The 101,644-nt window shown below is 43.0% G+C and overlaps 1 protein-coding gene, 1 long non-coding RNA gene and 1 pseudogene across 3 annotated transcripts; 2 read left to right on the top strand and 1 right to left on the bottom strand.

The window, feature by feature from the left end:
• Positions 1 to 25,496: 25,496 nt before the first annotated feature.
• On the bottom strand, positions 25,497 to 27,202 carry LOC100730280 (allograft inflammatory factor 1-like; annotated as a pseudogene).
• A 17,822-nt stretch (positions 27,203 to 45,024) lies between these two features.
• Positions 45,025 to 100,490, top strand: Ppp1r21 (protein phosphatase 1 regulatory subunit 21). Of its 2 annotated transcripts, none has more exons than XM_063228942.1 (22): positions 45,025 to 45,210; positions 55,159 to 55,227; positions 57,677 to 57,835; positions 60,651 to 60,752; positions 62,060 to 62,224; positions 62,374 to 62,432; positions 63,498 to 63,592; positions 66,778 to 66,830; positions 67,463 to 67,612; positions 70,166 to 70,267; positions 70,357 to 70,445; positions 73,778 to 73,914; positions 78,160 to 78,252; positions 83,681 to 83,808; positions 84,902 to 85,054; positions 87,788 to 87,880; positions 91,336 to 91,578; positions 92,919 to 92,951; positions 94,186 to 94,302; positions 96,215 to 96,313; positions 97,143 to 97,271; positions 99,831 to 100,490. In XM_063228942.1, the coding sequence occupies exons 1-22, from the start codon at positions 45,154 to 45,156 to the stop codon at positions 99,858 to 99,860; spliced, it is 2,355 nt and encodes a 784-aa protein (XP_063085012.1). In that variant the 5' UTR covers positions 45,025 to 45,153; the 3' UTR covers positions 99,861 to 100,490. The 2 variants fall into 2 exon arrangements, with proteins under 2 accessions (XP_063085012.1, XP_063085020.1); XM_063228950.1 differs by having other exon boundaries at positions 45,026 to 45,210; positions 57,677 to 57,823.
• LOC134471085 (uncharacterized) lies at positions 70,452 to 72,620 on the top strand. The gene is made up of 2 exons (XR_010040437.1): positions 70,452 to 70,630; positions 72,068 to 72,620. It is a non-coding gene; the product is annotated as an uncharacterized LOC134471085 (long non-coding RNA).
• Positions 100,491 to 101,644: the final 1,154 nt, after the last annotated feature.

Genomic DNA, 101,644 nt, shown 5'->3' with positions numbered 1-101,644 from the left:
TAATTGTAATAAGCCAAGCGGTGTCTATTAATTTCAGAGCTGATAATAGAGCCAAAAAGTCTTCAAGTCACCCCGAGGGCTCTGAGGTAGACTGGGAAGAATTCAGAGATCGACACAGCAACAGTTCTTGGGGTGCATGCAGGGTGGCTGTTGGGAGACCCGTTGCTGAGTGCACCAGGCACGCACTTGTGTTTTCTGAGACCTCCATTCAGAACTCCTGGGTGTCATGCAGTGCTCTGTGCTGGGTATTACCTGGATTCTGCGGCACTTACAGGGCACTTTCCTTGCCAGGCACAGCAAGCATGAAGCCCAGAGTTTACACATGGTTGTTTTATTGAATCTTCACAGCAACACTCAAGGTAATGAGGTGATAGTATCACTCATAAATGAAAAAACTCAGACTCCAGGAGCTTAAGTTGCCTATGGTTACAGTAAGTACATGATTTAGAAACCGGGTCTGGGTCCAGCAGAGTGACGCACATGTGTCTGTAATCCCAGCCCGCTGAGGCAGGAGGACGAGAGATCAGTGCCAGCCTGGGTTAGGTAGTGAGACCCTGCCTCAAAAACAAAACCCAAAACAAACAAACAGGCAACTGAGTGGATAATAGTAGTAGACTCCTTGCCCGGCACGCATAAAGCTCTGGGTTCCACTTGTAGTGTACACACACACACACACACACACACACACACACACACACACGAGTCATCTAGTCTGATTCCTAGATCTGTGCCTTAATTACCAAGTTTTACTGCCCCTAAGTTATAGGAATGAATATTCAGGCTCAAGAACCTGCTGAGCAATTTATCCATTTGTTCAACAAATCTTCATGACACATGAAATGCCCATCACAGTGCTGAGTTCTGGCAGTCTGGCAGGGCATGTGGCCCTGGAGTTTACATGCCAGTCAGAGGAGATTAACAACCTAAGGACTGGAAACAATGTATCACAGCTCAGAGGGCTGTATCCAGCACTGTGGGAGGCTGAGACAGGAGGATCCCAAATTTAGGAGCAGTCTGTCTCAAGATTTAGCAGGAGAGTGTCTCAAGAAATTTTTATTTTATTTTTGGTTGGAATTTTGCTGTTTTTTGTTTGTTTGTTTGTTTTGAGACAGGATCTTGCTATGTAGTTCAGGCTGACTTTGGACTCACTGTGTTGCCCAGGCTGACCTCAAATGCACAGCCACCCTCCTGCCTCAGCCTCCTGAGTGCTTGGGATTATAGATGTGTGCCACCGCGTATGGTTAAAAATTTTTTTTCAAAACTCTGTGAATATAGTTTATGGGTTCAATCCCCACTATGAAAAGATAAAAAAAAAAAAAAAAGATGCAGAGGTTATAAACAACATTAGGGAAAATCAGGCGAGGAGGGGGCTGGGGGTTTAGCTCAGTGGCATAAGCGCCTGCCTTGCAAGCAGGCAGTTGTGAGTTCGAACCCCAGTACCGATAAAAAGGAAAAAAGACAAAAAAAAAAAAAAAAAAAAAATCAGGCGAGGAAGAGGAAGCAGGACTGGGATGAGAGTCGCTGTTTCAGACAAGGCGGCAGCAGCATGCGCCAGGGCAGGCGTGCACAGGAGCCAGGCAGAAGCTAGAGGAGGGCTGGTACAGGCAGGGACCCTGGGACAGCACGGGCTACCCAGAGCAGACTGCAAAGAAAAGATGGTGGTGAGGCAGAGACCACCACAGGACAGGGCGGGCTCTGGGGCCGTGACCTGTTACTCATTAAAGCCTGAGCTGCTTCTGTCCGTTTGTGCTACTGAGGCCTGAGCCCGGGCCTTGGCCTCACAGTGGCTAAGTTGCCCATGCTGGCCTTGACCGTGCAATCCACAGGGCCCAGGGAATGCTGGGGTCACAGTTGTGCATCAGCAGCCTGGCTGGGGTGTGTGTTTCCTTCCAAGGAGACAGGGTTTTGAGGGTGCTTTTGCTATCAAAAAAGATGACAGAAGGGGAAGGAAGAGAAGAAAAAAGAACAAAACAAAACAAAAACAGTGATTCTCATGCAAGTCTCCAATAAGGTAATGAAAGCAGAAAAAAATTTGCTTTCATTTGTGTCTGTCTCTTCTTGCCTCAAAACTTGGGGTGGACCCCTGCTCAGCCCTGCCCAAATTTTTGTTTAGGGAGTGTCTGCTGATAGGACATTGGTGAGTCTAAGTTTAGCACTACCTCATCCCACTTCCTGACTGACTCCATGGCAAGAGGAGAGTTTCCAGGGGCTCTGAACCCCAGTGAGCGCCCACAAGTCTCTGGTCATCGCCACAGACTTGCGGTTGCCCTGGGTTCCAGCGCAGCCTCTAGCAGAGGGAGCCTGTCCTGTGCACGGTCATCACATGCAGAAAGAGCAGAAGTACAGACTCACAAAGCCACCGTGCAAACCCAGAGTCAGGTCGGGGCAGGCAGACTGCTGTGCCCACCCCGAGAGCTGAGCATGTCTTGTACTCACAGACCAGCTGGGGCCTCAGAGTTGTGCTGAGCCCCCTGCAGCTCCTCAGGCTGAGTCTCTTCCCCACTTTCTCTTATTTCTAACTCTGCATAGGCCTCAAGTGACACGTCCTGAGATGTGTTTTATGCAGCAGCAAATCAGGAAACAAGATTTCACGGCTCCGTAAACCCATGGTAAGCATTTAGAAACAGAGCCAGGGTAGTAGAGAGGCAAATTACATTTGCAGAGATCACTAGCACAGCCTGAGAGTGCACTCGGGTGTGTGTGCGTGTGTGCGTGCGTGCGTGTGTGTGTGTGTGTGTGTGTGTGTGTGTTTGTGGTGGGATCCTTTGTTGTTGCCCAGCCTTGCCCCAAACTCTCTTGGGATTAGGTGATCTTCCCTGTTCAGCCTCCACAACAAATCTGCAAGACAAATTCTCAATCAGGTATCTTCTAACATGGCAAAATGGCCAGTACATTAACCTGTTACCACTACCCTTCAAACTAACAGAACTGGGGGCTGGGGATTTAGCTCAGCAGCATAAGCACCTGCCTTGCAAGCAGGTGGTCGTGAGTTCGATCCCTGGTACCAATAAAAAAACAAAATAAAATAAAAAATAAACTAACAGAACTCCTCACCCCCACCCCACACGTGTACTCCAGGAAGTGAAGGACAAAGTTGTTTCTCTAAACTGGTAGACATTTTATTAATAATCTTTAAGAGGGTTAAATCTGTTCTCATTTGTATCAAAGTCAGTGTATTGAAAAATCAACTAAAACATATATTATTTTTAAATATAACTGAAATTAAGTCCTCCAGGTTTTTAAAGGACTTAAAGGGTTAGAGAAGAATAATTTTATGGTTAACCTGACAGATTTCATTAAGTCATCCTATCATTCCTTTAAGATCATGCTTACCATAAGAAAGTTCTAATAAGGAGAGGAAAAGTGACAGTAACTCTTGACGTAACTGCAGCACCTCAGTTCTGCAGCATCAGGCTTTGGATCACCCAGCACCAGCCCTGCAGGGAAGTGCCACCTGGCACACATGTGAGCACCCAGGGCTTGGTCTCTCCCAGGTAAGTGAGCGAACTTGCCCTTCCCATCAAACTACGATTCCACTGAGGGCGGGGATGCAGCTCAGTGCTGGAGAACCTATCAGCCTGCCCAAAGCCCTGGATTCCCTCCGCAGCACCAAACACAAACAAGCACACAAAAAAGCCTGGGCGTGGTGGTGCACACCTGCCATCCCAGACTCAAGAGGCTGAGGCAGGAAGATCCATGTGAATCTGAGACCAGTGTGGACTACATAGCAAGACCTTGCCTCACAAACAAGAAAGATTTTACAAGAACTGTCACCCACTTTCTGCCTCCTCTTTCTTTCTTTCTTTCTTTCTTTTTCTTTCTTTCTTTTTCTTATAGTAGGGACTGAACCCAGAACCTTCGCACTAAGCTACAGCCTCCACCTTTTTTATTTGAGACAGCTGTCAGTAACTCCCCAGGCTTGGCTTACACCTTTGATCCTCCTGTCTCAGCTTCTCAAAGGGCTTGCATTACAGGCACGTGCCACTGCGCCTGGCATCAATCTGACATCTTAAAATTATATTACATATAAGATTTTTTTTCCTGAGTAAAAGTGTTTGGTAATTCGAATTACAGTGCGTTCTTGTGACTTGATTCTGTGTGGATACTGTCCTTCTCTTATTTTAAATGACCGTCCTGGGGAGGTGTAGAGTCAGCTTCAATTCACGTGAGAACAGCGCTGATGATTCAAATGAACCGGCCCTGTGGCCGGTTCGCAGACGGCTTCCAGAGCTGCTGGCGTGCGCACGTATTTCGCTGCCGCGCTACAGGCCCTCATCAGCAGGCCCTAGATAATGTATTAGTTCTCTCGCTCTAATTGCCTTCCAGTGGAACTGCGGAAAGGCGTGCTCTCTCTTTCCCATGAGGGTTTCGCCTTTCTTACAGCTCAGCTACAAGCTTTCTATGGAGTCGCAGCTTTTGAAATAGAGCATTAATTGGAAGCCATTATCCAATTATACCAGCTGTGACTATGCTGCAGCCTGAATATTTACCAAGAAAGGAAAGCGTTTAGCAGATGATTTAATATAGCAGCCTGACATAAAGAGGCTGCGAGCGACACTACAGGCGTCTGCAGTGGCCGACGCGGTCGGGAGTACGGTGCAAGTCAAACCACGGAACAAAAAGACCATCAGGCTCGATTTTCCAGGCAGTGCAGACATGTGCCATGTCGATTTCTAAAGTAATCAAAGGGCTTATGCTTGTTTATTATCTAAGATGTGTGAGAGTAAGATGTGTTTGATTTTCCAAGTAAGTATATTTTCAGTTTTAATCACTCTTTTTTACCCTTTCGATACCTCATATACATATTGTACCCCAGGCTTATTACAAGGCTACCCTGGAACAGGACGCTTGGACCCACCTCGGATAAATGCCAAGAACCTGCCGTGTGTGAGATTCTGCTTTTTGGCCAGCTACCCTGGAGTGATTTCGACTGTGATCTATTCGGCTCCAGGGTGCTGACCCAGCCCACCGTTGGGAAAGACCTGGCTAGGCCTGGCTGGGCCGGCCGGATTCAGTGCATGGGAGCTAACCTGTGTGCTGTCCAGGAATGCTTTCAATGGGGGGAAATCCACCACCAGCGCTCCATATATCGGCTTTATAAGACATGGAGGAAACGGTCATCGACTCCCTTAGCCCCATGTTATAGAAACAAGACAAAGGAATCAAAACACGTTGCTACCAACACTTGGATCATCTTCCTGGTGCCCTGACAAAGAGATGCCGGCTTTGTGTGCTCTGGTGTCACCTTTGTCCAATCACCACCTTCCTTGTGAGAGTGGAGGAGACTCTGGAGACAGGTGACTGACAGCGGGCCAGGCAGCAGTCACTAGGAAACGAGATGCGGCCTTCAGCAGAGAGGATTTGAAAGTGGTTAACCCTTCCTGCTGGAATGGCCGTGATCCCTGGACAAAAGCCTCAGAGGACAAAAATGGCTTGTTTCCCAACGTGGGCTTCTTCGGGCAACATGGAAAAACCTTCTTCTTAGACTAAATCATCACTCACTTTGAAAAGCTGGGCGAAGCTAGAGATTTCTTATACCTCTTTTCCACAAGCGTCACAGTGTAAAGCTGTCCTCAGACTGTGTAAAATTGTTACTCAGTGGTTCCCGTGAGCAGGGATGTCATGAGAGCACGTGGTCTACTCACAGTCCCCCTTCAGAGGGCATGGAGCCAACTGACTCTGCTCCCCACACCCACCCCAGCCTCTGGGGCTGACTTGTTGCCGGATGGGCAGCCATTTTGTCCTCTGTCTGCCACAAACAGTGCTTCCTCCTCATCTGCACAAAGTTGCTGCATGGATTCTTGCACATCCATCTTATTTTTCCAAGTCGTCAAAACCATTGCGAGACTGTCCATCCTCTTTCATGTGAGTCTGGCCTAGAATTTAACCAGGGCTGCACGAAACTGCTGATCTCATTTTCAAACTAGATTTCCAGAATCACGTCTTTCAGATTGTTTTGGTTTGTTTCAGGGAGGAGGGGAGCAAGTGCCTTTTGGCTACAAAACTAAAGAATCTTGTTAATTTGAGAGGTCCAATGTTTAGCGATATTGTATACCCCTGACCAGCCCCACGGTGTAAAGACTTCCTTTTTCCAGATCCTGAGCAGATTGGCAGAGACTGTGAAGCCAACTCCCTGAGGACAGTGGTCCTATAACAGTGCCTGGCCCTCAGGAAATGCACACATCTCTTTGCATGAAGGAATCCAACAGTTTGCTAATGAACTAATAGCTCTTACTTAGAGGAGATCCAACAGAGGAGAGCATGTATGATGCACCGGAACTGGCAGAAAGCGCCCAGGTTGTCTGGGACCAAGCTCATGGTGCAACTGAGGAAACTGAGTCCCATAACTAAGAGACTCCACCAACTTAGACGTGTGGCTGGTTTTGCTGACAGTCGGGCCATGTGGAGGCCACTTCAGATTTGCTAGAGTTATTTCCAAAAGATGAAAAATATTAACAAAAGATGAGAAATATAAAATAAAAAGCGGCCTTTATTCTGAGAACACAGAGAGAGAGGACGGCACCCCCACCGCCAGCGTCCGGCGATCTCTTCGGCCGACACGTGGCGTGGGGGCCTGTAAATAGCCTCGGTTTGGGGTGGAACCTAAGGCGGCATTAGGGATACACAGGTAGCCCATTGGTCCTAGGTTTGGCGCCATATGTAAATTTCCAGGGGCGGGAAGATGGCGTCACAGGTAACTTCCTAGGGGCAGGGGAGATGGGGCTTCCTGCTTCCGGTTGTGGCTTTCCTGGCTACAGTGTCCTGTCTGGGCCAAAACCCTTTCAAGATTGTAATCATGTAGGGAGCAAGGAGCATTCAGTTAACTTTGCTGCAGGCTTTATCTGTATCATTAAGCCTCTCCTGAAGCGGCTGAGAAAACAGAACCCAGATCCGGTTCAGAAAAGAACTGGCTGTGGGGGCCACGCTCCTCCCGGAGCACAAACATCAGGTAGCACGTGTGCTTTGCACTGTGCAAAGTATACCCTTTCCCCCCCTCTGTCATTGAAAGTTTTTACAGTCTACTTAAGGAACTAGCACTAACACACCATACGTAGACAACACAACCAAAAATGTACTGCCAGTTCATATATTTGTTTTATTAATCCTCTCCAGTGGCCAGTTTAGGATGCGAACACACAGGCCCCTCAGGCTAACTTCCTCTGTGTCCTAAGCTCTCTGTATTCTAAAATCAGTGTTGCACAAACATCAGACATTCATTGTCATACTCACTGACCTGCGCTCTCATTTCCTTCACGTTTTCTTTAAATTGACCCAGTTTGTCTTAGTGTTTTTCTAAGTTGCAAAGTCTCCTAGTAGGTGTACCAAATACGTATTTTTCTCATGCACATTAAAATAATATATAATTATTAACATTTTTAAATGTTAATATATTAAATATCTAAAAACCATTTATCTACATGTCTGTGGTAGCATCTGTGTCATCCCAGGGGAAACAATTAGGCACACTGTTTGTAAGTTTTTATTTATTTTTATGTTATTCTTATCTCTATTTGTCTGTGGGGCTAGGGCTTGAACTCGGGGCCTTCACACTGAGCTACATCCCCAGTAACAAAAACAAATACCTTTGGGGTTTCTTTTTCCCAGTTTTTTGTTCTGAGACAGAGACTCCCTCACTGTGTTCCAGGCTGGACTTGAAACTCACTGTGAAGCCCGAGTTGGCCTTGAGTTCACGTCCTGCTGCCTTGGTCTCTGAGTGCTGGTATTACAGGTAGGTGTCCACCACCATGTCTGAATTACACTTGTTAAATAAATATTCAAAAAGATGGGGCTGGAGGTTTAGCTCAGCGGCATAAGCGCCTGCCTTGGAAGTAAGCAGTTGTGAGTTCGATCCCCGGTACCGATAAAAAGGAAAAAGACAAAAAAAAAAAAAAAATTTTCAAAAAGACAAAAATGATACTCTCTGATCCCAGTAAAATAACACAAGAAACTAATAGGAAATGGCAACTTTCCCTCCCACCAAATTAAGTTACTTAAAATATTAATTCAAATTTTTCAAAGAGGATATCAAAACAAGTGACAGATGATATAGACATTAATAAATGAGCTGTATGTGGTGGCACATGCCTGCAATCCCAGTACTCTGGGAGGCTGAGGCAGGAGTATCAGTAAGTTTGAGCTCAGTGTGGGCAACTGGGCAACTTATCAGGAACCTGTCTCAAAGTAAAAATAAATAAGAGCTGGATGTTTCTAGGCAGAAAGACCTTGGATTCCCTCCCCAGTACCAATACACACATAAATGTATAGGAAAAAGTCATAAAGTTGAATGATTTGCTAATAAATATGAAGAGTTAAATACATAAAAGAAGGTAGAAAGAGCCTCAAATACTGTAAAGGAGAAAATAAATCATTACAACAGCTTAAATAGAGAAAATTTACAAAAGTTCATCATTTGGGAATGTTAAGATAAATTGTGTAAGTTACTTATTGTTAAGTACAATGGGAGATTATAGAACAGAAGGTAAAGCACTTACTTGTATAAATTTAACAACTGTTTTAAATTTTGATTACAGATCTGGAAGTTTAAATGTGTTTAAATGGTGGTGCATGCCTGTAATCCCTGAACTCAGGAGGCTGAGGCACAAGGATTGCTATGAGTTTGAGGTCAATCTGGGCTACAAAGTGAGTTTAAGGCTAGCCTGAACTGCACAGTGAAATCCTGTCTCAAAAAGACAAAAAATAAAAAGAAAAGAGTTGATTCATAACAAATTACTAAGAGAGATTATCCCTGGGATGTGAGATTGACCAGTAGGTGCTTTATGTAGTTAACTCTGTACTGTGGGGATTTTAATGCTATGGGGGAACCACCTTTGTAAATAGTAAGTAGGTGGTAAATGGGACAGTAGAAATCTGTACATATATAGATAAATTTATTTATTTATTTATTTTGGTCTTTTTTGAGATGGGGTCTCACTATGCAGTTCGGGCTGGCCTTGAGCTAGCCCAGGCTGGTCTCAAACTCGCAACAGTCCTCCCACCTCAGCCTCCCGAGTGCTGGGATTACAGGCGTGAGCCACCACACCCGGCCACTTTTCTGTTCTTAACATTTGAGATCAAATATAACTTTAGATTTTAATTATTTCTACTGTTATCATTATACTCATTTTACTAGCTCTCTGTCTTCTTTGTTTTTTTGAGACAGGATCTCATTAGATAGTTCAGGCTGGCTTGCATTTACTACGTAGCTCAGGCTGCTCTCAAACCTAAGGTGATCCTCCTGCCTCAGCCTTACAAGTGTTGAAGTCACAGGCATGCATCATCATACCAGACTTCTCTCTCTTCTTTGACTCTTTCTTCTTTGGGACATGAAAAGGAAGAGGAAATAGCTCTCTTGATGGCCCACTTCTAGCCATCGGAGTGCTTCCTGACGTACCTTTTGATTCTTCAGATTTTCCAGTGACTTCTAGTCATTAAATATATTTTGTTTAGGCCAATTACAAAGGATTTTACTTCTTACAACAAATTCCCGGGCAATTCAGTGCGTTACAAATAACTACAATGAAATAAGTGGGTTCACAATTTGGTTTATTGTGCAGATATGTTTAAGGCTGCATTATCTCAATCAATAGCTGAAACACAGAATTGAATTATTTCACTTTATTGGGGAATTTGCCAAGTACAAGTTTAAAAATGAGGTTGAGTTATTGGATGGATAGAAATGGTTGAAAGTCAGGATTATGACAATGAGATGTCTAAAGTGTATGTGGGCACTGAAATTATAAACTAATGATTGAAAAGAATATCAACAGTGTTCCCTAACCCTAATCTAACCCTCACTCTAACCCCTTCCTAACTCTGACCCTAAGACATTCTTCAGTGTTTCCCAGAGGCAATGAAGCGTCTGGCTGGTGACTGAGAGGCTCTGAGTGTACGTGACACATGGGCGTGAGGGCACAAGTGTGAGCCCGCTGGAGGGCCTGGTGGAGTTCCTGGCTCCCAGGGAGCCAGCTTCTGCTGTGGGAAGGGGACTGTGGTTTGTGTGTATGGGGGGGTTAAGTGCAGAGATTCTCCTAGCTTATCTTGGCGGGTGGAAGGGAATCACAGAGTCCTTAAAGGTGGGACAGCGAGACAGGAGAGTGAAGCCGAGGGATGTAACTGGAGACGTGGCCTGCCCTGAAGGTGCAAGGAGCCGTGAGCCAGCAATGGGAAACCTGTAGAAGGGGCAGGGAGACAGTTCTCTCTGCAAGGCCCCAGCAGCCTAGCCAAAACCTCGATTCCAGCTGACTTCTACTCAGGTGGGGGGCTCAGCCCCTCTGCAGACTCCAGAGCAGGGAAAGGGGTGACAAACCCATTTAGGTGGTCAGCAGCTTGTAGAGACAAAGCCAGGGTGGGAGTGAGCCAGCACATGGGACAAGGAGAGCATGTCCTTGTCACCAGCCAGCCAGGGAGGGGACCCGGGTCGGGGAGAGAGGGAGAGAGAGAGAGAGAGAGAGAGAGAGAGAGAGAGAGCGCACGAGCTGGAGTTTGGGGACTGCTGTCTGCTTTGCACCAAAATCAGCCTACAAGTGACAGCCTGGAGAGGAAGTGGCAGTGAGCAGAGATGTGAGTCTTTGGGGGGCCAGCTGCGATGTTTTGTGTTTAATGGGAGATTTGAGCTGAGGACACTGAGTGGGAGGGAAGGCAGGGGTGCTGCGCAGACCCGGAGACTCCAGGCCAAGCAGAGAACCGGAAGCTCCCTGCAGAGGGAAGACGAGTCCTCTACCACGGACAGGCCTGCGAGCCCCGTGTAAAAGACAGCCAGAGGAAGATCCTGCAGAGGCCCTTCTGCCACCCTCAGGAACCAGCGGTGGCTCAGGACTGGGGTGGTGACTGCGTCCTTCCCCAGCGGGCAGCCCTCCAGGGGCCCAGGGCCTAAGGAAGAGGCGCAGCTGGGGACGGAAGGAGGCCACCAGGAGCCCCAGGGCCGCACTTCCTCAAGCGTGCACTTGCACGGGCAGCCGAGGGAAGACTCCCCTCAGCTGACAGAAGCCAGGATTGGGGTCCACTTAGCTCAGTTTGACAGCTCAGCTTGACAAAAGGACCAAGGGTTTTGAGATCCGCCCAGGAGTTCATGGGGTATAAATAGGATCACTGTGAGTTCTATGCCACTTGGCCAAATAGCCAGACCCTGTTTAAAAAAAAATACCTAAATAAGAATTTTTTAGTGCCTGGTTTATAATAAAAATTGGAAAACACGTAGATACAGTACTTTACAATGTACTCTAACCACTAGTAGTAGACCAAAGAATAAATATAATACATTCTATGCAACAACTCTCTGTGTCCACTGGAAGTGACTCCTTTAATTACTGTTTACTGATTGCCTATGAAATGCTGGGAACCTGAGATCGAACTCATGACCTTGTGCTTGCCAGGCAGGTGTTTGTGCCACTGAGCCTTTCTGAGGTGCGGCACTGAGCTGGCTGTCACGGGCAGAGGAGGCCAGGCGTGACACTGACCGCTTCAGCGCGCAGCCCCCCACCCACACACACTCGCTCCTGGTTAGCTCTCCCAGGGAGGAAAGCTGGGCCTGCAGCTTGCATGCAGGGCGCACAGCAAGAGAAACGCGGTCAGTGAAATACATGTTTGCGAGATGCGGCAGAATTGCCCTCAGGAAACTCCAGAAGGGCCAGCACAGACCCTGGAGACGCACTCGTGGGCCTGGGAACGACTCATGGCAGGCGGGAGGAGACCCTGATTTCTCACACTAGAGACTCGGGCGTGCTGTTAGGTTTGGGCCCTTTCTCCTTCAGGTGGTTCTGGCCTCCAGATTTGGTCAGCACCAGGTCCTAGGTAGAGCTCGTCACTGGTGAGGCTTCCTTCTGTCCCCTGGCATGCAGTAGCAGCCAGAAACGGAATCCCCTGGGCTCAGAGCCGAGCCAAACCACCCAAAAGCTCTCTTTGGACCTGTGTGTTGGATTTAGGGCCACGGCAGGCTCCCCAGACGTTGTCGGTGGGTGAAACGACGTGATGGTGATGACTTGCTGTCCCCTAGTGTCCCTTTATTCCTACTTCTCACCCTAGAACTCAAGTTGACAGAGCCAGAAAGGCTTCTAACTAACGTACGACATTCCCAGGCCTACCTTAAGGACAGAACAGACAGTGACACGTAAAGAATGGTGCGGTGAGGCTGCCAGAAACTTCCTAAAGGATGCTTGTTCATCTACTTGGTGGCTTTGCTCTTTCTGCCTTCTTCTTTTTATTCTTCTTCCTACTTAGGTCACAGATGCTGGAGCTTCAACAGTCCTTCTGTGACCACCTGAGGATGGAAATCAATGTTAAGAATGTTGTAACAAAAAAGGAGGTTTGTGAAGCCGCCTCAACACGGTTTACTCCCTGACTGACTTTATTTGTGAGAAAAACAAGCCTCTGTCTTGTTTAAACTGTTGTCACTGGAGGATTCTGTTTATAGAAGCCAGAGGTAATTGCTAATGGAATGGCTTTCTGTGAGCTGAAAACACGGTGCTCCCCTCTAGGCATATAATCATTGTGTATTGAAACAGGTACCAATAAAAAAATTAAAAAGAAAGGTCCAGTGTTAGGGGCATTTCAACTTGTATTTGTTGTTTTTTGAGATAAGAATTTGCTGAGTTTGAGAAAAGGTGTTGGTACGTAGTTCAGAGTGGCCTTGAACTCATGTGATCCCCTACTTCAGCCTCTCAAGTCTGGGATTATAGGATTGCTCCACCAGGCCTGGACGGTGGACCTTTTTTTTTTTTTCTTTTTGAAGGAAGAAGATTGTATTTGTTGTTGTCACAATGGAGAAGAATACTGTGTGTGTGTGTGTGTGTGTGTGTGTGTGTGTGTGTGTGTGTGTGTGTAATTTTTTTGAGACAGGATCTCATGCTGTAGTTCAGGCTGATCTTGAACCCACTCTGTAGCCCAGGTTGACCAGAAACTCACAGCAAGGCTCTGGCACCACCACACTGGTTCATACCTGTATTCAGTAAAGAACTCAGGGTATTCTGCCCTTCATGTTCACATAGATTTAAAACAAGAATGACAGCAAAATGTTTACCATTAACTGTGCTTCAAACCTAACTATACATTTATTTACAGATAGAATTTTTTTGTATGGTTTGTTTTTGTTTTTTGAGACAGGGTCTCTTTATGCAGCTCAGGCTGGCCTTGAGCTCACTTTGCAGCCCAGACTGGTCTCAAAACTCGAAACAATCCTCCTACCTCAGCCTCCCAAGTGCTAGGATTACAGGTGTGAGCCACCACACCCGGCTCTGGTGTGGTTTTTGACATACCTAATTCTCTAGAATTTTAAGCTCCATGTAAAACAAAGAAATCCTGCACTTTGCTCTTTGGAACCTTACTGGTACATGGTCACATCCTCATATCTAAGGTAACACACTTGTGTTAACTGGTCTCACTCATGGTGAATGCAGGCGTAAGCAAGCATTTGACTCCTTCACTGTGTGTCTTCTAGTATTGCGGGGCCAAAGCATTGTGTGGGGTTTTATTTTATTTATCAGGTTCCTCCCCTTCACTGCTCTGTGGGGCTTTGGCCAGAGGTATGTGTAAGATGAATGTGCAGAGATAACGGGAAATTTGGAGTAGCAGCGCAACCTCCCTGGAATGCATGGTTAAAGGTTACAGGGTAACCTCAGGACAACAATCTAAGCAGGTTCAAACACATTGTCTTAAAGAATGCATGCACTGGCCCTTGCTCGCCTCATGCTCTAATAAATTATTTAGATTACTCTAAGGTCTGTCACAAAGCTGGCTCCTACTTCCTTCCCTGCCTTTTTTTTTTTTTTTTTTTTGAAGGTAGTAAAATACAACTGAACAAGACAGAACAAAGCCAATTCCGAGACAATGCAGTGAGATTGGTACAGAACTTCACAGCAGGATACTGGGATAACAGTCACAGGTACCGTAGTATATCTTGTTATCTTTCCCTGCCTCTTGACAAAGACCCCTGTGTAGACATTTTTTCCTTTGCTTCTGGAACCTATCAATAAAAGGCCACAGAAGCTTCAGATCCTTTGAGCCTTTCAGATTGCTGATAAAGTCATATCACTGAGTAATTTGTTCATCCTCTGCATTCCCATGACCACTAACCCTCACCACTAATGCAGAAAGTCATTCCAATTTGGAAAAGGGTCAGGGATGCCCAACTCTTCATCCCGCTAAAGCCAGACATGTCTGCAACAAGCTCCTAGGTTGTTTATCAGCCCAGAGGTCCTTTAACTATCCGATTGCTAAGTGAGGGGGCAGTTTGTTTAATTTTCTTTTTGTTCTTCTATTTTGTTCTTTCTGCTTTGCACACTGTGTGGATCAAACTTTATCCAGAGAGAAAAAGTAATTTAAGCAGCATTTACGATGTCTCTTAAAGACAGCTGAATGTAAAGTTACTGAACTTCAACTTATTGAACTCATCAGTATCCTCCAGCAATGTCCTTGGTTCCCACTGGAAGACAGTCTGGAGGTGGAGGACGGGAGCGCGGGGACCAACATCTGAGACCGCCACTAGGTCCTGGAAAAGTTGCTCACCTTCCTGTCTCACACCTTTCAGGGTCACTGTTTTGCCTACTCAAGCAAAGGGGATTCTCCTAAAAAGGCTTCCTCTCCTCCCTTGGCTCCCTCTAAAAGCCCCCTTCTGCTTCTGATCCCCTCGGGGACCAAATGAGGTGGCCAGAGTGGGATGGGGGGCTTTTTATTACAATACTATATACCAACAGGACCTGTTTTACAAAAAAAAAAAAAAAAGTGAGGGCACCTAAAGATAACAAAAGTCAATTAAATTACTCCACACTGGGACAAATTTATCAGAAAAAGGACCCCACCATCAATGTTTTTACAAAGACTCAAGCACAGTATGGCAAATATATCTGAGGGTGTACTCTGATTTAAAGACAGTTTTCCTGTGTCTGTTTAGTCTGTGCTAATAACTGGTTATTAAGCCTGTAGCTACTTTTTATTTCTTTCCTTTTTCTTTCTTTTTTTATGTGTTTTTTTGTTTGTTTGCTTGTTCTCTTGGAGGTGTCCATGGGAAACTGTAGAGGTTTTTCAGACAAGACATTACATCAAATGCATGTAGTTACATAGTTTAATGGAGGACTTGTTTAGATAAGTATGCTATAACTTAAAATTTTTTCATTGGTTAGATTAAAAAACTGAAGAAGTAAACATGGACATGAGACCAAAAGTCCTGTAAAGAGGAAAAAGATTCCTCTGAGTTAGAAATAAAAATGCACAGCTTCTCATTTTTGGTGTGCCTGCAGGCAGCACTCTTGCAAGAGTGTGGATTAACATCTTGCTTTTGCTACCCCTGGAGTTCAGTTCAGGTCTAAACAAATCAGTTCATCAAATGATTAGGGGCTTGGGTGGGAGATTCTATGCCTTTGTGGCCTGGTCTGGTGGAGAAGGAGATCTGTCCTGCCCCATTTGTACATGGCCCTCTCTGCCTGGCTTTGTGTGGAGAAGCCATAGTACAGCCAAGGCTGTTTTTCTGAAGACAGCAAAACTAACTAAGATAAAACAGATACCGGAGGTGACCAGACAACCACATGCATAACCGAAGTAGAAATTAGGCTTCACATGCTGCTTCTTGGTGGTCAGGACATCTCCAGGAGTGACTGAAGTGCCGTAGACTGGAGTCCAGTGTATAGAAAAGTGGCTTTTGGGGTGCACATACAATTCCACTGGAGGAATTAAGAAATCTCAGTCATAAGCACAAACCAAAAAGATAAAATAAAAGTTCTAGGCCTAGAGAAACGAGGTTAGGGAAAAGAATTTCTTCCTGAGGTTTTGTCCCAGATGATCTGTTGGCTATAAACACTTTTTCCTAAATTTATAAAAGCTCATTTTTACTAATCATAGCTGATCGATCAATTTACTTTTGGCTTCCAATTTGAGCTTTTGCACAAAAACATTTCTTGTATATTATAAATTCTTAGATTACAGTTACAGGGTTAATTTGCTCTTCTGCTGATCCAATAAAGATAAGGTTTATTGGCAGACAGCGAAAGTTAGGAACACTTTAAAATCCCAAACAGCAGCTACTAGGCATGTTATAGAGAGATTATAATATAAAGAAAAATTATAGGCTGTACATATAAAATACATTTTTTTTATGTGAGAGGATTTTGTATGATAAAGTTCTTACAAGAAAAGAGAAATGCCAGCAAAAATAAAAGGTTCAAGTATGTTAAGAAAAAGCTTGTGGAGAATGCACTTTATAGAAAAAAAAATACATATGTTTAGTTATTCAGAGTTTTTGCTCCTCTGCATTTGGTTGAGCTCGAACTATTCACAAGTGACTTTCATGCCATCAGTTACTCCTTCCCAGCTTCTCCTGGTGCCTTTAGACAAAAGCTGTAACTCTCATGTCTGAGATCAATACTAAACACGAGATTTTTTTTAACCTGATAGCAGAGACACCTAAACTGGTCAACAACAAGAAGCAGGGGAAAGCTGCCTCCTTGGCAGTTCCAATGTAGTGTATGAAATTCATTATTGCTGACTTCTTGATATTGAAAATATTTATGTTTCTCAAGTGTACAGGTCTTGGAAGATACAAAACTAAAAAACATCTCATCATATGGGTGACTTCCAAACCAAAGCTTTATGGTGATAAACTTTTGGGCTCAAATATCTGACTTTCCCTAACTTTGTTCTAGCTATTTGTAATAAGATGTATATGCCACTCTGACATCATGTAGCCAGCCGAGTAATACAAATATTTTTCTTGAGACTTATGCTTTTGTGGTGACTGTGTATGTGTTACATATGTATTATAATGTTCAGAGATGCTGGAACACTGTGCAGTCCACGCAGCATCACATAAATTATATCCATGGATGAGTACATTCTTCTTAGATGGCATTCAGTTGAATGGTGACAAATTTAGGTAAAAAGTTTCTTCATGTCATTTAAGTGAGGTCTGCATTCCCTGTATATCAGTCAACTTTTGCTCCATTTTACTGTCACAGGAACTTTGGTTCACACGGCCAGTGTCAAAGTTGTCATCATCATCATCATCATCATCATCATCCACTCACAAAAGCTGTGACTTACCATAGTGGATCATCTTTATCATCCATGCATGAGCAATGTGATGACTGAGTTTTTACCTCCTCCAAAACTTGCAAATTTTGTTTTTCATATTCCATTGTACTGAGTTGAGTGTCTTCTCCCAGAGAAAATTAAAGTAATACTTTTAGAAACAAATCCTGGAGTTGTGTGGGTCTATTGGACCCTCTGTGAACATTCAGACAGACAGAATTTAGAGGTGGGTATAGATCCTGGGCTATCACCTTTGCACACACGCACACACCTTGCCGTTCATCGTACCCAGTGGGTAAACACAGCTTGCTTCCTTCCTGTATCCCACAGGGAAAGGGACTGAGACACACATCCAAAGTACAAATTTACAAATTTACTCTAAAGTACAAACTTACAGTAGAAAAGGGGTGAGTTAGTATGATGTTGTCTTTATGATTGTTGTGTTAAAATATGTTTTGCTTATAATGAGTTTTCTCTGTGCAACTTAATAATTGTTATGTTACTATCCTACAGTGATTCAGCTTCTAAGACAACCCTGATTGATAGAAAATAAGTTACCCAATCCTCGGAGCCGCTGAATCTTCCCTTTCTTATGATGAAATATCTCACAGCCTCTGTCTTCTGTCCTTACCTGTCATTTTCTTTTTATCTCCAACTCCATTTCTCGAGTGCTTTCTGTTTTCTGGATGGGTCCAGAAAAGCCGGTTGGGAGAAGTTTTTACTTGGAAAGAAAAATAATCCTTGGAAGCATTTCTAACAGTTCAACACTTGTCTATGCACAGGGCTGAACTTACAGCTGCTGTAAATGCTTTTCGACATTTTTCTGATAAGCCGCTTAATATGGCTGCTTATTCAGCTTATGTCGTGGGGAGTTTACAAGCTATGGAAACCACTCTCATCACGAAGGCAATGATGAAATTCTCTCTCGCATATTTAGATGGTTGCAAAAACTGATTAGACCATGTGCTTTTCCCTCACATAGCTTCTCATTCTCTTCGAGGCCTTTTAGTTGAGGTCAATGCCGGTGCAGGCACCTTAGTTACATTTTCTACTGCCTTCAACGAGCCCACTGCTTCTCATCAGTCTTTCCATCAAGGAGCTAAAGCACTTGTCCGTTCCTTTCGAATTACTCATAAGCGAGCGTGAGAGATTGGTCATATCTGCCCCCGTTGTCAAAAACAACTTAAATGTATCCTACAAACAGACATGAGCCCTCAAGGTTTAAAAGGTAACACGGCTCGGTAAATGGATCAGACTCATTACATGCATTTTGGGAAATTTAAATTTCTTTATGTTACTGTAGACACTGATTTGGGTTATATATGTGTTTCTGCCCAATCGTATGAAACTGCCAAACATGTAAAGCATTATTTACATTCCTATTTTCCTGTTACAGTGCTACCATTACAAATAAAACTGACAATGGTACTGCTCATACCTCCCATTCTCTGAGAATATTCTTGCAATTATAGCATATTACATACATCACTGTTCTTCCTTCTAATCCCACAGGATAAGCGATTGTACAAAGAACCAATGGTGCCCTTAAAACTCAATCATTAAAACGGGACAACATATAGAGAAACTTCCTTCCAAGGCACAACTCCTACAACACTCTTTACTCTAAATTTTAAAATTGTAATTTTGATGGACTTAACAGGGGTTGAAAAACATTTTATACCAACAAAAAAAAAAGAGACCAAACCCACTGGTTTGTTTGTTTGTTTGTTGTCTTTTTGTGACAAGATCTCTCTATGCAGATCAGGCTGGCCTTGAGTTCACCTTGTAGCCCAGGCTGGTCTCGAACTCACAACGATCCTCCTGTCTCAGCCTCCCTAGTGCTGGGATTACAAATGTGCACCACCACGCCTGGCTTCAAACCCACTGGTTTTGTATTGACACCCATTACCTGGCCCTGAACAGTTGGGTCCTGTGTAATTGCTCACTCGGCAGAGGAGGTATGCATCTGTTTTGTCACCCACAGCCCTCTCTAGGTTCCCACAGAGGCTGTTCATTCACATCCTGTGGCACCAAGTGAGAAGCAGCCTCACCCCTGAGCTTCAGGAAGAGGCACTCAGAGAAGAGAGGGCCCATTACCCTCCACGGTCCTTGGGACCTAACTGGGGAGAGATTACACAGCTCGCCACACAGGCTACACAGATGCTACAAAGCGACAACCACAGCTACACCAATAATAACAAATGACCTCCCTTTCATCCCGAATGATCTTTTTTTTTTTTTTTTGTCTTTTTCATTTTTATCAGTACCAGGGATTGAACTCACGACCGCCTGCTTGCAAGGCAGGTGCTTATGCCACTGAGCTAAATCCCAGGCCCTCACCCCAAATGATCTTTTCCTTGTGATGACAGCAAAGTCACAGTCACTCCGACGTGGCGAAGGTAAAGACTTTGCTTTCCTCCTTAGCCTACTCGTTTGTATTTTCCAATAAATGGCAGGCTACTGAGTCCACATCTTACCACAGTGAAACCCCTGTCTGATATTCTGACCTTGGAAAGTTGGGGGCCCCACAATGTGATGATGTTATGGTCCGATTCAACCCGGAATTATACTTTACTTTTAATTAGGGTGGCCACCCTGCCTTATGGATGCTGGATTTGCTCTCAGTCTTACCCCACTTGCAAATTCCACGTGGTTCACTTCAATGTCACCAATAATATTACTTGATTAAATATTACTCATGTCGTGGTGCTTAGGCAAAGGGCTGAAGCCTGGCTCCCACCCAAAATTTGTTTTGCAGCCCCAGTCTACACTTAGGGATTTTGGTGGTTGTTGACATTATTTTCTTTTTGCTCTTTTCTTATGGTTCTAAGAACCCGCCGTGCATTGCTTCAGCAGATAATGTGCCTGAAGCCGTGATGCCCTTTCTCCGCCAAGCCCAGTAGCTCCCCTCCCTTCACCCTGTCTCTTTTTCCTAAGCTCAGATACAAAATGCAAAAGAGGGATATGTGGAGGCTTCAGCCTGAGGGATGTGTGAGATGCATGCCAGAGACAAAGGGGACTTTGGTTTCCTGGAATGCATGGTTAAAGATTATAGGATCACCTACAGGACAACAAAATACGACCAAAACCGGGTCCTAAGGAAAGTGTGTTCTGACCTCTGTCCTTCCTATACTCCAATAAATTACTGCGATAATCAGTTGTCAATTGGCTCCAAGCTTGACTTTCCTACTACTCAGACAGCAAAGTTTGAAAAAAACATGCTCAGGGTTCGTCACTTTGCTCAGTAGTCGAACCAAAAATCTGACTTGAAAAACCCTGAGCCAGGAGCCAGGAGTGAGTCACGCATCCCATCTCACCGTGCACACGGAGGGTGACGCTGCTCTCACCCAGACACCGTACACTGCTCACTGGGCCTCAGAATCAATTATTGGGGTTTTCATTGTTTCCTATGGGAAAAATATTACTCAGTTCTCAAACTTTTTGGTGTTCAAACACAAATTTGGAACTGAGTTCTACAACTGAGTCATCACTAACTTAGATTAGCTCTAAGGTCCATCACGCAGCTGACCCCCACTACTTCCCCCCTCTCAACACAGATCCCCCGAGCAGACGTTTTTCTCTTGTTCTTTATCTTTGCTTCCTGGGCCAATCAATAAAAAGCCACAGAAGCCTCCGATCGGGGCTGTTCTGGGAGGCTTTCCCACGCCGAGCTCCTCTCACGGAGCAGCCCTTCTGCGCCTCTCAGATTTGTGGCCAAGCCTTATCTCCGAGTAGTTTGTTCATCCCCTGCGTGGCCGTGGTCTCTCACAGCAACATTTTCCTTTACATCTTTCCAGGCAAAGCATTTTGCTCATTCTTTGTCGTCGTTGTTGTTCTGGAAATTGAACACAGGGCCAGGGACTTTCTAGGAAGGTGCTGTATCACTGAACTACAGCCCAGTCTACTGATTTTATTTTTGAGAAGACTTATAAATAGGTTATATTACCTATAAATTTCATCTCAGAATCATGTGTGGTCTGGGATCTGTGGAGAAAGCTCCTTGACAGTGCCTATGATCCCAGCTGATACAAACAAACATATATTCATCCCTCTTTTCTTTGCCTTAGTGCTGAGAGGTAGAAAGCCTGGCACTAGAGAGCTGCTTATCTGGGGTCTGTACTTCAGAACCAAGCAGGCATGATATCTGCATTGATCTGTGGCAAGCGTGGATTTGGGCACAAACACTGAAGATGCCTCTCGTGCACCATTTGAGAGCAAACGCTCTGAGAAAGTCACTAATGCATGAGCACCACTAACAACTCCTGCATGTTAGTTTGTCGGTAGACACAGACAAGGACAGAGTCTGTGGATACTGGTGGAGGCAGAGTCAAGACAGACCTGGAGCTCTAGGGACTCTGAAAGGGATGGAGGGCGAGAAAGCACTGACCATCTGGGGGAGGAAAGAGGCCAGGGGACACAGCATGCATGCCAGGTTGCCAGAAGACCTTCAGCCAGTGCTGCCAACCGTCCCCTTCTCCTCAGCCTCCCCGCCAGAGGGACCAAGCTAACCACATCCCACCCTGCAATTGGAGCAGATAATCGGTGAGCTGGCCCTGTGCACAGGAAATGTGTTTGCGTGCATTTGCTGAAGTGGAACAGGAAGAATGGGGACCACCTGATTCCCTCTTGTGCCAAAGAGAGCAACACAAAGCAGCAGTGTCCCCCAGAGGGCCTGGCCCAGGCAAGCAGGGCATGGAGAGCCCAGTGTGAGTCCATAGGCCTGGACTCTCTTGGGAACCGGAAGATGATGGGACAGCCGGGGCCTTAGCTGTGCGAAGACACAGGCCCCTTCTTGGGCCACGTAAGTCAGCCAGGCTGTGTTCTGTCTTCATCTGTGAGATAACTGAGGGAGAAAATCCAACGCATGTTAAAATCTGTTACTTGTTCCATCCAGCCCTCAATGCAGCCTGGCAGTTGCTGTGTGGTGGAGCACAAGGGCCCAGGCCTACTTCTGGTGGAGCATTTCAGGCTGAATCTGCGTAGGAGTGCAAAACAGTAAAACTAACCAACGGGAATATGTCTTCTCCTGCCCCCAGATGACTCTCCCACTTTCTCTTCAGGTTGGGAAGCATGGCTGGCCCCAGCCTTTGCCAGGCTTCTCTCAGAGGGACTGTGTAGAGTGGGGCATCGCCCAGATAACAGAAACCAAAGCCAGCGAGAAGTGTCAGCGTTCTTGAGGGTGACATGAGGACTATTAGTATCTCTAACTGTTGGAGATTTCCAAGGTTCTCTGTGGAATCTTCATTCTTGAAAAACCCTGTGCTGGGGTTCACAAAGGATACGAGGGCTGGTCAGCAGCAGCAATAACAGCACACACGGGTGCACACACATCCCCCTCCTCTGGAACACCATCTCCATCTGGAGTATTCATCCTCACCTGCTCCTGGCTTTGAGCTGGGTTCTGACGGCTGTTTCCTGCAGATTTCTACCTGATAGGCAAGAAGGCCTGGCCCCAGCTTTTGCACATGTATGGAATGCAGACAGCTGTATTTTTTCTTTAATTTTTATTTTATTTGTACATTTTAGATATACATATTGATAACATTCATCATAGGGAATTTTTAGTTGTACACAATATATCTTTCTTTGTTTTGTCTTTTTTTTTTTTTTTGTACCAGGGATCAAACTCATGACTTTGTGCTTGCCAGGCTGGCACTTTTGCCACTGAACCGTCTTGTCTTTTTGAGACAGGAATTCCCTTATTTCCCTTTGTACTTGAACATTTTCTTCCCATTTCTCAATATATATTATACATTTTGATCCTTATTTACGCTTTCAATTTCTCACACCAAAGAAATCATGTGATATTTATACATGTGTTCAATGTACTTCACTTAGAAATATGAACTTAAAGTGCATCCAATTAGCTATAAATGTCCCAAGCTTATCCTTCTTTATGGCAGAGTAGTACTCCATTGTGTAAACACCCCACATCTTTTTCCATTCCTTGGTTGATGGGCATTTGGGCTGTTTCTAAGAGTTAACTATTACAAATCGTGCTGCTATAAACATGAATGTGCACATATCATTATAGTATGATGCTTTTAATTCTTTTGGGAAAATGCCAAGAACAGGAACAGTTGGGTCAAATGGACTCTTTAGTTTTATTTTTTTGAGGAGTCTCAGCAACGAGTTCCACAGTGGTCACACCAGTCTACACTCCCGCCAACAGTGGAGAAGGAAGGATTCCTTTCTTGCCACCACCCTGCCAGCATTTGTTATTGGCTGACTTCTTGATAATAACCACTCTTTCTAGAGGGAGATGGAACCTCAGTGCTGTTTTAATTTACATTTCTTGAATGACCAGTGATGTGGAACATTTTCCCATATATTTTTTGCTCTTTCTATTTCTTCATCTGAGAAGTGTATTTCTTGTGTGACTTTGTGAGGTGAGAGGAAGACAAAGAGAGTAAAAATACAGTGTGTGGGGGGCAGCAATGTTCTAGTCCTATAGTTCTAGCCCTCTGGGAAGCTGAGGCAGGAGGGTGGCAAGCTTGAGCCTAATCTGGGTAGGTTAGTGGCTTACTAAGATCCTGTCTCACAGTAAAATAAAATATGAAAAAATGGAAAAAACAGAGCTCCTGGGTTCAGTTCCTAGTATAAAAAAAGAAAAAATAGTCAGCGTGGCGTGATCTTGAGCAAGTTTCTTTACTTCTCTGAATCTCAGCATTAGCAAGTAGATACTTTGTAAATAAGTTCTTAAGAAAAAGTTAAGGAAAAATATCAAAGCACACTAGAGTACACAAATTTGTAACTGAAATGATTACATTTTTACTTTGCATTTAGCTTAAGACTTATTCTTCACGTTCTAGTAGTTACTCAAACGAGTATTTTCTTTTAGTAAAATCTTTGCCTTAGAGCTGTCCATCTGGAAATATTACCATTCATTACAAATGTTTAAATGGCGAAATGCATTTATATTTTTCTTATTAAGGTTGTTTATCACGCATAGCTTAGTCTAAATTACAGACACTGAAATCTCATAAAAGCTAAGTGGAGCAAATTTGTAAAATTTATTTTGCAAATAAATAAGCTGCTAAAACCATCGCATTTCTCCAAAGATCAGGGAATCATACGTCATTCTCATGACTGGCTCCTCACTGATTGGTTAATCAGTGGCTCTGTAATCAGATTCCATACTAGGCTATTGTGAAGCTTCAGTATGAAAACGAAATCCTTGGTGGCCAGTAGGCGTCTAATAAAGTTATTATTCATAAGTCTTATCCTCAAAATAGACACACCTGCAAACAGACACACACCAAAATACACATCTGGCCCTTTCACAGCGTCCAGCTGTGGTGAAGGCTGGTGGATGCTTGCTTCAGAGTCTGAGTGTGAACCTAGATGCACACTTGTTGGTTTTTGGGGTGGGGTCATCGGAGTACAGCAAACAGCTCTGAGGAGCCCGCGAGTCCCGTCCTTGGCTGTTCTGCCCCTGAACGCACACACCTGCCTGGCTGGGGAAACAGAACTTGGAAACGGCCCCTCCCTGCGTTTGGGTGGGTCATCCCTGTCCCCCGCAGCACAGGCGGGCTTCGGGCCTCGGGGTCCGTCCAGAGCAGTCCACAGAGGGGCGCGGGGTTCCCTGTGCTGTGCCTCCTCCCTCTTCCTGGGAGACAGAATTCGTCCTCCTGGCCTGGAGGGCAAGCGAAGCCACTTGGGGTGGGCAGTGACTGGGGGGGAGATGGAGCTTCCTCCGGAGGAGCCGGACAGACCGACGGCAGAGCTCGCAGCGGCAGCGGGAGCCTGGGTTTCTCGCGCCCCGCCTGGAGGGGCGCAGCGCAGCCGCCCCCAGGGGGCGCTGTCCCCGTCCCCCGTCAGGCGCACCCGCCGAGCGTCCCTGCGGCCGGACGCCGGGTGTCACAGACGGCTGCGGCCGCGCAGCAGGGAGCCGAGCGCGCTGCCGTCCTTTCCCTCTGGCGGTCGCCTGCTCTGCTGTGTCCTCTCCCGGGACGCCGAGCTCGGCCTGAGGGTCAGCCGGGTCCCCCCACGGGGACGGCCGCGTCCGTCACCGTCCTTCTCCGTGAGGCCTGGACCCCCGTCCCCCGTCCCCTCGCCCGGCTCTGCCTCCCCCCGGGGCCTGCACGCTCCGCCCCGGGCTCCGTGTCCCCACTAGGGCGCCGCCTGCGCCCGGGCGGTCGTCTAACGCCCACTTCCGCTGTGGCCCGGGGCAGCGTTTCCGGGCGTCCCTCGCCTCTCAGGTCGGGGGCTGACCCAGGGCCACGTTCCTGGATGTCGTGCTGGTGGCGGGGACCCCGGCCTGGCCTCCAGCAAGCCCTTGTCCACGCAAGCAGGCCAGCTCGGCGCCGCGCAGGACAAAGAAGGGTCCACACCCTGTCTCAGCCTCCGGCGGGGACGCGCGGCGCGACACGCCCTGCAGGGCCACTTAGTCATTTTCCAGGTACTGCTAACACGCCATGCATGTTCTGTCCCGGCAGGCGAGCTGGTTCCTTAAAAAGAAGCCAGGGCAGGGGGCGAGGCCGTTAGGCAGCAGCCTGCACAATGACCGGCTCGGCACGCGCGGCGCGGAGCTCGGCGCCGGCGCCCCCTGGTGGACACGGCCCCTCCGCAGCAGGACGGCTCTCCCTCTGTTCCTCCAGAAACCTTTGCGGATTTAAATATGAAATGAACGAGGCTAGCACAATCCAGGCGTGATTAGGGTTTTGGAATATGCTGAATTTTAATAAAAAGTGGGCAATACCCCGAGCAGGGAGAGTGGTCGCTATCAGCTAAGTCAAAGTGGCTTTGAGAGCTTCCAAACGCCCTCTGTTTGCACGGCAAGGGATTGTATTACTTCTTTGTTTCCCTAAGACAGTTATGGGTATTATGAAACATTTAAAATATACGAGAAAACAAAGAGACAAAAGAGCTATAAACTCCCATGTCCTTGCTTCGCGGGTCCCAGATTACCAAGATTTTATCACTCGCTTTATTTGACCTTTTTTATTTTATTTGCTTTTTTCCTACTTAAGAGTTGTAACCCAGACATCACATGGCTTTACCCTAAATGCTTAGTATATGTATCTTTTTTTTTTTTTAAAGAGGATAAAACAGAACAAAACATCAGAAGAAAACAATGCAAGTGACACAGATTTCAAAGCAAGACAGAAAATCAACAGTGGCTATTATAATGTCTCTTGTTTTCTCTGAAATAGTTGTCTATATCTTCACACACAATGAATTCAAACAAAACAAAATAGCATAAAACTGATAAAACAGAAGAATGAAAACATTATAGGCCTTCAAAACCAGACAATAGAAAAATTAACAGTGGCTACCATAATGTCTCTTGTTCTCTTCAAAATAGCTGTCCATACCCTCACACATATTGAAATCAAATACTAGAAAACAGACAAGCCAATCAAAACAAAGAATAAAAAATAGCATTATTGGACTTTAAAAAACAAGACAGCAAGCAGGGTTGGGGACTTAACTCAGTGGGGTAAGCGCCTGCCTGGCAAGCATGAGGTTATGAGTTTGATCCCCAGGAAATTAATGTTACCATAATGTCTCTTTTTTCTTCAAAGTAGCTGTTCATATCATCACGTATAATGCAATCGATTCTCGTGAACTGTTTAGGAGATGTGTATCTTATTCTTTTTTTGGAAGGGGAGGATATTAATTTATTTAATTTAGTTTGACTTTGGCTCAGGATTTTGTCTTCTTTTTCTATGTTGGGAGTCATTAGAAGCCCTGCAATCCCTCCACGCAGGCCCCCCCCCCATACACCCCACTCTGCAGTTACAGCAATCAGAGGTAGCTTTCTTGGCTGGGGGGCCGTTGGCCTCTCCTGTTCTCTTTCTTTCTCTTCATACATCAGGATCATTTTCAGGGTGGCAGATCGCTTGCCCAGCATCATTCTGAGAAAGTCAAGGTAGCTGAACGTCTCCCCAGAGCCACCAGATACCTCTCCAATTAATTTCTTTAGCTCTAAGTGGGTCTTGGGGACCCCAAATTTCTGCAGCATTCTCTTCAGGGACATGATATCGATGTCTCCATTTCCATTCAGGTTGAACTCCACGTATTTCTTCTTGAAGGCTTCCAGTTTGGAGGGCCGGTCCTCACCAGGGCTGTATTAGGGACCATCCAGGAGTTGCTGCTTGATCTCCTCCAGCCTGTCTTTCTGCTGGGCCTTCAGCAGTCTGCAGGCTTTTCCTCCCTGTAAATCCCTGTTTGGGCTCATGGCTCAGGAGACGCTGGTGGCCACAGGGAGATGACCCGCTGCAGCTGTCCCGCTTCCCTCCTGCAGCCAGTGTCCTCGGAGGCCTCCCTCTGAACGTCCCCTGCCCTGCATTCCCGTCCTCTGCCTCAGGCCTGTACGATGTGTATCTTAAATCTGTGGGCACTTTCATATAGGGCCACCCGCCGTTATCACATCAAAAGATCCGTACCCCTAGAGCCCCTCTAAACGCCCAAATAAGTAGCCTACATTTAAGTTTCTCAAAAACATCTTGCAGTTGTTTGTGGATCCCAGAAATGCGCACACTATGTTTGGTTGTTACATCCACTAGTTCCTCTCTCGATTGGCTTATCCTCTCCTACGGTGAAGGGCACAGGTGTTAAACCAGTGGTGAATTTTGACAAGTGCCTACACCCAGTAGCCTTCGCCAACCAGAACACATTCCCAGGGTCTCAGGTCACTTCAGTGACTTTAAATCAACATTGGTCTGATTTCTTTTATCATGGGTGAGTTTTGCATGTTCTAGAATTTCTTACAATGGAAATTTAGTGTGTGTATTTTCATGTGTGCATGGATTTTGACAGCTCAGCAGAGACTTCTTGAGTTCATCTGCCCTGTTGCCTGTTCCCTGTAGTGACTGAGTCGTAATCCGTTGCTTGCACCTATTACAGTTGGCTTGTGTATGCCCTAGTGCTGGTCGCCTGGGTTGTTTCCAGTTGGTACTATTATGAACAAAGCAGCTAGGAATATTTTATGTGAACATGTGTTTTCATTACTTTTTTCTTTTTCTTGTCCTTTTATTCCCCCAGTGCTGGAGAGTGAACCAGGGCCTTCATACTACATCCCCAGTGCTTTTTATTTGAGCAAGGATTTTACTAAGAGCCCAAGATGTGCTCAAACTTGGTGATCCACTGGCCTCAGATTCCTAAGGGTGCCAGAATTATAGACATACGCCACCATGCCCAGCTCCTGTGTTTTAATTTCCTCTATTTCACCCCTCCTGGTAACTGGCATGTGTGTTTATCTCGGGAAGAAAATCCTGTCTTTTCTCATCTAAAGCATTCTTTGCCCTCCCATTTTTCTCAGCTGTCCAGTTCAATCTTCTGCAAATGCCCACTGACTTCTTGTGGGTTGTTTAGTCACTCTAATACACTGGAAGGTAGATCTGAAACCTGAAGCACTGTGGGCAGTTGAGTCAGACATGGCACTGTGCAGTCCCCGAATCTCGTGAGAAGGCCCTGTCGGGCACACTTGCCCACCCTTGATGAGGGGTTAAGACCCATCAGCAGATCATGGGGTGCTGCCCAATCCTACCCCTCCCTACACTGGGCCTCTGCCTCCCTTTGTGAGCAAATGACCTTGTCTTTGACTTGACTACTCTGTTAGGAATTACAGAATGCTAGTTATTAAAAACGCTACGATGCCTCCTGATTCTGTGTAAAGTAGCTTCCTGCCTTACCTTCACATCATGTAGGAAAGGCAGAAAAATGTTCCACTATCTTTAATTACCAGCGAGCATTTTAATTCACTTGTGAATTGTTGGAAACTTTGTGTCAAGCTAAGACCAGAAAAGCTCTCGCAATGAAGTCTTACAATAGAAACACTCACCGTGCTTTCAGAGAAGATACCTAGCACAGAAGAACACTGACGTCAGTGGACGTGGACCGTAGCACAGTCATTATAATCATAATAGGTGCTAACATCTGGAAAACATTTCCTATGGACTGAAATTAAGTAACTAGTAATGAAATAATTTTAATGGTAACAGTTGCAGAGAAAATAAAGGTGACGGTCATCGTGCAGTTCAGAGCCCTCTCCCTTTGGAGGAAGTTGCGGATTGGTCTCTATTCAGTTGATGTTTATGGACTGCCTCTGCCTTGGGAACTCAGGCTGTGAGGCCTCAGTGATGAAGCTTGTCTCAGTGATTCTGTGGCCTTGCTTGGCACAGGTGTTCATGACATCTGTTGGGGGACCTAAAGAACACCCCAAAGTTATTGGCAGTATCTCAAGGTCACAGTATCACCTGCCCTCATCACAGGGGCAAATATACAATGCACCCTGACCCGGGTGTGGGGAAAAGCAATGCTCTGTAGCATTTTCTCATTTCCATGGTGCAGGTGCCCCATCGTGGCCCATTTCAAGCTGCCAACATGACGTCATAAATGCAGAGTTACCGAGACTGGAACTGAATGCCTTCACACCATATCCCACCAAGCGGATGCGACGAACATGTGTCTTAGTTACTTTTTTATTCGTTGCTGAGACAAAATACCTGATGCCCAAAGCTGGGAAAGGAAAGGTTTATTTCTTACAGATTTTGGCGGTTTCAGTCCATACTCAGTTGGCTCCAAGTCAGGGCGGCATGGCGGGGGCGCAGTTCATGGCGGCTGCAAACAGCGAGACACACCTTCTTCCTGTCATTACGTCACATCCTGGCTCCACCCCTAGGCCAGTGTAGCACTCATGCCCCCAATCCAAGCACTAGACAATGAACCAATCACAAATGCATAATGCAAATGCATGAGACCTGGGGGCCACCCACATAAACCGTGACAACATGCATAACTTTGCACACATAGGTAATTGTTAAACAGAGCGCAGATGATAAAGCCTTAATAAAACGAAGTGGTTTGTTTTGAGTGTTTATTATCTTTGAAATAAAATGTAATTAATTGTAAGTTTATATCATGTAATCTCTTTTTTCAGCACTGGGATAGATCCCAGGACCTTCACGCTGGCCTACATCCCTAACTTTTTATTTTGGGACACGGAGTTTCATTAAGTCATTACGTTGCCCAGGTTGGGCTCTAACGTGCAATCCTCCTGCCTCAGCCTCCTGGAGTGCAGGGATCACCGGTGTGCAGCACCATGTCTGGCTTATCACTGCATTTTAATGATGACTCTGTGTAACAAGTGACCTGCTCATCTCCTGAAAATCCAACAGCACTCATAGCTAGCGTAAGCCTGCCCCAGCACACTGCTGTTTATACTCACTGCACGGCCCTCGCAATACACCGTGTGCTGCCTGGGACTTGGAATACAACATACCGGGTGATGCCCAGGCTGGAGATGTTCCCCAGTCTTAGGACACAGAAAAGGGAGGAGCTGAGTGTCTTAGTATCAGTTATTCCTTAACCCATCTCTGAGGGGTATTTAATTCCCTGTTACTGGTATAACAAGTTACCCAAAACTTACTGGTTTAAAAACCACACAAATGTATTGTCTCACAGTTCTGGGAGTTGGCTATGGGCAGGGGCTCCCATTGGGCAGAAGGTAACGTGCCAGTGGGCCTTGCTCCCGGAGGGTGTAGCAGGGCACCCTTTCTCTCCCCTTCAGGGCTCCTAGAGTCACCCACTCCGAGGCTGCAGTCTCCCTCCTCAAGGTCAGCATCTTTCACCTGAGTCCCTATCCCACTGCAGTCTCCTTGTGTCCGTCTTTGAGGAGCTGATTAGCACCCCTAATTTCATCCCCAGCCTTATTTCTTCTTCCCCAGTTACCCGACACATTGGCAGGGACAGAGATGGCAGGAGGGAGGCTCCACAGGCTGCATCCTCCCCGGGGAGGGCTTCTGGACCAGGTGCCTGGGGTTCCAGACACCAGTGTGGACTCCTGGTGTGCAGCCTGGGATAAGGGCTGAGAAGACAGCAAACAATAGAGACAGGAAAGGGGGAGACTTAGCAGCTCCTGGGGAGTGTGAGGAGTGTGAGTTAAGAACAGCAAGGTGAGAAGCCCGTGCAGGGCCTGGGGAAGGCTGACGGGGCTGGGGTTGAGCGCCTTTCCGCCATCCCAAAAAGTAAAGACAGCATGTTGGCTGTGCAGACTCCACTTTAAGACACTCAGCCACCAGCTTCCTCTTCCGCCCAGGTCTCCTCTCCAAAGACCATGCCATTTAACAGTCAGACTCGTGAGGGCAGGCACACAACTGGACGTGGTAAAATAGCAATTAACAGGGAGGATCGTAAGTGTCCTTCACAGTCCAGATTACTTTCCTCAGTACTGGGGATTGAATCCAGGACCTTTGCACCAACTACCATCCCTAGCTCATTTATTTATCTACTTATTTATATTTATTTGTTTATTTATTGGCAGGGTCTCGCTAAGATATCTAGCTTGGGCTTGGACCTGGGATCCTCCTGTCCCAGCCTCTCAGAACGTGAGGATTACAGGCCAGTCACTACACTCTGCTGTGGTTCAAAGTTGTTTGGTTTTTTGTATAGTTCAGGCTAGCCTTGAACTCCCAGTGATCCTCCTGCCTCAGCCTCCTGAGGGATGGAATTAGAGGATTACGTACCACTAAACCTGGCTCTATCCAGAATTTTTAAATGCTGAAGGACATCAGGGCAAAAATGCCTGGGAGCACAGAGAGGAGGCACTGTGGGGCCCAGGAACAGGGAAGACACTTAGAACACGGGAGAGCGTCCGTGTCAGCTTCAAAGCAGAACTACTGAGGCCCACAGCAGAAAAAGGGGAGGGGCGCCGGAGTCCGGCCCTTTCCTAGGGGAATAAGCCATTTCGAGTCTCCAAAACTGGCAATCTGTGGCAAGAAGGATGGCACCAGCGTCAGGGTGGGCAGTTAAGTAGCCCGGCAGCCGCAGGTGAGCCCTGGTGCCTCACGCTTCATGACATTCCACTGACACGAGGTCCTAGGGGAGCCAGAGTCACAGGGGGAGACGGGGAGTCACGAGGGCTCTGGCGGAGGGTAAACAAAGAGGCAACATTTGGGGGATAAGAATATATATGTAAATATTTCCTGCCATGAAAACAAAGAGGCAGAGAAAAAATAGGTTGGGGGGAAAAAGTCAGTGAAGCGGATGGAGGGAGCGGGGTGCAAGATGAGCTGTGAGTTGTGGATGCGTCTGCGTCCACTTCCCTCGCTCTAGCCCCTGCCCTGGCGTTGTCCTGTGAGCCGTCTGAGACCAGCCTCACTCCTGGTGTCAGCTTCATGAAGGTACAAGTTCAAACACGGCCCCAGAAGTGTGACACCCTCATCTAGGACTCATTCTCTGCTCACTTTATAAGTGAAATAGCAGAGGGTCACCACATGGGGACACTAAACCTAACTTAAAATGCAATCTGCTGGTGAGCTGGGGGACTTGGCTTCTAGTTTTGACCTTCTGGTGTCTGAGTGTGACTTTGGCCGCACCCACCAGACGCTGGCTTCTGTCCTGCTGCCTGGCGACAGGCAACGTCCTCGAGCACTGCTGGAGGACAAGTTGCAAAACTCCTAAGCATACATTTCCCATTTATAGCACGCGCCCTCAAAGCTGAAAATCATCAGATTCTGCTCAGACTTGTGTCTCACAGAGCGCTCATTACTAAACCTGAACTTTGGAGCCAGCTGCTCAGAGGAAAACCATGTGAGAGGTGCTTTCCTCCCCATCCTCCCATGCCTTCTTTTCATTTCTTGGGAGACTCTTATGCATTTTCTCTGGGTCAAAAATAAAAATAACAAAGAGAGTATGTTGTAATGAAAGACCCACCAGATGCCCTGCTATGATCTAAATGTGTGTACCCCCCAACATTCATGTGTTGGAAATGTATCCTCCCAGTTTAGGCAGAGTAAGTGCACGGAAGGTAACTAGGAGTAGAGGAGGTCAAAAAGGTGGGACCCCCACCATGGTATTAGTGGCTTTATAAGACGAGGCAGAGAGACCTGCGGGACTGCACCTGTGCTATCTTGCCAGGTGAGGTGAGGTGAACCAGTGCACATTTGCCAGATGTGAGGCAGACGCTGCCACAGGCGCCCAGGTTTCCCAGCTTGCAGAACTGTGAGCCAGTATTCACAGTCTGTAGTATTCTGTTGTATAGCAACAGAACACAGACTAGGACGTCCCCCTAGAGTCACCCGTATGTAAATAGTCTTTGTTTTCCATCATTCCTAATCATGTAAGGTGAGCGGCTGGTACACTGGAGCACTGGAGCACTGGGCCTGGGAATGCTTTCTTCGCTGTCTTAATGACTGTATGGGGTGGCGCCGTGGGCTGGCTGGCCTTCAAGTGTCGCTGTGGCAGCTGCTACAGTGCCGGGTTCCTCCGAAGTAGTATGAATGAGGTAAAGGGCATGGACAGAGCTTTGAATTTTGAAAGGAGTTTCTGATCTTCAGATGTGTGCAAACATGGGAGTGTCATCCCACAGGTGGACCACAGACAAGGTTTCACTGTGCCATGAAATAATGTTCAGAGGCATAAACATCTCTGCTGCAGTGCGGGCCCGACGACGGAACTGCTCACTGCCTGTGTGGCTAAACCGAAGTTCCATGCTGTTCTCCATCTACCTACGAACATGCTTCCCAGCTGTGCTGCAGTTAGTTTCTGTAAACTGCTCTAAACACTGAAGTAGCAAATAGCTCTCCTCCTAGGGAAAATGCAAGGTTAGGCTCCTGAGGGCTTCTAGTCACAACATTTTCACCGTGATATATATGGTTGATTCATTAACACTGATCCAGTGCTCAACAGCATCATCAGCTCAGGTCTGAACAAAGCTAATCCAGTGTTTCTTCGTGAGGCATTTCGCAGACTTCTTGCTCTGCGAAACACTGCCTGGTGCTAGGCAGTGGTGCGGCACTGAGCTTGTGGAAAGACTGAGGCATGAAGTGGACCGGCCAAGAGGATACTCACTATGGTAAGAGAATGGAAGCAGGAAGGCCAGCAGCATCGTGTTTGACCTCAGCTGGGGATGTGGGCTCTGGGTCACTCAAATTTTTCACTTCCAAATGGCCATAGAAGTGTTGCATTGATTTGGGGATCGCAAATATATTTCAGGCAAATTTGAAGATACAGAGTCTGCGAATGATGAACACTGTACCAGAGCCAGCTGTGAGTCAACAAAACCCAGTGTTTCGGGGCTGGGGATTTAGCTCAGCGGCATAAGTGCCTGCCTTGCAAGCAGGCGGTCGTGAGTTCGATCCCTGGTACCGATAAAAATGAAAAAGACCAAAAAAAAACAAAAAACAAAAAAAAACCCAGTGTTTGCTCCTACCATTTGAAAGAGATGTGGGATATAGGTACAGCATGTTCAAATAAGTCACTTGCTATTAGGTTTGATAGGCAATTAAAGGAATAGCATTGCATCTTAAATAGCTTTTAAGTCAAAATCTGTTCTTCAGTCTTAGCAGAAATCTGAGATTCCCAGAAGCACGAGTCCCTGAGATCTACCCAGTAACTCACTTTTTGTCTTTGCCTCGGCCATTCTCTGAAATAATAAAATGCAGCAACTACTATGCACATCTCCAGCTGGCCATCCGTGGCTCAAAAGGATCCAGTGTTTGCACTGGATGGAAATTATTCCGTATAAAGTGAGGTAAGTTTTAGATGAGAGTTGGTATACTTCCTGCCTTGGTTCCCTGTTCTGTCTTTTTGCACAGTCTCCAGGATAGATAAGGTCGGCTTTGTTCTCCACCATTCTCACGCTGTGATGCCTAAGGAAGCCACCAAGTCCTGCTTTATGCTGGCTCTATTGCTCAGGGTGGAGCATGAACAACACAGAGTTTTCTTGCTTGTGCTGCGTGACCACAACTGATCTGTCCTGCATTTATCTGTGCAGAGAAAACAGCCTTCCCTTTTTATATGACAGGCCTGCTCTTCCTCAGAAGGAAGGAGGAAATGCCCTCCAGGGGGAAACTCGGATTTACAACTCATAATGTCCTAGTAAAAACAGCTTTCTTTTGGTTTGTAACAGCCCCTCATTTCAGGAAGTAATCATGTTTTTTAGTTTTGTCCCTTCCGAAGATGGCTTCTTCCTGTGAGGAGAAAACACTGTGCCCTCAGGGACAAGGCAGAGCACCAAGGATCTGCACCAAGCAAGTCTTGCTGTTGCTTTCAGGTCCTCATTGTTTCTGTTCTGGCTTAGTCTAGTGAATCTGCCACAGAATAAGAGTCATCAAATCTCCTGTGGTGTAGTCAGGGCTTTGGGGTGCTCCCAGCTGACCTGCCTCTCCTATGTAACTAAGGCCTCTTGCTGGAGCTGACTGACCCTACTGGGCCAAGCAGAGAACTTCCTTGGGGTTTTTCAAACTGAATCTAAAAAAGTTTCTCCCTGGGGACAGGGGTTTCCTGATCTTTAGCTATTAGGTTGCTACCCCACAGAAGTGAACCTTCAGGAAGAGGCAAAGACAGAGTATGAGAGCTGCAGAAATGTTCCGATCTCTGGTCTAAGTTGTGCCTGAAGCTTGCAACTTTTATTTTCCTATTATTCTGTGTGATATCCTCATACCACCCACTTTGGACCCAAGCTACTTCATTACAGTTCAATTTCGACATTTGCTGTGGAGGACCACCTGGAAAACTCTCCTTAAATAAAGAGCAATTATCTCCATTTTGGCTAAACCTATCTCCATGTACAGAGCTGGCTAGGCCATTTCTTTATCCATTCAGTTGGCTCTAAACAATATAAATAGAGCTAGCTGAGGTGCTAATGCATAATCTTTGAAGCTGGGCAACAATCAGTCACTATTTTCCCACCCTGTGACTCCCTAAAAGACATGGCTGAGCTGGGCAGAATGAAGAGCCATTCTACACACTGTCAACTGGGATCAAGCCTCAGGACACACAGGTCCCAGAAGTACCAAGCCTTTCCCAACCTGGCCTAAGAGCCATCCATCAGGGAATGATCAGCCAAGCCAATGGGTCCTGGAGATTTAGAGCTCTGTGCATCACAGCACAAGGGCCTAGTGCCATAGTTCAAGACTGCACATTAGGGCTGGGGGTTTAGCTCAGCGGCATAAGCACCTGCCCTGCAAGCAGGCGGTCATGAGTTCGATCCCCAGTACCGGAAGAAAAGAAAAAAAAAAAAAATAGACGCAAGACTGCACATTGGCTAGCCATGTGGGTGTTGGAGGATTAAAAGTCTGCCCAGCCCAGCATCCTGGTGCAATCCATTGGGAGGGGGCCTGGCCAGCCACACAAGTCCAAGAGGAAAATGACAAAATGAAAGAACAAGATGCAGTCTCAGTTCTCCAGCTCACTGAGAACAAACCCAGGAGACAATGAAATGGAAGACACTGGAAATCACACAACTGAGCTTTCTGAAATGATAGCAAATGAAGTCAAGAAACAACTCCATGAAGCTCTAGAGGAAATCAGATCAGAAGTAATGTCTCAGGTAAAATAAATGACAAACATTATGAAAGAAATGTTGAGAGTATCTAAAGAAGATGTAGATAAAAAATAGAACATAAGAAAATGATGGAAACCTTGAGTGAACAACATAAGACAGAATTAGAATGCATGAAACAGATTCAAAGAGATATCCAGGAAATTAAAATTTCCACTGAAAGCTGAAAAACCACTCGAATGAAACTGAAAACAGACAACCTTGAAAACCAGATGGAAGCTTATGATCATGAAAGAAAAAATGTCTTAAAAATAACAAGGAACCAGGAAATAACAATTCAATAGCTGCAAGATGATGCAAAGAGAAACAGTATAAGATTGATATGTGTCAATGAAAAAGCAGGGGTCAACACAAGTCACATAAGACTCTTTACAGAAATAATAGAAAATTTCCCACGTATGGGGAAAGAACCTGATACATAGATAAGTGAGGCATATAGAATCTCAATTAGCCATAACTAAATCTTCACCCAAACATATAGTAATTAAGATCCCAGAAATTCAGCACAAGAACAGAATACTAAATGTTATCAGAGAAAAGAAATAGATCACTGATAAGGAAAACCTATCAGAATCATGGTGGACCTTTCAACACAAACCTTCAACTTACCAAGAGCTTGGAGTGAAGTATTTCAAGTCCTGAAAGAAAACAACTTCCAACCCAGATTGATGTACTCTGCAAAACTATCTTTGAAAGTTGATGGGGAAATAAGACACTTCCATGATAAAGAACAACTGAAAAACTTCATGACCACCAAACCAACACTACAAAGAGTACAGAAAGACACTCTAGACAGAGATAAAGATGACTAAAATTCCAAGAACAACAGCAGAAGGAAACCACCAAGCAAACAAACAGCAAAAAAAGTAAAAAACCAACAACAAAAAGATAACATGACAAAGATACATATCAGTTATACCCACCAGTGTAAATGACCTCACCTCACCAATCAAAAGAAACAGATTAAGAAACAAAATCCAACAATACGCTGTACACACATTTAACTCAAAAGGAAATCCATAGACTTAAAGTCAAAGGACAGAAAATAATATTGCATGTGACACAAATCCAGAAAAAAGTGGGGATAGCTCCTCTGTTTGCAGACAATGTGAACTTCAAACCAAGAATGATCAAAACACATAAAGAAGATCACTACATACTTGTTAGGGAAAAATTTCAAGAAGAAGAAATATAATCATAAATATGGTGCACCAAATATGGAGGCACCCAACTATGTAAGATAAATCTTAATAGACATAAAAAAATCAAATAAGCAATAACACAGTTGTAATGGGGGACCTCAATACCCCACTATCACAAAGTGATAGATCAACTAGACAAAAAATTAGCAAAGCAATAACAGAACCGAATCAAACTTGTGAACAAATGACCTAATTAGATGTGTACTGAGTGTTCTACCCAGCAACATCAGAATACACATTCTTTTCAGCTACACATGGGTCATTCTCTAAAACAGACCACATACTAGTAACAGAACATGCTTAAGTAAATGTAGAAGAATAGAAATAATCCCATGCATATTATTTGACCATAGTGAAATAAAACTGGAAAGTGATGACCAATAAAACCATAAGAATGCCATAAACAACCTAAACATCCTAAACAACCAATGGGTCAGAGAAGAAATTAAAGAAGAAATTAGACAATATCTAAAATTGAATGAAAATGCAACTACAAATTACTGGAACCTGTGGGACATAATGAAAGCAGTCCTCTAAGGCAAATTTATAGTAGTGAATTCCTACATCAGGAAAATGGAACAAATACAAATAAACAAACTAATGCTACACCTTAAACTTCTAGAAAAAGAAGAACACGTCAAACTCAAAGCCCAAAGATGGGAGGAAATTATAAAGATCACAGCAGAAATCAATGCACTTGAAACTATATAAAACAATACAAAGAATTATTGAATCAAAGAGTTAGTTCTTTGAAAGAATAAATAAAATTGATAAACTCCTAGCTGGCCTTATCAAAAAGAGGAAAGAAAAAACTGAAATCTACTCAATAAGAAATGAAAAGGGTGAAGTCACTATAGACTCTTTGGAAATACAGAAGATTATCAATACCTACTTCAAAAAACTTTATTTTCATAGGTTCAATAACATGGAAGAAATGGACAGACTTTTAGAAACATGAATTACCAAAGCTAGATCAAGAAGATGTAAAACTGCTAAATAACTCAATTTCAGTTAATGAAATTTAAACTGTAATTACAACATTACTGACAAAGAAAAGCCCAGGTCCTGACAGATTCACTGCTGAATTCTACAAGAAATTCAAGGAAGACTTAGTGCCAATATTCCTCAAACTCTTCAATGAAACTGAAAGGGAAAAAAATTCTCCCTAACTCATTCCTGGAAGCAAGTATTAACCTTAATATCAAAACATAAAGGCCCAACCAAAAAAGACAATTACAGGCCAATTTCCCTAATGAACATAGATGCAAAAATCCTCAATAAAATACTGGCAAAAGGAACACAGTGAATCATTAAGATTATACACTATGATCAAGTGGTTTGTCCCAGGAATGTGGGTGGTTCAACACATGCAAATCAATAAATGTAATACACCACATCGACACAGCCAATGATAAGAATCACATGATTATCTCAATAGATGACGAAAAAGCTTTTGGCAAATCCAATAGTCATTCATGATAAAAACCCCGGGGAAAATTGGAATAGATGGTCTTTACCTCAATCTGATAAAAGCTATGATAAAACATCAACATCTTACTAAATGGACAAAATTTGAAAATTTTCAACCTAAAATCAGGAACAAGACAAAGATGTCCATTATGACCACTCCTATTCAATATAGTTCTGGAAACATTAGCTAGAGTGATTAGACAAGAGAGAGAAATAAAAGAAATAAGAATAGGAAAGGAAGAAGTGAAATTATCACTATTTGTAGATTACGTGATACTCAACATAGAAAACCCCAACAACTCGATCCAAAGAACTTCGAGGGTAATACACAAATTCAGCAGTGTAGCTGGATACAAAGTCAGCACCCAAAAATCAATAGCATCCCTGTACACAAACAACAAACTCAGTGAGACAGAAATAAGGGAAACTACACCTTTCACAATAGCATCCAAAAAATAAAATACCTAGGAATCAATCTAACAAAGGAAGTAAGTGATCTATACATTGAAAATTACAGTAACTCTGAAAAAAACAAATCAAAGTGAGTTTCGGAAAATGGAAAGACATTCCTTGTTCATGGATAAGAAGAGCACACATTGTGAAAATAGCCATTCTCACAAGTTATACAGCTTTAATGCATTTCCAATCATAATACCACAAGCATACCTCACAGATCTAGAGAAATCCCTAAAATTCATCTGGAACCAGAAGAGACCTAGAATAGCAAAGGCAATTCTGGGCAACAAAACCAAGGCAGGAGGTATAACAATGCCCAGCTTCAAATTATACTACAAAGCTACTATGATAAAATCAGTATGGTTATAGAATAAAAACAGACCTAAAGATCAATGGAATAGATGAGAAGATACAGCCACAACTATAAAAACACTCAGCTACCTTATCTTTGATAATGGGGCCAAACATGTTCACTGGAAGAAAGATAGCCTCTTTAATAAGTGGTGCTGGAAAAACTGGCCTCTCATATGCTGAAAACTAAAACTAGACCCATGCCTATCACAATGGGCTAAAGTCAAAATGGATCAAAAATCTAAATATTAAAACAGAAACACTAAATCTGCTGGAAGACAAATTAGGTAGAAATCTACATACTTTGACATGAGAGTACGCAGAATGTTCATGAACAAAAGTCAAACTGTATGGGAAACACTTCCCAGAATCAACAATTGAGATCTCATCTTATTAAAAAGTTTTTGCATGTCAAATAAATCTCCAAAAGAGCAAAAAGAAAATCCATGAATTGGTAAAAAATCTTAAGTCAACTATCCTTCAGACGAAGGACCTATATCTAGAACGTATAAAGAATTAAAAAAAATCAGACCCCCAAAATTCAAAGACCCAATCCAAAAATGGGCATACAGTTCTTAGATGAAGAAATACAAATGGCAAATAAATACATGAAAAAAATGTTCAGCATCATTTGTTGTTTGGGAAATGCAAATTAAAACAACACTGAGATTCCATCTCAGTCCAGAAAGAATGGCCAGGATCAGCAAATCAACCAATAGCAAATGCTGGAGAGGCTGCGGGGGAATGGAGGAGGAACTCTTCTGCACTGATGATGGGAGTGTAGACTGGTGCAACCATTGTGGAGGTCAGTGTGGAGACTCCTCAAATCTAGGATTAGAGGTTCCATTTGACCCAGCTATCCTGCTTCTGGGCATTTTCTTGGAAGAACTGAAAACATCATACCACAGTGTTACATGTGCACTCATGCTTATAGCAATACAATTTGTAATAGCCAGATCTTGAAACAACTCATATGCCCTTCAAATGAAGAATGGATAAAACAGATGTGGTATTTTTATATACTTGGAGTACTATTCAGCTATAAAGAAGGATTGCATTGAGGCTTTTATAGGTAAATGGACATGATTTCAGAACATATTCATAAGTGAAATAAATCAAACTCACACATGTATATACTGTATTGTCTCCCTAGTGTAAGAATCTGAAAGATCCAAAATCTATAATAAATATTGTTTAAGGGTAAGAAACTGCTCAAAGGAGAAAAGTAGTTGGGATAGGTGAAAGGAGAAAAAAAGAAAGGGAAAGAAAAAAGTTATAAATTTATATAAATATATATATATATTTATATAAATTTATCATATATAAAGCTATCATATATATATATATATATATATGATAGCTAAGTTAACTCTATTACTAATTCTATTTGTTCTTGGAAAAGAACAGTTAATCCTGATCTGATTAGATCAATTTTGCATGTCTATATCTGGTAATCTAAGCAACCTTTTTGAAGATAACAATATGCAATATAACAACCATTGTTTAATTCCTATCCTCGTTTGGAAGCCTACATTGTTATTGTTTTGGGTTTGTTATTGTTACTTGTCTCTTTTGTTTTTTTTCCCCCTCTCTTTTAAATAGTAAATAAATAAATGCCTCAGGATAAGGGGTCATGACTTCCGAAGGGTTTGCACATCAGAACTGAAGCACTGGCCGCAAAACACTAGATGCTATCCAGTTGTGTTGTGCAGATTACTGTTTCTGTACATCCTTCCCTCCGCATATTGCAGATGGGATCTCAGGCCACCTGTCTAGACCAGCTCACAGCACCCACATATTTCCTGCCTTTCTCTAAGTCGCTTACCCTCAAGCCACTCCCTTCTTCGGGAGCTAATAAAATCTGGGTTGGGCTCTGGGACCTTCATTCTAGTGAACCATCATCCTGGGTGGACTTAGAACCCCCCTGGATCCCCATAATTATATCTTAGTGTCTTTATTCTCGCTGTGGGTTGTACTTGAAGAGGTAGATTGGAATCAACTTATTGCAATTCCAGTTTTTTTTTTTTCCCAGTAACTTTCTATGGGCTTACAAATATAAAGTTTCTGAACCATGAGGAGGACTTGAAAGGGCTCCCATTATTTGCAACTGAAAAGAAAAAAAAGGGGGTGGGGATTTAGTTCAGTGGTCTAAGTGCCTGCCTGGCAAGTACAAGGTCATGAGTTCGATCCCAGGTATTAAAAAAAAAAAAAGAATTAACAATATTCTTTTAAATGCTTTAATGATCATCGCAGCACTTGGATACATACAACAATTCCAAGAGATCTTTATTCATACTGGTCCCCCCAGACCTATGATTTGTAGGTTGAGAACTACTATTGGCAACCATGAGACAACTAAGGCTTAAAAAATGTTTTTTGTTATTTTTTTGAGACAACGTCTTGCTCTGTAATGCAGGCTGGCCTTGAATTCATTTAGCTTCTGTAGCCCAGGCTGGTCTTGAACTCATGGCAATCTTCCTGCCTCAGCTTCCCGAGTTCTGGGATTACAGGCATGTGCTGGATTTAGTTTTTCTTTCTTTTGTTTTCTTTTCTTCTCCTTTTTCTTTCAGATTTATCCAAAATCTGTAGCTTAGTTTTTACAATTGCTTTTTAATATTCCATAGCATGAATATACAATCATTATTCTATCCATATTGTTGTTGGATATTTGGAAAGTGTGTTAGGTTTGTACTTTGGTTATCATGGATAATATTGTTATATTATTGGTGAATACATGCACACATTTTTACTAGATATATAGATGAGAATAGAGTTGTTCAGTTGTAAATATAGCTTTTTTTTGAAGGCACGGTCTTGCTATGTAGTTCAGGCTGGCCTTGAATTCACTTCGCAGCCCAGGCTGGTTTTGAACTCAAGCATTCTCCTACCTCAGCCTGCTAGTATTACAGCCATGTTTAATACTGTATCTTTTCAAGTGAGTAGATAACATTAAATTTTCTTCCTGACTCTTCCAGTTTATATTCTTACCAACATTTATGCAAATTTCTCTTGTTCTGTATACTCACTAACACTTGTCAGAGTCTTTAATTTTCAGCATCGTGTGCTATCTCACTGTGGTCTTAATTTTACCTTCCTCCTGATTATTAATGGGGAACTATATGCCCTCTTGCATGTTGGTTGGTCATTTTGTATATCTTCCTTTCTGAAATGTTTGTTGAAATTTTTTGGTCATTTCACTGTTCAGTTTCTTGGCTTTTCTTTATTGCTTTGTGAGAGTTCTTTATATACTTGGGCAAAGGACCCCTGCTGGATATGTATGTTGTAAATATCTTCTTCCATTCTATGATTTGCCTTTTTATTCATTTAATGTTGTCTTCTGAAGATGAGATTCTTACAGATTTATCAGTTGGGATTTTAGCACAGAACAATTAGATTACTTGATGGAAAATGAATTCTAGCTTAGTAAAATGAATTTACACAGCTCTCTGGCTAACGCTGCACATTCTTTCTTTGGAATGTTATTTCTGGAATAATATTTAAAGCAAAGTAAGCAAAAATTCTATTCTTTACAAACCATGAAAACACATGATGCTTACTTCTGCCACTTGGTGGTGCCACAGAAAACCAGCAATAATTTTTTTAAAAAGAACTAAAAAGTTTAGAGTAGGCTTCAGCTATTAGCAAACAGAAAACTATAAAAATTTTTATTTGTAATCCCTTTGTACCTTATGGTGGATATTCTGTAGATTCAACCTTTCATTATAAAGTTTTCGAATTAGTTATTGCCAAACAGGAATTGAGGATAGCACAAATAATTGCCTTTTTAATGGTGAAAATTTTCAAGTATTCTAAAGTGCTAATATAACATCCGTAGAACCTAGATAATCAATGTTAAATCTCTATCATATTTACTTTAAAAAATTAAAACAATAAAGTTTTTTCCCCTCCATTTTCATTCTTCCCTTTTCTCACTAGTGGCAATCACTATCCAGAATTTGATGTTCGTCCTTTCAGTTCTTGTTTCTGTATTTTTAGCACATATTTGTATGTTAGGGAACAATTCAAATATTACTTTATTCTATGATATACTAGAATTCGGTTTTTTACATTTAAAATGGTGTTTTGCCATGTTGATATAATGGATAGATACATAGATAGATGTTTGGGTACAGATCTGGGTCATTAGTATTAACCACTGTAATAAATTATACAACAACATTTGAGTTGTGAATTCCACAGGTGTACTATGTAAGACACTATCAGCCTAGAACAAATCCAACTTAGGGACAATTTACAAATATGGTTAACATATACCCTGTATTTATCCGTCCCTCTTTTAATGAGCATTTCAATGCTGCAATGAAATACAATGCCTAGTACAGTGCTATGCATTTATATGAACACAGGCAGCTTTTAATTCAAGCAAAAGCACCACTAAATGTTTTTTAGAACTCAGACAAGTTTTGGCTTCTTCTTTTTAATAAATGCTAACCCAAGAAATGGACGGAGGACATAAAAAGAAGTAATATATGCAGCTGTGCCCTCTTTCCAATATAATTGTATTCATTATGTATTGCAAATGTGTACCAATACAAATAAAAATGAAACAGCTAACACTTTATCTGCAAGCATGGCAGGAATCATTACCTCGTATTTTCTATCAACCTTTTTACTCCCTCCACTGTAAAAGGCTCTAACATGGGAGCACAGAAGAAGGGGTGGGCGGAGGGACAAAAGAAAACTCAAACAAAGGTTTGTCTGGTCTGGAGCAGGGCAGACTGACAGCTGCAAGTGTTATAGATTTGGGGGAAGCCTAAGAGTTTACAAGGCAGGGCATATCTCGTGCTATCATGTCTGGATTAACATTATAGAAGAAAACAAAGATCTTTTTCTCCATATTCCTTGTAAAAGAGAACACCATCAAACCCGGCAGTTGCCATGGAAACCACAGGGTGGGTCGGCTAGAATTCTCGATGCTCCTAGAATGTTTCTTCTTCCGGTCCTCTGGTCTTCACAACGCCGCGTCTCTCCTCGGTCCCCCGCCCACGCTGCGGGCACTCGTCATCCTCTTCCCCCGACTTCAACCTCCCCTTCCCTATTTCAGGTCGCCATCTTGGAACAAAGTGCAAGATGGCGCCGGTGTCCCAGAGGCAGCGCCGGCGAGGCGGCACGCACACGTGCTCCGCGCGTCGAGGTGGGGCGGCGACGTCGTGCCGTCGCCCCGCCCCCGGCTCGTCCCGCCCCCACCCCGCCTTCCTCCCGCCCCAGGACCCGGAAGTGGGGGAGGCGGAGGCGCGGCGGCGGCGGGCCGGCGGCCGAGCGTGGCTGAGCTGACCCGGGAGCGTGTCTGGGCTCGGGGTGGGGGTGCGGTGCCGAGTGGTCCGGCCGGCCCGGACGGGCGGGTGGGCCATGGCCTCGGCAGAGTTGCAGGGGAAGTACCAGAAGCTGGCCCAGGAGTACTCCAAGGTACCCTTCGTGGGCGGGGAGCGAGGGGACCCCGGCGTGCGGCCTCTGTGGCCTTGGCAGCGACTTGTCGGGACTGAGGGGGCCGGCTGAGGGGCCCGTGAGCTCGGCCCTCCTGTGCACTCCACCTCTGGGTCCACCATTACCGCGCCTCCTCCACCTGCCTTTCCCCCGAGACGGGGCCGGGCGGTGTCTGCAGAAAGGAGCTGGAGTTTGTTTCTTCCTCCTCACCGATCTAGCGGGCTTGGGACCGGGATGCCAGAAATGCAGGCTTCTGGCTCGGATGCTGGCAGGGAGGGGAAGGGAAAGGTGTGGGACCACCCTTGCCTCCACTGCAGTCTCAGTTTCCCCAGCCCTTTGATGGAGAGGGCCGACTGTTCTCCCTTCCCTTATGGATGGTGTGAGGATAAAGAGACGCACCTGCTCCGACGTCAGTTTGGGAGGGTAGATAGTGTCATTCATGTGAACTGCCTCACTAGGAATGGGTGGTTATAGAGGTGTTCAGTGCTTTGGCAAGATGTTGTCAGGGATGGCTTTGACAGCTCGAGTGTCTGTCACAAAGCTGTCTTTCGCCATCCCACTCCTGTCCCTGGAATGGGGCAGAGCACCCAAAAGCAGATGCTCAGTGCGTGTTAAGGCACCTGCCTTTTTTACCTTGTGTAGACATCTGTGTTTTAAATGATGGAACTCCTTCCTTGGCCAGGGGTGGTGCAGTTTCTGGATAGAGTGTTTCTGCCTTAGGAATATTCTAATGAAGTTGCCTAAGAGGAATCTGGCATCTTTGGAGATTCATCCAACAGTCTTGGCATTCATGGAGTCAGTGGCCCTGGTGTTCAGCGATCTTGGCATTCATGGAGCCAACAGGAGGACTTAACCCTCTTTTTGCAATTCAGAGAAATTGAGACTTTTTTTTCTCCTTATGATTTTATTCAACAGTCAGCATAGTGAAATGAAATAGCTCTGAAAAATAAAATGTGCATCTCAATATACGCATTTAAGCCTTCTCTATCAAATAGGAACCTTTTGAAATACTATACTTAGGTCAACAGTATTGGAAACTTGGTTGCACTTTTATTTGAAATTGTCTTAGAGCCTGTGATACAGTGACAGTGCGGGCAGGTTTTCATCCTTTGAAGGCGGAGTTCCTTCTTTGAAAGGACCAGAAATTTGAAACAGATCCATATGATGAACGGGGGTGAGTGAAAGATGGCAGTGCTCAAATTTGCTTCTACTATTCTTGGTTGAAAATGCTTCATGCAGCCAGGCATGTTGGCACACACATGTAATTCAGCATTCAGGAGATTGAGGCAGGGGAATGCTGTGAGTTCAAGGCCAGCCTGGGCTGCCAACCTAGGTCAAAACCAGCCTGCAGTGCATAGTATGATCCTGTCTGAAAAACAAAGTCTTCATGCATATAAGCCAAGGGGACTGATTTTCTTATCTGGAAAATAAACTAGCTCAGAAGGCAATTTTAAATAGCAAGAGAGGAGTTCTTGAAAATGTTTTGAGCCATGACTGCATTGCCAAAGTAATTGTGTAACCTCCCAAAGTAATTAAAAAAGAAAAAACAAACCCAACATTTTGATTTTATTCTTTTGAACATGTTGGCTTGTTCAGTAGATGCTTACCGCATGCTTCCTGTGAGCCTTCTGCCAGGGTCCCTTGAGTGAGGCAGGATTCCAGCTTCAGGAGTCCCTTTTAATTGGTTGTTCAGACATGGTAACAGTTATGATTCGCTACAAGCGCTAGTTCAGTGGAAATGCTGGGGATCTCATGGTTACTTGGGGAGGGAAGGGGAAGAAGGTGGTAGCTTTCTAGGCAAAGGGAATAGATTCTGTTTGCTGATATAAAAGCTCCCTAGGCTGGGGAGGAAGTGGTGAGATGAGGTTGGACCAGATCATGAAGGATCGAACATGCCAATTAAGATATGTGAACTTAGCCTTTAAATAATGGAGAAGTAAAGGTTTTTTGTTGGGAGGAATGACTTGACTTTTGGGAATGATTCTGGTAACCATATGGAGAGTGGATTGCAGTTGGGAGAGATTGGTGAAAAGAAAGTCAGACTGCAGGCTGTTGGAATAATTTTAGGGAGAATGATGTAGGATTGAATAAAGCTGGTGACTTAGGACTGGGAGGAGAGGCTCGATTCAGGAATTATGGTTAAAAAATAAACTGTCTTTTGAGTGTCTACTTTGTGCATGGCACTAAACTTAAGAAAGTTAAAAAGTATATAAGGTGGCCAGGGATTTAGCTCAGCAGCATAAGCACCTGCTTGCAAGCACACGGTTGTGAGTTTGATGCCCAGCACCAAAAAAAAAAAAAAAAAAAAAAAGACTATATAAGGATATATAAGGTGCTCCTCCTTGGGTCTCATTCAGAATTGACCCTGGAGCTCTGAGATAGGACATGACTGCCACTGATGGAATGAGGGCTGGCAGGAAAGATAGCCCCTGTGAAGCTAAGGGGTTTTTTAAAGGTTAAATGCAGTCAGAATTTAGGGTTGGAGAGCATGTTAAAATGATCACACTCTGCTTTGAGGGGATGTTTTGGGTAACACTGTAAATCCCCAGTGGACATGGATTGGCTAAAAGTGAGGACAAAGGCTAGTACTTTCTCTGAGGATGAACCGTGAGAGCTAATGGGGCAGAAGTGTGAGGAACACCTGTGGATAGATATGCTAAGAGGAAATGCTAAGGAGACCGCAGGAAATCTGCCTGCCCATCTCCTCTACTGGCTCGGACTAGTTTTTACTCTTTTAACTGAGTGTGATGGACATTTTAGAACATAAGAGACCGACTGGGCAGAGGATTTCATTCATTCATTTATCTTTCGGTGCTGGGGATCAAACCCAGGGCCTCATGCTTGCTATCTTATGCTCTGTCTCTGAGCCTTATCTTTAGCCCTTCCAGTGCTTTTTATCCCCTGTCAGTCCTAACGCTGGGCATTTTCTGGATGTGGTCTGTGTGCTCTCCGATCCTATGCCTATGGGAGGGGGGCTGGTCTCCCTTTTTTTATTACCTTCTGGGGCAGAAACTGTGGGCTGATAGAAAAATGTAGTCATATTTAGGATATTAATGGGGAAAAATCCTGTTAATCTAAGAGGAAGTCTCCATGTCAGGAGAACAGCAAGTGTGCTTCCTAAAACAAGGACATTTACAGAATATTCTATCTTTAGGCAAAGCTCAGTTTATACTCTGGGAAGGGCGCTTCCCTGCTTCAGAACTGTGGTTGTAATCCTTTCTCTTGAGAAGATAAAACAACAGTATCAACAGCAGCAAAAAAAAAAAAAAAAAAAAAACCAAAATAAGAAAGCCATCATGGTTTGAGGAGCTCCTATAGAGAGACTGGGAGAGTAGCTAGATAAGGGTTGAGTCATGAACCAGGCGTGGTGACACAGGCCTGTAATCCCACCAGCTTGTGGGAGGCTGAGGCTGGAGGATACTTGTGAGTTTGAGACCACCCTGTGCTACAAAGTGAGCGCATGGCCAGCCTGAACTGTATAATGAGACCCTGTGTCAAAAAGACAAAAGTTGAATCATGGAGGCCAAAGCAGATGAGGCCACAAGGCAGTTAGACAGCTAAGACAGTGTTAGAGGGCAGTAAAAGGGACCGTGTAGACTCTCATGGTTTGAGTAAGAGGTCAGGTTTAGTAGAGTTTGAGGGAGGTAGGAGGGGGTGCGTGAAGGCTGGTTTTCAGAGGTTTTGGGAGTTAATAAGTGAAGATGTAAACTCTCTGAATATTAATCAGTGCTCCAGGCAATCCCTTGTAGATTTAAGAATTCCTTGCTCGCTGTTTCTTCCATCTACTCTGCTTCCGATGCCCTGGTTTATCTCATTGTGAAGAGGAGGGATAAAACATGCTCCATTCTGGCTTGTTTGACTTTGGCCCCCCTTCTTTCCAGGAGCTCTTTTGTCTGGTACTGTGGTAGACGTGTAAGCAGTTTTCAAGATCTCCCCAATGTTTGCCTTCCTCTGATCCTGTGCTTCTCAATGTGGGCCTTGGACTGTCAGCGTGACCATCATCAGGGAGAAGATTAGAAATACAGACTCTTATTGCCATGCTGGATCTACTTACATGAACCAGTGGTGGGCTTGTACCAGCTTCTGTGATTTGGATGCAGTCTGTGTTAGTAAGCCTTGTGTTTCTGTGACAGAATTCTGAGGTGGCTAACTTAGGAAAATTTTGGAAATCCAAATCCAGACAGTGTGGTGCGTGCATACAGAGGATGCCACTTGCCTGCCCGTGGTGCAGGTGAGCCACAGTGGTGGGAGCACCGAGGGTACAAGTGCTCGCTTGCATCTCCAGCCAGGAGCAGAGACATCCGGATCTCACAGATCCCTTCAAGTGCACACTCCAGTGACCTAAGGGCCTCCTACTCCATTCTCCCTCTTGGAGCAGTCCGTAGCTTGCATGACCAACCTAGGGACCTCCCTAGGAACACAGTATGACCACCCTAGGGACAAAGCCTTTGCACATGGATCTTTGTAGGACACTTAACATCCAAAGCATAGCTCATGCTGAACATTGAGGATCATTGTTCAAAGAATTCTGCAAAGGAGCTTTTGCTCAGGTGAAGATAAAAGCTTGTTTTAAGCTCTTTTTGAGGTAGTTTTTAAAACCCAGTGGAAAACAAAACACTCATTATTTTCCCAGTAGTTTTCTTTGCAGTTGATACTTCTTTTGGTTCTGAAAAAGATTACCTTTGGGAACTTTTTAATACTTATACTCTTAGTACAGAGCTACTTATACTGGGAAAAGGTCAGTTTTGATCTGTGTTTGCTGTCCAGATAGTGAGGCTTGGTGGAACCTAATTAATCACCCCCTGCTGTACAAGTAACAAATTCAGGAACTAGATTGGATGAAAATTGAGTATCAGGATTTTTTTCCTGATCTTCCTATGTAAAGTTCACTCCTAAAGTTGGACTGGAAACCGGCTTTGTGTCAGTGCTATCCAGTGGAACTTTCCATAACAATGAAAATGTTCTTTGTGCTGTCCAGCAGGCTAACCATTAGCCATCTGTGGTAATTGAATACTCAGAATGAGACTTGTGTAGCTGAGGCCTGAATTTTAGATTTGATTTAATTTTAGGTAAGTTAAAATTAAATGGGTACATGACATGTGGCTATTTACTATCCTTTGGGGCAGTCCTTGCTTAAGAGCTAGGTCAGTGTTAGCACAGTTGTAAATGTGAAGATCTCTTTAAGGTACAGGTTCTGGTTCAGTAGGTCTGGGGTAGGGCCTGAGATTGTGCCCCCACGTGGCACTGCTGCAGCTGTCTGAAGGCCACATTTTGAACAGCAAGGCCTTTGAAAGATGCAGATGGCCTAATCTGTGCAGACCCTGCCAGCTGGGGCTGGGGTCTGCCCTTGTGTGTCTCCCTGGATGAGAGTCGGAGTAGGAGAAGGGATTCCATTTTAGGGCCAGTCTGAGAGATTTTTCCTGTCTCGGAGGCAAAATATTCCTAGCCACTGGTACATGGCACGTGTCCTGCATGTCCTTATCCCTGTCTAGGATAGGAACAGGTACGTAGGCAGAGAGGAAGCTCAGGTGGCATTTCCAGCACTGTCATATATTTGACATGTTGGAACTGGAAAGAGGTTTCAGGGTCATCCAGGCCTGGGGTCTGCTGCTGACACCAACTTTGAGAAGCTTGGTCTCAGGGTCTCAGTGAGGCCTTGGCCTGGCCGCCACATGTATTACTTCGTAATTAAGAAAAGCTGTGTGTTTTAACGGTTCATTTTGTAGGGTTGTGAAATATGTATAAATGTCAAAATGCCCATTGCATGGTCGCAGCCATGTGAAGGATGATGGTTTGAGGCCAGCCCGGGCTTAATATTGAAACCATTTCTTGAACCAAACAAAGCAAGAGCGATCCTAACACAGAAGGTGGTTGCAGTTTAGGTGAGAAAACTCACATAGGTGGTCCGTCTCTTTTTCCCCACAGTGTTTCGAGTCTGTGATTGAAGCTCATAAATCCCTCATGTGCATCGGTTACCTGTCTGAGACTGTCAGCGTAGTTTAAGAGGTCACGGTTGGCTTACTGTCACTGTCTGTGTTCCTGAGGAGCAGGTGCCTGACTCAGGCTGGGTGTTTCCAGACCCAGGAACTCAGCCAGGCCTGGCACCAGGTAACAGAGTTAGGCCCAGGCCTTGGGAGGATTTGTGCTGTCCATAGGACCCTGAGGCTCTGGTTGTTGGAGAATGTTCTTGGAGTTGTTAAAATGATGACAATCTGACAGCATTGCATTTAAATAACTTTTTGATGGAAAAAAAATCTTGACTGTCCCGCAACTTTAAATACCTTTTATCTACAAAACATAATTGTATTAATTAGATAAAAACTTATCAAGCACTTTCTCTGTCCACAGCATTGTTCTTTCCTTGTAAGCAGGAAATACAGGACTGTAGTCTCCACTGCGAAGAACAGTTTAAATTGGCAGATGCAAGGTGAACAGAGACCATCCATTAGTTAGTTTAAAACCAAACAGTGTAGTGAGGCGGGAGGAGCTGAGAAGCAAGCTCACGTGGGCCGCAGGGTGTTTAGGAGAAGAGGATGGAAGCGGTGGGTGGCAGGACGGGCCGGGCTCCTGTAGGGATGATGGGACTTGGTTGGCCCAGTGAAGATGGGCTGTGCTTTAAAGAAGAGAAAGCTAATCCCAGGATGGCACCACAGCAGCCAAGAGGCTTTGAAGGATTAAAGGGTCGGAGGTGCTGCCCGCCTCCCTTCACTAGGACAGGGTACCTTGAGGTGTGGCTGCTGGAGATGAGCTGTGGCAGGTCTGCAGGGGAGTTTTTCGTCATTGGAGACTTGAGGGCAGTTGGAGTCTCAGTTTCTCTGCTGTGTCAGTGACAATGTGTGTCGGAGTCTCTGGTGGCCACCAGGTGGTCTAACACTGTGGTCAGTGCTGGAGAGGATGAGGTGGGCTCTGAGTGGTGCAGCCAGGAGGTGGTGGGGAGACTGACTGCTGGGAGCCGGCAGAGAAGGTGGCGGAGAGCGGCCAGACTTCTCCCTGCTTCCTCTCCCGCCCACGAATGACACGCATTTCAGACGCCTGTGGAGTCTGTGTGGGGAGCAGCGCCTTCCGTGAAGCGGTGTCCCTGAAACCTTCAGTTTAGAAATGGTGTCTCCAAGGGCAGGTCAGAATTGTGTTTTGTTAGCGACTACGTGTCATTTATTGAAAGCTTCCTTTTGCTCTTTGTTTTGCTTTTAGTAGTCTTTCGTATTGTTTAGAGATTAAAGGTGAAGTCATTTTATTTTTTTAATTGTTGTGGTTCTGATGTTATGGGAAATGCCCAGCTTGGTAGACTTTTAAGTGTTGTTCTTAGTCCTTAGAGCAGTCATGAGTTCTAAATACCACACACAGAGGACACACAAACCAGAACAGATCGAAATTAGGACTAGGGTATGCAGTGGCACCTAGACGCTGAAGAGATATTGCTGTCTTTTGGCTTCCTAGACTTGAAAGCACAAGTCTGCTATCTAGGGAATGCGTAAGTTTGTTGATAGTGCTTAAAAGGTAGAACACTACACGATGGAGATCAATACTAAGCTGATACTTCTCCTTTTTGAATCCTTAGATTTTGCCACGCTTTTTCTGTGCAGTCCATTAGTAACTGTTTTGGCCTCAGGGCTGTGTAGTTTCTGTTGTAACCACTCATGTTTTCCGCTGTATGCAATGTGTAGGTGATTGAGTATGGGTGTGTTCCAGCAAAGGTTTAAAACTGGTCGCAGGCCAGTTTGGCCCTCAGACCTTAGTTTGCCAATCACTTTTCTAGGGATTTAATGCCTCTACTTTTTTTTTCCTTTAAGAGGAGGAAGTACTAGTTTTGCTATTATCCTTTAATATTTTTGCTTCCCCTTTAAGTTCTTTAGAAACAGATACCACATCTTTCAGTTCATTCTTTCTCCTGTATCATTTAATGCAATGCTGTACACCAGGGAAATTATAATAAATATATCTGTGGTCCCTTTGAGTCCATTCACAAAGTTGTTTCCTACTGTGGAATCCGGTAGAGTTGAAAAAGTGCTTTGACAGGTTTCTTATCTGTTCCTCCCAACGGCCTCAAGTGGAGGAAGACAGGGTAGATAGATATGCTCAGAAACGTTATAGACCACGGGGTGCAAACCGTGTGACTGAGGCTTGCAAGGTGAAGTGAATGTCCCCGTCTAGTAAATGCCAGAGCAGAGCCTTGGATCTGTTTTCCCTTGTACCAGTGAACTGTGATCTTTAATTTTCTAAAAGTAAAATGCTCATCTTTGAAAATCTTGTCTTAGTGTCTTCAATTTTCTGTTGAGTTTTAACTCTTCAGTTTAAGGTTCAGCTTTCTAATACTCCATCTCTTTGGGTACATAAGAGTAACTTCTCTTCTCTGGTGTGGGGAGATGGCTCTGAGCTATGCAGATTTAGAAACAGATATTTTAGAAATCTCATTAGTAGAATTGTCCCATTCTCTGAGTCTTGGAGAGGAACCTAGTCATCCATGGTTTCTGTGCTGAGCAGGGCGTTAGTCTGTGGACCTTTTGCTTCCACTCTGTTGGACTTAAGCATTCACACTTGATATGTGCGGAGAATACTTTGCTCTCCTACAGAAGTGGATTTTACCTGCTCAGACTCTGCTAGTGGTGGGTACGCAGATGCATATGTAAGCAAAATTTCATCAAGCTATATGATGTCTTAACTTGTATACTTTAAAATTATGTCGTTTTAATTAACTGGAAAGCTTACACACACACTCTGTCTCTCCTTTTCCTTTTGGCAAGGCTTCCCCCACCTCCCACCCCACTGTCTTTTCCTATTCACATAGCTTTGTAAAGTAGCTACTGGTGTCTAGTTGGCTTTATGACAATAGAGTCAAAGTTGCTGGGCTCTGAGTCTCAGCATTGCTGCCTCCCGGCTCTGTGCCTCTGTTTTCTCACCTCTAAAATGGAGGTAATTGAAATTCCTGCGACATAGAATCGACATAGAATCGTGAGACTAGGTGAGGTAATACAGGAAAACACTCGGGACTATGCATAGTCTTGAACACTCTGTATGAGTGTTCAAGCGGAAATGGATATTATTACAGTTTTTAATTGGATCCTGCTTCTTAGTTGCTTCTTTGTATTGTGCCTCTGCTGATCCTGCTAACAAGTCCACTATTTCGAGGGCCCTGTGTGTGATGACATTTGCTTGTCTAATATTAGGCCTAGTATCCTGCTGGGTGTGTTGATACTCTGCATTTTGAGTTTTTGTACAATTCTTAGTCCCTAATGTGTTCAGTGTAACTGTTTTACAGATGAACAGGATGCTAGAATTTCAAGGAAAATGGCACATTCAGTGCCCTATTATTTGTTGTATTGGCTTTTATTTAGGAGTATGACTTGGTTTATGTAAAAAATGATGTGTTAAAGGTCAGGGGACACCATGTGGAGTTCTTTTTCCCATGAAGTGCTCATTCCTCTGGGAGTGATTCTCTAGGGAGCAGTGATAGCTATGTAATTAATCATGGTTCTCTCTTTGCCTTGATTTCTGTGGAGGTGAGGTTTAAGTTGAGATGGAGTGTACCACAATCAGGGAACCTCCATGAAAATGTACAAATAAAAATAAAAATCTTTTTTCTAAAAAATGTAGGGAAATATTTTCATCCTATTTTGCCAGTGATTAATTTTACGTCTTTGGGGAACATAGCCTGTTCCCTGTTACTTATAAATTGGCAGGTAGTATGCCAGCCTGAGCTGCATGGTGAGACCCTGTCTCAAAAATAATTATCTACTGCTCTGGGGCAAATATTTTTGCTGTCATATATATCTGTGTGTGTGTGTGTGTATGTGTGTGTGTGTGTATGCATATATATATGCATGTGTGTGAAAACTTGTCTATTTAGTGTAATGATTCCTATAAAATAATGGCCAGTAATTTCCTTGCTGTGATTGTTTTCTATTAAAACTAATTATTGCTTTCTGTTTTTAGCTTCGGGCTCAGAATCAGGTCCTAAAAAAAGGTGTTGTGGATGAACAAGCAAATTCTGCTGCTTTAAAGGTACACAACGGGGCATTTGTGTTGTGAAGATTACCTTAGGGTTTGGTGATGGTCACAGCGGGGAGTTCAGCTGGTTTCCAGGGTTAAAGTCTTAGCTCTGACACAGTGCACTGGCCATGGGGGATAGTAGTACTGTTTCTGTGTTTGACTTTCTGACTTGCTTAGGTATGAAGATTATACATTATTTCCTTAGCTAAAGATTACAAAAAAGCATTATTTGACTTTAGTGTATTTTTCTATACCCTATGTCATTTATTTAGCCTAATTTAGTTTCTACCAAGGGGTCGTGTTGTCTGGTCACTTCCACCAGTGCTGTGAGCAGTTATGCCGTAGTCACATTGGAATCCCCGTCCCTTTGCAGAGTTTGGGGCCCTGGCACATGGATCTGAACGTGTGAACCCTTCAGTTCAGGAATGTTGCCTATGTCACACTATTCAATAGAGTGACTTGTGTTGATCTGAATACTGTTTGTTACATTTTGCCATCAGAACCTTCATTTGTCAAGGAGAGAAGTATGATAGGAGGGGAAGGAATGTGTTTCTACCTTCTTGTAGGTATGTAATTAATGTATTTCTTGTAGGTATATAATTACTACTGCTCAGTGATATTTTTAAATGGATAAATTCATTACAGCATATGATTCCTTACTGTGCAGGTTTCAGTTAAATATCTGGCCTGCCTCATGCTTCTGCTGTCTCCCTTCTCTATGGACAGACGGGTTTAGGGTTCCTTTTCCTCTGCTCTCTCTGTGGAGTAGTCCTCAACCAGTGAAGGATTCTGATAGCTCCATGCAGGTGGCTGAGACCAGAAAGATGTGCTTTCACTTAGCCAGAGTTGGATGACACTCGAGAGAGATGTGGCTCTGAGGGAGCCCACCTCAGGGCTGTCCCCACAGCCTCAAGGCCTGGACCGCGCAGAAACCCACACCATGCTATAGACTTTTTGTAAAAGGAGCCAAGAGATACAGGGAGGAAAGGAGAGAAGGTGAACAGAGAATTACGATGTGATGTGTACATGCACTGACTCCCCATGATAAAAGTCATCATTCTGTGCTGCAAGCACGCTCGTAACAAACAGACAGAAAGCCAAAGCCCTTTGCACCCAAGCCATAGTTATTAGGAAGAGCTCTATGTCGGGATTTGTTAGTCATGTTATTAGCTTACTGAAATCACTGAAGCAGTGTACACTATCTTTCCTGCTAATGTTTTACATCTGTTACTGAGGGGGAGTGTCCCCTAACTCGGAGTGGCTGCTCTTCTGTTTGACACCTGTTGCTGGTTGGGTTTGATTAACTGTGATGGCAGTGCTTACAGTGGTGGTAGTCATAGTGGTGACAGCTGGTGCCATCTATCGACCACTCCCTCTGCACCGGGCATTCTGCTGTGTACATAATAATCATTATTTTGTGAAGTGTTTACAACCAGTCTGTGGGAATTGGTAATATCGTGGTCCCTACCTATGAAACTGCAAGTTAGAGAGAGGCTCTGATGAGGTCTTCCGAGATTAACCATTGATAATAAAGAATCAAAGCATTAGTCAATTAGCTAAACTCATAACAAAGTAAAGAATGACTTTTTATTGTTTGTTCCAGTGGCCATTGTAATTAGAGTGCACTGATGGTTGCATGTGGGCTAGGTGAGAATGTTGGAATGTCTTTTCTTTTTGGTGGGGGGCCAGTACTGGGATTCAAACTCAGGATGTCGCACTTGCCAGGCAGGTGCTTGTGCTGCTGAGCTGTATGCTTGGCTGCTGATTTTTATGTTTGACAGATCAAAGTGACTTCATTTTAGGCTGGGGTGTATAGTTCAGTGGTAGAGCACTTTCCTAGCATATGTGAGGTCCCAAGTTAGGATCTATCTCTAGCATCACAAAAAGCAAAAACAGAAGAAAAAAGAAAAAAATTTGTTTTGATGAATTTAAATTCAGAGAGCATTTATTGAAAAAAAGAAATATAAATGTATTTTTCCCTATTCTTGCTCACTGAAGGATATCATTAATAAATCTGAGGTTCTATTGAAAAATTCAGATTTTTAAATTTTTTTGTTATATTTATTTATTTTTAACAGTACTAAGGACTGAGGCCAGGGTTTTTACATCGGATTATATCCCCTCCAATTTTTTTTTTTTTTTTCTTTTTTCAGTTTTGAGGCAGGGTCTTGCTAAGTCACTAAGTTGCCAGGCTGGGCTTAACTTGTGATCTTCTATGCTTCCACACCTAGCTAATTTGTAGACTTTATGTGTATTCACTGCCATAGAATTAGTGTCTTGTTTTTGGTATTTTACTTTAACTTGTCAGTTTGTTACAAATAAGAACTGGAATGATAAACATACAATTTGAATTCTGTAAAGTGAGGGATTTTGATAACACTTTGATGAAACAAAGATCATTTTTACTATTTCTAAACCTCAAGGCTAACCTGAAGAATGATCTGTTTTCACTTTGATATAGGAGCAATTGAAAATGAAGGACCAGTCACTGAGGAAACTACAACAGGAAATGGACAGTTTGACATTTCGAAATCTGCAGCTCGCCAAGAGGGTGGAACTGCTGCAAGATGAACTAGCGCTGAGTGAACCTCGCGGCAAAAAAAACAAGGTAGGAAACAAGGTAGGAAACAAGGTAGGAAACAAGGTAGGCTCCGCAGGGCCCGTGAGGGCTGGCCGTGGCCAGCCGGCGGTGTCGCAGCAGGCCTGCCCCCAGCTTCTGTAATGTTGCGTTACTACGTTTAGATATCGAGTCAAGGATGCAGCATTTGCTGTTAACATATGCTAAATATTAGAGGGATATTCACACAGAATGCGCAGAATTCATACACATGCACAAGGGTGGTTTAGGGGCTCGGAAAAGAAGTGGAATACTCATATTGTTCAAAAATTGATATCTTGATTTGAGCAACTATCTCTAAGATGATAATATGTGGTCTATTAACTGGTGATTTCTTACTTTTTTTTTTTTGTAGTTCTGTATTACTTGTACCCTTACACCGCTTTGTTTTGTTTTGTGTTTTTCTCTTTTTCCTTTTAAACAAAATAAAAAAAAAATTGATATCTTTTCAAAAGTTATTCCAAGTTACCATTAATCTAAGTAGTGGCAGATAAAATGAGAGAGATTGTCAGGTTTATCTACTCATGTGAAAGTAACAGTCGAAACACCCATAGATTTCAATTTAGGTTTGTAAGTTTATTACAGTGTATTTGCTTAGTGTTTATTCTTATGAGGCTAATTGGTGTGCTTGTTTTGAGATTTAAAAACAAATGTTCTCCCTTTTTTTTTTTTTATCGGTACTGGGGATTGAACTCACGACTGCCTGCTTGCAAGGCAGGTGCTTATGCCGCTGAGGTAAATCCCCAGCCTCTCCCTTTTGTTTTTATATGGTAAAGCAAGAGTCTTTCTGCTCTAAGATGGGTGACCTCGTACTTTGAGCACTTCTGTGATTAAGAAGTTGTTCTTTTGGGGTGTGTACTATGGGTTAGTAGTGGGGTCTCTAAGGTGAGTGTGTGAGTATTCCACAAGCCTGTAGGCATGCAGTACTCAGAAACACTGTTAATGCAGGCTAGAGTACAGGCTCCGGCATTTACCCCTCAGCTGAACTCTTTGTCTGATTGTTAGAAATTTGTGTCTTAGGCAAGCTTTTTTTTTTTTTAATTTAAAAGAAAAAAGAGAAAAAACAAAACAAAACAAAGCAGTGTAAGAGTACAATTAATACAGAGATACAAAAAAAACCCAGTAAGAAATCAATTATCATTACAATTATCATCTTAGAGATAGTTGCTCAAGTCACAGTATCAAAACATACAAAGTGGACATTCAAACAGTGAGACTGCAAACAGTTGTGTTCAATGATCCAACCAAAAACATTAATATGGTCGTCTATTTAACACCCCTAAACACGCTTACAATTGTATACTTTAGAGCACTTTTTTTTCCTCTCTTTTTTACAACAAAATTTACACATTTTGGGTTTTATTACTCCTTAGTTCTTATTACATTTTTTTTTAGAAGACAATAAAGTCAAATATGGCAAAACAAAGCTGTCAGTCAAAACCAAGGGTAGACATAGCACATGATGTAAAAACAGAGTACAAGGTTATCGACAATGGTTACCATAATGCCTCTTGCTTTAGGCAGGCTTTTTGATCTTGCCACCTCTGTCTGTCAGCAGAGTTGGGCTGAAATTTTCAGGCTTGTGAGGATTAAAGAGAAGCACGTGAAAGTACCCAGGACTGTATTTGCCGTTACTACCTTTCCCCACATGGAAAGGTTCTCTGGAGTGCTGCTGTTCTCATAGGGGAGAAAAGAGAGGACAACAGCATGGATTAGATAGAGCCACTTGGGAAGCTTGTCCATTTTGACACATGCCCTGGGAATTCAGAAAGACTCTTGGGGTGGAAATGGCCCTTCAGACTTCAAGCCTGCACATCAGATTGTGAAAGTGCCTGATTAGGACTGTTTAACAGAGGTGTGGGTGATTAAAGTTTTCCAAATTGGGAAGCACTGAAGACTCCAAATGTGTCGTTCAGTAATGTTCGTTCTGCATCTCTTGTTCATACATCTACACACACTACATCATGGGTAGTTAATATTTTTGTTTTGTTTTAATCTTATATAGGTGTCCCATTTTCACAAGGCCTACAGTCACTGACCTGAATTAGGTCAGCAGGTGACTTTACTTTAGATGAAGGGTGAAGATACGAACAAAGGCAGGGGAGGGTGGTGACCGACGTCTGAACACAGCCTCATCGTTACCATGTGCCGTAAAGAGTTTCACGTCCGTGGGTTACAGGAAAACAAATGTGCATTATTAGGTCTTTTAAAGAGTAGTATGCTTCTAAATATAAAAAGTTAGTATTCTTGCAAAGCAAACATGAGATTTTTCATAATCTTTGAGCTTTTTTCTTATGTTTATTTATAGTAGTTTTATTTTACATGGTTATGTTTTTAAAAATTTTGGAAGTCCATTTAAACTTCTGTATGAATTTATCTTTGTGAATTCTGTTAGCTAATTTCTTAAAGGAGTTTAACAACTCAGACTTATGGAATTGCTAATACTCTGATTTTCTAAACCAAAAGATCAAATTAAAATGGTATTTATTAGTATAATTATATTGCTAGTTTCCTGAGTCCATTGTGTCTTCCAGCAGAATTATTTCTGAATTCACTTGCAAAAAATAATGACCTCATCTTTTTCCTTCTCTATCTCTGCTCTCTCTCTTTTAAGCTTTCTGTCCTTTGCAACATTTATAGTTCCAATTTGTGCCCCATAGGAAAAGTTAAATGATGGACTGTGTACTTTTGCAGGATTGTTTGAGAATGATGAACACGTAGAAGAGACAAGCTGCTAAAGTGATAGAGAATCTGGGTACCTTAGGATATGTCTCTAAAGGATGAAAGTTATGTGGACATAACTTATTCTTTCCATCAGAAAAGTGGAGAATCTTCTTCTCAGTTGAGTCAAGAGCAGAAGAGTGTCTTCGATGAAGATCTGCAGAAGAAGATAGAAGAGAACGAACGGTTGCATATTCAGGTGAGGAAAACCTTGCAGTTTTCTCCATACCAATTTTAAAATGGGTAATGTGATCTAGAAAGGCAGAAATGATCAATGCAAGTAGAGTGCTTTGTGTCTGTAGGGGCTTTTACTGTCTCCTGTGTTCTCTCAGTGTGTATGTTAGTGTCATTTGTTCATTCCTAAATCGCATACACATCTTTGAAGTACAAGAATAGCTTTTTAACTACATTAACGAATACACTGTATTTTATATATTCTTTATTTTACACAGGTAGTAGTTGGAAGGATCATTTAGTTTCGGGTTTGTCCATAAGTAAAGTTTGCTTTTTTAGTGTACTGATGTTGGTTTTTATCAGCACTCCTCTTAGACCATAAGGTCTCGGAGAGTGTGGACAGATAATGTTTTGTATACCCAGCTCCAGAACAGAACCTCACTTAGGACAGTCACTCAGATATGTACAGAATGTTGAAAAGTTAATGTCGTTGAGTGGTGTTATCCCATTGCTATTGAAATGCTCTAAAGCACTGAGCATATTTTAAGAGTCATAGTATAGTGGATCAGAGTTTACTTCTTTTTTTTTTCAAATGATGAGAAATTAATCTGCACTAATTTTTAGTCTGAAAAAAATCTTTAAAAGGTGAACTTTTGACCTCTGTGTATTTTGTGTCTAATTATTACTAATTTTTAATTAGTGTTAAACTATCATTAAGGGAACAAGCTTTGGCTATTTTAGGAATAGCACTTATTTTGATTATTTCATTAGCTGAGCAGATGAGTTATATCCTGATCAGTTGAATACTATGTGTACTGAAAAGTATTTGAAGTAAAGGAGAAATTCATTAGATGACGAGGAAGGAGGTACAGGCTGTGGAGTAAGTTACCTGTATTTAAATCTCATTTCTGTGATATTTTAACTGTGAGACAGTAGATCAGTTATGTCACCCTTTCAGGCTTTCAGGTTCCACATTGCAAAGAGAGATAGGAAAAGTGCTACCCCCGCTGGCACTGGTGGGGCATGTCTATGATCCTAGCACTTGGAGGACTGAGGTAGGAGGATCGCAAGTTCAAGTCCCATCTGGGCAGCCTAGTGAGACCCTGACTCAAAAAAAAAGGCTGGGGGTAGAGCTGAGTGGTGAAGACCCTGATTTCAATCTCCGTTCTGCCAAAAACAAAGACAAAAAAAAAGTCCCACATCTAGTATCAGCCTGTTGGAGCTGTGAGTGCACAGCGCTGTAAGGAAGGTGTGCAGTGACTAGTCTCCACCGTTGTTTCTCATTTATACATATGTGGATATTTGAAGGAGCAGGCGGTTTTGTCTTTTCAGTTTTTTGAAGCCGATGAGCAGCATAAGCATGTAGAAGCAGAGCTGAGGAGTCGGCTGGCCGCCCTGGAGACAGAAGCAGCCCAGCACCAAGCTGTGGTGGATGGCCTGACCCGGAAGTACATGGAAACCATTGAGAAGCTGCAGAATGACAAGGCTAAGCTGGAAGTAAGGCCCCGTGCGACTGCATGTGATTGACACGTCCTACAGCGTGTGCAAACTGCAGTGCAGAGCTAGCCATGTGGTGAGCTTGCTGCTGAACATCTCCAGGGGGTGCTCCTGCCTGTTGCCTGAGTGGCTGTTTTTCTTGTCTTTAGGTGAAGTCTCAGACTCTAGAAAAGGAGGCTAAGGAATGTCGGCTCCGAACTGAAGAATGGTATGTGGAAATGGGAATGTCAAGGGGCTCTGAAAAAGAACCAAAAGCCTGGATTTTGGTTTTTGGCCCCTCTGTCCTAACTGGACAGCATTTGAGATGAGGAGGTGGGAATGGGTCACCTCCAGGGTTCTTGTCTCCTCCCTGGGGTGCAGCATGCTTGATAGGGTGGTTTGTGCATTAGTCCTGGCCAGCAGGTATTTCAGGGCATGGGGTGCTCTGGGTCCCCACTGAGCACTTTCTGTTTCAAACTACTCTTAAGAAAACGGCCTCCTGGTAGTGCTGGGTAGGAAAGCTGATAATCGTTTTGCCCAGCTTTTTATAGTGCATTTTGAATAAAGCAGTGATCTAATTTAGAGATTACTGATTCTTCTTTGGGGAGGGGGTCTGTGTAGACCAGGCTAGTCTTGAACTCACTGTGTGGCCAGCCAGGCTGGTGATCCTTTTGCCTCAGCCTCCCAAGTGCTGGAATTACAGTCGTGTGCTACCATGCCTGGCTTAGATTACTAATTCTTAAAGTATTACTTAAAATATGTGCTAACATTGTACTCTAGTGTTTATTTGGCCTTTTAAAGTTTTAATAGGATCAGTGAGATTAATTTCTTCATTTCAGTTGCATTTGTAAAAACACATGCATCTTTTCGTTGTATACCTTTGCTCATAATTGAATCAAAACAGAAATTACCAGCTTTTGAGCTCAAGACAAAAAAAAGGTTTAATATTTTAAAAATCACTTTATAGTAATCACTGTATAGTAAACATTTGTGTGTTATAAAAGGCAAATTTATGGTTTTGAAGTAGTTGTGAGATTACCCTTAACTGTAGGAAATAAACTCAAGGTTGTATGAGATACTGGGACTATGATAAACTCTCTTAGAATTCTGTATCGTCCACAGAGTCTCAGGGGCTTTGGAATTGGGGGATGGTGTTTCTCTTCTCTGTATGTGCTAGCAAATGCATGCTAGATGTTAGAGCAGAAAGCCTGACACCAGCTGTGAAGCAAACAAATAAATGGCTTTAATTCACTGTTTGATTGGTGATAATCTGGTCTTGTGTTTTTTCTTACAGTCAATTACAGTTAAAAAATCTTCATGAAGATTTGTCAGGCAGATTAGAGGAATCATTATCAATCATCAATGAAAAAGTACCTTTTAATGATACAAGTAGGTATTGTATAAAGTTTTCCATTATTTGTAACTTTGAACCTCTTTCTGGTAGCCAACTGATTAAAATAATTTCTAATCTGTTGGCAAAAAATTGGCCCAACAAAGGGTTGCTTTCTTTTTGTTCTTTCAATTAGCTTTGACCCTCATATTTCATAGATTTTTAACTTACCTGGTAATTACGCCAAAGACAGTCTTCTTGGTTAAAGCCCATGTAGATAAGTTTTGCGTGTATTTATCACATCCCAAGGTGGAAATCAGTTTGCATCTAATGTGGCTGCATCTTTGTACAAGCGGAGTTGTTCATGGTAGTGTGGAAGGGCTGGCAGTAATTTGGATCTTTGCCTGACTTTTGGTCAGTCAATCCTCAGTGTTATTAGGATCAGGCGTGGGTGAGCCCTACCTCCTGTTCATCCTAGGGATGGTGTGGTCACTTGCACACAACTTTTTATTGGTACTGGGGATCGAACTCTCGACCGCCTGCTTTCAAGGCAGGTGCTTATGCCGCTGAGCTAAATCCCCAGCCCCTTTCCTTTTCTTTTTTGTGAGGCAGGGTTTCGCTATGTAGTTCAAGCTAGCTCTGAACTCACTTTTGCCTCGAACTGATGGCAGTCCTCCTGCCTCCGCCTTCTGAGTACTGGGATTATAGGCGTGTATCACCATGCCTAGCTAATTGCTGGATTTGAAACATACCTTACATTTAATACACATTTCCTTTTTCTAAAGTCATGACTGAAATTAATTTTTTACTTCCTCTAAATTTTTCTCAGGGAAGACATAAAAAGAAAAACAGAAAAAAGAAGAAACCATGGGAAAATAGCAGTTTAACACTAAAGTTAGGCCATGTCATATTTGTATAAAAAAGCTAAATTCCTTTTTGGAAGCACAAATGTTTATAGCTTCTACATTATGATTTTTTTCTTTTGTGGTAACGAGCATAGAACTCATGGTCTTCCACTTGCCAGGCAGGTGCTTACATCACTGAGCTAAATCCCCGGCCCATGTAACTTCCACATTAATTTAAATGGCCCTTGCAGACTTTCATTCTGTGGTTTGTAAATGTTGACATCTCATTGTTCCATTAATCCTTACATGATTTAGTCATCAGGTTTTAATAACTTACATCAGACCTCTTTTGGACTTATTCTCCTTTTCCATTACTAGTTACTAGCTTGGTTTAAATCCTTATCATGTCACATTGTAGTACTCCATTATCGTGTCACATTAGTACTCCAAAATATTTAGAGATTTTTCTTGAGTGCCCAGAGGTTGCAAAACTTTAGAAGACAAAAATCTATATCCTCAAGGAACTTATGATCTAGCATGGCAGAGGTGGAAACTAAATTGTCTGTGTAGAAAATGCAAGCTAGACTGTGCCATGAAGAAGTGCTTGGGGTTCAGGGGAAGGAGACATTACCCTGGTGGTCGTTTGGGGAAGTGTGTGTGGAGCCAGGTCTGTATCTGTGAGTGGGTTTGTTTGGGGAAAAGGAGGGAAGACAAGCCAGGGAACTTCTTAGAGTGTGGTATGTGAGATGAAAGGGGCCACCATGACTTCAGGACACTCCTGGAGCAGGATAGCACACTAGACTGGGTGGAATGTGGAGGGCAGTGGAAGGAAAGTTCTGATAGGGAAGGTGGGGCTGGGCCAAGGTCTTAGGACTCGAGGTTCCTGGGGAGGGTTATCCTGAGGTGTGTGTACTCACATGGGTAATCCAGCAATAGAGTACACTCTATCTTGGGGTGGGAGGAGGAGGCCAAGACCTTTAGCTGTAGTACTCATGTGCTGTCATGGAGACTTGAACCCACATTGTCAGGGGTTCAGAAGATCTTGGGAGGAGAAAGAACAACCTGGTCTCTGAGAAAGGAAATAGTGAAGGAGGAAGATGGTGGTAGTGTTGACAGAAATTGTCTCAGTTTTGTTGTGGCTGAAACAAAATACCAGACATGCACAAGTTAAAGGAGGAAAGGATTATTTAGCACAGTTTGTAGAGGTTTCAGTCCATAGTCATCTGTCTCCAAGGCAGGGTGGCACAGCAGAGCATTGCAGAGGAGAAATGGTTCCTGGTGTGGCAGGCAGAAGGCAGCAAAGCCACAGCAGCAAGCCTGCCTTCTTTCTGTCCCTTTGTATTCCATCCAGGCTACAAGCCTATTGATTGGTGCTACCCACGCCCAGGGCGGAGCTGCCATTATCCACACCCACCCTTAATCCCAGTGTCATACAGCCCATACAACCTGGTCCAACGTCACACACCCCAGATCTAGCCACCTCCAAGGAGTCCCACCTGTGAGTGCGTGAGGCTTTGAGGGGGATATCTAGACACTGGCCATAGAAAGTGTGTGTGTTAGTCAACTTCTTGTCATGGCAAAACCATTGTTGAAATAACGCAGAGAGCTTTGGGTTGGGTCAAGTCTGCAAGAGGCCTGGCAGAAAAGGAAGTGTTGAGAGAGGATAAAGAGGAAGCTGAGAGTACACAGCCAGTTTAGCGTTGGAGATAGGACGGGATAGCCCAGGAACTGTCAGAATCTGACTGGTGCTGATGTTATTTTGGTGGAAGATGTGGGCAGAGGAGAGCAGATGGAGTGGCTGAAGTGGGAAATAGAGACAAGTGGAGATGAAGATCATTAAAAGGAGGTTGGAAGAAGGCTGAGGCCAGGTGTTAGGGAGCTTCAGAGGCTGACGGCAGCTTCTGGTGCAGAGAGGAAGACGAGGGGCTAGAGAAGCTTTCCTGGATAGTTGGGTTGACTCACTGCAATCAGCAGCAGCAGACGGTGATAATTTTCAAACGTTGTAGTGTTAGGGAAACTGATATTTCTGGAGGATTAATGTAGTGGCCATGTAGATGGTTATTTTAGGAGGGAGACTGATTGATAACAGCAGGAACATTATGAGCCTTTCTGAGTAAACTTGATAGACGCATTTGAAGTGATTTCTCTGAAATAGAATCATAGGAAACATCTGTTTTCTTGTCCTGAAATTAAAAAAAAAAAATTGAAAGTATTTTATGCGACAACCACTGATTCCGTATAAATTCCATAATTCTCCTGTACTCTAAATGTGGTTTTGATTATTTTAAAATTTTCATGTGAATCTAATTTTGCTACAGAATATTCATCATTTTGGATTTAAGCTGTTTTCCTGTAAATGTAAAATGAGAGCTCTAATGTACGTCATTTCTGTTTTGTAGAGTACAGTCAGTATAATGCTCTCAATGTTCCCCTCCACAACAGAAGACACCAGGTAAAGGATAAAATTCATGCTTTTATGTTTAGCCACATTTATGTCAAGCTTTGCAGAAATTAGAATGAGTTGTCTGGGGATATGTTTAGTGTGTGAAATCATTATTTTACATTGTCATAATTTCTTTAAATTGTATAACATTTGATTGAATTCATAAATAACACAATATTTTTATGCCTCTGTTTGGTAACCTAGAACTAAATTATGGGATACATTGCTGTTTTGAATCATCTTTTCTTTCAGGTTAGTGAACCTTGCTTTAAAGCCAGGTTAAGTGAGGAGGTGTGCTTGCCAAAACTGAGGGCTGTTTAATGTACTTAGGGAACAGTACTGTATTACAGTTCAGGCGGGGTGTGTGTCTATACTCTCAGTGCTTGGAGACTAAGACAGGAGGACCCTCATGAGTTTAAGACCAGCCTAGGCTATGTAGTGAAATCAAGACCAGCCTGAATTGCATAGCAAGACCCTGTCTGACTTAATCAACTAAAGTAAAAATTCAAATGGGAGCCAATGAATTATAAGGCATAATCACACTAGAATTCAAGTGTTTTCTCCAGAAGCAAACTTAATAAAGCTGGGTTAGAATAATAACTTGGGGATTGACCTCAACTGTGTACTTTTCATTTTTAAAGCTAAAGATGCGAGATATTGCCGGGCAGGCCCTGGCTTTTGTTCAAGATCTTGTGACTGCCCTTCTGAACTTTCATACCTACACAGAACAGAGGATTCAGATTTTTCCTGTTGATTCTGCCATAGATACTATATCGCCATTGAATCAGAAGGTAAATTTAACTCAGCATGTTTTGTGTTGCCTTGAACAAATAGTTGTTTTTAGACTAGTTCTGTGCAGCAGCCAGAAAGTGTGGTGGCGAGAAAATAACTATGAGTTGTAGTTTTACCCTCAAAACAAAACATGGCAAAAATGGAGAGTTTTCAGAAAGTAATTACTAGGCAGGGTGTTGGAAGAGCTCACTGTGAGAGAGTGTGTGAGACCCTCGGGGAGGAGGAGTGTTCTTAGCAGCACCTCCAGGAGAGGCTCTGTGGGCAAGTGGGTGGACCTTGGAGAGTGAAGATCAAAGGGGAGAGAAGAGGGATGGCTTGCTTCCCCGGGGGAGGAAAAGACGGGGGAAGGGGTAGGCCCAGGGAGGGGGAAGCACGCACACTGTCCTGGTGAAGGGAGACCAGGGGGCTCACTCGTTCCTAAGTTGGGGATTTACTGTACTCGAAAGACCTTGTGGTGCAGCTGACCTTTTTTCCTCTGGCTGATGTGGATTGGGAGTAAAAATGCTCCCCCAGTTGCAACTGGAAGATGTTTCAGGGTTTGCGAGGCTTACGGAAGAATCAGCAGAGGTTTGAGTGTTGCTTCCTGCAGCCCTTTCACCTTTACTGACCTCCTGGATTCTGTTCCTTTCTTTTTGCTCCTCGGCTAATTCTAAAAAAGAATTTAAGGTAGATTGCAAGGTTTCATGTGAGTGATAAAATAAAATGTATGTTAATGAGTATATTAGTCAAATACTAAGATTCGTTTGGGGTTGGGGGATCCGTTCACTTATTCACCTGGGAGGGTAGTGTGGCTGGGACCTCAGTTCCGCACTGTGTGCCTCTCCATGAGGCTCCTTGGTTGGTGATATGATTTCAGGAGGACAAGGCAGACGCCGCTGGTTTTGAATGACTACCCGCATAGTCACATACTGTGGCTTCTGTCATGGTCCTATTCCCCAACCTCGAGACAGTAATGCCAGGGTTCTACACAAAACGAAGACTCGTGGGGATCCCTGGGGCCATCTTGGAGACCAGCTGTCCCGGGAGGAAATGAAAGTACTTGTTGCCTGAAATAAGTCACACCCGTCTCTTGCTGCAGCTCACTCTTCTTCCCCATTGGCCTTGTGTGTCAGGCAGTGTCTCCAGGGGCTGAGTGGTGTTTGTGTTTGCAGTTATCCTAAGTACTTATTTGAGTATCAAAGGCTACTTGGGTTCTCAGGCCAGCTTTGCCATGTTCTAGCTATTTAGTGTCTCTGCGCTCCCATTTCCTCGTCTTTAAAATGGGGTAGAGTACCTACTTCACTGCTGTTTATGTGTGAATATTAAGTGAGACAGCATGTGTAAAGCTTTAAGTTTAAGTAAACACTCAGTAAAGGTTAGCTCTTCTCCTCCTCCTTAGGCCTTACACACATGAAGTAGGTACTTGGTTTTCATCAGATACCTACGAATCCATTGAAATTCATAAAAATTAAACTTTGAGTCTTTCAGTTCTTTTTAAATATCACTGTAGAGAAAAGTTTTCAAAAAACCTGCACAGATAAAACAGAAACGCCCCATTTTAATGCAGTCATACTTTCTATAAAAAAAAAACGTATTTTCTATTTAATGTTGGTTCTTTGCCTATTAGTGGATTTTATTTTAGCTTATTGCCATTTTACATCCACAGGGCAAGAATCAAATTTGTTAAATGTAATTTGTTTGGAACACTTATTATTTTAAAGAATTCAGATATTTCTCAATATTTTACCTTCAGTGCTTTGGGCTTTGAGAGGCCTTCTGTGATTTTTCTGAGATATTTCATAAATGAAAATTACCCTTTTGCTTCCAGCTTGTCTAGATGTCTGTAGGACTTTTTTTCTGTGACTCCGACTTTTAGGATTTTGTTTGTTCGGGGGCTAAGGAGTGAACCAGTCCTTGCTCAGACTAGCATGAGAGCTATCCCTGAGTGGTACCCCCAGACCCCGCACCATTCGTCACATGCTAAGGTGCCAGGGACAGTTAAGTTTCTATTCATATTTTCATTTTGATGTTTAGATCCTTGGTTTTGTTAACCTGAATGTTACATGCAATAAAAAGCTGTCCTCCAAAGATTTGTTTTTTAAAAAATGAGATATAAGGGGCTAGAGGTTTAGCTGAGTCGCACAAGTGCTTGCCTGGCAAGTGCTTGGTCACGAGTTTAATCCCCAGTACCAAACAAACAGCAAAAAAAAAAAAAAAACCCCAAAAAAAGAGGTATACGACATGGAATCTGTGTCATGCACTCTTTTGTTTTCAAACCTTTTCCCTGAACCCCCTTTAGAGAAGCAGTTGTTGTGGGCAGCTGACCCCTGGTGCTGAGGTGTCCTGCAGTGCCCTGTCCATTTCCCCTGATGTCGTGTGGTCCAGTGTGTCTCCACCTCTGAATCTGTTTGGGATGGGAGATGTTATCTGGACTGTTAGAGGGGAGCATCTGAGTAAGAGCCAGATTTCCCAGAAATGTTTCCTAAAGAATTTAGATTTATAACTCAGTGGGTCCACTTAAACTCTGTTGATGTTTGTTATTTTCCATAAATTCACTCTTTCCTCCTATTTAGTTCTCACAGTACCTTCATGAAAATGCGTCCTACGTCCGCCCTCTTGAGGAAGGAATGCTTCATTTGTTTGAAAGTATTACGGAAGATACTGTGACTGTTCTGGTAAATGTACTCCTTGTTTTATTTCCAGAAATGGGAGTTCCACTTTGTCTAGTAGCACATTTAACTCAGAAATTATTTTTCTTTTCCAGGAGACAACTGTGAAATTGAAAACATTTTCAGAGCATCTAACTTCCTACATATGCTTCCTTAGGAAGATTCTTCCTTATCAGTTAAAAAGGTACTTCCCCTGGAGGCCAGGGGCGCTGGGGATGAGTGGGCGCTGACCACTCTGGAGGTAACAGAACTGTAGCATTTGCCTCTTACACTTTGTGACCTCTGCACCCCAGCCGGTTTGGACTTCACTGAAAAGGGAAAATACGGCTGCGTAGCATAAACTGGTATTGAGAAAACTGAGGCACTGTGGTGAGTTACACCTGTTGTCCAGCCACTTGGGAGGCTAAGGCAAGAAGATCACAAGTTCAAGGCCAGCCAGGGTAACTTAGGGAGACTGTTTCAAAATACAAAATGAAAAGAATTGGGGTTGCGGCTCAGTGGAAGAGAGGGAAGCTGTGTATTCTATCCCCAGTATGGAAAGAACAGGAAAGAAGGGAGGGCGGGAAGAAGAGAAAGAAAGAAGGAAGGAAATAGAGAAATAAGTTGAATTATAGGCTCTTGGTTTCGGTTCTTTTGGTAGCTGTGTACTGTGTAGTTACTATTCTAACTGCCTTATGTTGTATAAATCAGGACTTGAACTCAGGGGTGCATGCTGGGCAAGTGTTGTAGCACTAAGCTCTCTTCCCAGCCTTTTAAAAAAGTTTTTTGAGACAGTGTCTCACTAGGTTGCCAAGGCTGACCTTAAACTTAAGATCCTTCTGACACGGTCTCCTGAGTAGCTGAGTGCCTGACTTGGACCAGTATTTTCAGTAACTGTGAATGGCACATGCATTGAAAAAAAAATCCAGTTTTGGGTTTTTATTATCCCTTTACTGTAAAGTGTAGATGGGAGTTATAAGAGTTGACATCTGTATTTGGAACTATAATCGTTAGATGTCTTTGAAACAATGTATTCTTTTTTTGTACCAGGCATCAAACTGGTGACCTAGCACTTGTCAGGCAGGTACTTATGCCATTGAGCTATATCCCCTGCCCTATATTCTTGTTTTTATTGTTGGTGATTTAAGTTATGAACTAAAAACTTTATCCCTCATGTGATATGTTATTTAGTGACCTCTAATATTCTACCTTAAATGTTTCTGGAAATTTGATAATACTGCTAGTATATTTTTATACTTTTGATCTGAAACTATCAAGATTTCTATTTTATCTTGAGTTATGCTTTGAATTATACAACTAGAAGTTAATATAAAGCATATATATCGCAATATGGGGATTTAGCTCAGTGGCATAAGTGCCTGCCTGGCAAGCATGAGATTGTGAGTTCAATCCCGGGTACCAAAACAAAACACAACAACAACAACAACAACAACAACACCCCATAATACAAGGTATAGCATATATGTATACATTACTTATCAAAATATAAAAATTCATTATTTTAAAAAATTAATATACATAGTAAGAAACATCTTGTTTCATAATCCTAACCTGACAAGTTATTTCAGTAACCAAATTTTGTGATTTGTTCTTTCTTTTATGGAAAAAATGAAATTTCATAACAAAAAATAGGAGAATGATAATGGTTAATTAATTATCATTATCTTCAAAGTAGTTATTCAAGTACAAGATAAGGGCATAAGAAATTCTCCAAACAGTATTAGCAACCAACCTTTCTTTGCGTGAACTAAGAGAAACTGGTAATATAACTAACTTGTGATTTGTTCTTTTATTTTTTTATTTTAGAGAGAATAAAACCAAGGAAAATAAAACAGTAAAATCAATCAAAATAAACCAGAATAAGTGATATGGGACTTCCGAACCTTATGAAACCAACAATAGTTACCACAGTGCCTTTGTTGTCTTCAAAACAGCTGCAGATATTACCTTTGGACATAGTAAAAATCAAACAGAACAAGATAGAAACAATAAAAACAAAACAATGACTGCAATAAAGGACGTCAAAACAAGCCAGTAATAAATATATACTGGCTTCTGTAACATGTCTTGCTATCTTTCAAATAGCTGCCCATGCTGTCAGAGTTAACATAAACAAAACAGAAGAAAAAAAAAACACCCAACCCAACAAAACAATGAGAATGATACGGTTTCCAGGCGGGAAGCTTCTCCCACAGGGCCAGCTTCTCTCCCTCTGCAGTGATTTGTTCTTATGAGGGGATTTTAGGAATTATTGAGTTACTTAATTATTACTTAAAGTAATAATTAAGATTCATGATTTCATTAATGTGCATGTGTTCAGCATGATGAAATTTATTAAAAGTTGATTTTGTAAGTTCAACATTATAATTGTATTGCCTTATTTGGGGTATGTTTAAGGTTTAAGAATCATGAGAATAGTACTTGGTACTTGAAATAGTTATATATTTTTATTTCGTATCTGCTTTTTTGTCATTCCATTTCTTTTGTTTTGTTTTTGGAAATAGGGTCTCACTGGCTTTGTTCAGACTGGCCTTGGAGTCACTGTATACCCCAGTCTCACCTCAAACTGTAGGTGATCCCTCTGGCTCAGTCTCAGCCCCCTGAGTGCTGGGATTATGGGCATGTGCCATCACACCTAGTTCTCATACTTACGTTTTTAAAAACACCAGCTAAGTCCTTGCTTTATCTAAGGTTCCTTTTGGAATGTTTTGTCACACAGACTCTCAGCCCTCTTTGGGAGAAATTCATGTATTAATTACATCATTTTTTAAATTATACCTTTAATTGATATGATGACATGTTCATGGGCTCAGATTGAATAACGCTGTCTTACTGAAAGGAAAGTAGACGTGCCAACACAGAGGGATGGGGATATAATTATGATTTCTCTACCAACTTTTCTAATTTTGTATAAAGTCTTTATTTTTGCTTGATTACCTACACATTTATAAATAGCCATAGAGTGCATATGGTTTCTTTGAACTTTATCAATTGTTATCTCAGGTAACCATTTAAAATAGGGAATGATAAAGTGTATTCTATGCGTGTGGAACATTTTTTTAAAAATTTGAGCCCCTAACTTAGTTTTTCTAATTTGTTTGGCTTTTAAAACTACTGTGGTGAAAACAGTTTTTTCGTCTCTGAACCGCTGTCATTTGCAATAACACCACTTCCTGTTTAATTAGTTCTCTTTTGGAATCCAGTCTGCAAAATGTTTTCTCCCTAAAATATTTAAAGAATCCTGAATATTTAAGATATTTAATATTTTAATGTGTTCGTGCTGCTCTCAGAAGGGAGATATTGGGCATGTGCCTTTATTCCACTTAGTCCTCTGTCTCCACTGGATGCTCAGCAGGCAGCTGTGTACCACAAGGAGCTGTGCACACAAACGTGATCAGACTCTTCTTTCCGCAGAGTCTGTCTCTGGATGTAGTGGAGAGCTTACTTAGGTGGTGGCTAATGCCTAGCTGAACATTGCTTAGGATGCTCACTTTCTAAAAACCCGCCCCTTCCTAGTTTAGAAGAAGAATGTGAGTCTTCTCTCTGCACATCTGCACTAAGAGCCAGGAATCTGGAGCTGTCCCAGGATATGCGGAAGATGACGGCTGTGTTTGAGAAGCTGCAGACCTATGTTGCTCTTCTCGCCTTGCCGAGTAAGTGTGTCTGCTTGCGTGGTTCCGGGCAGAGGCTTGGGAATGCAGGAGTTGGGAGAAAAAGCTGGTTTTGCTAGTTAGAGCGAGAGGAGCAAAGGATCTGAAGTCAGGAAAAACTGAAATTCAGATCCTCTTAGGCAAAACACTATTTCTCTCTGCCTGTTTTCTCCTTTATAAAATATTAGGCTTTAAGTCTGCCTTTATTAATGACCTTTCTTTCTTCCTTTTTTACATGGATTAGGGCAAGTCATGAGAATTGCAGCAGCTTTCCAACAAGGAGTAGAGGGGGATTTAGTAGTAAGCACGCAATTTGTTTCCTTTTGCCCTTATTTGAAAAAAATATTTTAAGGTAATCTTAGTGATATTTTTCAGAATGCCAAGGCCTGAGATGTAGCTCAGTGAAGAGCTTTTGCTTAGCACGTGTGAGGCCCTGGGTTTGGTTTCCAGCACTACACACAGTTGCTGTACAACTGGTACTAGGATTTTTTTCCTAAAGCAGCTTTCTTGTGACATAATTTATATACTGTGCGATTTATTCATTTGAAATGTGTAATTCAGTAGTGTTTTAGTATACTTGTAGACTTGTGTACCACTGGCATGGTCAATTTTGGACCATTTTCACTACCTCTGGAAGAATCTATGTAGTCTTCAGCCATCACCCTTCTGTTCTCTTTCTCTTCTTATGTAGCCCTCAGCAACTTCCAATAAACTTTCTGTTCATAGAATTGTACTTCATACGAATGGAGTCATATAGTATGTGGTCTTTAATGTAGCATACGCCAGTACATCATTTTTTAAAATTGCAGAATAATAGTCCATTGTATGGATGTGCCACATTTTATTTACTCACTCAGCAAGTAATGTTCATTTGAGTTGCTCTAGCTATTATGAATAATGATGTTCAAGTTTTGTGTGGACATGTCTTTTCATTTCTTTTGGGTATGTGCCGAGGTTGGAATTGCTGGGACACATGTAATTTTTTTCATTATTGAGGACCTGCCAGACTGTTTTTCAAAGGGCTCTACCATTTTTGCTTTCTTATAAGTAATCTTTGAGAGTTCAGATTTCTACGTATCCTCACTAACACTTACTGTCTGACCTGATTCTTGCCATCCTAATGGGAATGAGGTGGTATCTCCTGTCGTTTTGATTTGCATTTCCTCGTAGTCTAATGTCATTCACATCCTTATAGGTCACATCATTATTTCTTTTGTTCTTTGTTTTGCTTTGTTTTGTTTTTTGAGACAGCGTCTTGCTGTATAGTGTAAACTGGCCTTGGATTCACAGGGTAGCCCAGGCTGGCCTCAAACTTGTGATCCTCCTGCTTCAGTGTCTGGAGTGCTGGAATTACAGGTGTGTGCCAAAGCACCCAGCTCGCTGTCTCCAATTTAAAATGAGTTATTGGTCTACTTATTATTGAGTTATGAGTTCTTTATTCTAGATACATGCCCCTTATTGGATGTATTGTTTCCTGTGTTTTCTTCCATTTTGTGTGTTGCCTTTTTACTTCCTGATAGTATGTGTCTTTAGTTATTTTTTACTTGTCACTGAGACAAAATACCTGATGCCCAAAGTTGGGAAAGGAAAGGCTTATTTCTTACAGTTTTTGGAGGTTTCAGTCCATACTCAATTGGCTCCAAGGCGGGGTGACATGGCGGGGCTGCAGTTGAGGGCTGAAGTTCATGGCAGCTGCAAACAGCAAGGCGGAAACCTGCAAGAGAGACACGTCTTCTTCCTGTCATTACATTGTATGCTGGCTCCACCCCTAGGCAGCTGTAGCACTGACACCATCAATCCAAGCGCTAGACAATGAACCAATCACAAAATGCACAATGCAAATGCATGAGGCCTGGGGGCCACCAGCATAAACCATGCAAGTATCTTTTTTTGTTTTTTTTGAGACAGGGTCTCCGCTGTACAGTTTAGGCTAGCATTGAGCTCACTTTGTAGCCCAGCAGGCTGGTCTCAAACTCACAATGATTCTTCTGCCTCGGTTTCCTGAGGGCTGGGATTACAGGCATGCACCACCATGCCTGGCCTGATAGTATCTTTCGAACCATGAAAGTTTTAAATTTTGGTTAAATCAAGCTTTTTCTTTGGTTGCTCATACTTTTGGTGTTGTATTTAAGAGTTCGTTGTCAAATTTGAGCATATAAAATCTTCTAAGAATTTATAGTTTTAGGTCTTACTTTTAGTGTTTGATCCATTTTGAGTTAATTTTTGCATGCAGTGCAACTTAAGGGCTCAGTTGTATCTTTTCCATGTGGAATCCATTTGCCCCAGCTCCATTTGTTGAAGAGATAATTCTTTCCTTGTGAGATAGTTGACCATAGATAAATGAATGAACTTATTCCTGGGTTCTCAGTCCTGTTTCCTTGATTGAATGGTTAATTAGGCCCTTCTACCCTCTGTCTTATGGCAATAACAAACTGTTTTGGTGACTGTTGATTTGTAGTTAAGTTTTGAGGGCAAGGAGTGTGGGTCATCCTACTCTGTTCTTCAGTATTGTTTTGGTTATTTAGGGCCCCTTTTAATTTCATATAAATTTTAGAATCAACCTGTCAGGTTCTACAGTGAAGTTGCTAGGATTCTGATAGGAATTACATTAGGTTTGAAGATCAGTTTGGAAAGTGAGTTTGTATTGTGTCTCTCCAAGAGACACAAGCTCTAACCCATAATACCTGTGCATCTGGCCTTATTGGGAAATGGGTGTCTGCAGATGTAATCAAGATGGGATGATACTGACCTAGGGAGAGTCTGAAATATAATCAATGGCATTGTTATAAGTAGAAGAGATTTAGAGACAGATAGACACAAGGCCATTTAGAGACAGATGGACACAAGTCAGAGGAGGGATCATATTTATGTTGCTCCCAGCAGAGAACACCTGGGCCAACAGAAGCTGAAAGAGGCCAGAGAGAATTCTTCCAAGAGCCTTTGGAGGGAGCATGGCCTTAACACCTGCCTCCAAACAGAGAGAGAATAAATTTCTGTTATTGGTTAAAGCACTCATTTGTGGCACTTTGTTACCACAGCCCTTGGAAGCATACAGGGAGTATCACGGCAACCCTCACACCGACAGGTCTTCTGGTCCATGAATGTGGTAGATGTTTCACACTCTGATGCTGTTTCTCAGGGCGTGTGGCCTTGGGCTACAAGCCATTGCCTGTGAGGACAGTGGTTTTGTTGGGCTGCTCCTCTGCTGTCTCCTGGCTGCATCACTTGCTGGTTTAGGCCCCACTCACTGCTGGCAGGGGCCTGTCATGTGTTTAGAATTTCTTGAGGCACAAATGGATAACAGGTGACCCAATCAGATTTGGCTCCTTATAAGTGACTCCCTCTGTTAGGAAGGAAGGGGCAGAGCAGTGACCCCAGGTCCCTGTGGCTGGTTCTGAGCTGGTGAGGGTGATCGGGGCCTGGTATCCTCAGCAATGCCCTGTTCAAGGTAGAGCCTCCTCCTAACTTAGGAGTCTTGGGGGTGTCTTGGCCGCACTTGCCTTGAACTTAGCCTCCGCAGTAGGTAGCTGGGGCAAGAGGAGAAGTCCAGTCCTTGTGCTAGGAGTTAGAAGAGAGGGTGTCTTGTGTGCTTGGCTCTGCCTGCAGAGAGTAGGGTCTGTAATCTCCCAAAGCCGGGAGGGAGGAAGACAGTGTGACTTGGTTCAGGTACCACAGATGCCTCTCTTCCCTCCAGGTTTCCCTATGTAAATGTTTATCTATTTGTTGTGTATCCTTAGAATTATTTCTGGACACTTTAGGTGATTTTTTATTATTTTGTAGCTGTTGCCAGATTGACTGGGCAGCAGACCCACGGAGCGCATTCTAATATGCCAGAAGTAGAACTCCATGATATTTGAAGAATTATGTTTTATTGCTGCTTAGCAAAAATTAATGTGTAGGGAATGAAAACAAAAATGAACATGATGAAAATCACACAGGCATTCATTTCAAAAAAGACTCATGAAAGAGTGGTTACAACCTAGCGATCAATTTTGATTCTTTACTTGATCTTAGCCAAAAGGCTGAGAAGGGATCAGTTTTGATTCTTAACCATAAAAATGTGTTCCTGTGTGGACACAGGGATGCACATCAGTCAGCTGTGCCTCAGTTTATCACCGTTACATGGGAATGTGTCTGTAGAGGTTTCTAAGTACAGTTATCTCTAAAATATAATAGTCTTCATTCTACTTTGAGGAACACGGAGGTGGTGGCAGGGAAACGCTTAGGTTTGTGATTTTGGTTTCCTAGGCACACAGCCAGATGGGCTCCTGCGGACAAACTACAGCTCCGTCCTAACCAACGTTGGTGCTGCTCTGCATGGCTTCCATGACGTCATGAAAGGTGAGCCCTGGAGAACGTAAGTGAGCTTTAGACCTGTATCCCCTCCCTCAGATCTGCCTGAAGGAGATGGAGACAAATATTGCCGAGGACTGTAGACAGCAGATAAAGGCCCAGCAGCATTTGGCTAACGTGGAAGTGCACAGCTGCTGTCTTCTGCTTTTGCCATCTGCTGCTTTTTGAAGGTAAACAGAACTGATGAGAAATCCTGGTGCTTGTACTTTAGCCAGAAAGGCATTACACTGACTGCATGCAGGTATGTGAATCTTACCAAACCAGATATGCGACTCAGCTGCGTTAGGAAAATACTTAACATTTATTAGAACCCAAGTATGAAGGAATTGAAGAAATCAAAGTTAAAGTTCCCCAGCAAGAACATATTGCTTTCCATCATCTTGTGCATTTTGATATTTAAAATGCTGTAAGTCTTGTCGTGTTTAGCATAGCCTTAAGAAATGTCTGTTTTTAAACCTTGGTCAGTTTATAATTGCTTTGGGGCTCCTAAGAATATAGTCTGCCAGCCGGCAGAGGCAAACTTTCAGAGCTTTTCATGTGTCTCTTTGAATGTGATTGTGAGTCCTGAGCAGCTATAGTTTGCGTTGCTTTTAGATTCCTCTGCCTGTGCCTCTTTTTGTTTGAGAGGCTTGGTTAGTGATGCTGAAGGACTGTTGGAAGTTGGTCAGGTTCCTCAGTGATTCATTGGGGTGGTTTAGTTAACAGTTTGCGACTCATTTTACAGAAAATAATTTTTAAAATTGTAAAGCTGTTTTTTAATAACATGTGAAGAGGGTGTACGTGGTGTACTATTGTAGAACAGTGTGTACTTGTGGTGCCGGGATTCATTCTTTGTCTCACAGTGTTACTGAGTGTGCTCTTCCTTTTGGTGGAGAGTGGGTCTTCCCTGGCTTATCTTAGTTCACCTTTGAAAGTCACTGTGCTTCAGGAGCTAGCCTTGATGTCAGGAATCACAGTTTGGCTTGGTAGTCAGTCCTGATCCTGCAGACTTAGTGTGGTCTGTAGAAAAATCAAGGGACAGATGCTTTTTTCCTGCACAGCCTTTGGTTTGAGAGCCTAAGATTTGGCTGTAGTCCTGCATTCCAGATTTTTACTTAACCTGAAGTGCCTCCTTGGCTTTTGATTTTTTACTTTGTCTTCTAAATTTCCAATGAGATATTACAATTTGTTCCTGCTGGTAGTTTCTCCAGAATTTCTAAATAAGAGGTGCTAGAATGATGGACAATAACTATTGAAAAGATTCCTAATGCTTCATTTATATTTAAAAATTTGATTTTATTTACTTGCTTTTTAAATTCATTAACAGTGCACAGTTTTCTAAGGATGCTCTTGATCATACATTGTATAAAATCAAGAAGATGCCAAGTGGTTCAAAACAAAATATGTCACTGTTACTGTTTGGCGTGAGCTGATGGAGATTATGGGAGGTCAGAAGCCCCCTTAGCCTCTCTGTGCACTTCTTTCTTGAAAAATGAAAATACTATGAAGAAAGAATGGGGGGAACATGAAAGATACTGACAGATTATGAGTCCTGTTTGTAGGTTTGCAGTTGAAATCTAGCCTTTCACCTCTCCTAGAGACTGTGTATGTCTTGTGAAAACTGATGCACAACAGCACACATCAAACATAGTCGTTATGACGCAATTATGATCCAGTTCCAAATCTGATCTTATATTAAGAATGTTGCTGTTACTTTCCATGTAAGTATTACTAACATTTATGTTAGAAAATGAACTTGTAGCAACTAGTAAATATGCTTTCATCATCCTTCAGGTCCAAAAATGTGTCATTACAAAATATGTCTATTCTTTTTTAGGCATAAATTTGAGTTTGTTAGTAAAAAATAAAACACACATAAAAGCTCTAAGCGACATTAACAGAAGAATTTTTGTTTTAAGAACTTTTATTTGAAATCTCTGCCCTTTCCACTTTGTCCTGAATAATTGCTTAATCTGATTTGAAAATAAGGAGAGAAGGTGGATGGGCTGATTGACAGGCTGTTCCAGTGTTTCATGTTTTTTTGTGGTTAAAAAACCCCAACCATATATATATATATATATGTATATATCATACATATATAATAATAATAATATATAATATGTATTATATATAATAGAATGTATCATAATATATAAAGTATATAATATATAATATTTATATATAATATTATATAGATATATAATAACCATATATATATATATATATATATATATATATATATATATGGTTCAGAACAGAATAACTTTATTTACATTGACTCTTTTAGTTCATGACCAGAACTGTGGAATGAATTAAGTTTGTGAACCAAAGTATTGCTGTGTCAGGAGTACTTTATGACAAATCCATTGCCAGCATCACATTTAATGGGCAAAAACTGAAAGCTTTTCCTCTGAAATCAGGAATAAGACAGGGTTGTGCCTGCTCACCACTCCTGTTCAATGTAGCACTCGAAATTTAGCCAGAGCAATCAGGCAAGAGAGAGAAATAAAAGGGACACGTGTAGGAAAGGAAGAAGTCAAACTCTCCTTACTCACTGATAATATGTAGAAGACCCAAAAATTGTAGCAAGATGCAAATAAATGGGGGCTGGGGATTAAAAAAAAAAAGATGCAAATAAATACACAAAACCCACAGAGAAAGAAACTAAGGTCTGGGGATTTAGCTCAGTGCTTCAGTGCCCGCCTGTAAAGCAGCAGGTCAGGAGTTTGATTCCCGGTAACTTCCCATGAAAAAGGAAAAAGAAATTAGACAGTCCCATTCACACTAGCTTCAAGAATATTAAGTACTTAAGAATTAGCCTTACCAAAGACCTCTATAACAAAAACTGTAGTATTCTAAAAGAAGAGATTGAAGAGGCCATCAGAAAATGAGGACTTTTCCTGTTCCTGGGTGGGCAGAACCAATACTCTCAAAATGACCGTATTACCAAGACAGATAATATAGACTTAATACAGTCAAACACTAATGGCATTTTTCACAAAACTAAAAAATACAATTCTAAAATTCATATGGAACCATTAGAGATCCAGAATAGCACAAACGTTCTGAGCAGCAAGAGCAAACCAAGAGGCATTATAGTGCCTAACTTCAAGCTACATTACAAAGCTACAGTGATAAAAACAGTGTGATACTGGCACAAAAAGGCATGCAGATCAGTAGAACAGAACAGAGGAAGCAGAAATGGTCCCAGACCCATTTAGCTATCTGATCTTTGACAAAGGGGCCAGAAAATACACTGGAAGAAAGCTTCTTTAGCAAGTGGTGCAGGGAAAACTGTTTATCCACATGCAGAAAAATGAATCTAGATCTGTATCTCTCATCCTGTACTAAAATAGAATCAAGCTAGACATAGATATTAAAACAGACACACTGAATCTGCTGGAAGAGGAAGTGGGTAAAACCTTTGAAGACATAGGCAAGGACTTTCTGGATGGAATCCTAGTTGCACAAGAAATAACACTAACATTTGCTGATTAGCAAATGGGATATCAAATTAAAAAGCTTTGGCATAGCACAACTCAGAGGAAGAAATTACCTACAGGATGGGAAAAAAACTTGTGCGGGTTCTTGTACAGAGGACTAGTGTCTGAAATACATAACGACCTCACACAACAAGAAATGCAGTATGGTGGTGTAGAAAAAGTCCCTTCTGCATTCTTGTGGGAATGTCAGCTAGTGAACCACTATGGAAAGCAGTGTGGATATTCCTCAAAAGATTAAAATTAGAATTTCTATTCCACCTAACTCCTACTGGATGACTTCCTGAAAGAGTCACAGACACCATATTATAGTGACATATACATCCCCATGTAGATAGGAGCACAATTCACACTAGCTTAGTCTTGGAAGCAGCTTGCTTGTATGTCCATCAGCAGATTGAGTAGATAAAGAAAATGTAGTATACATATACAATAGAGTAATAGTCATAAAGAAGCATAAATTTAAGTTATTTAGGAAGATGGATACACTTTGAAACCATAATGCGAACTGAAAAAGCAGATGCAAGGTTAAATATTGTGTGCTTTCTCTTCTATAAGAAATCTTAAAAAAAGAGAAAAAAACAGATGATAAGAAACAGGATGGTAGGTCTTTTGCAGACAGGAAGGGGATTTAGGAATGGAGAGGAGTGGGGGGAAGCAAAGAAGAGTAAGATTTAGGCGTATACCAATTCCCTGTGATGATGTATATGTGCTAACAGAAAAAAGAGGAACGCCCTCAGTGAGTGAAATACTTGGATCAAATGAAGAAGATTTGGGAGAAGTATAGCAACATTGTTTTAGTATTATACATCTTTCAAAAGTACCTCAATTACCTGTTAAACACCAAGATTGCCTACTAATCAAGTCCTTACTGCATTTACTTCTAGTAGAATGTCGAAGAAAACTGTCTGGGGCAAATAGCCAGAAAATGCCTGCTTCAGGGGCTAGCAAATTCAGTGTACACATGACGTTCCACACCCTCAATCAATTTTTATACAGTGTCTGTATTATAAGTCTACAGTGGACAATTGTTTATTTTAAAAATACATTGAACATAAACTGAGTGGTGGTGCATACTTGTAATTCCAGCACTCAGAAGGGTGAGGCAGAAGGATTGCCACTTTGAACCCATCCTGGGTGACTTAGTGCTTAGTAAGACTGTCTCAAAATAAAAAGTCAGATAAGAGTTGGAGTTGTAGCTCAGTGTGAAGCCTTGAGTTCAACCCCAAGACCAGAAAAATAGTCAATGGCAGCTATATTGAAAATATATATATATTTTTTTAACTTAAAAATGTGATTGTAAACCAGTGTTATCATAATAATTCTCCCTGTCTCCCTTATGTCCAGGACAAACTCGTGTGTCTCAGAAACCCAGCATCTCCAAAGCATGCCCTTCGGCGGGACTTCCCTAGCCCTCCTGCCTGAACCCCTCTGTCCCAGCCTCCCCTCTGCTTCTGCTGGGCTGGAAGGGTAGCACAGGAGTGTGCAGCCGTGTTCCCTGATAGGTTGTGTGTGCACCTGGCTGGTTGCCGTTTGGCTGCCACGGGATGAGGACACCCTGTCTGTGCTGCATGCCTGTGCCTGCCTCACAGGCTGTGCCTGTGCACACAGGACGGTTCCCTTAGTGCTGCCAGGCTGGCCAGTGTGGCTCCGCCTGGGAATCCTGGTCAGGACCACGCGCACGGGGGACTGGTCCTTAAAGGAGACCCAATGGGACCCGGGCTGCTGGCGGCAGCGCAGGCTGTGCTGAAAGCCTCCCTTCTGTCCTGCTTGGATTTGGAGCTCAGCGGGTCCTCTGCACAGTCCTGATACTCAGAAATTTTCTTTGTCAAGTGTTAATTTATAAAGTTGTAAGAGTAGATAACGGGAGTGGGCTAGTTATCTGTATGAGAACTAGATATAGATAGTAATGAGCTTTCATTCTGATGCTTTTCTAGATATTTCTAAGCATTACAGTCAAAAAGCCACAATAGAGCATGAACTTCCGACAGCAACACAGAAGCTGGTAACAACTAACGACTGTATCCTGTCCTCAGTAGTGGCGCTAACAAATGGGGCAGGAAAGGTAATTACTCACCAACGTGTTTTGGCCTTAATTTTAATGTTAAGTACACACAGTCTGTTTCACAAATCACTTTTTTTTTGTTTTGTCTTTTTCCTTTTTATCGGTACCGGGGATCGAACTCATGACTGCCTGCTTGCAAGGCAGACGCTTATGCCGCTGAGCTAAATCCCCAGCCCCACAAATCACTTTTTTATATTTATCAAGATATAATGCTTTTATTACATAAGACTTACTTTTGTAGTTAGGATGTTTAGCCAGACATTTTTTAAATAACATCATTTTATATAGCATTGTAGATTCAAAATTATATGTCAGCAAAATTATAGTCATAGATCTTTTGTGGCTGCTTATATAAATTTAACAGATACAAATCTCTAAGTATCAATATCTACTCAATTTTTAGTCTTTTTTTTCTATTTATAGTTCGCAAGTTGAGACTTGCAGAATTAAATTTAAGTAAACATTATGTACCCAAGATATTTATGTCATGCATTTTATTGGGATGTAAATGTTCAGGATTATAGTACAAATGGAACAAGTCCAAAGATATTTTGAGATCAATATAGAAATCAGTGAGGTAAACAGCTTAAGAAATTCACCTGCAGAATAAATCAGAATCAGTCTTGGTTTTCACAAAGAATAGACCTTGTCTAGAGTAGGGCATACCAAAACTCAGTTTTCTCTCTCTTTTTTTGAGTCAGGGGCTCACTGTGTAGTCCAGGCTCACCTTGAACTTACAGGACTCCTGCCTCCGCCTCCTTAGTGCTGAGATTATAGGCATGCAATAGCATGCCCAGCAGAAATCAGTTCTCAGAGTTTAAACTATATTGTCCTTCTACTATGTTTCATTGCCTGGGTCAGTGGTGGCAAACCTAATGGCATGCGTGCCACAGCAAGCAGTTTGTTACCATCAAGAGCTCTAAAATGTTTGCCATCACTGGCCGAGGTGTTCTTAGATAAATGTGGCTTCAGGGCAGGTGTTTATTAAATTTCATTTCCATCTCAGCATCGTTAAACTTCTGAGCGCTATTAGATGTGAACTGTAGATTACTGTTGGAAAAAAAGAAGCTGTCTTATGTCACACATTGTTTAGATGGCGTCTTTCTTCAGCAACAATGTGGACTACTTCCTGGCGTCGCTCAGCTATGGACCCCGCACAGCCAGCAGGTTCATCAGCCCCCCGGCCGCGGAGTGCATGCTGCAGTACAAGAAAAGGGCGGCTGCCTACATGAAGGCCCTGCGGAAGGTGCGTGAGCTGCTGGGCCTGTGCCCTGCAGGGAGTTGGGAACTCTCCAGACCCTCCACCGTCCACGCTGTTTAGGCTTCCCGCTTTTAGGGGTGAAAGTGTTTGGTGAGTGTTAGGAGGTATCTTGTGGAAATGACAGAGACCCAAACCTTAACTTGGAAGCACAGGCCCTGGTGGACTGTGTCCCCTCCGCCTGGGGTGAGGTAGGCTGACAGGCAAAATGAATACTCAACTTTGACAAATCTTCAACTTGTAGAAACACAAAAAGTAAGTCTTTATAATTTTTTCTAAATGTAGTTAAGCATACATGATCATTGATAATGATGCCAAATTCCACCATCTAAATGTAGCTGGTTACTCTTTGGCAGAATATATTTACATGTTAGAAAGTTTTGATATGTGTGTAAGCAGTCATGTGTGGGTGTACATATGTACCATAAAAAGCAAAATGTGTTCAGCTTCATATACTGTTTTAAAATCTTTTCCTCAACACATTGTGGATATGTCCATATATCTACAGCATATCTACAATATAAACTACTAATATCATTTTAATGCCTCTGTCGTATTTTAGTCTGTAAATAGGTAATAGTTTGGCCATTCCATTGCTGGTGGATATTAGTTGTTGGCTGTTTTTCACTATTACATGTAGTGCTGTAATGGGTATGTGAATTTTACTTTTTCCCCTTCATTTCTTTAATTTGTTTTCCAGTTTTAAGGATCTAACGCAGAATTTTGGGCATGGTAGGCAATCATTTTTACTCTTGAGCTACATCCTTAGCTCTCTTTAAAATTTTTAATTACAAAATACATAAACATATTCTTATATTCCATTAATTTAGAACATTATAGGCAAATTATCCCTGGTTCTAGTTTCTATCAAGAGGTAATTATATTTATCAGTTTGAGCATTTGTGTCCATCGGATTCTTTGAGCATTTATATCCATCTATATGAATCTGTAAATAATGTATAGAATTATTTTTTTAACTTAGTGAAAGTTTTAGTCATTGTATTATTTTTTTCATTTAAAATGTTGTAGTGATCTATGCCATTACATACTGCGTCCCTTTGAGTACAGCATAGAATTTTATGAGTGTCCATTGTTTGTTTAGGTTTCCCTTTGTTGGTGGACCTTAAAATTGATTCTCATTTTTTTATTGTTACAGTAAAACTGCAGTAGACAGCCTTGTAAATGTCTCCTTTGGCATATGTGGAAAACTGAGAACTGAAATGTTTTGAGCCGTGTGTTTTTCACATTTTACATTTTGTTTTCATTTTTACAGTGCTGGGATTGAACCAGGGCCTTGTGCATGCTAAGCAAGTGCTCTGACACTGAGCTATACCCAGATTGGCCTGAAGCTTGCCATTCTCCTGCTTCAGCCTTTGGTTAATTGAGACTGCAGACATGTATCATGATGTCTAGCTACATTTTAAGTTGTAATAGCTGCAGCCAGGATCTTCCTATATTTGTGTAATTGTTTTAATTGTATTTTGATAGTTCTGCCAAATCATAGTTCACTGTGAATATTTCAACTTTTGGCACATTTGTCTAGCCTTTGGAAATGTGCTCATGAGTATGTAGACACATCAGTTTAACATGTAAATTTAATCTTTGTTACTCTCCGAAGAGGCTCCTTACTGTTATTTTTACTTGTATATCTTTGCTTATTAATGAGATCAATATCGTTTCATAGTTATCATTTGTATTCTATGTTCTGGTCTTTTACCTATTTTATTTCAGTTGATTTATTTTTACGATACTGGGGTTAGAACCCAGGGTTTAGTATGCGCTAGCAAAGGCTCTCTACTGAACTACACTCCCAGTCCTTAAAATTTTGTTTTGCCGTAGTGACTGACCAAGTTTCCCAGTTTGGCCTCCTGCCTTAACCCTCTAAATACTTGGGCTTACGTGTGTGCACTACCACACCGATGTCTTTTACATTTGTAAAATTAATATTCCTAACAAAGGTTGAAAGAGCTCCCAAGAATTTGGGGCCCAGTGGAGCACATACAAAGGCCCAAGTTGCAATCATCAGCAGTTATAACAGCGAAGAATTTTAATATCCAGCAAGTCTCTTTTCTTTTATAGTGCTCGTATTCAGCCACAGCACCTTCCAAGGTTGTGGAAGTACCTATATTTTATTGCAGTATTTTTGCTAACTTTTAGATTTAAATCCTTGATCTGGAATTTATTTTGATACTAGGTGTAAAAGAAGGATCTAAACAGTTCTTTTTCTAAGTGACCAGCTGGGTTTCCTTGCCCCATTTATACAGTATCCTTTCTCCACTGAATTAGAAATGCACTATTTGTCAAATAATGGATTTTTATGTATGCTTGTATCTGTTTCTGATTTTTATTTTGTTCTTAATCTGTGTTTTAATGCAATTCTGTGTATAATTGGCATAAGTTCTCCATTATTTTCTTCTTTGAAAATAAGTGCGTTTATATTTTCCCAAGTTCAGTACTAAGGGGAATGGTCTTCATGTGCACACATCTGAATTCATTCCCACTCTTTTTTTTTTTTTTTTGTCTTTTTCGTTTTTATCGGTACCAGGGATCGAACTCACGACTGCCTGCTTGCAAGGCAGGTGCTTATGCCATTGAGCTAAATCCCCAGCCCCCTCATTCCCACTCTTGTGCGGCACTATAATCTGTGAATGGAGGATTAGGTGACAGGGTGGCAGGGAGTGACAATATTTTTCCTTGAATTCTTACTTGCTTTTCCCACAGCCTGTCCCTGAGTCTGTGCCTTACGAGGAAGCGCTGGCAGACCGCCGGGTCCTTCTCAGCTCTACAGAAAGCCGGGAAGGGCTTGCACAACAGGTAGGGCCCTGGGAGTCCTGTGGGGCTGCTGCATCCTCTGGAAAAGGGTTCTAAGGTGCACAGAGTGATTAGCGACTCACCTACACAGTAATTCCTGAAAAACACAGTCAAATGTGGAATGCCTTAAAAATTATTTTTAAAAATTTTTGAATGAATGAAAAGGCTCAAAGAAATTAAGTGAATTATACACACAATAGCTGGTAAGTGACAGAATCAGTCACCTGACTTTGGAGCTGAGGCTCGTCCTGCTGTGTCACTGGTCGACCTCCAGCGTGTAAAGGCACTCTGAGCTGGGAGGTGGTGGTGTAACCCAGCGGGAAGGCGTGGACTTGTGGGCTAAGCAGATGGGGGTCCCAAGTTCTGGCTCTGTTTTCTCACTTACCAAATGGGAGCCTTCATTCTCTAAGAAATAAGAATTGTAGAGTCATTAAGAGGCCACACTGGGGTAACTGGAAGAAAGTGCCACAAACAGTGCCTGCTACATAGTAATTGTTCAGCTGTGACAGAGCCAGGCATGGTCGCTCACGCCTGTAATCCCAGCATTCGGGAGGCTGAGGCAGGAGGATTGTTGTGAGTTTGAGACCAGCCTGGGCTACAAAGTAAGCCCAAGGCCAGCCTGAACTGCATAGTAAGACCTTGTCTCAAAACAAAAACAAACAAACAAAAAAAAAAAACATTTAAATTTACTGTAAGATTGCTTTTATTTTTATGTAATTCTCAAGCTGTTATTTCTACTGAGAATTAAGATTTTTAACTTGTAAAATACAACAAGCTAGCGAAGATTGTGTATGACCATAATCCCAGCTCTCTGGGAGACTGAGGCAGGAGGATCACACGTTGGAGCCTAGTCTGAGCAATTTAGCGATTTAGTAAGACCCTATCTAAAAGTATAAATAACAAAGGACTGAGGGTATAGCTCACTGTAAGGGCCTGAGGTTCAGTCCCCAGCACCATGATAAACAGAAAATATATCCCACTAGTAAGCATCCCAGCAAATTTTCATAATTGAGTATTAAATGTAGCCAAGACAGCCAGGCATAGTGGCTCATGCCTGTAATCCCAGCACTCAGGAGGCTGAGGCGGGAGGATCGTTGTGAGTTCGAGACCAGCCTGGCCTACAAAGTTAGCCCAAGGCCAGCCTGAACTGTACAGCGAGACCCTGTCTCACAAAGACAAAAAAAAAAAAAAAAAAAAAATGTAACCAGGACCTAAGATTTAAAAAAGGGAGGGGAGCCAGTCGTGGTGGTACACGCCTGTAATGCCGGCACTCTGAACGCTGAGGCAGGAGGATTGCGTGAGTTCAAGGCCAGCCTGAACTGCATAGTGAAACCCATCTTCAGAAAGACCAAAAGCTGTGTAAGGTATGTTTTAGAAGAAATTTACCAGGACCTAGGAAGCCTTCCTCAGACTCTTTTCCATACTGTTCTCCCGCATTCTCGTGCCGTAGAGTGCCTTTGTTGTCTGTGTGAACCTTTTATGAAATGCAGTCCTGCTGTTTATGCTCCTCCCGCCTGCCCTGCCTCAGCACTGTAGGAGTGAAGGTTCCTGTTGTCCGTAGACACCTGTGCATTTTGTCTTTTGTACATAGTGAGATGGGTGGTTGGAGTCACTCTGCCTTGATAGTTACTGATAGTGAACACTTTTTCCTTTATGTTATAGTCCTGTTCTAGTGCTGTTCTGTTCTTTTGTTATTTTACCTGTTTTTCTAGTGGGTACCTTTTTTACTGACTTGTCAGATTATTCCTTATGTGTTTTGGCTATTATATCTCTGATGAATGCTTTACAGGTTCCTTTTCTACTTGTCTTTTACTGTCTTAATGAAGTCCTTGATAAACAGAGGTTTTATTTTACTTTGGTTCAACTTCTTATTTTAAGGTTGGAAACCAAAACTACAAGTAAAAACAGTAATGCATGACCCTGTGTAATAAATCTCTCCCATCCCAGGGCCAAGCTATAAGTTTTTACCTCTGTGAAGTAGTCCGTTAACATTTTTTTTTTAAAGAAAATAAAATCAAAACAAAACAATAAAACAATCAACAATGGCTACCATAATGTCTCTTTGTTTTCTTCAAAATAGCTGTCCATACCATCAGACATAAAACAAAACAAAGCAAAATAAAACAAATCAAAACAAAAAAATGAAAGTGGTTTTTTTTTTATTTGTTTGTTTGTTTTGGTACTCATGACTTCCCATGTACCAGGCAAGCACTTGTGCTGCTGAGCTAAATCCTTGGCCCCTGAAAGCATATTTTAAAAAGAATAAAGCCAAACAAAATAAAGCCAATCAAAACAAAACGGTGAAAGTCATGTAGAATTTCAAAACAGAATAATAGGAAATTATCATTGTCTACCATAATGCCTCTTGTTAGCTTCAAAGTTGCTGCATATACCATCAGACATAGTAAAATCAACTAGAACAGAATGAAACCAGTCAAAACAGAACACTGAATAAAAATAATAAAACTGAACAGAACAAAACAGTGAGAACAATATTGGATTTCCAAAACAAGCCAGAAGGAAACCCCCATAGTTGCTATATTGCATACTGTTATCCTCTTATTAGATGTTCAGACTACTAGCCTTAGGCCTGCAAAGTCAATTAAATAATACAAGCATTAAGTTGTTTTTGTACCTCAGATGCTATATCAACTTAGCCTGTCCTCTGGATCAGCTGGTTGCTTACTTGGTGGGAGGAGGGCTGGGAGGGTGGGAAGATGTGCTTGTCTCCCAGCCCACGTGCCAGTTGGCTCACAGGAAGGACCAATGGTCTTTTTTTGTTGTTCTTGTTATTCCCCCCCCCCCCCAGGCTCCGCATGACTTCCACTGACTTACAGGAAGGTCAGATTTGGCTTCTTTCTCCTCCTGGGCTCTGCACGGCATTTACCAGCTCACAGGAAGGACAAAATTGTTTTCCTGTTCTTCTTGTTACTCCTCGCAGGCCCAGCATGACTTCTGCCAACTCAGAGGAAGGGCAGATTGGCTTGTTTCTCCTCCTGAGCCCTGCGTGGCTTGTACCTTGGTTAACATTTTGTAAAGCATTTTTGGCATCCTGCCAAGGGCTCATAAAGCTGAAGGCTTGTTGCCAGCTCATGGGCTATTGGGATGTGATTAGGTCAAGAGGGCTCTTCAATGATGAGTTCCTGCTGAATGGTCCCTAGGTAAAGGGAGTGAGTCCTGGGACACAGCTTTAAAAACTCTGTCTTGTCCCTGGCTTCTTGCTCTCTGTGCTTCCGTGTTGCCATGAGGAGAGTAGCCTTCTGCCACCATGCCTTTGTGTCGTGATGTTCTGCTGCAGCTCAGGCCCAAAGCACTGGCCTCAGCCAACCATGGGCTACAGCCGCTAGCACCACGAGCCAGCATAAGCCTTCTGTCCTTTTAAGTTGTCATTAGGTATTTTGTCAGCAATGAAAAACTGGTTGACATAGCTGATGCATAACTCTGTGTTACATTTCAAGGTTCAACAGAGTTTAGAAAAGATTTCTAAACTGGAACAGGAAAAAGAACATTGGATGTTAGAAGCACAGCTAGCCAAAATCAAGCTAGAAAAAGAAAACCAGCGAATTGTGGATAAGCTGAGGAGTACTAGCAGCGGGCAGCTGACTGGGCTGGCCCAGGAAAATACTGCTGTCGTGAACACCACTGGCCAGGACGAAGCCACAGCAAAGGCCACGATGGAGCCCGCGCAGAGCACTGGTCTGGTGAGTGTCTGTGGTCATCCATGGTTTTCTTTTTTCTGTACTTGTTAGTAAGGATCTAACCTGGTGTTCAGTATGAACCATTGTCTCAGTGTATTCCATTTGCTACAACAAAATACCATAAACTGGGTGATTTACAAGAATGGAAATTTCCTCGCAGTTCTGGAAGCTGGGAAATCCAAGATCAGGGTGCTTGTGGGTATGGTGTCTGATGAGGGTGTGTTTCCTGACACTTACATGATAGTAGGGATGAGCGAGTCTCTGGCTGTCTTTTTAATCTCATGAGGTCATCTCCCTTGGCCCCCATCCTCCAATACCATCACCGTGTGGCTTAGGATCTCACATAGGAATTTTAGGGAGTCAGACATTCGTACCGTAAGAGCCATCTAAATTATGTTAGTTTATAACAGTAATGATCCATATGCCTCCAGAAAAAGCAGGTTAGTAAGTAGACTGTTTCCTTGAAAAAGCAACTGCATTGAATTTCCTGCAACTCTGATAAATCCCCTGCAATTTTGCATGATCTATCCGCTTGGTGAGAGGTGTGTTTCTAGAAAATATACAGTAAGTCAAATGTAAAATGGTTCTGTTCTTTAATAAAAACATGTCTAGTGGTTTATTTATTTGTTTTTTGTTTTGTTTTGTTTTTTGAGATAGGGTCTCTGCATAACTCAGGCAGACCTTGAACTCACTCTGTAGAACAAGCTGGTGTTAAACTCATGGTGATCCTCCTGTCTCAGCCTCCTGAATGCCAGCATTATAGTCGTGCATTACCACACAGGCCCTGGGTGTAGCACTTCTTAACTGCTAGAGAAAAAGTAATTGGTGTGCCTGCTTGGCTGAGTAGAAAAATAGGACTATTCAATTAAAAAGTATCTCAAAAGACTTCTGCAGCTAGCTGGGTATAACACTGCTTACTGCTTGAGTAGCGCTTTGAAGGTATGATTTAGAATAGGTGGAGACTGCCCATGCAGTCTCCAGTTAGCAAACTCCGTTAGAAGAGAGTGTCCAGCAGTTTTCTGGAGTGACTGTGCCCACGTACTTGCCTTTTCACCTTGAACTGTAACCTGGATTCAGCAGTCACGATCTTTTGGGTTTTTTTGTTGTTGTTGGTGGTGGTAGTGTTATTTTGAGGGAGGGTCTTGCTGTATAGTCCAGGTAGGTTGAGAACTTGAAAAGATCCTCCTGCCTCAGTCTCCTGAGCGCTGGAATTATAGGTGTGATTTTCTAGTCCTGTGCCCTGGGTGCTCTGTAAACCAACGTGGACTGAGAAGAGAGAGTTTTACAGGTCGTGTTTGAAATGCACACATTCTGTCCTAAAGATTCTGTCCCTTGTGTTCCAGATGGGTGTTCTGACCAGGACGTCTGACAGTGAGGTAAGGCGCGCCTGGTTTCTGTGTCTGGTCTGTTCAGTGAGTGCCTGGCAGGTGCTGGCGAAGTCCTGTAGAAGCCGTCTCTGTCCGCTGCGTTCCTGACAGACGTGGAGCCAGCGTTTTCCTCTTCTGTCAGTGCATTTGCGTGGTTTTCTGTCTGGTTCTAGTTTAACTGTCACCAACAGCTTACAGCCTGCTTTTGCGATTGCCGTCTTGAGCGCCTTGCCTTGGGGCCTTGCCTCGGCAGCTTCTGAGAAGGGGTGGTCCGCTGCGGCCCCCTCCTGCTGGTGTGCATGTGAGGCTCGTGGCCTTGATGAGTGGCGCATGCAGGGCAGATCTGGCTTGTCATACAGGCTTGCACATTAGGGTTTGAACTATTTTAAGATGTAAGTTTGTAAGTAACTGTTGACAAAACTGAAGTTACCCAGTTTGCCATTCAGTATGGAACAGTGATCAATATACTTCAAGCAGATGATAAGAGCTGTGACTTCTTAATCTTATACGTAATCTTGAACTTCTGTATGTAGTTTTTCTTTGAGCAGTGGGTCCTGAACCCAGAGGGGCCCCACCACTGAGCTACATTCCAAGCCCTTTTTAGTTTTTATTTTGAGACTTAGTCTTGCTAAGTTTCTCAGACTGGCCTCGCATTTTAAAACAGTCTTCCTGCCTCAGCTTCCTAGGTAACTCGGTTCCAGGCATGTACTACTGCTCTTGGCTGTTCATGTATTTTTAAATTAAACTCAGTACTGTGTCATTGGCAGAGTAACTGGAAGTAATAACTGGAACAGAGACCAAAACCTGATATAGAAGTATTTATTAGTGTTTGTCTTAAGATAATTTTTTAAACAATGAGTTCAGAGTGTAGCAGCCCCAATATAAACTGCTTCTCTTGCCCTCTTCAATTAGAAGAGGACACGGGAACCAGTGAGATTCTGACAGTCAGGATCATGGCAGATGAGGGCCGGATAGAGGGGTAGGAGGAGCTGTGCAGCGCCGCGGGGGCTCCCAGTGCTGCACCTCAGCTCCGCTGTCTGCTGAGAGGGTTGGGAGAGGCTGAATGCTGGATAAACAATCTTAGTATCCGTTTACTCACCACAGCTGGTGCTTCTCTGAGAGGTGGGCAGACTGGTTCCCTACCCAGTGTCAAGGGCAAGTGTGCAGACTGAGGTCTTGATCTTTTGCCTGGAATTGCATCATCTCCCAGCAGCATTTGTTTATGTGTGTGTACTCTGTTTAGGTTCCAGATGCAGAGTCTCGCGAAGACCTGATTAAGAACCACTACATGGCCAGGGTGGTGGAGCTCACGTCGCAGCTGCAGCTGGCAGACAGTAAGGCAGTGCACTTCTACGCCGAGGTGAGTGGGGACTCCTCAGGATTTAGTGGGGATTCAGCATTCAGGGCCCTGTCCTGGCCTGCTGCTCACAGGAGAGAAATCAGTGTCTGTGCGTTTCAGACCTGCTTGCGTCTAAATCTGGTTGCAGTTAATCCTGACGAGTCTGTGTACCACTCAAAATCTTCATTTCAATATATGTGAGCATAAGACTGATTTGTCATTTCTCAGTTTCTTCGAGACAGCTGGGAGGCTTAGAGTGGCCTTCCCTGTGGGCGCATAGTATATGATTTCTTTCTCCCCCCACTCCTTTCTTCTCTTTCCTTCTTTCTTTCGTTCGTTCGTTCGTTCGTTCATTTGAGACAGGACCTCACCCTGTAGTCCAGACTGGCCTTGAACTCACTATGGAGCACAGCCTTGAACTCGAATCAGTTACCCTGCCTCCGCCTCCCAAGTGCTGGGATTGCAGGCATGTGCCACCACACCTGGTGCATAATGTGTTTTGGGGCATTATTATTAGAGATTATGTAGTTAAAGACACTAATTTTTTTAAAATAAACTTCAGTTTTTTAATGATAAGTATACAGCAGTGAGTTCCTGTACATAAGATGAAAGATGTGACCTTTTCAGTCTTCAAAAATACAAAATCTTACTTTGGTTTTTTTCTTCCTTAATCATTTTATCTTAAGAATTAGAAAACTGGGCTGGGGATTTAGCTCAGCAGCATAAGTGCCTGCCTTGCAAGTGTGTGGTTGTAAGTTCGATCCCTGGTACCGATAAAAAAGAAAAAGACAAAAAAATAAAAGAATAAATGAAGTGCCTCGCTCAGTTGGGCTTGCCAGCAGCTACTATACCTGTGCTCATGGAGCAGAGCCGTGGTGACAGTTGCCGGAATGCCCAGGGGAGGACAGAAGGCCATGACAGGCAGCGGGATCACTGCAGCACCTCCCCGAGTGCTGGAGCAGCAAATAAGCCTGTCCCTGTGGGCAGCTCCCTGCCTGCTTTCTGAGGGCGCATCCTGATGTGGGACAGTGTCATCCTCTCGAGGACCCACATGTCCCTCTCCCTCTTTGTCAGGCTCAGAGCTAACCAGAGAATAAAAGTTTGGTTAACAGGAAGGTGGGCAGTTGGGTGGCTAACTGTCCTGAAGTTTTCTTGAGAAGTAAAATGAGTAACTGGAGAATTTTTAAAGCTGCTTTATTTCCAAGACATACGGCTGTTTTAGTAATTGTCTTCAACATAATTGTGATACAAGAATTTTTAGCTTGTCCTAGTTTTTCTTCATCTGTAAACAGGAAGTGGTGGCCCCGTGTGACTTTACTGGATTGATGAGAGAGAGCATCTGACATTGACAGTGCTAAATGTGTCTCACCAGATTCTCCTTGTGAGTCTTACTAGGTGCCTTGTTGGAAAGTCTAGTAGTGTGAAATGGGAGTTTTCGTTTTCCACTTTCATCTGCTGTGTCTGCAGGGTCTCAGTTTGTTAGGACTGCTTACAGCCCTGCTCATTTAAACCTATCTACTGTGGGCTGATAGGCAGTGGTCTCCAAGGGAGGTCCTTAAACACAAGAAAAGTATCTTATCAGATACCAGAAGGTGTTGATCAATTTTGAAATTATCACTTCTCTTTTCATCCATCATAAGTATACACTAAATCTGGGTAAATGGGAAAAGTTTGGGTTGTTTTGGTAAGCCCTGGGTCCTTAGGCCAGAGGTAGGAAAAAATTGCTGAGCTTGAGTTGCTGGCTTTTTTTCCTTAACTAAAGTAAAGAGAGTTCAGCTACATCTTTCTTCTGTGTGTGAATATCTGTGGTGTGAATCAATGAATGAATGAATGAATGACTTTTCCCTTTGGGGAGTATCTTACAGTAACTTCCCCTGAAGCAGACTTGTTTTGGAATGCTGTCCTAGAAATGGAATGTTTTCTGATCCCGCAGTGCCGAGCACTCTCTAAAAGACTAGCGTTGGCCGAGAAGTCGAAGGAGACGCTGACAGAGGAGATGAAAGTTGCCAGTCAGAACATCAGCAGACTCCAGGTGAGCGCTGCGTGCCGCCTCCACAGGCTCCGTGTGTTTTATGGGGAGTTCGAGGCGGGCAGAGCAGTGGCGGCTGACACGACCCGCGCTCCCCCCAGTACTTTGTTTCTGTCTTGGAGTATCATCTTAACTATGTCAGACCAAAGAAATTGTTTCTCTGTCTTGATCATAATCTTAAGTTCTTTTATAGCCAGCGTTTGTTTAAATAATACTTACTCACCCACAAGCGCTGCTGCTTTTTCTTGTGAATACTCGTCACTGTGGGCTGTAGGCTTTTCTGTACCTTACGCTGTTCTTTCTCTTTCCCATTTGCTAAAACTGACTAAACTGGAAGGTGGGGCTGCACAGTACCTTCGTCCTCGCCGCCTTGTTTGAAGTCTTGCTTTCCACAGGGTTCCTGTCAGTGTAAACCTGGTGCCAGGTGAAGCAAGACGCTGGGCTCAGCAGCACCCCGCCGCTCCTTCCTGAGGGCAGGCTAGGAGAGAGGACGGGGGGCGCCTCTGGACGGAGCGGCCCAGGGCAGGGCCCCAGCAGACTTGGAGAGATCCTTTTACCTCTGCTTTTGCTGACAGTTTTGTACCTGTCATAGAAGGGAACCTTTAGAGTTTTGCAAAGAAACGAAGCACACATTTAAAACTGAGAGAAAAACTTTCTTCCTTTCTTTTAACTTCTTTCTCCTGTTAGGCCCATGCTTTAGCCTATAGATTAATTTACACTTAGGCCATCTTGCTAGGTTGCTTTTCCAAATTTCTTAAATAAATCTAAAAAGCTTCAGAGTGGGCTGAATGGGGCTTTACCTTAGTTTTCTCTCTTTGCCTTTGCTGTTTAGGACGAGCTGACCACCACCAAGAGGAGCTACGAGGACCAGTTGAGTATGATGAGCGACCACCTGTGCAGCATGAATGAGACGCTGTCTAAGCAGAGGGAGGAGATCGACACTCTGAAGATGTCCAGCAAGGTGTGTGGGGCGGCGAGGGGGGAGCCGTGGGCAGGCAGTGCAGCGCTCAGTACGCTTACGAGTGTGTCACTGCCGTGCACTCCAGGAGTTGGAGGTCAAGCGATTGGCCGTGCTTATGAATCATTTCCCTTAAGATCATTTGTCCAGTTCAAAAGTGAAGCTCGGTTTCTCAGCCGAGTTATAAGCCAACAGGTCCTGACCTGGGAGGCTTTCAAGGCTGTGTTTGCTGCTTTGTTGGGTCTTTGGGCATTTCTGCTGCTATTGTGTGAGAGCGAAGGGTTTTCACAGTGGATTTGGGTGTTGCTCTTTGTTCATATGAGTCTAAATGGAGCCACCGAAGAGTGAAAATTTATTCTCATTAATATCTGTATAACCTGGAGAAATCTTACCTTTTAATCCCAGAGATTTCCTTCAGTTTTATTTCCCGTAAAGCCTCTGCTTGAGGGAGCCAGGGTCAGTAGGTAAATGGGTGACATGTCATTTGGGATGTATATCCACAGATCACGTCTATCATTGTGTCACAGAGTATGTATTATTTAGCGGTGAAGGTAAGCTTCCGGGGGCTGGGGCCCAGTGCTGTGGGCTTCTCAGGTGCTTAGACGTTTTCGTAACTCTCCCAGGCCTTTACTGCCAACAGCTGGATTGCCTGTCTGGGCCAGCACTCTGAGGTCTGCAGCTGCACTCACTGACTCAGCAGGCCTTTCTCGAGCGCCTGCTCTGTGTGCTGGAGAGGAAGTAGAGATGACTAATCAGAGCTTTCTTTCAGCATCTGCTGTGGTAGAGGGCACATTCTGCAAACTTGGGGTTTCCTTGGAAAACATATCCTTTTAGTGCATTAGAGCTGACATAATACTTTGTTTTTCAACAGTCTCGTGTGTTTCACTGACCTCTTCAGAGGAGTATCCAAGGCTTCTCTGGGCCATCTTTGTAATGACTGTAACCAGCCAATATGGTTCTGATTATGGTTCTCCAGTTACTTGTGCTCAGGAAACTTGAGCCTGGAGCAGGAGGTGGGGACTGGTCCTCCTAAGGAATGCCTCTTTTACCCTTCTGGCCCCTTGATACTCCTGGTAGGGCAAAGTCTTAACTCACAGCTGGCTTCTTGCTAACAGTAGAGAGCACACACATTGAAGAGGTTATTCTGTTCTGGAGCATTTTTAAAACAATTTTTATCAGGACATATTTGCAGTACATAATGATTACATTCATGGTGGAGAGTTGGTGTTTTTTTTTTTAATCCTTTCCCCTCCCTTTCCTGAAGAGGTTATGTGTTGATTTCACTCATGGCTATGGTAGCAGTAGTGTGAGAAAGCCAGTTTTAGCACGTACCATTTGAAAAGAAGCAGGGATTCCAGGAGGCTCTTCAGCCTCCAGAGCTGCGAGAGTGCTTGGTTCTGTGCTGAGGAGTGCACACAGTGAGCACCACAGAGCTCTGTCCCAGAGGTAACCCAGTTCCAGTTGCTTAAGAAGTTAGGGACTTTTCAGGTTTCTCCGAGGTTTTCAATCTGTTCTTTTAAAAGTCTTGAGTAGGCGGGCTAGGGATTTAGCTCAGTGGCATAAGCACCTGCCTTGCAAGTGTGTGGTCGTGAGTTTGATCCCTGGTACCAATAAAAAAGAAAAAGACCAAAAAACAGTCTTGAGTAGGAGACTTTCTCCACTTTGGAGTTTATACCATTAACCTTTCCTTGATCATTTTGGGGCTTCCCTCCCATTTATTAGTAATTTACATTGCTGTAGCATCATCTTATGGCTGTGTTGACATTGTCTCCACTGGATACCCAGTAAACATCCTCAACTATTTGTCTGCTGTTATCCTGCTGTTAGTGTTTGTATTCTGCAGGCATTTCCACTTGTAAGAAGGGGTGTATATACACAGTAGTTAGGCATTCAGTTAGAATGTATTCCTAAGAAGGGAACTCACCAGAAAAAAGAAGTTACACAGAGCGAGAAAGTTCAAACCTTCATTTGTGAGGAAACTCACTTGTCCTGAGCCTTTACCTAAGCTTACTCTTGGCCGATAATCAGTGCCATTTGAGTGTTAGTTGGTACGTATTCAAAATGATTGTGTATTAAAATTTTAGGCCAGGGATGTAGCTCAGTGGCACAAGCACCTGCCTGGAAAACGCAAGATCTTGAGTTCAATTCCCAATATCAAAAAAATAAAAAATAAATAAATAACTCAAAAAATTTAAATTTAAAAAGTATTGTTTTAAACTATCAAAAAATTTTAAGCTATTTTTATTCAGCTTCTTGAACCCTCATATGCGTGTCTAGAAGTGGACGAATGTGTAAGGTTTTGCAAAATCTCAGGTAGTAGCCTGCTTTTCTTTCCTTGTTGCCTGACCTGAGCTCCCTGGAGAGAGGACCTACAGAAGCAGCAAGCAAGGCAAGGCGTTGTGATTCCTGGCCAGCAGGTAACAGTGCAAGTGTGAGCTGTCTCCCCGAGGGAGGCCACGGTGCCCGAGGGAAACGCAGACTCCGGACAACTTGGTTTATAAACTATGTGAACTATTTCTCTGGATGTTTTTGTTCTCATTGTTTATATTTTTCTTTACACAGGGAAATTCTAAAAAGAACAAGAGTCGATAGTTTACAAAAAACTCCTTGGAGACTGATCCTTCCAGAGCTGCTGCTGCTGCTGCTGCTGCCTGAGCCGCAGGGCCCTCTCACGGTGCCCAGCGCGTGGCCTGCGGGAAACTGGACTGTTGTCGGACCCAGGAAACGCAGCGTTGTACGTGGCCCCGAGGCATCTAAATGTTTATAACCAGTAAGGCAGATACAGAATTTGCTGTTGACAGTACAGTGGAAAACATTACATATACCGTGGATATTGTAGGTTTCCTTACGCTGTTTTTACTGTGCACTTTTTAAAATTAGGTTTTAATTTCAGTATGTAAGTATGACAAATATTTTGTATATTTTCAAACTCAAATATATGGTAATCGATTTGTTATCTATGGAATAGATGTATGTTTCTGGATAAATGCTTAAATTGTCAAACTGTCACTACTTCTTCCTCTAATTGAAAGCCGTCTCCAGATTCTCTTTTAAAGATCTGTTTGTGTTCTCAGTCTCCCTCCCCTCCCTACCCTCAGCGGGAACATGCCTTGCAGACTTCAGATCCTGTGGGTTATTACCTTTGTCTTCAGCTCCCCAGCACCCGCTCTGTGTTAGAACAATATGGGACATTCATGTCAATAAATTCATACTAATATCAAACTTTCAGTCTGTGAAAATTTAATGAAGGAAACTGAGACTTATTACAGTAGGCTTTGCAACTCTTACCAAATCTCAGTTGACTTGGGTTTAATTTGTTGGATTCCCCAAATTAGAATAATGATACAGTTAATGCTTTGTGGGGCTCTAGGGTTTTTCCTGGAGAGCTGCTTACAACCACATTTCAAGCAAGGACTCTGAGTCCTTGCAGGTGGGCTCCGGATTCTCCCCAGAAACACTGTATTTCATTGCACACCTCAGGGCACCTCTCCCAGCGCCTCCACCCCCAAGGCCCTAAAGAGAGGCTCCTTCCTCAACTGGCTTGCCTGGCCAGTTGGCCCGAGGGCTTCCCAGCCTCCCTCCCCAGCTCCCTCCTGCACTTTCTTCTCTCCCTGTTGGGCAGTTGCCAGTCACCTTCCCCCCCCCAGCTTCTTTCTTTGGGTTCCCTCTGGCTCGTCACAAAAGCCAACAGTCGGCTTCCACTGAGTCTGTGGAGAGCACTCTGGAGGTTAAGGCTGCCCCCACAGCAGTGACAGTATGGGGTCGTGGGTTAGGGGCTGCTGAGTTTGTCAGTCCTGCTCTTTCTAGCCCTTCAGGTCCCTTCTCTTTCCTGAGCCCTGCTAGGTCCTGTCCTCTGTCCACAGAACCAGCCATTCTCATGGTGCCTGCACCCAGGTCCCAAACCTGTTACAGAAACAGCGCCGAACCAGACCTACAGTGAACTGAGGGACGCAGCCCTGTGGGGCAACATTGCCCCGTGGAACACCTTCACTGTTTCCCGTTCATTCTACCCCAGGTTTCAGTCATGGCCTCACAAGCAAGGCCACAGCCCTTTGGCAGCCAGGGCCTCCTCTCTTCTAGGCCTGCAGGCCCTGCTCTTTGAGTTTCTTCCTCCCAAGCCATGAAGCCAGCCTGGATTTGGGCCCTTGCTGCCTTCTCCCCAACACCAGGTCAAACATTTCTGTCTTCAGTTTCTCAGTCTGTTAATTCCTTCCCCCAACTTCCAAGCAAACTGAACTTACTCCATCCTTTAAAAAGTGAAACTCCCTGAGTTTGAATCCTTACAAATAAGTTACTTAGCATTTCTGTGCCTCAGTTTCTTCATCTATGAAGTGGGGGATATTAGTACCCACCTCCTAGGACTTTTATGAGGATTA

Source organism: Cavia porcellus, unplaced genomic scaffold (genome assembly GCF_034190915.1).
Source record: "Cavia porcellus strain 051 isolate PalLab524CR breed Dunkin Hartley unplaced genomic scaffold, mCavPor4.1 scaffold_1, whole genome shotgun sequence".
Lineage (NCBI taxonomy): Eukaryota > Metazoa > Chordata > Mammalia > Rodentia > Caviidae > Cavia > Cavia porcellus.
Note: the sequence above shows the minus strand (reverse complement) of the source record. Positions and strands in the feature narration are given on the sequence as shown.

Excerpts from the sequence above, each read along its gene's own strand:
- Ppp1r21 (XM_063228942.1), top strand. The coding sequence starts at position 45,154 with ATGGCCTCGGCAGAGTTGCAGGGGAAGTACCAGAAGCTGGCCCAGGAG. Across the intron at positions 62,225-62,373 it reads ATGACAAGGCTAAGCTGGAA|GTGAAGTCTCAGACTCTAGA; the intron begins GTAAGGCCCCGT and ends TCTTGTCTTTAG. Across the intron at positions 97,272-99,830 it reads CTCTGAAGATGTCCAGCAAG|GGAAATTCTAAAAAGAACAA; the intron begins GTGTGTGGGGCG and ends TTCTTTACACAG.